The 144,179-nt window shown below is 42.9% G+C and overlaps 3 protein-coding genes and 1 long non-coding RNA gene across 6 annotated transcripts in view; 1 reads left to right on the top strand and 3 right to left on the bottom strand.

Annotated features, from left to right (window-relative positions):
* The window catches only part of LOC137320506 (protein JTB-like), a 15,586-nt gene extending 3,624 nt beyond the window's left edge, over positions 1–11,962 (bottom strand). The window contains exons 1-5 of one of the 2 annotated variants that reach the window (XM_067982197.1): positions 11,820–11,962; positions 9,663–9,767; positions 6,591–6,631; positions 2,563–2,648; positions 770–843 (exon numbers count right to left, since the gene is read on the bottom strand). In XM_067982197.1, coding sequence (XP_067838298.1) covers positions 770–843; positions 2,563–2,648; positions 6,591–6,631; positions 9,663–9,727 — 266 coding nt within the window. In that variant the 5' untranslated portion in view covers positions 9,728–9,767; positions 11,820–11,962. The other variant, XM_067982196.1, reaches the window with a different exon arrangement.
* A 22,228-nt stretch (positions 11,963–34,190) lies between these two features.
* On the bottom strand, positions 34,191–60,907 carry phax (phosphorylated adaptor for RNA export). 2 transcript variants are annotated; one of them, XM_067983055.1, is made up of 5 exons: positions 60,784–60,906; positions 53,575–54,260; positions 39,228–39,348; positions 35,754–35,837; positions 34,191–34,842 (listed from the first exon to the last, which is right to left on the bottom strand). In XM_067983055.1, exons 1-5 carry the CDS (start codon positions 60,859–60,861, stop codon positions 34,570–34,572), a joined length of 1,242 nt encoding a protein of 413 aa, XP_067839156.1. In that variant the 5' UTR covers positions 60,862–60,906; the 3' UTR covers positions 34,191–34,569. The 2 variants fall into 2 exon arrangements, with proteins under 2 accessions (XP_067839156.1, XP_067839157.1); XM_067983056.1 differs by having other exon boundaries at positions 34,663–34,842; positions 35,734–35,837; positions 60,784–60,907.
* Positions 60,908–66,166: 5,259 nt separating this feature from the next.
* On the top strand, positions 66,167–120,949 carry aldh7a1 (aldehyde dehydrogenase 7 family, member A1). Its single transcript, XM_067983054.1, has 18 exons — positions 66,167–66,388; positions 71,712–71,765; positions 71,896–71,961; positions 77,202–77,282; positions 82,733–82,856; positions 84,265–84,397; positions 90,041–90,085; positions 94,473–94,550; positions 96,206–96,303; positions 96,478–96,519; positions 101,724–101,818; positions 102,009–102,093; positions 103,652–103,758; positions 104,625–104,741; positions 105,098–105,195; positions 105,809–105,882; positions 110,709–110,784; positions 120,581–120,949. The coding sequence occupies exons 1-18, from the start codon at positions 66,197–66,199 to the stop codon at positions 120,633–120,635; spliced, it is 1,620 nt and encodes a 539-aa protein (XP_067839155.1). The 5' UTR covers positions 66,167–66,196; the 3' UTR covers positions 120,636–120,949.
* Positions 67,538–74,106, bottom strand: LOC137320986 (uncharacterized). The gene is made up of 3 exons (XR_010962690.1): positions 73,978–74,106; positions 73,536–73,688; positions 67,538–67,609 (listed from the first exon to the last, which is right to left on the bottom strand). It is a non-coding gene; the product is annotated as an uncharacterized lncRNA (long non-coding RNA).
* Positions 120,950–144,179: the final 23,230 nt, after the last annotated feature.

Below are 144,179 nucleotides of genomic sequence, written 5' to 3'. Positions count from 1 at the left end.
AATTCTCATCCTAGTGTTTAAATCCCTTCATGGCCACGTCTGTCCCTATCTCTAATATCAACCAGCACCGAACTCTCCATTCCTCTAACTCTGACCTCGTGCATGACCCCTCTCTTTGCCCCACCACTAGCAGCATGCCTTCTGCCACCTAGGCCCTACACTTTGGTATTCCCTCCCTATATCCTTCAACCTACTGTCCTCTTTTTAGATACTCCTTAAAACCTACCTCTGATAAGCTTTTGGTTACCCATTTGTAATGAGTGTGCTTGTGGGGGCGTACGTAGAATGTTATAGACGCTGCTAAAACATTCAAATGTGTCAACGAGCAATATAGGAATTCAGACTTAGCACCAAACAGATGAAAATAGTATGTACGGGTGCTAACTGAATGTAAGCAACAGGGCAAGCGTGATGGGCTGATTGGCTTAGTCATTCCTACCTTATATTCTTATGCAGGCAGCAGGAGAAAGAATTGATGACAGCCAATTGGTGGGCAGTGGAAGCTCATATGGTTCCAGTTAAAAATAAGCCAACGTAATGGAGAAATCACTAACTTTCAAGTGAAATGTAACAAATAGAAATAGATAAGACTTTATTTTTTGTTTGTTTCTGACCTAACCCAGTTTTGTATCAAATGGAAGTATTGAGTATTATTTTTCCTTGGAGATAAATTGGGATTTACTGATTAAGTTGGCCTTTCCAATGCCAACAGTTTCTTACTTAAAACAAACAAGAAGTTCTATTGGACTGAATTTTGGGCTTGCCTTACCTTCTATACGTCTGGTCTGATGAACACTTTACTTCTTCCACAAACCCGGTAAATGCACATTCCACATGCACAGTCTGCAGAAAGTTAGATAAATCATGGAATAATAGTAACAATATACATCATGAATTTTCTTAGACATAGGCAGTAAACCTAGTCAACACTAGCTATATGGTCGATTCCTTATTTTTATTTTAGAATCTGATTCCTCGATAATATGGCAATAGATTTGTTTCAGATGTGCAAATTGTATGGTTGATTCAGTGACCTAGGTATTACAATTTTTATTTAAATTCTGTTTTTAATTTCATTATTAGTTCCACCAGGTTTCATCAAAAGGAGTCCTAAAGCACTTTACAACCAATGAAGTATTTTTTGAAGTGTAGTCACTGTTGTAACATAGGAAATGTGGCAGCCAATGTGCCCAAGCAAGGTCCCACAAACATCAATGAGATAATGACTAGATAATCTTTTGTTTTTTTTAAAAAAATGATGTTGGTGAGGGATAAATATTGGCCAGACCCCCTTCGATTAGTGCCACAGGATCTTTTACGTCCATCCGAGAGGGCAGACGGGCCCTCGGTTTTAACACCTCATCCAAAAGACAGCACCTCCCGACAGTGCAGCACTCCCTCAGCCTAGATTATATGTTCACGTCTCTGGAGTGGGACTTGAACCCACAACCTTCTGATTCAGAGGCGAGAGCGCTACCACTGAGTCAAGATGAAGGACTCTTCATGGCAAAGTTTTCCTCATATCTCATGATTTAATAAGGTGGAACCCTCCATAGAATAAACAGAAGGTTCCATCATTTAAAATAATAGGAGCCCTATAGGCTACAATCTGGAGATCCTCAATATGAACATCCATTTGAATTACCCCATGGCAAAAATATAGTTTAACTGATCAGATTCAACTGATCAATTGGAACAGCCAATAATCAAACACAAGCTTGTGTGTGAAAAGAAATCTGATGAAAAACCATAGTAAAGAGAATCATAATATGCTACTGTTGTGCACAACTTATCAACTAGTTATGAAGTGACATTGGGAGCAGGTTGGTTAGTTAATGATGTATGCTGTTGTGATACCAAAGGCATAAGGATAACAAATAAATGTCTCAAATTTATTTTTATTCATGATATCGTCAAGATGCTGATTTTTTCTATCTTAAAAGGAATTATATAATTACATAGAATTTACAGCACATAAACAGGCCATTCAGCCCAACTGGTCTCTGCCGACATTTATGCTCCACACCCCTTTTCATCTAACCCCATCAGCATATCCTTCAATTCCTTTCTCCTTCGTGCTTATCTAGCTTCCCCTTAAATGCATCCAAGCTATTCGCCTCAACTACTCCTTGTGGTAGAGAGTTCTACATTCTTACCACTCTTTGGGTGAAGAAGTTGCTCCTGAATTCCCTATTCGATTTATTGGTGACTAATATTTATATGGCCACTAGTTTTGGTCTCCCCCACTAGTGGAAACATTTTCTTTACATCTACCATATCAAATCCCTTCATAATTTTAAAGACCTCTATCAGGTCACACTTCACTCAGCCTTCTCTTTTCTAGAGAAAAAAAAAAAGAGTCCCAGCCTATTCAGCCTTTCCTGATAGGTATAACCTCTCAGTTCTGATAGCATTCATGTAAATCTTTTTTCCCTCTTCTCCAGTGCCTCTATATCCTTTTTATAATATGGAGACCAGAACTGTGCACAGTACTCCAAGTGTGCTGACTTAGATGACACAAACATTTTTATGCTTATATGGTAAGTTACACGTGCATATTACCTTCTCGTAATCACTGCATGGAGTACATTCTCTTACAATGCTGAATTCTTCTTTTTCCCAGCAAGGTCTTGGTTGCAAAATCCTTGCTGTTTAATTCAAAAAGATAATAAAAAAAGTTGTGGAGCATTATCTCTTTACAGGTAAAAATTCTTCTAGTTCCAGTATTTTATAACTATTAGCATTTTAAAATAAATTACCTCCAAATAGAGAAATTTTCTTTGCCTGAATTAATTTCTAGATGCGTATCTCAATTTGTTATAGTCACACCTAACTGGTAAAATTCTAGAAAACACGTATTTCTTCTTTTGGGCCAGCCCAGTATACCAACACAACTCCAAGAGGAGATACTGAACGATTTGATTCTCCACATGACAGGAGAGGTGGGGGGGGGGGGGGCGGGAATAGCAGGGGAAGGCCCAAGTACTTTCCCGGAGGGAGGAGGAGGAGGAGGAGAAAATGACAAGTGAACTCGGACCACACTTCCACAACGACTAGCAACTGGCTCCAGAGAACTGTTGGCAAAGATCAGATAAATACAAGAGTTTTTTTTGTACTACATTATATGTAACATTCAAGTCGTACCTTTCAAGAGTAAAATCAGAATTTATTTGCAGTGTGTCAAGCCAAATGGAAGAGATGGCACATTAGCACCCTAAGTAATTTATATAGTGTAAGCATGACAGTAAAGTTCATTCATAAAATTCCTCCTTTGTGCCCAGTCGCCTCAGTAAATAAATGCTTTAGCTCAACACTACACAGCCCCTAATCCTCATTTTTTTAAAATCACTTACTCATTCCCATTAGGAAAAGAGAAACACGTCTTAAAGACATATAGATTATTCACCTACTCAGGTGAGTATGAGTGGACGCTAGGTGAAATGGCTCTCTGCGGCTACATTTCCTAATACATCTCAAAATTAAGGCAGGTTGCAAGTTGCCCATGGGAATTAACATCCATGTGCCTCAGTACCAGCTGAACTGTGGAGTGTTGCCAGAACCAGGATTTAGCAGAGTTTTCTCCAATCTCCAGTGAGCAAAAACTAGGAGAGACTAGGCTATTCCAAGACCCATATATAAGCAAGTATTATTTAAGTTGTTATGGTTTTTGAAGGGGTACGTGAAATCTCTAAGATATTTCAAATGTGCTACAGTCAGGAAGCAAATTGTTTACCCATCCTTTTAGCTCTTAAAATAAAACAACAATAACACAACTTGTATTATTATAGCACCTTTAACGTAGTAAAACGACCCAAGGCGCTTCACAAGAGCTTTATCAAAAAAAAATTGACACCAAGCCACATAAGGAGGTACTAGGACAGGTGACCAAAAGCTTGGTCAAAGAAGTAGGTTTTAAAGAGCGCCTTCAAGGAGGAGAGGGAGGTAGAGAGGTGGAGGGGTTTTGGGAGAGAATTCCAGAGTTTAGGGCCTAGGCAGCTGAAGGCACGACCGCCAATGGTGGAGCAATTAAAAATGGGGATGTGCAAGAGGCAAGAATTGGAGGAACACAGAAATCTCGGAAGGTTATAGGACTGGAGGAGGTTACAGAGACAGGGAGGGGCAAGGCCATGGAGGGATTTGAAAACAAGGATGAGAATTTTAAAATAGAGGTGTTCCCGGACCGGGAGCCAATGTAGTCAGCGAGCACAGGGGTGATGGGAGAACGGGACTTGGTGCGAGTTAGAATACGGGTAGCAGAGTATTGGATGAGCTGAAGTTTATGACGGGTGGAAGATGGGAGGCTGGCCAGGAAAGCATTAGAATAGTCCAGTCTAGAGGTAACAAAGGCATGGATGAGGGTTTCAGCAGCAGATGAGCTGAGGCAGGGGCAGAGATGGGTGATGTTACAAAGGTGGAAGTAGGCGGTCTTGGTGATGGAGCGGATGTGGTCGGAAGGTCATCTCAGGGTCAAATAAGACGCCAAAGCGTTGCCCTCAATTTAAAAGATAGAGGAAGATCTACATTGTTGCACTGCAATTTCTTGTAATCAAAGCCAGAACAGGATTGAGTTACTCTAAATATATTAAAGAAAACATCAGCTGATAACACAACTCTTATGAACACATTAGTATTTAAATACTAAATCTATATCATAGCTACTCAAGTTCAATTTTTTGAGGTGTAATCTTTTTTCCTATGCCTTTGCACATTAAAAGCAGAACATATGATCCTGAATTAATTTACCAGACATAAAACTCGATCACAAAAGATCAAGACATTCAAGAAAGCAAATCTAAGATTTTTTTAAAAAAATTAAATCCCGGGAAATGGTCATCACTGGCAAGGCTGGCATTTACTGCCCTTTCCTAGTTGTCCCAAGAAGGTACTGGTGGGCCGCCTTGAATCGCTGGAGTCCACGTGAAGGTACTCCCAACAATGCTGTTAGGTAGAGTGTTCCAGGATTTTGACCCAGCGACGATATGCTCAAGTCGGGATGGTGTTAACTTGGTGAGGTACTTGTAGGTGATGGTGTTCCCATGTACCTGCTGCCTTTATCTTTCTAGGTAGTGGATGTCAGAGGTTTGGGAGGTTGCTCCAGTGCATCCTGTAGTTAGTACACACTGCTGCCACGGTACAGTGGTGGACGAGGTGCCGATCAAGTGAAATGATTTGTCCTGGAAGGTGTCGACCTTCTTGAACGTTGTTGCATCTGCACGCATTCAGGTAAGTGGAGAGTTTTCCATCAAACTTCTAACTTGTGCCTTGTAGGTAGTGGTGAAGCTATGGGGAGTCATGAGGTGAGCCACTGGCTGCAGAATATCCAGCCTTTGACCTGCTGTAGTTGCCACGGCATTTATGTTGCTGGCCCGGTTGAGTTTATGGTCAATGGTGCCCCCCGCCCCGATGTTGGTGGTGGATGTCTTGGCGCCGGTCATGCCATTGAATATCAAGGGAAAGTGGTTAGGCTCTCTCTTATTGGAGATGGTCATTGCCTAGCACTTGAGGTGTGAACACACTTGCCATTTATCAGCCCAACCCTTGTTGCACATGGGCATGGACTGCTTCATTACCTGAGGAATTTCAAATGAAGCTGAATATTGTGCAATCATCAGTAAATAGCCTACTTCTGACTTTATGCTGGAGGGAAGGTCAATGAAGTAGCAGCTTAAAATTATTCAGACTATCTTCCCTGTGGAACTCCTGCAGCAATGTCCTGGGGCTGAGACTTTTGTACCAGGTGCGACTCTGGCCACTGAAGAGTTTTCCCCCGATCCACATTGACTTCAGTTTTACTGGGGCTCCTTGGTGCCACACTCTGTCGAACACTACCTTGATGTTAAGGACAGTCACTCTGACTTCACCTTTGGAATTCAGTGGCAATACCACAGCCAAGCTCAATCCTGTCCTTGTCTGATATGCATATGTGCAATTTCAGGAATGATCACCAGATAAGAATAAGGAGCAAGAAACCAGGGCAATTTTCCCCTCATTAATCTAGGAACACTGAAGTCAATACCAGAATCCCTTCTGCCACTCCAGCTGAGAGGGGCAAACTCAGAACAGACCAAAAATCAAACCTGGGGCCTTACTGGTCTACATGGCTCAGCTACTTACTGAGCCATTTGGGGAAGTGGTGGGATTTACCTATTATGACACTAAATGAACTAGCAACGATATGGATATCAAAATAGACTATTACACTAGATTGCACCCAGTATGCATCTACAGTTAACAAGTGGACACCATCAATAGCTCCAAGTATTCTGTATTAAGATGCATATTTTACATTCAACTTTCTGTAGCCAAAAACTTGGATCCTTACATTCCATTAATCCAGATTTATTTTCAATGGCAGCTAGGATTCTGTACTTAAGGCTTTCTCTTTTTTTTCTATATTTTCAAAAATACAAACATACGAAATTGACGGGCAGAAAAAGACTAGCTGGTCGGTCAAGTCTACCCCACAACATCATGACTAAACACTTCCTTCCTTCCTCCCTCCCTCCCTCCTCCCATAGCCATGTAATTTCCTGGGAAAGCAGAAATCAATGTTTTGATACAACTCGTCAGTTTTACATTACAGCACTTACTTGTATTCCTTTGTGACTGCAATGGCACAGCATCACATACCCTAAAATAATCCAGACAGCAAATTCAAGAACATTTAGTACATTGTACATACATAAACAAGCTGAGAATCTGTTGCACACTTCACTTTTTAAATTTATTGAAATCAAAAGAAAAGTCTTCAAAACTGAATCCTTTTTGAATGCAGTATGCAAAATTGATTATTGTATGCATTATTAATCCAATTAAAATTGTACTTTTATCATTTATTCTTTCACCATTATGGCCCAGAAATTGCTTAAAAAAAGAACGGTAAGCTCAACAGTGCTCACACGCACAGTGAAACATGGAAATCCGGAATTTAATCTTCCTGGTTCGCCAGCGATATGACAACTTCAAATTAAAGGGATACTGCCGGCTGGAATCAGTGGAAACAACGGACCAGCGCCAACTTGCTCATCTGCCCAGCTGGAAAGTAACTAATATCGCCACAAAACAGGTACACTTAAAAATACCAGGTTTAAACTAAATCTTAATGACTGACAAACAATTAAAATTAACTTTTAAAAATGTGGCGTCTCATTACTTATTTTAATAGTTTGTCATTAAAAAGGTTTTTTTTAAAAAATTAACTTTTTTAAAAACATGGTTTTAAAAAAATTAATAATTTTTAAACTTTTCCCTTCCATCATTTATTTAATTTGATTATTTCTTACCTTTTTTTCCTGTCTATAACCGTTTTTACAAATGATTTTAATGTTGTACCTTTCACTTCCTGGATTTTACATTCCAGCTTGCAGAAACTGTTCGCAGTGTGTCAAAAATGCTGAAATCTGATTGGTTGAGGGGAGAGAGTGATCCTCTCGCATCTCCCATGGGTCCTAGCTTCACTGGAGCTAACGCTGGGCTCTTCTCCGCTTCCTATTAGAGGAAGTGCACCCAGTAAAGACAGTGGTAAGTTAGTGGGTTAGTATAAATCTATGGAGCGGCAAGCACTGTTGGTTCGCCACTCAGAAATTTCTGGGCCATTGTATTTTATGCAGAAAAAGTGTGACTAGTAATTCATCAAGAAGTGGTCCAGAAGTGATACAGTTCCTGCAGCTTAGAGTTAATGACAAATGTTTGTAGAGAGAATAATAATTGATTAGGTGAGAGTAATTACACAGGAGCAATCTAATTGAAGGATTCAGATGTTGGTACAGGCAGCAGTTGGAAAGCTTAAGTAGTTTCAAACCTTTACGTGAGCCATCAACATTAGTTTATAGTCTTGCAATCTCTCCTCAGTATCTTAATTAATATTACTTATTGTGCTGAATACTGTTACCAGTGAACCACTGATTGTGTTGATAAATTATGTCTGAACACACTTTTCCCTTTTTTAATCTGATTATAGTCTTCTTTGCCACTAAATAGTGAGACTATTTACATTACTATTAACATTCTGTAGGAGAATCTAAGGTCACATGGTACAACAAAAATAAATTCTTATTTGCAGATTAAAGTAACATTTACATTTTTAAAGGCCCTTTGAGGTTAAAAGCATCAAAGTATTATTGGTGCCACAATAATATCAATTCCACGCTTTCTCTCCTAATGGACGGCAAAAGAAATCCACTGTGGGAGAGAATGTTTTAATTTTTGGTAGTGGAGGCAAAAAAACTATGCAATCATTCAAGAAGCAGTTAGATGCTGTGATGGGAGGAATCAAAGGCTTCTACGGAACAATGAGTTAAACAGGCCAAATGGCTTCCCTCGCCCATAAATTCTATTTATCACAAAGATAACTATCATTGCATTAGCAGTAGAGCTGCAATAAATCCAAATAAATTAAGCACTAAAGTAGGGATCATAAATGATCACCAGTGGAATGCAACTGATTAGAGTTATGGGTGTGGACTATAAAACTGAAATAATGTTCTGGAGTTTTGCTTAATACCCTTGGTGATCAAGAGAAATTTCAGAGAGATTTTTTGTTTACTTCCTGCCTCTCCTAAAGGTGCTAACTCTGACTGGGGTAAAGTTGCATGAATGCCAAAGACCCTATTCTTCAAATGTGAGTCTAGACACTGAGTGTCAGCAAGTGATTCCACCATGGAGGGCATCACAACCAAGTCTGATCATCTTCTCATCTGACACTCACATGTGCACTCTTTCCACCAGAGGTCACTAGATATCAATTAGCAGCAGAAACTGACTGCTTTTTCACTCCCTAGCCCAGGAAACAGCAGCCGGTTGTAGCACCCAACTCCGTCTTAGTTGAGATTAGCTACATTATTAAAGAGCATGAACTGAATCTGAGGCATTCTGGTCTGTATGAATTAGAATTACACTGAATGATACTGTTACTCAATAGGCCATCAGGGTAGCAATTTATAGAACTTTGCTTGTAGTTGGTTGGTAATAAGCTATAACAACAACTTGCATTTATATAGAAAAGCAAAATACTGCAGATGCTGGAAATCTGAAAAACAGAAAATGCTGGAAATACTCAGCAAGTCAGGTAGCATCTATAGAGAAAGAAACAGAGTTCATGTTTCTGGTTGATGACTTTTCTGTGTTTCTTTCTCCACAGATGCTGCCTGACTTGCTGAGTATTTCCAGCATTTTCTGTTTTTATTGCATTTATATAACGTCTTTAACGTAGTACAACGTCCCAAGTCGCATTACACATTTTTTGTGGAATCAATAGGCTGCATGTCCTTTCTCATGCCATATTTCAAGTTCTTAGGTGAATCACTTTCCATTGACCGGCCCACTTTCATCCAATTGAACTAAAGCTGCAGCTACAATTTCCCAAACCAATTTTCCTGGAGGTGTTGTACAAAGTCAGAAGCAATAGGTTTATTACCATGTCTGTTCCTGGAACAGCACTAAAACCACAGAGATAACATAGCACTTTAAATAAATAAAATAAAAAACACCAAATAAAGCAACAAAGGGCTTTTTGGGGTCTAGTCAGGCCCAAATTACAGTGCAATTATTTTTTTAAAACCTGTTTAAAGTATGTGCCTGTAATCCTGTACTTTTAGCAGCACACATTTGTTTGCAAGGCTAATCGAGCTCAACACTAGACTCTGCATACAAGCTTATTTTACCTGAAAGATGTGAACCTGCTCCATATGGTACACAGATAAACCAGAAGATACACCAACTGCCACATTTTCTTTTTTCCCTTCCACCTTGGGCACCTAGAGGACTTGCTGTAATAAAACAATAGGAATGTTAGAAACTACATTTACCCATTTTTAAAAAGGCATTCTCTCATTGGTTAGTGATCTAATTATCAAAACAATAGTTTAAAAGATTCCATAAATGATACCTGGGAGAAAGTACACTAATGTATACTGTTAAAATACTTCAACCCAATAAAGACGTTCAAATGTCAAATATGACAAGTTCAAGTTGGTCATCTGAACCATAAAATCAGTCTTAGCGTCACATCCCAGTTATTTTAGATAGTAAACTTTGATTTACTTTCTTTAAAAAGTGTTCCTGAATGTCAGTGGAGTGGGGTAGAGTAGCAGAGTATTATACTTATTTATGACATCAATACAAGATTATTGGAGAATAGTTGATAGCACATTGTAGACACAGTATATATTGTAATAACAGTTACTTGGGAGTAACCATACAGCAGTATACTTAATGAAGAAGTCAGGTGACATAATAAACTTGAGCATGTAGTTTCCTCTTTCAATATATTTGAACTTTGAAATGAGATTACTACCTTGAAGTCACTTCCACATAGTAGTTCTCTATTATAACATTTAAAAACTGGTTTAATTCCATTTTGGTTCTGTGTTTCACCTGTCATTGAGAAATTAAAATTCCACATAGGAACAATCTTGCACTTATATAGCATATTTTGCTATCTCAGGACATCCCAAATCACTTTACAGCCAATGAATTATATTTGAAATATAGCAACCAATGTGCGTGTAGCAAGGTTCCACAAACAGCAATAAGATAAATGATCAATTAATCTGTTTAGTGGCATTGGTTATGGGATAAATGTTGGCTGCAAAATCGGGAGAACTCCTCTGCTCTTCTTTAAATAGTGCCATGATCTTTAACATCCACCTAAATGGACAGATAGGCTTCAGTTTAATGTCTCACCTAAAAGACAGCACTCCGACAACGCAGCAGTCCCTCAGTACTGCACTGAACTTTCAGCCTATATAACGTGTTCAAACCCTGCATATGTTAACATTTCAAATAAACTGTTGTAGCCACCCGGCAACTTTTTGACTTAATTGGTTTCTGAACAAATGACTTGAACCAAAAAAACTGTAGAACACATCTTTCTCACTGCGTACACCCAGCTGCATGCATTAGCCACGAATACCACATAGCAAAGAAATCATTTTTAAATTGGATCTACCCTAACATTGCATAAAATAAGTCTCCCTTTTTGTCATAATATCATGTCTCTCTGCAACTCAATTCAGTCTCTGCTAATCCACATAATGTACACAGATAGGATCCTAACACTGGAAATACATGTACTTACATATATATATGCATAGGCAAGTTGATTTTAAGCTCTAGTTTGTGGTAAACCCCCTGCAAATACTGATACTCCCAAGGCTTCCATGCACTAATTACCAAAATAACCACATCAGCTATCCAAAGAAAACCATTATCATCAGTGTATACAGCAAAAGAAATAAGTCAATAAACATAGATCCTCGTGGACCACTGGATCACATCACAGACCCCAGTTTGAGAACCTATGATTTGTGCGGGAGGGAAAGTTAATTCCCTTTCAGTGGAACCGGCCTTTTTCCTGATGCCAACACTGGTTGGGCGTCTTCCTGGAGGTTATATCACATGCCCTCCAACCACCCCACCCACTCAAACAGCCTGGTTTCCCATCTCCCAGTATTTTTGAAACAAACTAAAGGCTTCAAACAAAATGAAACACACATTTTGTTTAATGCCCTCGTGGTGTTTCTCCTGAGCTGCTCGCAGGAGATGATTAATCTTCATTCCTGGGAGACTCCCGGGCAATCCTGGAGAGTTGGCGGCCCCAGGACCCGGGCTGTGGGGGGGACTCGAGTTCTGCGGTGTCAGAGTGTGATGGTGCCCTGGAACGGGTCACCGGCCCGGGGGGTGCGGACATTCCCTCTCTCCAGCCTGGGCGATAGTCTGTGTGTGTCCCCGGCAGGCAGAGGCTGCAGACACGGGGCTGACGGTGAAAGTGTACAACAGTCGCACTGACTCCCGGGTTAATCACCGGAGTAGTTACTCACTGCCGAGCCGACACTTCCACTTGCTGCCTGGCCTCGCCTGACCCGGCCCTCCGCTCTGATGAACCCCACACCCCGGTCCCTAACTCCCGGCCTCGGACCGGAGGCCAGCTCGCCCGTAACCACGCGACACCATCGGCCAACCAATCGGCGGAAGCGCGATGGGATGAGGGGCGGTGCTCCGATATGATTGACGTTGTTATTGACCATACAGAGTCCAGAATCCGCCGTCACTCGTTGCCGCCTTCAACCTATCCGCGTCCAACGCATACAAGTGGGTCGTCCGTTGCTAAGCAGGTTGCCATGTGACGTATAATGAGCGGCGGGTAGCCCCGCCCCCGCCTGGTTACAATGTGAAGCGAGGAAGGAGGCGGGCGCGGGCGGCTGGTGTGTTCACTGTCCTCTGGGGCACTTTAAAGATGCATGAGCTCCATAATAAAGCTTGGGGTCTTGTATAAATGTTGCCGCTTCCCTCGGGCTTTCACTCCTTGCTGTGCACAGTTTCAGGGGTTCCAGGCACTCTCGGTACCAAGTGGCTACTTTACACTGTGAGCCTCAGCAGTGACTGTCAGCAGATTGTTTAATGTGGGCCAACATCGCACTTTCCAGTAGGGATTATTTGGATAGGGTTTCGTCCCTAACCCGGCAGTGCTGATCTCAGTTGTGTTCCTAGTGCTACGGTGCTTTAAGGGCAGATCATTCAAACATGTGGCAGGGGGATGGGCACCAGGATGTAGCATTAGAAAGGAGAAACAAGGTGCACAAAGGATTGGGAGAGATAGATAGCACTAGAGTAAGAAATAGTACAGTGTTGGGTGGGATCAGACTTAGAGAAAATACTAGAAGGTCTAAGATAGGTTTAGAGCGCATGTGTGTAAATGCACAAAGCGTGGTAATTAAGCTTGGTGAGCTGCAGGCACAAATAGCTACATGGTAATATGATGTAGTGGCGATAATGGAGACCCAGCTCAAAAAAGGGCAGGATTGGGTACTAAATATTCCTGAATACAAGGTGCTCAGGAAAGATAGGGAAGGAAAAAAAGGAGGGGCGGGATGGGGGGTTGGCAGTATTGATTAAGGGAGAATATTGCACTGCTGGCGAGAGAGGATGTCCTTGTGGGGTCAAGGACAGAATCTATCTGTGATGTGGAGATGCTGGTGATGGACTGGGGTGGACAAATGTAAGGAATCTTACAACACCAGGTTATAGTTCAACAGTTTTATTTGAAAATCACAAGCTTTCGGAGCTTACCTCCTTCGTCAGGTGAGTGAAGGGTTCTAAAAATGCATAGCATATATTAGGCTGGGAGACGATCACAGCAATCGAAGGTGTCGTTGGTGTTCAGACAGGTTAGCCACGGAAAACGTTACATCCCAGTATACTGAATACACAATGGGTCAGATTACAAAGACAGAGAGAGAAAGAGACCTGAAAGGCAGAGAGAGAGAGAGAGAATGTCCAGTTGTATTAAAAACAGATAAATTTTTTTCCGCTGGTGGGGTTACGTGTAGCTTGACATGAACCCAAGATCCCGGTTGAGGCCGTCCTCATGGGTGTGGAACTTGGCTATCAATTTCTGCTCGACGATTTTGCGTTGTCGTGTGTCTCAAAGGCCGCCTTGGAGAACGCTTACCCGAAGATCGGTGGCTGAATGTCCTTGACTGCTGAAGTGTTCCCCGACTGGGAGGGAACCCTCCTGTCTGGCGATTGTTGCGCGGTGTCCGTTCATCCGTTGTCGCAGCGTCTGCATGGTCTCGCCAATGTACCATGCTCCGGGGCATCCTTTCCTGCAACGTATGAGGTAGACAACGTTGGCCGAGTCACAGGAGTATGAACCATGTACCTGGTGGATGGCGTCCTCTCGTGTGATGGTGGTATCTGTGTCGATGATCTGGTATGTCTTGCAGAGCTGTCAGGAGATGCGTCAACGCCAGATTCATCAGCCGCAGTCACAAGACAGTCCAGAATGTCACCCGAGCACAACGCAATGCCCTCGACGCTCTCAAGACCAACCGCAACATCGACATCAAACCAGCGGACAAAGGAGGAGCCATTGTCATACAGAACAGAACGGACTATTGCAAAGAAGCATACCGACAACTGGACAACCAGGAACACTACAGACGGTTACCCGCAGATCCGACCAAAGAACACATCCACCAGCTCAACAAAATGATCAAGACCTTCAATCCAGACCTTCAAAGCATCCTACGCGCTCTCATCCCACGTACTCCCCGCGTGGGAGACTTCTACTGCCTCCCAAAGGTACACAAAGTCAACACACCTGGACGTCCTATCGTATCAGGCAACAGAACCCTGTGTGAGAACCTCTCTGGATACGTCGAGGGCATCCTGAAACCCATCGTACAGGGAACCCCCAGCTTCTGTCGCGACACTACAGACTTCCTACAAAAACTCAGCACCCACGGACCAGTTGAACCAGGAACCCTTCTCACCACGATGGACGTCTCGGCACTCTACACCAGTATCCCCCACGATGACGGCATCACTGCAACAGCCTCAGTACTCAACACCAACAACAGCCAATCTCCAGACGCCATCCTACAACTCATCCGCTTCATCCTGGATCACAATGTCTTCACCTTCGACAACCAGTTCTTTACCCAAACACACCGAACAGCCATGGGGACCAAATTCGCACCCCAATACGCCAACGTTTTCATGCACAAGTTCGAGCACGATTTCTTCACTGCACAGGACCTCCAACCAACGCTATACACCAGATACATCGACGATATTTTCTTCCTTTGGACCCACGGCGAAGAATCACTGAAGAGACTACACGATAACATCAACAAGTTCCATCCCACCATCAAACTCACCATGGACTACTCCTCAGAATCAGTTTCTTTCTTGGACACACGAATCTCCATCAAAGACGGGCACCTCAGCACCTCACTCTACCGCAAGCCCACGGACAACCTCACGATGCTCCACTTTTCCAGCTTCCACCCTAACCACGTCAAAGAGGCCATCCCCTATGGACAGGCCCTGCGAATACACAGGATCTGCTCAGACGAGGAGGAACGCGATGGACACCTACAGACGCTGAAAGACGCCCTAGTAAGAACGGGATATGACGCTCGACTCGTCGATCGACAGTTCCGACGGGCCACAGCGAAGAATCGCATAGACCTCCTCAGAAGACAAACACAGGACGCAACCAACAGAGTACCCTTCGTCGTCCAGTACTTCCCCGGAGCGGAGAAACTATGCCATGTTCTCCGCAGCCTTCAACATGTCATCGATGACGACGAACACCTCGCTATGGCCATCCCCACACCTCCACTACTCACCTTTAAACAGCCACCCAACCTCAAACAGACCATCGTTCACAGCAAATTACCCAGCTTGCAGGAGAACAGCGACCACGACACCACACAACCCTGCCACGGCAACCTCTGCAAGACATGCCAGATCATCGACACAGATACCACCATCACACGAGAGGACACCACCCACCAGGTACATGGTTCATACTCCTGTGACTTGGCCAACGTTGTCTACCTCATACGTTGCAGGAAAGGATGCCCTCCGCAGAGCATGGTACATTGGCGAGACCATGCAGACACTGCGACAACGGATGAACGGACACCGTGCAACAATCGCCTGACAGGAGGGTTCCCTCCCAGTCGGGGAACACTTCAGCAGTCAAGGACATTCAGCCACCGATCTTCGGGTAAGCGTTCTCCAAGTCGGCCTTCGAGACACACAACAACGCAAAATCGTCGAGCAGCAATTGATAGCCAAGTTCCGCACCCATGAGGACGGCCTCAACTGGGATCTTGGGTTCATGTCACGCTACACGTAACCCCACCAGCAAGGAAAAAAAAGTTATCTGTTTTTAATACAACTGGACATTCTCTCTCTCTCTCTGCCTTTCGGGTCTCTTTCTCTCTCTGTCTTTGTAATCTGACCCATTGTGTATTCAGTATACTGGGATGTAACGTTTTCCGTGGCTAACCTGTCTGAACACCAACGACACCTTTGATTGCTGTGATTGTCTCCCAGCCTAATATATGCTATGCATTTTTAGAACCCTTCACTCACCTGACGAAGGAGGTAAGCTCCGAAAGCTTGTGATTTTCAAATAAAACTGTTGAACTATAACCTGGTGTTGTAAGATTCCTTACAATAATCTATTTGGTACGAGTTAAGAAACAATGGAGGTGCCATTATACTATTCGGTTTAAGCTTTCGGCCACAAGCTAGTTGGAAGGATATAAAGGAGCAAATTTGTAGGGAAATTACAGAGAGGTACAAGAACTATAGGGTAGTGATTATTGGGGACTTCAACTATCCTAATGCAGACTGGGATAGCAATGGTGTAAAGGGCTAAGAGGGGGAGGAATGTCTGAAGTGTGTTCAGGAGAACTTTCTTGATCAGTATGTTTCCGGCCCAAAGAGGAAGGAGGCATTGCTGGATCTGGTTCTAGGTGGGTCAAGTGGAGCAAGTGTCAGTGGGGGAACATTTAGGGAACAGTGATCATAGTAACACAAGGTTTAGATTATTTATGGACAAGGACAAGAAGCAATCTACAGTAAAAATACTTAATTGGAGGAGGGCCAATTTCAGTGAGTTGAGAACGGATCTGGCCCGTGTAAATTGGAATCAAAGATTGGCAGGCAAAACTGTAATCGAACAATGGGCTGAAAGGTTGGTGGAAGCAGATTCAATCATGGCTTTCAAAAAGGAATTGGATAAATACTTGAAGAGAAAAAATTTGCAGGGCTACGGGGAAAGAGCAAGGGAATGGGTCTAACTGGATTGTTTTTACAGAAAGCCGGCATGGGCTCGATGGATGGAATGGCTTACTTCTGAGCTGTAACCATTCTATGATTTTATGTCAATTTTCCATATTCTGGGTGTCCACGTTGCTTATCATGAAGTGCATGGAGTGATGTGGAACCAGAGAAGTTTACAGCACAAAAGGAAGCTGTTTAGCCCATCATTTCTGTATTAGCTGTCTGCCAATCCCACTCTTTCCCTCTATCTTCCTCTGCTTCAAATGTTTATCCACACTACCCTTAAGAGTTGCAATGCTTTCTGTTTCAAATGCTCCTTGTGCTAAAGAATTCCATGCTGTACAGCTGCAGACTACTACAGTACTATGATGGGAACTTTGTTAGGATAGCACAGGATTTCTGATTAATTCCACAGTTCAAGGTAGCAATTTTTTCATACTAGCATTATTTTACCCTCTTTTATTTCATGCTGACATTCTTCCCACGCTCCTCTCAAGATCATGCTTTTACTGTTGTTCCCCTCCCCACCTCCAATTTCATGCCAGCACTGTTGTCCCCTCCTCTAATTTCATACAGGAACTGTTCCATCACCTCCTCCCCCAACCCCCACCTCTAATATCATGCTAGCACAGTTGGTCTCCCCTTCTAATTTCATACTGACACTCTCGTGCCTCAGCATGGATTCCAGGTCTTGATATGATGAGAAATCCCATCCTCAGTACGCAGTGGTGTTCAATCACTTGAAGCACCAGCAGAAGATAGGAATTAGTAGCAGTACTGAGCAGCTAGGAGCCACGCTGAAAGGAAGGAGTCTGGAGCCATACTGAAAGAGGCAGAGAAATCTCAGCAATGGTGCTCCATGTATGCAGGCCAGCAAGCCCTAGTTCACAGGCTAAAGTTTTTAAGTGAAGTTGAGGTTTCCAAGTTTCTAAGAATTTCTCCAAATTCTGCTAATATAAAATCCCACCCTTGCTCTGTATTGATCCTGAATTTGACACAAAATGTTTAATTTCTTTGCAGACTCCAATAGCAAGTCTGAATGAAAAATCAAAATACAGAAAACACAGATTAGTGCCAAAACATATATAAACACTGAATAAATGATAGGAACAGCTAATTATTTTTCTTGGATTTGTTTCATACTTCTTCTTTAAATTGTCAAGCACCTGACTGAAAAACTAATTATCTGGCTGTATAATCTAGAGAGCTATCCTTTATCTTTCTTATGAAGCTGGGAAGAACTTGCTGCTATGTGTCCCTTGTATTTATAATTTCTCTAATGAAGATTGTTGCTTGTAACATTTGTTGTACAGGAATAGAATTCAACAAATAGATGTACATATACATTTTTGTAACAATATTGTTATTCTATTCAATTTCTGACTCTGGAACACAAGTTACATTGTCATTGGTTTGCTATCGTTACGATTTAATAAACATTTTCTTAAATAGAAAAAGTATTAGAGTTAAGGAAACTCAAGCAAAGTTTATTTTTAGATCAGCTTTATATCTCACACACAGAACTCTTCACCACACTTTTGAGTCACCAAACTAAACTCCGAGGACATAGATGCAGGTTGGCAAGAGCCAAGAATTAGGGATCCCTTAGTGTATGCAGGGATACTTCTGGAGTATAACTGATTAAAACTGTGCCGCTTACTAGAGCTGCTCACTGTTTGTCCAGCTAGGACCACTCTACCCATTAGAGCATTGGCTCGGAGGTTTATTTGGAGCTGAGTTGAAAGAATCCTAGCTCCCAGATTCCATCAACGAGCCAGGCTGGCTGATCAATCATCAACAAGGCTCCTTCTTCCAGAATATCAATCCCACCCCTATACAGTACTAAGCCCCCCTTTAACCAAAAATGCAACATTTTTGAATTCTTAGCCCCAGACACCAAAACAGGAGACCCTTTCCTCCAGACTTTTTATGGCTGTCTTCCATGGATCGCTCCAACTATTGCCCCATGATGCACATTTTTACAAGGGTACAAATCTCAGTATTTTGACAGTTTTCAATGTTAGCATCTTTGTTAACTCAGTACAGACTAAGAAATTACACTGGGATCTTCCTGGTCAGTATAGCTCAGTCATAGCTGAGACCAGGATATCTTTATGTCAGTCCAACAATGTGCCACAAAGCCAAGCTTCTTTAAAGCAATCATACTGCACCAACCATCCTTGTAGTCTCTGGGAAAGATTTTTCAACTGGTGCCGATCAGTGATGAATTATGTTCAAATTTATGGTGTAGACTCACATTAACACAAACTAATTTTATTAAAAATGTTGGTTGCCTTCAAACAAAAATGCCTTCAGGAATATAAACACTGTCCATTATATTTTTCCCATTACGTGCTTTGTTACTATATGCAGGCTACTTTCTGTTACTTTAGTACTCTACAGTATATGCCTGGGAAAGGAATGTCTATGTCAATTGTATCTAGACATTGTTCATTATTTTCTTCATGCTGAAATTATCACGTCATACAATACACTGGTGTATTGCCAGTCTGTAGCAAGCAGTACTATTGAGCCAATTATGTAGTTAGGATGAAGATCTTGTTTGCTAAGCTAGCAATGGCATATTAGGTAGCTTTGTATTGTTAAAGGAATGTTATAAATATTCTCCATTTAAATTTTCTATAACGTGCCATTCATTTTTGTGGTAAGCAGGAATTCAATGCAATGAAATAAAACTTTTAGTTTAATTTTGACATCTAGTTGGCGAGAAATCTCAGAAATATAAACAAAACTGTTTATTTTATTTATCTTATAACACACCCAATTTTATTTATGCCATACTGATAGTGCTTTTAACAATAGGTATAACTCTTTAGGAGACAGGTGGAAGCTATTGAAGCAGCATGAGGTTACAGGTCTCATTAAAATCAAGGTGTATGCGGAACAGATCCAGTCTTATGTTAAATTTCAAATTCTGGCATTTTTATAACAGAGGATTTGCTGTAATTGTTTCTGCAGAGATAAAATTTCCTTTCTTGAATTTATACTTCCATTTTATCTCACTGGTAAAGAGCTTCTCTTTCATTTAACATGAACCATTATTGCAATGTAGTCAATTCATGATAAATGCATTGAACAATGTTTTATTAATTATGAATATTCATCTTCCAGGAATTGTGCATTTTATAATCAATACATCCAAGGAAGCCATCAATTAGTAAATTTATTTACTAATTTAAGGCGTTAGGCACTTTGCACGTGCAAATAAGGAGCCATATCGCCTGTTTGAGACCCGCATTGCAAGGTTGGTTTTCCCTGAGGCAGCTGACGCCAGTGCTAGCGCCGGCCGCACACAGGAAAAACAGGCCTACATGCGGCCTAATAGGTGGTCCTTAAAGAGACCGCAGCAAGCCGCAGTCAATCAGGTAAGTTTTTGAAATATAGGAGTGCTCCACTCGACCCCACATTCAAGGAAAATGGGCCATTGCCGGACACTGATCTCTCCCCCGATTGCCGCAGCTCTGCCCCCGATCACCATCGCTTTCCCCCCCCGATCGCCGCAGCTCCGCCCCCGATCACCATCGCTCTCTCCCCCGATCACCACTGCTGCTCTCCCCCTCCACCTCTCCAATCACCATCGCGCTCTCTCCCGATCACCATCGCTGTCCCCCACAATCGCCACCGCTCCCCCCGATCACCACTGCTGCTCTCCCCCTCCACCTCTCCAATCACCATCGCGCTCTCCTCCAATCACTATCGCGCTCTCCCCCGATCACCATCGCTGTCCCTCCCAATCGCCATCGCTCTCCCTGATCACCGCTGCTGCTCTCCCCCTCCAATCACCATCGCGCTCTCCCCCAATCACCATCGCTGTCCCCCCCAATCGCCATCGCTCTCCCTGATCGCTGCCGCTGCTCTCCCCCGATCACCACTGCTCCCTCTGAATCACCATTGCTCTCCCCCCCCAATCGCCACTGCTCCCCCCCCATTTGCCACCACTTCCCCTCCCCTGATCACCACTGCTCCCTACCCAGTCACCACTACCCACGCATGCACCCATTCCTGGTTGGCCCCCCTTCTATGGTCGTCCCCCTTCCCCTTTCACCTGAGGGCTGCTGCAACGCCTCGGCCTCACCATTCAGGCACAGGGATTGTTCTCTGCACCGCCTGTCCACTCGAATTTCTAGGCCCAGGTGTGCTGCACCGTTAGAGGTGCTGAATTTCATTGAGACATTAAGCTGAGGCCCCATCTTCCCTCTCAGGTAAACATAAAAGATGCCAATTCACTATTGGAAGAAGAGCAGCAATCTTCTCCCAATGTCCGGCCAACATTTATCCCTTAACTACCACTACTAAAAGAGATTATCGAGTCATTTATCTCATTTGAGGTTTGTGGGACCTTGTGGCGTGCAAACTGGCTGCTGCATTTGTCTACATAACAACTGTGATTTCATTCAAAAGTAATTCATTGGTAAAGCACCGTTGGACATTCTGAGGATATGAACGGTGCTATATAGATGCGAGTCTTTCTCTCTTAAAATATTTTCCCTTCATCATTTTTTTTTCCATGGGTTCAGCTATGAGAGTACCCTATGCAATTGCCATTGAGAAGTAAAAGAAAAGACAACAACAAAATAAAAAGTTCTGTGTTTTTCGTTGCCATTCTTTATTCGAATTAAATCTGTAATCTAGACTCCATTATTTTTTTCAATTGGTTTGATGGAGCCTTCATACTATGCCTGTAAACTCTGCAAATAGTGATGGGTTGTCATTTATCTTAACTGTACCATTTTTAGTCTTTTGCTTAGTTTCATATGTTTTAGTGATGTTCCAAATAAAAATAGATTTTTATTTAATTTGCCCCAATTTTTTGGGATCCAGTTTTTCCTGATTTTCTCCTTGTTTTTGACACTAAAAATAAATGTGAAGACATCCCAAAAATGGGGTTTTAATTCATCAATAAAACTGACTTTAAAGATTCTTTAATTTGTAATACATATTGAAATGAAATCCAGAAATGTGTGCTTTTTGAAAATTGCTTAATTTTTAATCAATATTTTCTAGCCCAGACTTGTTAGTTTACAATGGGCCTTTCTAGCTTACATTGATCACCTCTACACACTGGTGTAGTTACATTGCAAAAGATATATTTTTAATTCATATTAATGACCCATTTTATTACCCACTGCCAAGGAAACAAGGTAGTCTTGCAGAAGGATGGAACTATGCAGATGCTGAGTCCTCCCTTGGGACCAGGATGAGGATTAAGATTGTTCCTTTTTAAAAAAAATGCAATAAAAATACTAGATGGCCTAGTAGCTTAATACATCACTGTACGAATTTATGGACATAGAAACAACAGTAGGCCATTAGGCCCATCATGTCTGTTCCACGATTTTGTTAGCTCTGCCACCTCTTTCTTTTAAGGCACAATTCTCCACCTTTCTCCATATCTCTTAATACTTTTACTTTCCAAGTAAGTGTCTATCTCTCTTTCAAACATCTCATTTGATTCAGCATTACTGGCCTTGTGGGGCAGTGCATCCCATATTCCCATAACATTTTGTTTGAAGACATTTTTCTAGATTTGCTTTTAACTATCTTATTGCCAATCATAAGATTATCTTTCCTTGCTCTAGAGAGAAGTCATTCCCTATCTGTCCTGTAAATTCCCTTCATTAATTTAAACACCTCAATCGAATCACCCAATATCCTAGGGGAAAAAAATCAAGTTTACCCAGTGTCTCATCGTAGTTAACTCTCTTCGTCCTAGGTATCACCCCAGTGAATTGTTGTTGGACTTTCTCCAAGCCAGTAAAACATTCCTAAGTTGTGACTCATAAAACTAAACACAGTTATATTAATGTTAAGGCTGACATTAGAGGGATAATTTTCCGACTTTGTACTCCTGGTGGGGAGCTTTGCACATCAGCAATGCATATCAGAAATTCGGGCCTGCATTACGCACAATTTTTCAACTAATAATTTAAATGGTCAAAAAAATCATGTGCATCACATACTCAAATTTCCAACATATATTGCCAACAGGCAAGGCTCCCAACCAAGAGCACAAAGTTAGAAAATTAACCCTTAGGTCTTTAAGGTTTGGCCTCTAAAATACATTTCAAAACCAACATCAGAAGTTTTGTTAATTGCAACTTGTTGACTAATTAAATTGGTCATTGTTTTTCTTTTAATTGCTGTTGATTTGCTTGTGATGTAGCCCTTTTATTCAATTCACATAAATAATCACTTTATGCTACAATTTTATTGAAACAGTGATACAGCTATTTATTCTTATACAAAAATGGAACAATTAGCATCTAATGGCTAGCAGTTAGCAAGCCCGGAAGTATCAACTACCTCTTATATATTGGCAAAAGAATACAGAAATATGGCTCAAACAGAAAGTGTCTAGATGCGAGATCTGCCCCAACGGCGTATCAGAGTGCTCCGGTACCTGGAGAGATGGGAGGACTGAGGAATATGAAGCAAATTGCCTGGGGTCAGTTGGTTCATTTGATCAATAATGCAGATCCTGTTCTCTCCATGGCAAAGCCGTTCACGTTTTTCCAAGAATAAGCTCTCCTCCACCCCATCATCAGGTATCCCACCTAGTTTTTGATGCTGAGATGGGAACATAAAGAAATCACCAAAAAAAGATTGAGTTCTGCACTAATTCATTAAGATTAACTCCTAAATGCATTTAACTTCAATGTTCAGTATTTACAAACTTGTATAACAGAGACTTTAAATTAATATATTTGTATTGTGAATGGGTATGTAGGAAGTCAATGATTTTGATAGGATTACTTTTTCCTCACTGACTCTGAGGATATTGTTCTTTCCATTTGTATAACCTAACCAAGAATAAATATTGCTAAAGTGCCCACTTCTGCATAAATTCTACTGAATACTTTAACCTCTTTAATACATCTTAATGAACATGCAATAAATCGGTAATGACATTTCTGAAATAAAAATAGAAAATGCTCCCAGAAACATCTCAAGGTGTTGCACATACAATGAATTAATTTGAAGTGTTGTATGTAGGTAAACACAACAACCATTTTGCACACACAATTCCACAAAGCAGCAACTGAAATAAATGGCCAGTTAGTCGCTTTTGATGGTGCTGGTTGAAGGAGGATTGCTGTCAAGGACACTAGGAGAATTTCTTGCTCTTCTTCATATAATGTCAAGTCATCTTTAATATCCATTTGAATAGGCAGACGGCATTCTGGTTTAATGATGGCACCTCCAACACTTGTGGCTAAAACTGGGAAAAGTCTCTCCCACCCAATGCTAGTGTATATTATGTGGAAATATACAACAAGTTAGTCAGCACATGAAAGGGAAAGATAATATTTTTGGTGGGATCCTTCATCAGAAACAGAAATCTTTCCCTTTCAGTTGCTAACTGACCGTTTGAGTATGACCAACATTTTCTGTTTTTATTTTAGATTATCCACATTCACAGTTTTTCTTTTCCTTTTTTAATTTGCTTAACCTGATCAAAACAGGAAATTTGTGAGTATACCAGTGAGAGATCATCCCAAAAACTTTTGGTAACCCCGTTTGTCCAGAAACAAGAATTTGCAGGTTATAAGGTGTTCAGGATTAAATAGCAAACAGCTGCAAATTGACTTGTGCTGCATTAGTAGTGTCCACTCACCCCTGAAAACTGGTTTAAACCTAACCCAAAAAAAGAGTGAAAGTCTCCTCTTTCTGCCAGTTATAGGGTTCTGACATGAAATGAGTTAGGGCAGCATTAACCCAATTTCTGGTGCTTGTGAACCACATCATCACAAGATAATTATGAATAAGTAAAGACCATATGGCCCATCTTAATTCATCCATCCAGAGAGATTCCAGCACCCCCCTGCCCCCCTCCCCCCCCCCCACCCCGGCCTCCATAGCATTTAATTGTTTCTTAGATTATTCAAAGCTTTTTGTTTCCACTACTCCCTCTGGAGGTTTATTCCACACATTGACCACTGTTTGTGTGAAGAAGAATTTCCTGACATCAGTTCTAAAATTATCTTTTACTAGTTTAAACCTGTGTCCTCTAGTGCTACTCCTGCAGTTTAATTTAAAGTAACATTCTGGGTTAAATTTTTCTATAGCCTTAACAATTTTATAAACCTCTATGAGATCACCTCTCAGACACCTCCTTTCTAGGCTGAAAAGTCCAAGTTTCTCTGGACTTTCCTCATAACTCAGACTCCTGACAGTAGGGGTCAATCTTATAGCTCTTCTCTGCACTGTCTCCTGACTGTGCTTTGTTGTGCTACTGAAGTAATTTTTTACTGCTGTTCTTTAGTGCAGGTTTAGCTTTTGCCTCCGATAACTTTTTTGGCACCTTTCTGCATTTTCTTGTGTTCATCCCAGTGAGCCCCTTGTCCTTTCTCCCTGCAGTAATCTACAGCATAAAACTTCCCAAAACAGCAGTAATTGGCACTAAAGTTGGCAATCTTTCTCAGAGAAGCCAAAGGGATGGCTGGTGTGGAAAATGGAAATGTTGAGGCAGTATCAAGGGAGTTTCACTTTACATAACCCATGCAATTGAGGATCCCTGTAGACATGAAAACACTGTTTCTAATTGTGATAGGTGTGAGTTTCCTGCAGCAGGGATATTGAGATTGCAAGTTAAAGCTATGCAGGCTGCAGTATTTTATTAAATTCACCTCCCCCTTAGGATAGATGTAAGTCCTCAATCATAAAAACTGTTCACATTGATGAACCATACCATTAAAATGAGGCTCCTGTTTTTCATGTTCTGTTTCCATGGCATTACATAGCGTCTTGGAATAGAAGGGTGGAGGTCTGAGAAATGTGGTATATGGACACAACTAGAACTGGAAAAAGATAAGGAAAAAAATATTTTCAATTCTAGTTTTGCCTATCTTAAAATTAACATTTAAAAGAACTAATAATGCAATTCCACAACCAGTAATCTGTCTTGTGACAAAATATGACAAATATTGTTATTTTTATTTCCTGGTAATGAACTGTTGTCACTCAATAACTAATTAATAATTATGTCACAATCATCACAGCCACTGTTTTACAGTGACTGAGTTATTTAAATTCTATTTTCTTACATTGGGTCATGGGCTTTTCTGGGATAATTTTCCCTAATTTCACCTATTTTTCTGTGAAAACTATAAATCAGTGATCTTGAATCAATGATCAATCTGTGAGGATATCATTATGCTTCAACAACAGCCTGTACTGTCCATCAGCATCTCCCAAGACAGGCACTATTGACAAGCAAGAGGACTCAAAACCGAGTAAACCACTGCAATGAATTTCATAATATATATTAAATAAATACAATTGATAGCCTGGAGTAATATCAAAGCTATAATCTCATTTTGGGATTCAAATGACTGTTCTAAACCACTGCAGGTTAGCTCTTCCAGTCTATGAAGTTACCTGAACTCCTTAATGAGATTGGTACCTCTTAGGTATTCATTATTCCAGATAAAATTATATTAAAAATCACTCCAGATGTCCTGCCAGGTCTGCAATAAGGTAATTGTTTTACCCCAGGATGTCAGTAAGAGCCTTCCCACTTTATTTACATTTGTCAGAGCTCACTAATTAATTTTTGGAGCAAGCTTTTTCAAGGAATTGCTCAACAGGTTTGACTTACCATCTTACCTACTGAATCAATAATGAGCGAATACCATTGTTTATTTTTATTTTTTCTCAATTAGATCAATCCTACTCAATGGAATTAACAGCATGGGTTATCCTAACCATTTGGCCTGGTTTACAGAAAAAATGTGTGTAAGACTTACTTAGTGGAACATTTCTTATGCAGTCAGTATTCATAATTCTAATAAGAAAATCCCAAACAATGTTCAAAATAGTATAATCAAATTGTTCTTGAACTTTAGTTTTGTTCCTTGTATAATCATCAATAAGTTAGGCATATATCACTTTTAAAAATTAGTAAGTTTGGCAGACGAGAAGCCCTTGGGCAGCGCATTAAATGGGAAGTGAAAAATCAGAGCTGTAAGGCACTTGGAAGCACATTGATGGGAGGTGAAGAATCAGAATTGTGAAGCAAGGAGGGGAGATGGAATCAAATATAGGAGCAGGGTGGGGGGTGGGGGGTGGTGGCGGAGGGACCATAGACATAGGTCAGGAGAGAGGGGAAAATAATATACCAAAAGCAGTTTACTTTCAGTGAACTAAATCTGAAGGTTCAAATACCATCTTCTGCTTCTATGCCATCTACATGTGCTCTATAGAGCAACTATCAGGGTGAAAAGGAAATTGTTATTTAAAAATGGAGGCATTCCAGCTCCTTAAGGCAGTATTAACGTTTTGATGACAAAATTAAAAACAACGTATCCTGAAAATTAATACAGATCAATGTGAAGTTTTTCACACTGGAGGAAAAAATGGGCAACATATATTCTCCACGAATAATGTTGATATAGCTGAGAGTGAATTTGAAAGAGATATAGAGGCGTTAGTAGATTCAGCTATTAACATTTCCTGTCACTGTAGAGCAGTTAGTAACAAATCAAATAGGACACTGAATTACATTGCTAAATCAGTAGAGTACTAAGGTAGGAGGTGCAATGCAAAAACTGTTCAGACTGCACTTTGAATATAGTGTCTAGTGTAGGCACTGCGGCACAAGAAATGCATTCTTCTGAGGAGGCAAGGCTGAGAAGAACCACGAGGCTGATCTGTAGTGTCAGAGGACTGAGGTATGAGGAAAATGGGAGAAATGTGCGCTATTCAGTCTTGAATGAAGGTGACTGAGTGGTGATCTTATAGGGATATATAAGATAGGAAAAATAAATCTGGTACATGACTTCAAGTTAAGCCGTGATATTAGGATAAGGTGACTAAGGTTCAAATTGGGGAAAAGCAAACTCAGATTGATATCAGGAAGTTGTTCACACAACATATAATCATCACATGGAATGAACAGTAGAGGCAAATATATGGAATCATTTAAGAAACTATTGGATATCATGATGGGGAAGGGAAGATATTTTTCTGGATGAATGAGCTAGGATGGACTGAATGGTTTCGGTAATGACTTCTTAGTCACCACAATTATCAGCAGTTTACTTCAGAGGGCCATGATTCTCTGTGAGAAGAAATACTTCCTGCCATCTAAATCAAGTCTCTGCCTATAGATGTTATGTGCATGACCTCTGTTAACATTCCTATCCATTTCAAATAACCTATCTAATGGGACAGTATACAATCCTTTCACCATTGTAAAAACCTCAATCATGTCCCCATAAGCCTGTGTTTCTCCACAGTAAATAACCCTAACTCTTGGAGCCTATCCTCTTCAAAAGCTAGGAGCTCTAAGATTCACCATTGTCTACACCTTCTCCTCAGCCTCAATATCCTTCATCATGTAGGGGAACCAAAACTAGACATACTACTCAAAGTATGGTCATACCAGAGTCTTATATAGCCTAAGTACAGTACTCCTTGTTTAATACTCAATGGTCTTAGCAATGCAAACTCAAACCCTACTTACAGTCCCATTTGCCACCTCACACTGCATGTGCACCTTTAATTAGTGATCAACTACCACTCTCAAGTCTCTTTCATACAAACCAGAAAGGCCACCAGTTCAATGCTTGGTCTATGCTCCATTAACTGACCTTAACTGTACCCAGTACTCCAGGTGTGGTCTCGCTTTGGCGAGACCACACCTGGAGTACTGGGCACAGATTTGGTCTCCTTACCTAAGGATGGATATGCTTAACTTAGAGGGGGTGCAATGAAGGTTCACTAGATTGATTCCTGGGATGAGAGAGTTGTCCTAGAAGGAGAGATTGAGTAGAATGGGCCTACAGTCTCTGGAGTTTAGAAGAATGAGAGATGATCTCATTGAAACATGTAAGGGCTGACAGGATAGATGCTGAGAGGCTGTTTCCCCTGTCTGGACAGTCTAGAACTAGGGGGCATAGTCTCAGGATAAGGCTATTTAGGACTGAGATGAGGATAAATTTCTTCACTCAGAGGGTGGTGAATCTTTGGAATTCTCTACCCCAGAGGGCAGTGGATGCTCAATCATTGAGTATAATCAAGACTGAGATCGATAGATTTTTGGACTCTAAGGGAATCAGGGGATATGGGGATCGGGCGGGAAAGTGGAGTTGAGGTCAAAGATCAGCCATGATCTTATTGAATAGCGTGGCAGGCTCGAGGGGCTATATTTCTTATGTTCTTATATTCAACCGGGGGAAATCTGCCGGTCCTGATTGTTATCCAGTGACCCTGTGGATGCTGGGTAAGGAAAGACAGCTTGAGTTTGTCTGTGATGCCCCCATTTTTGAAGACCCCATCAATACTCACTGTCAAGGTTCACAAATAATAGCTGCTTGCACAAAATACTGCAGGGTGCCTGGCACCCAAGGAACTGTACCTCAGCAAGGAGTCAACACCTTCAGAGGAGAAAGAAATATCATTCAAATTACCAATGGGAATCCAATACAGTCATTTTCTGTAGTTTTAATTTACTTTGCCTAGTAATAGTAAACATATCATTTATCCAAATCTTTTCCCAACGATTCTATATGATTCTTCTTAAATCACGTCACTTGGACTTTAAAAGCTTTCTCTCTCAATAATCTCATAATAATATGTAATCTGCAGTTCCAGTCCTACGCCATTTACTTTTATAATGGGTTCATTGTGTTTCCTTTCGAAATCGGTTAATGTTAATTTTGTACTGAAGACAACACGGCCCAATGTAGGGGAGGAACCAATCCTGCTTTTGTTGATTTTACTAGGAAGGCAACGAGAGAATGTTTCAGCAGCACAGCCCAAGTAAACTGCGATTCCAGCAGGTGACAGTACTAGAAATTCAATCACTTTCCTCACATTTTGGAAGAGGTGTTGGTTGCTGCGTTGACCTTTGAACTGTTCATGTTGGTTGTTAATGGAGACTGTATACCATACTGTACACAAAGGGTGTGGACTCCTAGTTCTAATTTTACTAACGATCCAAAGCTTTCTTTTGAACAGTATCAACACTGCCCTGTTCACTGAACTTCCAATATGATTTAAAACCACAGGAATAAACTTGCTATGTAAATGAATTGTACACTATTATGATGTAAATTCAAAGACCTTTATGACATTTGCTTAGCAACAGGAATGGCCTGTGACTTAATCAGTTTTTTTTTCACATAGAAATTACAGCGCAGAAACAGGCCATTCGGCCCAACTGGTCTATCTAGTGTTTATGCTCCACACCAGCCTCCTCCCATCCTGCTTCATCTAACTCAATCAGCATAACCTTCTATTTCTTTCTCCCTCATGTATTTATCTAGCTTCCCCTTAAATGCATCAATGCTATTCACCTCAACTATTCCATGTGGTAGCAAGTTCCACAGTTTAACCATTCTCTAGATAAAGAAGTTTCTCCTGAATTCATTATTGGATTTATTAGTGACTATTTTACATTTATGACCTCTAGTTTTGGATTCCTGCACATGTGGAAACATTTTCTCTACTTCTACCCTATCAAACCCCTTCATAATTTTGAAGACCTCTATTAGGTCACCCCTCAGCCTTCACTTTTCTAGAGAAAAGACCCCAGCCTGTTCAGTCTTTCCTGATAGTTATAACCTCTCAGTTCTGGTATCATCCTTGTAAATCTTTTTTGCACCTTCTCCAGTGCCTCCATATCCTTTTTGTAATACGGAGACCAGAACTGTACACAGTACTCCAATAATAAATGTAACAATGGCTGTCATCTTTGGTACACATTGCTTTAAACAAGCAAACTACATCCATGAGGAGCTGTGCCTGTCTCTCACCCTCTGCAAAGGCATCCAACCAAATACCACACGTCAACAACTTTCACAAGGCTGATATACTCAAAGCATGTCACCACCACCCACAACTATCTGAATTATACTTCTTCACACTCTGTTATCCATAAAGACTTCATCCCATTCTCCCACTTGCTCTGTTTCCATGTATCTGATCTGATAAATCCACCTTTGGCACCAAAGCTTCTTTGAACTCAGCCGAGGCTTTCCTTTTCGACAGGCCCCAAAACCCATTTGCTGTCCCAATTGTCACGCCTCTGCTCTTACCTCCTCCCCCTCCTCTTACAACGATGACATCCTCACCGTTCCAATCTAATAAGCTTTTCATTCGTCAGATCAATTTCTGTTTTTTTTCACCACCTACAACATAATGCCACCACTATGTACATCTTCTCTCCGCTTTCCAGAGAGCCTTTTCCTCTGCGATACATTTATTCATTCTTCCACCATTTTGACAGGAATGGGCACTTTCCTGCGCAACTGTAGCAGGTCATACCTGTTCATTCATCTTTTTGCCCAGAGCTCCAAACGCTCATTCTGGCTGAGACAGCAATTTATGTTTCCTTCCTCCAATCTAATATACAGTAATTGCAGCTATCTTCTTCTATCTGGTGCAATCTTCTCTTGGGGACACTAAATGCAGATTGGAAGGCTGCTTTGCTGAACACTTCCTTTCCACCCCTAGGTGTGATTCTGACCTTCTTGTTGCTTTTCTTCCCCCAGCCATCTCTATCCGTGTGGCTATATTCCTTCTAATACTATTTGCCTTAATTTTTATAACAAGTCTCATGTGGCACCTTATGTTCTGCTTCTTAAAATCCACATCCACTGCATTTATTCCTGAAAAATTCAATTTAATTAGTCATGCACCACCTATCTTTTTAACAAATCTGTTGACTGTCCCCTGATTAGCACTTGAGAGAGAAGGCCTAATTTCATTCCATATTATGGATGTCCATAAGTTTACCTACAACTAAGGTAAAACCAATTGGCCTATAATTTTCTGACTTGTCCTATTCCTGAGCATTTAACTCACTTCAGTTCCCCGCTTTGACCACAAACTTTGTCTGCCTTAGAATACTTACAGTTCCCATTATTATAACACTGTTACTACTACAAACTTCTCTAAATTGCCTACAAATCTCATCTTTGATTTCTTTCCTTCTGTTTGGGTTGTCACAGATCTCTTAATTCAACCCAGACAGGCCCCGTCTAAGCTCCAAAAACTTTCCTTTCCATGACTATAATTGTGAATTAATGAATAAGGCCATCCCCTCCTTTTTTCTCCTGTCGATCTTTCTGAAGGCTATGCTATCATGTCTTCCCATTCCAATTGGTGGCTTTAGTTCCCTAACTTTATTTCTAATGCTTTGCACATTCACGCAAACACTGCAACCCTGATTCTCAAGCTCAGTTTGTTTTTCCTTTTATTTTCTTCACCGGTCACCTACCCTAAGGAGCACCTCTCTATACCCCTCACCTACAAAGCTTACTGCTCTTCCCATTCACTATATTTTCAACCCCTCCCCTTTATATTCTAAGATTTGCTCCCTCCCCTTGCCTTACTCATCCAGATCCTTCCCTACTGCTATTCACCGTGTGAAAACAATGGCATCAATTTAATTTATAGAAAAGACCATATGTAGAGCTTTTCCTGGCCCAGAACTTTTTCCAATGTCCCATGACTCTAAAATCCTTCCTTCTGCACCATCATTCTTACATATTAATATATATTATCTATTCCTCACTAGCACATGGTACCAGGCTTAATCCCAAAACTATCTTTGCAGACTTGCACTTCGAGAATATACCTCCTCAAACCCCCTCTGCAAGGCCTCCATACTGTTCTTTCCTGTTATTGGTTCCGATATGAACCAGAACTTCTGTCTGGTTTCCCTCCCTTTCCAGAAGTTTCTCCACCCAGCTACATCCCTTGCCCTGCGACTTGGGAGGTAACCCCATTCAGTAACCCCAGTCATAGCTACAAAACAGACCGCCTATTCCCTTAAATATGGAATTCCACCAAACTATCATTTATCTCTTCTCACCGATACAGCTTTTTATGTAATTGCTTTATGGTGTCATATATTTCCCCTGTTCTACACCAGCACCCTTGTCCTCATCATGTATTGAGAATTGAATACCTTCAGGACAAATCCAGACCCATAGGGTTTTCCTTGTACTTCTTTCTCCTGTCACTTTCTCCAGGTGATCATCTGCTTCACTACTCCTGTGAAGCCACTACTTCAAGAACCATCTTCCAAAAACCTTGCTGCTGTTGAGTACAGCCCTCAATATAATAGGGAATTTAAGAGGAACTTTATCCAGAGAGCAATTAGAATGTGGAACGCACTACCACAAGGAGTTGACGTGACTAGCATAGATAAACACGAGGAAAAACGGAATAGGTCATACTAATAGAGTTAGATGGAAAGGGGTAGGAGGCGGCTCGTGTGGACCAGTTGGGCTGAATGGCCGGTTTCTGTGCTGTAAAGGCTATGCAAACAGCACATTCCTCATATAGCCTCCAGTTACAACACAAACCCACCAATTCCTGTTTAGGTCAAACACTCTCCCTTATCCCCTCAGCAAAAACATACTGTTCATGACTCAGTCAGCTATTTGCAGCTCAGCAGCTGTTGTGTCCTGCACTTTCGATTTCCTATCCATTCCCATATTTTACTTTGAAGCACTGATACTAAGCTATAGTAGTAGCCTTTTGTGCAGAACTTTGTCAAATGCTTTCTGGAAGTCAAGGTTGTGGAGCTTTTCAGTCGACTTGGGATGTTACTTCCTCAGAAAAAGTCAACGCTATTGTTCATATCCATGGAAATCAAACGTATGTCATGGTTACAATGGGTTTACAAGCTACACCAGTCTTTCAGATTCATATTCCCAAAACAGATCTAATACACTTACTACCCACATTAGTACAGTATTTGTATTAATTTCTCAGCCTATTTGATAAAGTTTACTGCATTGGAGGTCATATGGCCCATCATATTTGTCAATCTAGAACAATCCAAAACAAATCCTACTATCCTGCTCTCTCTCCCTAGTCCTGTACCTTCCTGATTAAAATACTAATTCCCTTAAAAGATGTAATGGTCTTTGCCTCAACTCCATGGCAAAGCATTCTATGAGTCAACTCTAATGAAATTTCTCCTAACCCTTAGCCTCATTTGGTAAATTGTAAACAATTTTACAACACCAAGTTATAGTCCAACAAATTTATTTTAAATTCCACAAGCTTCCGAAGGCTTCCTCCTTCCTCAGGTGAACGGTGTGGAAATGAAATTTTCGAATCCTTCGCATTTGAAAATCACAGAACAATGCCTCCACATCATTTGGTAAAGGTTTTAGATTGATGACCACCTCAATACTGACTCCCAAACCAGAGGGAGTCTTTTATGCACCTGATCAAAACCCTTCATAATTTTAAAAACCTCAAACCTCCCCATTAGCCTTTTGTGCTCGAGTGGAAATAGTCCCAGTATCTCCACCAAACTATAGTTTCTGCCATCACCTTGGTGAATCTATGCTGTACACACTATGGTTTTACTTTCATTTTATAGTGGGACATCCAGATCTGTGCACCATAGTCTAACTGTGGCCTAACCATTGCCACACCTTTGTTTTTGTACTCTTAAAAACCTATTTATAAAACCTAAACTGCTACTGGCCATTTTTATGGCTTTAGCTACTTGCCAGTGCACTGCCAAAGAATTTTGTATTTGAACCCCTAGGTACCCTTCACCAGTTTCCATTGAGGCTAAAATCAGAATCATATATGCTGAAATAAATCAAATGAGCTGCAAAGAATATTTGCATTTAATGAAGTAAAAAAAAAGTTGACTGAATTGGTGGAGAATTACAATAGATAAGTATCAAACAAGGGAAATGAGCAGTTGTAATCTTCATTTGCTGATCTGAATACATTACTTTACCCTATATCCTTAACAATACTGTTATATGAGCATAACAAAGTTAACTGACAATTCATGTTGTTTGATTGAAGTAGTGAAAGCATTAATTCACAAGTTAACAAACTAACATTAGGATTTAAAATGAAAACTAAGATTTAGATGTTGCACACATATTTCAACTGAAAATTTCAATCTGAGATCATCAATACAGAGATATGTTACATTTGTTTTATAGTATTTCAGTGCTTTTAAATTATGCAAGCTTTTCAAAAGATTTCCAGATCATTACTATTGTCAAGTTCAATTGCATCTTCTGGATCTAACGTTGGCTTCTCCATGTGAACTTCTTCCGTATCCTCAACAGAAGCCAAAGCATCATTTGTGTCGCTAGCGAAAGTCTCTCGTGAAGCATCATCATCTACTTGTAGGTTGAGCTCCTTAATAGCTTGTTTCATTTTTTTCCCAATGATGTGTCGCCTTCTTTTTTTGGCTGCTTTTTTGCAATTATATTCCCTTTGATTTTCATCATAAAATATTTCCTGTTGATTGAAAGCAAGAGACTTTTTCTGACTCAGATACTCAATATGATTGCAGCCTTTTAGCTACATGAAAAATAAATATTGATAAACATTGTCACAAAATGCATGGTCTAACACAGCTATGCACAGAAGGCAAGAGTCAGGGGAACAGAAAGTTCTCCTCAGAACAGAGAAGATTTCATAGAGGTGTTCAAAATCATGAATGGTTTTGATAGAGTAAATAAGGAGAAATGGTTTCCAGTGGCAGAAGGATCAGACACAGATTTAAGGTGATTGGCAAAAGAACCAGAGGAGACATGAGGAAACATTTTTTTTTAAAACTTCGCAAGTTATGATGATCTGGAATACATTGCTTGAAAGGGCAATGGCAGCAGATTCAACAATAACTTTCAAATGGGAATTTGATAAATACTTGATGGGAAAAAATTTACAGGGTTATGGGGAAAGTGCAGAGGAGTGGGACTAATTGGACAGATCTACCAAATAGCTGGCACAGGCACGATGGACTGAATGGCCTCCTTCTGTGCTGTATTATACTATGATACAAATGTGCACCTCCAGCAGGCATTCCCATATAGTGAGCAGGAACTTCCTGATTTTCTTTCTCTCCATAGCTTAGAAACTCTGAAGCAAAATGTGGTGTTCCCACTTGCCCCAGCTGAGATTAGTTAACATATACAAGGGAGCAAACTTGGAAATTTCTGATCAGTACACCTGTGTCACAAAATGCACAGCAGTTAATGATTGAGTCAGGGCAAAGAAAGAGAAGCAAAGGACAGTCTCATTTCATCTACAACTGCCCTACCGCTTCTATTAATGCCAACGTCTGGTAAATTTATAGACAAAAAGTGACCATACTACATAGTAATATTTGATATTTAAATTCATTACTCAAATGTTTGAACTTTAACCTTTAGCTGGTCTTGGGTGATACTTGGTGTATTCTTCAACAATTGCAGGTAAACTCCACCAGGTGTTCTTCTGCGACTGCCATCCTGTGAAGAAAAAAATATTTTAAAAACATCTGTGGCATTGTTCGTGGAGAAAAAGTGTTTCTCTTCCTGTAACTGTGTCTCTGCTCGTTTCCCACTAATTCTTTGCCGCACCCTCTCCTGTTAGGTTCACACTTTTCTTGTTTCTTCAGTACATCTGTCTCAGACTTTTGCGCACTCTGCAAATGTTTCCTTTCCTGTCTCCTTTGACATGCATTCATACTCCCTAGATATGCCTCTCTCTCTCTCTCTCTCTCTCTCTCTCTCACACACACAATCACTCTCCCTTTTTGCCTCTACCTCCAATGGAAACCTGGAGGCAGACCTGTAGCTGCAAATCTTTTAAGGCACAGAAATATTTCACCTCTCCCTGGGTATGAAGCTATAACACTTCTATCAGGTATTAGTGTAACCTTAAAACTCCCTTTACAGAACACTTCAAGCATTATAAACTAGGAGATCCAGCCCATCTCTATGCCAAGTTTAATCTCTCAATCCCACCTTGACCACCCTTTTTTTCTTCTAAAAATTTCTTCTTGGAAAGTCAGGAGGCCACAGATATCTTTGTGGGTTCAGCGACGTCAATCTGAGCATCTTTCCTTCATGGAGTTGCCTCACACTGCCCTATATCTACTTGTAGGATAGTGGGGCCTGGAGGTGCAACAATGGAAGCCTCGTGACCTGAACCGGATACCAATGCCTTCTGCACATGTATTTTTTTTCAATCTCTACAAAGGCGGACCGAGTTAACTCTAGAAGAGGTGAAGCTTGGATTGAATCGTTAAAAAAAAATCTGTGGAATAAAGCAGTTTAAGTTGAATTTTGAAAGCAAACAGTCTGAGGGAAAGAGGCAGACAGGAGAAGGAAGAAAGGTAAGGGGAGAAGGAACACAGGTAAAGGGTGGAGGCCCCCTGGTCTCTTACCATCTGCAGTGTTGAGGAAGAAAGTGGATGGAGGATTAAGAGTGAGGCAAGTGACAGCAGAACAATGGGCAGGGGAGGAGACTGAAGTTACTAAGTAGTTCAAAGGGGAAACGGTACAGGTAGTGATTGCAGTGAATGGGTGGTAGAAAAGGAAAGATTGTGAAACAATGATGGGTTAGGGAACATGTTGGAAGTGAGGGGGTGTTTGGGGGGGAAGGGGGATAAGAAAAAAGTCTAAATGGTTTGGGGAAGAGAACCGCCGAGGGCTACTTTTCCACACAACCCCACCCCAAATACAGCCTTCAGCCGCTGCTAGCTCTTTCTAAAATACCATAGCACCCACCAACTCCCACTCGAGAGAGAGAGAGAGAGAGAGAGAGAGAAGCATAGAAAGAGTCAAGGGGATGAGAAAGAGACACAGAAGGGGAAAGAGACAGAAAAACATCAACATGAGGAGAGACAGTTGCGTTATATATTCTCCAATTTACCACATGCAATGCCACAAATCAACTAGCATAAAATATAACTGTACAGTGATGTTCACCCAGCACTCAAATCTGCAATTCATTGTGTATAATACATTGGGAAATCAGTTTGCAAAAAAGTCTTTATAAAAGGTTATTCTTGTTGAAAACCACCTTCAGTAAAACATGAAACCTAACTCATAATTTGCCAATTTTACCTCATTTCCCATGCACTTATCAGCTCACACAAGAAACATTTTAAATTTTTTTAACGATCAGTAATGTTTGAGGATATCCTTTAATGAACATTCAAGAGCTCAGTCAGAATTTGAATCAGCTCATTTTGTCTTTCTGCAAATGTACCAAAATATCTCATCTTCTTTGGCACATTTCCAGACATGAAATACAAAATACCTGGTTTTATCTGTATAATTTTGCTGGCTTCTTGCCATAACATGCATCAAACCACTATCAAAAGGTGTCATGTGCTGTATAATCATGTGGCTCATAAAGAAATCTACATTTGTGGAACTATTGAAACTACCTAAGCACGTGGTTATTTGCATGTGTGGCACTCTTCAGGCCATTTCGCCCCCTCTCTCTTCTCCTCTCCCCCCCCCCCCCCACCACCACGAAGAAAGAACTAATTTCAATTTTTTTTTAAAACGTTGGGTGTCTGAAATGCACCAAAATTGCCATGTTTAAGGACATAAAATGACCCAGTCCACTCAGGAAATAGCATTACAACCTTACTGACAATATAAATGCATTATGATTTTCAGATACAGCATTTATTAATTATCCACCGGCACACCTGTAGAAACCATACCATGGGCATGTTTAATGTGCTTTAGCGATATCCTGTGGTAGATCCAGCACTGCTATTTGAAAGAAGAGTTTTCTTCACGAGAACATTTAAATGCTCAGTTGACCAGTACGGTGCTAAGTAGCATGCCCACTGAAACATGGATTAGTCAGTGTTGGAGGAGGAGAAGTGAAGAAAGAGGGGAATAAAATCTATATTCAACCTCGACACCAAGCACCTTGGAACATTTTACTATGTTGAAGGCACTATATAAATACAAGTTGCTGTTGTTGGAAAGTCATGCTAAGCTGTTGTGCAGGGAAGCAAATACAAGTTGTTACTTATATAAAAACAGAAAATGCTGGAAATACTCAGCAAGTGAGGCAGCATCACGCCTGCCCTCCACCCTATCATATCACCATTCCCTTTTGTTCTTTCCTTCCCCCTCTCCCCCACCCCAGTTCTGTACTTGCTTAAAAACTGTTAAATCTTTAACTTTTTCCAGATCTGACAAAAGGTCATTGACCTGTAACATTAACTCTTTTTCCACAGATGCTGCCTGACTTGCTGAGTATTTCCAGCATTTTCTGTTTTTTTATTTCAGATTTCCAGCATCCACAGTAGTTTGCTTTTGACAAGTCATTACTTCATGTGCATAATGGCTACAATATTAATTGCTGAAGCTAACCTATTGCATCAGAGTTTGCAGCAAGACAGGTGTAATCGATCACCCTTGCTCAGCTAATCTAATTACTGTAGTCTTTTCTTTCCTCTGTACCTCTCTCCCCAGTGATCCTGCTGACTCGTTGCTGGAGTATGGTTCCTGAGGCACCAAAAGCTCTTCAGTACCTTACACAAGCAGCCATTATTCATGAGATTTGAGTGTTACCAAGTTACTTGATTCCAGGAGGCTTCATAGCCAAGCCCATCGCTCTCCTCACCCTGTGTTATCACAGACACACACAAATCCAACAACAGTTGAGGGAAACCCTGGCCACATTTCCTCTTCCTAACCCAGGAGTGCAGAAGCCAATTATAACATTCCCATCATTGGCTCAGCTGAGATCAGCTAATTGAGCAAAGATTGAGCCTGGGATTTTCCTGGTGAATATGGTTCAGTTACTCAATGGATAAAGTTGGCGAGTCGTTGTTGGAGCATACATTCATTCTTTTTTAAAGAAATGGAAAAAGTGTTACTTACAACAATCATGAGTCCACCGTTCTGTTCTATCTCAGCCGTTTGAATCAAGAGTTCTATTGCTTTCTTTCTTCCGATAGCTTTCACAACTCTATGAACCAGATCAGTTTTTGGCTCTCGGAGCCTGAAATATTAAAATTCAAATTTTAGTAAAGCTTTCTACATCACATATTTCATAACAGATTTATACAGCTTCACCGTTAGCAACTAATAGTATTCCCTAAACTGCATTATCTTGATTTAAGGTCAAAGATTATATATATCTCCTTACTAATTTTAAAAAGAAATATATATATATATATATATTTCTTTTTAAAATCATTTTCTATGGAAGAAATGAAACTCTAGGCCAACATATAGAAGTTTCATAAGATAAGCTCTAATATTAAGACTACTCTTCTCTCTTTTCCAAGAGAAAACTCTGGTAAATACAAGAATTAAATATTGGCCAATTGGTGTACCTCCTCTGGCATTTCTCAGGAACCAAAAGAGTGAAGGCCATGGAGTGAACAGGTGCATAGGGAAGGAAGAAAGTTTGAGACAAGAGCTGAGGCCTTTCAGAAAGGAGAGTCTGGAGGGGGGGGGGGGGGGGCATATTATGAGGGAGAAGTATGCAGATGAGGTCAGGAGTAATATGGCAGGTGTGTTTTTCTGGAATCAATTCTCCAGATGTAATAGTATCACATGTTTAACGTGGACCAATCACAAAAGCTGCAAACACCCTACAATCATATATTTTACATTTTTACAAAAAGTTAAAAGGATCACAAAACTTTTGCAAATAAAAAGCCTGAATTGATCACGGCACCCCCACATTCTCCAAGTTCCACTGACACCCTATGCACTAGTTAGTTGACTTCAAAATTCTTGTCCTCACCCCATTCTACTACATCAACCTATACCAGCCTCCATGTTCCAACAATTGTAAACAATTTTACAACACCAAGTTATAGTCCAGCAATTTTATTTTAAATTCACAAGCTTTCGGAGGCTTCCTCCTTCCTCAGGTGAACGTTGTTGGAAATGAAATCCTCGAAATGAAATCGCATTTATACATCACAGAACAATGCTTGGTGATTACAGACAGTTTTTTCAACTGCCCGTTGCCAAGGCAATCAGTGTGCAGACAGACAGGTGTTACCTGCAAGGTCTCCGAATATACAAATCACCAAAAAAAAAGAAAAAAAAAGAGATAGAGAGGTAGAAACATAGAAAAGACAGCAACTGACCCGTTATATTAAAAACAGATAACATTTGTTCGCTGGTGGGGTAACGTGTAGCGTGACATGAACCCAAGACCCCGGTTGAGGCCGTCCTCATGGGTGCGGAACTTGGCTATCAATTTCTGCTCGACGATTTTGCGTTGTCGTGTGTCTCGAAGGCCGCCTTGGAGTACGCTTACCCGAAGGTCGGTGGCTGAATGTCCTTGACTGCTGAAGTGTTCCCCGACTGGGAGGGAACCCTCCTGTTTGGTGATTGTTGCGCGGTGTCCGTTCATCCGTTGTCGCAGCGTCTGCATGGTCTCGCCAATGTACCATGCTCTGGGGCATCCTTTCCTGCAACGTATGAGGTAGACAACGTTGGCCGAGTCACAGGAGTATGAACCATGCACCTGGTCGGTGGTGTCCATCACACGAGAGGACACCACCGACCAGGTGCATGGTTCATACTCCTGTGACTCGGCCAACGTTGTCTACCTCATACGTTGCAGGAAAGGATGCCCCAGAGCATGGTACATTGGCGAGACCATGCAGACGCTGCGACAACGGATGAACGGACACCGCGCAACAATCACCAAACAGGAGGGTTCCCTCCCAGTCGGGGAACACTTCAGCAGTCAAGGACATTCAGCCACCGACCTTCGGGTAAGCGTACTCCAAGGCGGCCTTCGAGACACACGACAACGCAAAATCGTCGAGCAGAAATTGATAGCCAAGTTCCGCACCCATGAGGACGGCCTCAACCGGGGTCTTGGGTTCATGTCACGCTACACGTTACCCCACCAGCGAACAAATGTTATCTGTTTTTAATATAACTGGTCAGTTGCTGTCTTTTCTATGTTTCTACCTCTCTATCTCTTTTTTTTTCTTTTTTTTTGGTGATTTGTATATTCGGAGACCTTGCAGGTAACACCTGTCTGTCTGCACACTGATTGCCTTGGCAACGGGCAGTTGAAAAAACTGTCTGTAATCACCAAGCATTGTTCTGTGATGTATAAATGCGATTTCATTTCGAGGATTTCATTTCCAACAACGTTCACCTGAGGAAGGAGGAAGCCTCCGAAAGCTTGTGAATTTAAAATAAAATTGCTGGACTATAACTTGGTGTTGTAAAATTGTTTACAATTGTCAACCCCAGTCCATCACCGGCATCTCCACATCATGTTCCAACATGCACTCTTCACTTCTAACACCAGGTTACTCCTTGTCCCTCACTCCCTCTGCTGGACCACTGAGCCCACTAAGCAATTTTCAGCCACAGCACATCTGTCCTCTGGATGTTCCTATGCCTAGCCACCTTCTGCATTGTTTTCAAAATTTCCTCAAAACTTCTCACCAATTTTGTCTTCAGCTCCATCCCTAATCCTCTTCTTTTTCTTCTTGCTCCATATCCACTGCCTTTTCTCGTTAAAGTAAAGCACTTTCAGAATTGTTGCTGTACATGATGAACAGCACAGATATGCAAGTAGCTGCTGGCATAGCTGTGAATATTTCCCAATTTTATAAAACTATCAAGACTGAAGAAAATCCAGGAAAGCTTCTGGAGACTGGCATGACAAAGTCTGGGCTAGTGAAGTAGTATTTAAAAAATCTGAAGCAAATAGGTTTTGTCAATAATATTCATGCAAAAACATATTTCAGCAGCTGAATCAATTGTGTACCCGAAATTAATGCCATCTTGAAAATGCATTATGGGATTAGAAGAGAAATACAATTTACCTGACCTTCACGGTTACATAAAATCAACAGTCTGCCAATGCTCAATCTTCTCTTCACCCTATTCAAGTCAGCACAAAACTTTCTGCATCAATCCTAAAGTCACTCCTGCATGGCATTCCAAACAATATCTTAATTGTATTTGATGGTGCATGCAGTGAAATTCTAGTCTGATGTTTGATATGTAACTTTCCACGGTTGGTCATTTCCATTTGACTCCACATGTAATGCTAGCCAAGTAATTCTTAACATTAAAAGAAAAAGAAAAAGCAGAGCACACGTAAGAAAAAAAAGACTATCCTTCAAACAGACTGCTCATCCGCAACATTCCTTTAATGTTTATTTAGCGGTCATCACATTTTTCCCTTGAGCTTGTGAAATATTATAATTTACATAAAAGGGAATCGGTCATGGAACAATGGGCCCATTTCAGACGGATGAAAAGATCTGGATAATTTACACAGACCCAGATTGTGTATGTATGTGTGTCAACCGAATGACTATCCTTGTTGGTGAGGAGGTGAGCAGATTTTTTGGACCCAAATTAGCTCCAAGATGACATACCCATCAACAAATTGGAAGAGATTCAATTCCCTATGGCCTACTTTAATCCAATATTGAAACCAAGCAGATCCGGAGTACGCTACAGCAGTGTTGATTGACCAGTCAGCCTCATTAATTGGAACTGTGTGTCTTCTCATTAAGCTCCAGACAAACCTGTGAGCCAATGCCCTAGTGAAGAGCCCCAAGCCTTTGCCAATCTGCACTCAAATGCTCTAGGCTTAAGGAAGTGGAGTGTCCACCCCACAACATGCAAAGAAAGCCTCTACTTATGTGGATTTTTCAGTTGCTTGGAAACTCTCAAGTACAGTGATAGGTTTCATACATATCAGAAACCTGGCTGACCAAAACAACATTTAGAGAAGTCCAAATATCATGTTGCTTGAAGTTGGGCTTAAAATTCAACATTGGAACCCAATAGCTGCCTGAATCTAGCCTCCAAATTTTCCAAATTCTGTACTCTGCTAATCTTAGGGGCAGGTTTCATGAGAAGTGCAATTCAAAACTACAACAAAATAAACTGGAGCTGAATTGTTTGTTGCATCAGTCATCTGCATACAACCATGTATTTGTACTTGCAGTGTCACACACCAGGGCTATTGCAGAATATTGGTTATGTTACTGGACTAGTAATCTAGAGACCAGGACTAATAATCTCCACCAGAGTCATGAGTTCAAATCCCGACACGGCAGCTGGGGAATTTAAATTCAATTAATTAAATAAAAATCTGGAATTTTAAAAAAACTATCAGTAATGGTGGCCATGAAACCCATCATAAAAACCCATCTGGTTCACTAATGCCCTATAAGGAAGGGGAAATCTGCCATCCTTTCCCGGTCTGGCCGATATGTGACTCCAGACCCACAGCAATGTGGTTGATTCTTAACTGCCCTCTGAATTGGCCCAGCAAGCCACTCAGTTGTAAAATCTCACTAAATAAAGTCATAAGAATAAAACCGGACGGACCACTAGGCACTGGACACGACAAAGGCAAACCAAGCCCAACTGACCCTGCAAAGTCCTCCTCACAAACATCTGGGGACTTGTGCCAAAATTGGGAGAGCTGTCCCACAGACTAGTCAAGCAACAGCCTGACATAGCCATACTCACAGAATAATACCTTTCAGCCAACGCCCCAATTTCTTCCATCACCATCCCTGGGTACGTCCTGTCTCACCGGCAGGACAGACCCACCGGAGGTGGCGGTACAGTGATATACAGTCAGGAGGGAATGGCCCTGGGACTCCTCAACATTGACTCCAGACCCCATGAAATCTCATGGCGTCAGGTCAAACATGGGCAAGCAAACCTCCTGCTGATTACCACCTACCGTCCTCCATCACCTGATGAATCAGTCCTCCTCCACGTTGAGCACCACGTGGATGGAAGCATTGAGGGTAGCAAGGGCACAGAATGTACTCTGGGTGGGAGACTTCAATGTCCATCAGCAAGAGTGGCTCAGTAGCACCACTACTGGCCGAGTCCTGAAGGACATAGCTGCCAGACTGGGCCTGCGGCAGGTGGTGAGCAAACCAACACGAGGGAAAAACCTACTCGACCTCGTCCTCGCCAATCTATCTGTCGCAGATGCATCTGTCCATGACAGTATTGGTAGGAGTGACCACTTGAGGCGATGAAGTCCCGTCTTCGCACCGAGGACATCATCCAACGTGTTGTGTGGCATTATCACCATGCTAAATGGGATAGATTCAGAACAGATCTAGCAGCTCAAAACTGGGCATCCATGAGGCGCTGTGGGCCATCAGCAGCAGAATTGTATTCCAGCACAATCTGTAACCTCATGGCCCGGCATATTCCTCACTCTACCATTACCAACAAGCCAGGGGATCAACCCTGGTTCAATGAGGAGTGTAGAAGAGCATGCCAGGAGCAGCACCAGGCGTACCTAAAAATGAGGTGCCAACCTGGTGAAGCTACAACTCAGGACTACGTGCATGCTAAACAGCGGAAGCAACATGCTATAGACAGAGCTAAGCGATTCCACAACCAACGGATCGGATCAAAGCTCTGCAGCCCTGCCACACCCAGTCGTGAATGGTGGTGGACAATTAAACAACTAACGGGAGGAGAAGGCTCTGTAAACATCCCCATTCTCAATGATGGCGGAGTCCAGCACGTGAGTGCAAAAGGCAAGGCTGAAGCGTTTGCAATCATCTTCAGCCAGAAGTGCCGAGTGGATGATCCGTCTCGGCCTCCTCCCGACATCTCCACCATCACAGAAGCCAGTCTTCAGCCAATTCGATTCACTCCACATGATATCAAGAAACGGCTGAGTGCACTGGATACAGCAAAGGCTATGGGCCCCGACAACATCCCGGCTGTAGTGCTGAAGACTTGTGCTCCAGAACGAGCCGTGCCTCTAGCCAAACTGTTCCAGTACAGCTACAACACTGGCATCTACCTGACAATGTGGAAAAAGGTCCAAGAGGTGAGCGCAGTATAAGTCTAAGGCAAGTCATGGCAGCAGAGCTCGCACCCGTGATATGCTCCTCCTGCACTACAGATGTCCCTGGCGACCATGTGTGCAGGAAGTGTGTCCAGCTGCAGCTACTGGCTAACTGCATTTCGGAGCTGGAGCTGCGGGTGGATTTACGGTGGAGCATCCATGATGCTGAGATTATCATGGATAGCACGTTCAGTGAGGTGGTCACATCGCAGGTAAAGATTACGCAGGCAGAAAGGAAATGGGTGACCGCCAGGCAGAGTGAAAGGACTAGGCAGGTACAGCAGGAATCCTCTGGGGCCATCTCCCTCTCAAACAGATATACTGCTTTAGATACTGTTGGTGGAGATGGCTGATCAGGGGAAAACAGCAAGAGCCAAGTTTGTGGCACCATGGGTGGCTCTGCTGCACAGGAGGGGAAGAATAAGAGTGGCAGGGCTATAGTGATAGGGGATTCAATTGTAAGGGGAACAGATAGGCGTTTCTGCGGCACAAACATGACTCCAGGATGGTATATTGCCTCCCTGGTGCTAGGTTCAAGGATGTCATAGAGCGGCTGCAGGGCATTCTGGAAGGGGAGGGTGAACAGCCAGTACTCGTGGTCCATATCGGTACCAACAACATAGGTAAAAAAAGGGATGAAGTCCTGCAAGGGGAATTTAAGGAGTTAGGAGATAAATTAAAAAGCAGGACCTCAAAAGGTAGTGATCTCACGATTACTACCAGTGCCACATGCTAGTGAGTATAGGAACAGGTGGCTGCAGGGATGGTGTAGAAGGGAGGGATTCAGATTCCTGGGACATTGGGACTGGTTCTGGGGAAGGTGGGACCTCGCAGGGGTGTTTGTTGGTGCTGTTGGGGAAGGTTTAAACTAGAATGGCAGGGGGATGGGAACCTGAGCAGGGAGACAGAGGAGGGGGAAACAAGGATAGAAACAAAAGACAGAAAGGGAAGAAGCAATAGTGGAAGGAAGAGAAAACATGGGCGAAAAACAAATAGGGCCGTAGTGCAAAATAATACTAAGATGACTAGCAATTTTAAAAAGACAAATCTAAAGGCATTGTGTCTTAATGCACGGAGCATTCGCAATAAGCTAGATGAATTAACAGCACAGATAGATATTAACGGGTATGATACAGTTGCGATTACGGAGACATGGCTGCAGGATGACCAAGGATGGGAACTGAACATCCGGGGTATTCAATATTTAGGAAGGACAGGCAAAAAGGGAAAGGAGGTGGGGTAGCGTTGTTAGTAAAGGAGGAAATCAATGCAATAGGGAGGAAGGATATTGGCTCGTAAAAATCACGATGTGGAATCTGTATGGGTGGAGCTAAGAAACACCAAGGGGCAGAAAATGTTGGTGGGGGTTGTCTATAGGCCCCCAAACAGTAGTGGAGATGTAGGGGAGAGCATTAAACAGGAAATTAGAGATGCATGCAAGAAGGGTACAACTATAATCATGGGTGACTTTAATCTACATATAGATTGGTCAAACCAAATTAGCAATAATACTGTGGGGGAGGAATTCCTGTAGTGTGTACGTGATGGATTTCTAGACCAATATGTTGAGGAACCAACTAGAGAACAGGCGATCCTAGACTGGGTATTGTGCAATGAGAAAGGATTAATTAACAATCTTGTTGTGCGGGGCCCCTTAAGGAAGAGCAACCATAACATGATAGAATTCCTCATTAAGATGGAGAGCGAAGTAGTTGAATCCGAAACTAGAGTCCTGAATCTAAATGAAGGAAATTACGAAAGTATGAGGTGCGAGTTGGCTATGGTAGATTGAGGAACTTTACTAAAAGGGATGACGGTGGATAGGCAATGGCTAATATTTAGAGAACGTGTGCAAGAATTACAACAATTATTCATTCCTGTCTGGTGCAAAAATAAAACAGGAAAGATGGCTCAACAGTGGCTTACAAAATAAATTAGGGATAGTATTAGATCCAAATAGGAGACACATAAAATTGCCAGAAAAAGTGGCAAGCCTGAGAATTGAGAGCAGTTCAGAATTCAGCAAAGGAAGACAAAGAGATTGATTAAGAGGGGAAAAATAGAGTATGAGAGTAAACTGACTGTAAAAGTTTCTATAAATATGTCAGGAGAAAAAGATTAGTGAAGACAAATGTAGGTCCCTTACAGTCAGAAATGGGGGAAATTATAATGGGGAACAAAGAAATGGCAGAACAATTAAACACATACTTTGGTTCTGTCCTCACAAAGGAGGACACAAATAACCTCCCAGAAATGTTAGGGAACCAAGGGTCTAGTGAGAGGGAAGAACTGAAAGAAACCAGTATTCGTATAAAAAATGCTAGGGAAATTAATGGGGCGAAAGGCTGACAAATCCCCAGGGCCTGATAATCTACATCCCAGAGTACTAAAGGAAGTGGCCCCGGAAATAGTGGATGCATTGGTGATCATCTTCCAGAGTCTATAGAATCTTGGAACAGTTCCTACAGATTGGAGGGTGGCAAATGTAACCCCACTATTTAAAAAAGGGAGAGAAAAAACAGGGAATTACAGACCAGTTAGCCTAACATCCGTAGTGAGGAATGCTGGAGTCTATTATAAAAGATGTAATAACAGAACCTTTGGAGGGCATTAATGGGATTGGACAGTCAACATGGGTTTATGAAAGGGAAATCATGCTTAACAAATCTACTGGAGTTTGAGGATGTAACTAGAATAGATAGGGGAGAACCAGTGGATGTGGCATATGTGGATTTTTCAGAAGGCTTTTGATAAGGTCCCACACAAGAGGTTAGTGTGCAAAATTAAAGCACATGAGGGATTGGGGTGGGGGGGGGGGGGAATATACTGGCATGGATTGAGAATTGGTTGACAGACAGGAAACAGAAAGTAGGAGTAAACGGACCTTTTTCCAGGTGGCAGGCAGTGACTAGTGGGGTACCGCAGGGATCAGTGCTTGGGCCCCAGCTATTCACAATATAGATCAATGATTTGGATGAGGGAACTAAATGTAACATTTCCAAGTTTGCAGGCGACACAAAGCTGAGATGGAATGTGAGCTGTGAGGAGGATGCAAAGAGGCTCCAATATGATTTAGACAAGTTGGGTGAGTGGGCAAGAACATGGCAGATGCAGTATAATGTGGATAAATGTGAGGTTATCCACTTTGGTTGTAAAAACAAAGACACATTATTATCTGAATGGTGATAGATTAGGAAAAGCGGAGGTGCAACAAGACCTGGGTGTCTTTGTACACCAGTCGCTGAAAGCGAGCATTCAGGTGCAGCAAGCAGTTAGGAAGGCGAATGGTATGTTGGCCTTCATTGCAAGAGGATGTGAGTACAGGAGCAGGGATGTCTTACTGCAGTTATACAGGGCCTTGGTGAGACCACATCTGGAGTATTGTGTACAGTTTTGGTCTCCTTATCTGAGGAAGGACGTCTTTGCCACGGAGGGAGTGCAACAAAGGTTTACCAGACTGATTCCTGGGATGGCAGGACTGACGTATGAGGAGAGATTGGGTCGACTAGGCCTATATTCACTAGAGTTTAGAAGAATGAGAGGTGACCTCATCGAAACATATAAAATTCTAACAGGACTAGACGCAGGGAGGATGTTCCCGATGGCTGGGGAGTCCAGAACCAGGGGTCACAGTCTCAGGATATGGGGTATGCCATTTAGAACAGAGATGAGAAGAAATTTCTTCACTCAGAGGGTGGTGAACCTGTGGAATTCTCTACCACAGAAGGCAGTGGAGGCCAAGTCATTAGATGTATTCAAGAAGGAGATAGATATATTTCTTAATGCTAAAGGGATCAAGGGATATGGGGAAAAAGCGGGAACAGGATACTGAGTTAGACGATCAGTCATGAAGGCCTGAAGGCTCCTATTTTCTATGTTAAAATTGCCCAGGTATGTCCTGTCCACAAAAAGCAGGACAAATCCAATCCAGCCAATTACCGCCCCATCAGCCCACTCTCAATCATCAAAGTGATGGAAGGCGTCGTCGACAGTGCTATCAAGTGGCACTTACTCATCAATAACCTGCTCACCAATGCTGTTTGGGTTCCGCCGGAACCACTCGGCTCCAGACCACATTACAGCCTTGGTCCAAACGTGGACAAAAGAGCTGAATTCCAGAGGTGAGAGTGACTGCCCTTGACATCAAGGCAGCATTTGACCAAGTGTGGCACCAAGGGGCCCTAGTAAAATTGAAGTCAATGGGAATCAGGGGGAAAACTCTCCAGTGGCTGGAGTCATATCTAGCACAAAGGAAGATGGTAGTGGTTGTTGGAAGCCAATCGTCTCAGCCCCAGGAGTTCCTCAGGGCAGAGTCCTAGGCCCAACCATCTTAAGCTGCTTCATCAAGGACCTTCCCTCCATCATTAGGTCAGAAATGGGGATGTTCACTGATGATTGCACAGTGTTCAGTTCCATTCGCAACCCCTCAAATAATGAAGCAGTCCGTGCCCGCATGCAGCAAGACCTGGACAACATCCAGACTTGGGCTGATAAGAGGCAAGTAACATTTGCGCCAGACAAGTGCCAGGCAATGACCATCTCCAACAAGAGAGAGTCTAACCACCTTGACATTCAACGGCATTACCATCGCCGAATCCCCCACCATCAACATCCTGGGGGTCACCATTGACCAGAAACTTAACTGGACCAGCCATATAAATACAGTGGCTACGAGAGCAGGTCAGAGGCTGGGTATTCTGCGGCGAGTGACTCACCTCCTGACTCTCCAAAGCCTTTCCACCATCTACAAGGCACAGGTCAGGAGTGTAATGGAATACTCTCCACTTGCCTGGATGAGTGCAGATCCAACAACATTCAAGAAGCTCGACACCATCCAGGACAAAGCAGCCCGTTTGATTGGCATCCCATCCACCACCCTAAACATTCACCCCCTTGAACCACAGCGTACTGTGGCTGCAGTGTGTATTATTCACAGGATGCACTGCAGCAACTCGCCAAGGCTTCCTCGACAGCACCTCCCAAACCCACAACCGCTACCACCTAGAAGGACAAGGGCAGCAGGCACATGGGAACAACACCACCTGCACGTTCCCCTCCAAGTCACACACCATCCCGACTTGGAAATATATCGCCGTTCCTTCATTGTCACCGGGTCAAAATCCTGGAACTCCCTTCCTAACAGCACTGTGGGAAAACCTTCACCACACGGACTGCAGTGGTTCAAGAAGGTGGCTCACCACCACCTTCTGAAGGGAAATTTGGGATGGGCAATAAATGCTGGCCTTGCCAGTGACGCCCACATCCCATGAAATAATTTTTTTAAAAACACCAATTGGAAGCCTATAGACTGAGAAGCTCCACTGAATCAGCCAATATAGATTTTCTTTGTTTTCAGAATGTGGATGACACTGTTAAGGCCATATTTATCTCTAGTTCCTCTTGCTCTTCTTTGTAAGAATTGTTTTTACAACTAGCTACCTCAGAGGGTATCAAGTCAACCAAATTGTTTGGGAGTGGAGTCAAATGTAGGCCAGACCATGTTCGGGGTGTTAGGTTCCCTTTGAACCAGTTGAGTTTTTAATAATAATCTGCCAACCGTCAGTCCACAAATGATCAGATTTATTAAATTCAGTTTCACAACTTGCCACAGTGGGATTTGAACACTCTGGGTTGCTAATCCAGTGCCATAACCACTAGAGCTCAAAGCACAAATTATAAAATTACACATTGGTAGTTTATTCCAAACTAATGTGTTGGCCTTGGCTCAGTGATAGCATTCTCACCCGAGTCAGAAAATCAACAGTTCAAGTCCCACTCCAGAGGCTTGAGCATAATCTAGGCCAGCACTTCATAGCAGTACTGAGAGAAAGCTACACTGCTGGAGGTACCGCCTTTCAGATGACACATTAAACTGAGGCCCCATCTGCCCCCTCAGGTGGCATATAAGATCCCATGGCACTATTTGAAGAGCAGGGGAGTTCTCCCAGTGTCCTGGCCAATATTTATCACTCAACCAACATCACCAAAACAAATTATCTGGTCATTTATTTCATTGCTGTTTGTGGGATCTTCCTGTGTGCAATTTGGTTGCCGCGTTTCCTGCAACAGTGACTACACTTTAAAAAAAACTCTTCGTTGGTTGTAAAGCGCTTTGGTCATGAAAGGCTCTATACAAAGGCAAGTTCTTTCTTTCTCACATTAATTTACGTACTAGGTGAAATGCTAGGGTACGTTGCCCTATTCATTCCCCAAGATTTAAGTAGGTTAAAAAAAAATCTACATCATTGGTAAATGGTCCTTGAACTGCATCAGTGGCAATATAAAAAGGCAGAGCTATAATTATTGACCATCACTATATCTGAACCACCTCCATGTCCCTAGATTGGACAATGAAAAAACTAGTTTTCTCAAGTCAAGACAGTTTCTTCATATTTCTCACTGGTCTGATACATACTGTACCTTACATTTGCTGCCTTCACCCTTAGTTTTATTTCATCTGTAGACATTCTTAGCCTCACTATCTTCAACATCAAATGAAACTCTCTCATCTCCACCATTGCTAAAGCTGAATTCAAGACACTCAGTTGAACACTTTTCCCCTTAAAAACTGTGTCCATAAAGCCCAGGTCCGTCTTGAATATTGATCCTCTTGCAAACTGCTGGACAGCGAGAACAAGGAAAAGCCTGTCACCCGACAGGCAAACTCCTTTACGCCTCTAGTTTTGTGCATTTCTCTCAGACACAAACTTTGTCTTCATTTTATTGGAATTACTATTGTCAATGCTTCAACTTCATCTTGGTTTCTCAATAAACAAAAATGCACTAAGTTTCCACCTTGCAGTTTACAGTGGCACTTAATGTGCATTGTGCATCTAACTTCTGGAAACCCACTATCTAAGCCTGCTTTTTATTTTGCTTTCACAACATTTACAAGTGCACAAAGTCCCATACACCATCGTACCACTGCTTACCAATCCCCACTGTCTCTGTGCAACAAACAGATTTCAATCATATCATCAGCTCCCTTTATCCCAATCATATGAATATGGCTTCTTAGTGCTTTCATCATTGATTGAGTCACTTGAACTAGTGGTACGGGAAATGGGTGGGAGGGATGAAGGGAAGAGGGTCACCACAATATGAACAATGAGCTGTTTCAGATTTCAGTTAAATGTGTGGAAATCTCAACAGACCACTCTTGAAATATTGATCATAGGTAAATAACCTCTAGTTACTTGGAAGCACACCCAATGAATGCAGATGGTGGTATACAAACCACAGCTGCATAATGCCCCTCACACTTCTAGTTACTCAGGTTATTGACTTAAATATAATGGAGCAGCTGTACTACAGACGCTGGTACCTGCTTACAACAATGGCTCTGCAACACAATGTGAGACAAAACAGCTCATGATCCTGTACACATCAGTGTCCAAATGCTGGTTAAATTTGTTAATATGTCCAAGAGCCAAAGGCTAGTTATCTAACAACATGAAACAATTAAAAGAAAAAAAAATTGCAAAGGTTCCCAAGCAGCATAGCTGCCTAGAAACTTCAAGCTCTTGTTTACCACTTGCAGTTATAATGCAGCTGCTACTGCAAAGCTGAAGAGGTGAGACACAATATCCTCAAGGTGGTCTCAATCGGTCAGATAGAATTTGATCCAACTAAATCTACTCCCAAGTTACATTACAGTTTGTGTTGATGTCAAGCCAAAACCACTTAGTTTCTATTGACAAAGTCATATATTTGCTTTATTCCATTCCTTGGAGTTTAAGGGCACAAAAACACGTACAACACTAGGAAGAGCACAGTATGTTGGGAGTGTTGGCAGTACGGCAGAAGAGATATGCAATCACATTTCTGATCCAAGTCTTGTGGGGGCAGGAGGAGGAAAAACAAAGCAGCCATCTCTAGGCCATCACATGCCTCCTACCAGCCAGCTCAAGAGCAGCAATGTCATAAAAGCCCACAGGTGCTCCAGCATGGCCTGGACTGAAAACAAAAAGCATGTGCATAAAAGTGATTTCAATCATGGCACAATGGGCAGTTGACACATGGAGGCAAGGTATTTCAACATAGGGAAAAAATAAAACCGCAGGACCAATTACATTTTAATAGCCCACTTCACATGCTGCTTGATAGCTCGGATAGCCATGTCTTCTTTCAGCATCGTTTTGACTTCTTTTGCCAAAGAGCAAGAATTGGAGAATTAACAGCACTGAATCCCAGTTTGATGACCATTTCACAGCTGGGCACAACACACAGGCTGAGGCAGAGTGAGCAGAGGCAAGTTTGCTGAGGGCCATACATGAAGGGGATTCAAACTGCAAATGACATTACCACTACCACTGCAGCATAACTTTCACTTGTGATATACTAAATACTGATTATCTGAAATAACAGTAAAAAGCACATACTAACCTGTGAGCTATTTCATCTGAAATCTTATTTGGACTATCATCTTCTTTAATATCACATTTGCCCTTATAGTCCATTTCAAGCCTTTCCCCCAACCTCTCTTTGACAGGCCTTTTTCGCTTGAGGTTGCCTTGGTTACACTCTGCCTGGCTTTTACTGCTTTTTCCCTCCTGTACATATTCATCCAATTCTGTTTCTAATTTAGACATTTCCTCTTCCTCCTCCTTCTGGCGCTGCTTTTCCATCATCTTCTTTGCCAGTGCATAATTATAAGTCTCGGACTGCCGAGAATTCATGTCAATGTTGCCTTCCATTCCCAGAATCCCTAGCTCTGTTGCCACAGCATCTTGATTCTGCTCCTGCAACACTGAGCCCCAAATATTGTTAACTTTGCGACCTCCTGCTTTGACAGAATTTCCAGTCCCTGTAAAACCATCTCCAACTGGGCCAAAAGGCATGACTGGAGGTTTTAAAGGTAGATTGTTCCCATTGTGTGAATACTTCTGACGTTTCTTTCGCCACAAGAGTCTTTCCTCTTCATCAGAGTCATGATCACTGTCTTCACTTGAGTTGTCAGATGCTGTGGTTCGGTAGCGACTGCTCAAATCAAATGAAGATGGATGAGCCCGAATATTATTTTGTGTGCTAAAGGGTGTTGCAGAGTAGTTGGGAATAGCAGGTTGTTGGTTCTGTCAATGAAGTACAATAGTTAGTAAGTATGGACATGACAATCAGTTTAGTGACAATAATTAGTGCTTTGGAAAATAAAGAAATGAAATCATGGGAGTGATCACTTCCTATTGTCACATTTTATCCCCCCCCCCCCCCCCCCCCCACAGTGTCAACCTTAATCCTCCACTTATAAATTCCTACATCCACATTCATAATGCCAATGTGCAATAAGAGTGGCAAGTTCCAATCTAGCTGCTGGGTTCCCACAAATTGCTCAAAATGCTTTCTGCATTTTTTTTTGTCCACTGGTTTTTTTTCCCCTTCAGTAACTGAAATTTCCACGTTCAAAGTAAAGATTTTAACAAAATTTTAATACATTCATTCACAAGATTACATTTATCCCTTAAATTGTCTTTGTGGCTTTTAATGTCATCATTAAAGTTTTTATACGAAGACCTCAGCCTCAAAAGTCTGGGCTTGGAACTTGATATTTTTAATCCAGTGCTGTAACCAAGCTGAATTTTTTTTGTGCAGTCTCAGTAACAACTTGCATTTATAGAACACCTTTAACGTAGTAAAACGTCCCAAGGTGCTTCACAGAAGCATTACCAAACAAAATATGATACCAAGCCAGATAAGGAGATATTAGGACAGATGGCCAAAAGCTTGGTCAAAAAGGCAGTTTTTAAGGAGCATCTTAAAAAGGTGGAGAGGTAGAGAGGGAATTCCTATGGCCTACGCTGGTGATGGCACGGTCGCCAATGTTGGAGTGATGAAAATTGGAGATGCACAAGTGGCCAGAATTGGAGGAGCGCAGAGATCTGTGCGTTGTAGGGCTGGAAGAGGTTACAGAGATAGGGAGGGGCAAGGCCATGGAGGAATTTGAAAACAAGGATGAGAATTTTAAAATCGAGGCATTGCCAGACCAGGAGCCAATGAGCACAGGGGTGATGGATGAATGTGACTGGGTGCGAATTAGGACACAGGCAGCAGAGTTTAGGATGAGCTCAAGTTTACAGAGGGTGCAAGATGGGAGGCTGGCTAGGAGAGCATTTGAATAGCTGAGTCTAGAGGTAACAAAGGTGTGGATGAAGGTTTCAGCAGCAGATGAACAGTGGCAAAGACGGGCGATGTTAGAGGTGAAGTAGGCAGTTTTGGTGATGGATAGATATGGGAGTCGGAAGCTCAGCTCAGGGTCAAATAGGATGCCAGTTGCGAGCGGTCTGGTTCAGCCTCAGACAGTGGCCGGGGAGAGGGACAGAATGGGTAGCAGGGAACGAGGACAATGGCTTCGGTCTTCCCAATATTTAATTGGAGGAAATTTCTGCTCATCCAATACTGGATGTGGGACAAGCAGCGTGACAAATCAGAGGCAGTGGAGGGGTCGAGAGAGGTGGTGGTAAGGTCGAGCTGGGTGTCATCAGCGTACGTGTGGAACCTGATGTGTTCTTGGATGATGCCGCCAAAGGGTAGAATGTAGATGAGAAATAGGAGGCGGCCAAGAAAAGATTCTTGGGGGACTCCAGTGGTATCGGTGCAGGAGCAGGAAAAGAAGCCATTGCAGGTGATTCTCTGGCTACGACTGGATAGATAAGAATGGTACCAGGCGAGCGCAGTCCCACCCAGCTGGACAACAGAGGAGAGATGTTGGAGGAGGATAGTGTGGTCAGCCATGTCAAAGGCTGGAGACAGGTCAAGAAGGATGAGGATGGATAGTTTACCATGGCCACAGTCACATATGATGTTATTTGTGACCTTGATAAGCAGGGATGTAACGATGGAACTGTATAAAACGCTGGTAAGGCCACAGCTGGAGTATTGTGCGCAGTTCTGGTCACCACATTACAGGAAGGATGTAATTGCTCTGGAGAGAGTGCAGAGAAGATTTACAAGAATGTTGCCAGGGCTTGAAAATTGCAGCTACGAGGAGAGATTGGATAGGCTGGGATTGTTTTCCTTGAAGCAGAGGAGGCTGAGGGGTGACTTGATTGAGGTGTACAAAATTATGAGGGGCCCCAGATAAAGTAGACAGGGAGTACCTGTTTCCCCTAGTGGAGAGTTCAAGAACTAGAGGACATAGATTTAAGCTGATTGGCAGAAGGATTAGAAGGGACATGAGGAAATTTTTTTTACCCAGAGGGTAGTGGGTGTATGGAATTCGCTGCCCAAATTGGTGGTAGAGGCAGGGACCCTCAACTCTTTTAAAAAGTACCTGGACCTGCACCTAAAGTGCTGTAAGCTGCAGGGCTACAGACCAGGTGCTGGAAGGTGGGATTAGAATGGGCACCTGATTGTTCTGCGAGCCGGCGCAGACACGATGGGCCGAATGGCCCCCTTCTGTACTGTATCTTTTCTACGGTTCTATGGATAAAGGGCCATTTCAGACCTGTGGCGGGGCGGAAACCTGATTGGAGGGATTCAAACATGGAGTTGCTGCAAAGATGGGCATGGATTTGGGAGGTAACAACACATTCCAGAACTTTGGTGAGAAAAGGGAGGTTGGAGATGGGGCAGTAGTTTGCAAGGACGGAGAGGTCAAGGGTGAGTTTTTTGAGGAGGGGGGTGATGGCGGCAGATTTGAAGGGCAAGGAGACAGTACCTGAGGAGAGGGAACTGTTAATATCAGTTAACATAGGGGCCAGAAAAGGAAGTTGGGCAGTCAGTAGAGTGGTGGGACCAGGAGGAAGGTCTCATGGACAATATGAGCTTGGAGAGGGCACGAGGGGAGATAGGAGAGAAACTAGAGAGATGGGAGTTCAGGGCTAGAGCAGGGGGGAACCGTAGGGGAAGTTTGGCTTGGTGGACATGGGGAAGGGAGGGAAGCGGCAAAGGCAGCTGAATGGATGGTCTCAATCTTAGTGACAAAGTAGTCCATGAGCTCCTCACACTTGGTGGTGGAGGTGGAGGGGGCAGGGGAGAAGTCTGTATTGAAGAGAAGCAGAGGTTATCTTTTCATTCCAGGATGATCCTGGAGTAGTGAACAGTTTTGGCAGAGAGCAGGAGCAGGACCAGATAGTCTTTTATGTGGTTCAGCCAGATCTGGCGATGAATGGCTAAGCCAGTAGTCCACTATAAACGCTCAAGTCTGCGTCCCTTGGACTTAAGGAGCGGAGATAGGGTGAGAGAGAGTGATGGTTTTAATGAGGACAAGGGTATCAAAGGTGGAGGTGAGGGTGTGATTTAGCAGACTGAGCTGCAGAAATGTCATGGTGAATGTAGGGCCAAAGACTAGATAGTTGGGAATTTGAATGTGTGGTTGTAAATGACTTGGGGGAAGAGTTTTTTCCCAGGGCAGACACAGAGGGAAGTGGGGCTGGGAGGGGGAAAGGGGATGTAAGTGGAGAGGGATACAAAGAAGTGATCAGAGATGGCCTTATCTGTAATTGTCATGATGGGAGTAGAGGGGCCACCTGAGATGGCAAGGTCGAGGGGGTGGCTGTGAACATGGGTAGGCAAGTTTATGTGAAGGGAGAGATTAAGGGAGGATAGGAGGGAATGAACTCAGGAGAGAGGGCACGATAAGTTGAGATGGAGGTTGAAATCACCAAGGATGAGAAGTCATTTGGTGCAGAGGCTGAGTGAGGAAAGCAGTGAAGACATCTCTGTGAGAAACTTAGCATGGTACTTGAGTGGGCGGTAGAGAATGACGATTTTAAAGAAGGCAAGAGGGGTGGAACAAAGCAAGGTGGTCAAAGGAGATGATGCTGGAACAGTAGGAGGACAGTAGTGTGATGTGCTAATAAGGGACACAACCACCGTGGCAGTCTGGGCAGGGCAAGTGGTGGAAAGAAAAGCCAGGCAAGGCCATGATGTCGATGCAATCATCTACAATAAGCTCATGGCTGGCAAAGGCCTTGTTCACAAGTGAACAGAATTTCTGGAGGGAGATGCGGAGAGGGTGGTGATAACTGATCCGCTGGCAGAGTCCACAGGGTCAGTGCTGGGAGGGGTGAATGGGACAGGAAGGAGATTGGCAAGATTAGCCCGCAGTGGGCATGCTGGGCAGAAAGGTTGATGAGAGAGTGGGATGGGGCAGTGGAGGTTGCTGCTCGTAAGGAGGCAGCGATAAGTGCCTCGATGGACTCTTTGGAGGATTCGAAGAGAGGCACAGAGTGAAGCTAAAGGCTTATTCAAGAGAGAATCAAGCCTGGGATGGAGACAGGAGAGTAGGAAGATTGAGGAGTGGTGAAGGGTTGGAGTAGGGATTTGGGGGGTGGGGGGGGGGCGCAGAGTACCCGAGAGGGGAGAAATGAAAGGAGACATGATGACAGGAGGTGGGGAGGTGCTGGGAGTGGTAAAGAAAAAAGGGAAATAGAAGTGGGGGTCCAGAGCAACAGCCAAAATGTGCTGAACTTTCTGAAATCTATAGGACAAAAGCTACTTTGATGTGTAATTAGTATTCTGCATTTTCTCGCACATTTCCCATCTGTTTTAGAAAAAAGTATAAATTTTAACTGAATAAAGATTTTGAAATTTGCACTTTTAGAAGAAAAGCTAATTGTTTGAAAATGTGAACATTCTAGTTATAAGGCACCTTCCACATTCCCAAGATATCCTAAAATCACTGGTTATGTTGGTAACCACATCAGCTAAATTACCAGCAAGGATTCATATACACCAAATAAGATGTGCCCAGCTAATCTGTTTTGGTGGTATTGATTGAGGACTGAATGTTGGCCAGGTCACCAGGAGAACTCCTAGATAAGGGTTCATGGGGTTGGGGGTAATATATTAGCATGGATAGCAGATTGGTTAACAGACAGAAAACAGAGAGTAAGGATAAACAGGTCATTTTCAGGTTGGCAGGCTGTAACTAGTGGGCTGCCGCACAGGTCAGTGCTTGGGCCTCAGCTATTTACAATCTATATTAATGACTTAGATAAAAGGGACAGAGTGTATTGTATCCAAGTTTGCTGGTGCTACAAAGCTAGGTGGGAAAGTAAGCTGTGAGGAGGACACAGAATCTGCAAAGGAATATAGACAGGTTAAGTGAGTGGACAAGAAGGTGGCAGATGGGTTATAATGTATGGAAATGTGAGGTTATTCACTTTGGTAGGAAGAATAGAAAAACAGAGTGTTTTTTAAATGATGAGAAACTATTAAACGTTGGTGTTCAGAGAGATCTGGGTGTCCTCGTACAAGAAACACAAAAAGTTAGCAAGCAATTAGGTAGGCAAATGGCATGTTGGCCTTAACTGCAAGGGGGTTGGAGTACAAGAGTAAGGAAGTTTTACAACAATTGTACACGGCTTTGGTGAGACCTCACCTGGAGTACCATGCACAGTTTTGGTCTTCATATCTAAGGAAGGATATACTTGCCTTAGAGGCAGTGCAACAAAGGTCCACTAGATTAATTCCTGGGATGAGAGGGTTGTCCCATGAGGAGAGATTGAGTGGGCCTATACTCTCTGTAGTTTAGAAGAATGAGAGGTGATCTAATTGAAACATACAAGATTCTGAGGGGGCTTGACAGGATATATGCTGACAGGTTGTTTCCCCTGGCTGAAGAGTCTTGAACTAGGGAGCATAGTCTCAGGATAAGGGGTTGCCCATTTAAGACGATGAGGAGGAATTTCTTCACTCAGAGGGTTGTGAATCTTTAGAATTCTCTACCCCAAAGGGCTGTGGACGCTCAGTCATTGAGTACATTCAAGATTGAGATCATTGATTTTTGGACACTAAGGAAATCAAGGGATATGGGGATAGGTCAGGAAAGTGAAGTTGAGGTAGATGATCAGCCGTGATCTTATTAAATGGCAGAAGGGCCACATGGCCTACTCCTATATCTTAGTTCTAACCCTGTTCTCTTTTGAATAGGGCCATGTGATCTTTTATGTCCACCTGAACAGGCAGACTGGGCCTCGGTTTAAAGTCTTAGCCAAAAGATAGTACATCTGACAGTGCTGCACTCCATCAGGACTGCACTACATCTGGACTCATTTAGTAATTTCACTGCAGAAATCTACTAAAGCACAAGTAATAATTTCAGCCCCTAACACTTGTTGTGGGATGAGGAAGAGGACAGGGAATGCGCTTGTTCGGGCCAATGCAGACATTCATCAGCCGCAATGTGAGTCGGTGCGTGTCTCACAAAAACGTGAAACACACAAATCGAGAGCCGCCGGGCGCGGTGCTGATGCCTGAAGGCCGCTCACCCCCTCATGAAATACTAGTTCACCGCGGGGGCCCCTCCACCCCCCTCACCGCGGGGGCCCTCCTCCACACCCCCCACCCCTCCTCCTCACCGCGGGGGCCCCTCCACCCCCCTCACCGCGGGGGCCCCTCCACTCCTCACCGCGGGGGCTCCTCCACCTCCTCACCGCGGGGGCCCCTCCACTCCTCACCGCGGGGGCCCTCCTCCACACACCCCCCCCCCCCTCACCGCGGGGGCTCCGGGACAGGCCGCGCTCGTACTGTAGTGAGGCGACCTGACGGGGGTGACGGTGACACCGACCCCCTCTCCCGCCACAATGACTCCACCAGACCACGGCCCACCCCAGGCACTTACAACCCCGCCCGGTCCCATTCCCTTCGCGCTACCTGCTGCTCGGCGCCGGTTGTCATCTCCGAGTCGGACTCCGAGTCCAGCACCTCTCCATCCTCCAGCAAAGCCGCCATCTCTGGACCGGCTCCACACTGTGTCAGAGGAGGAGGAGAGGCAGTCCTCTACTTCCGGGTCACAGCCCCTGCCTTTACCTGCACCGACCACAGGGGGCGCTGCTGGCTTCACCCGCCCTCAGTTTAAAGGGCTCATGGCCCAGGGAGGGCCCTTCACAAATAGGTGTGGGAAATCTGAAATAAAAACAGGCAGCATCTGTGGAGACTGAAGGGGTTGCTCCTTAACTTCTGGCTCCACTTCAGTCCCGCGCTCCTGATCTTTGGCCACCCGGTGCAGAGGGTGGGGTGGGGTGGGCAAGTCGTTGGATCTCCTCGTGGATCTGCTCCTGGGCCTGACCAAAGTGGCCATCCACATGTCCAGATTGGACACGGCTTGTGGGGTGGTCGCTTTGGCTGCCTGCCTGCCTCTCTTCCGCTGTTTTGTCCGTGTCCAGGTGGCCCTGGAGAAGGAGCATGTGGTGTCTGCTGGTACACTTGAAGCCTTCCATGACCGGTGGGCGCCGCAGGGACTGGAGTGCCTAGTGGATACTAGCAACAACATTATTATTTAATTTGTTAAGTTCCCTTTGTCATTTTTATGATCTGGGGTTTATTAGTTGTGCCCCACTAAAAGGGGGCACTTTTGCTAGATCCAGTGTCTCCTTACAGGTGTTTTAAGAAAAGGCACCTGTGGAGAGAGAAACAGGGTTAACGTTTCAGATCGATGACCTTTCGTCAGAACTGGAAGAAGTTAGAGATTTAACAATTTTTAAGCAAATACAGAGCCAGGGAAAGTGGGGGGGGGGGAACGGATTGGCCTAAAACCTGGTCAAAGAGATGGGCTTTGAGGGGGTTTTTAAAGGTTGGGGACTTTAGGGAAGGAATTCCAGAGAGTAGATGTCAGGTGGCTGAAAGTTCTTCCACCAATGGTGGGGCAAAGAGAGGGAGGAATGCAATAGAGGATGTAGTCAGAGGAACAGAGCATTCAGAAGAGGATGTGGGGCTGGAGGAAACTATAGCGATAGAGTGAGGCAAGGCCATGGAGGGATTATGATATGGGTAGGATTTTAATTCTAATGCACTGGGGAACAGGGAGCCAATGCAGGTGAGTGAGGATGGGATGATGGATGAGTGGGACGCAGTGTGGGACAGGATATGGGCAGCACAGTTTTGGACGATTATCATTCTTGATAACAAATTTGAACAAAACTGGGGACTACAAGGTAGAAAAGTCAAGACCTGGAACTTACCAGTCAACAAGACTTTGTTTAGAGAGTCAACTAAAGTTCAATGAGTTAGCGGTTATTCTCTTTCTGACATTTATATCTAGCTTCATTTTTTAAATTACAATTTCTGTGCCTTGGTGAACACTAATTGAAGCCATCATTGCCTGCAGCAGCATTTGAAAGGGAGACTGCATGGATAGAAAGTTGGTTGATGGAGAAGAAAAAAAGCATTTGGGTAAATGAGCGCTGCTTGGACTGGAGGAAGGTTGGAACCAGTGTATTCCGCGAAGGGCTCAGTGCTGGGTCCACTTTTGTTCTTGGTATATATATATATATATATGTATATGAGTTGGAATTGGGTACAGAGAGTATACTGCTAATGGAAAGACACAGAAGGGTGTGGAAGAACAGAGACACCCAGTGGTTCAAATTCCCTGAAAGTGCAACTGCAGGTAAATAAAGCCATAAAAAGAGCCAATAGAATTTGAGATTTTATAAACAGTAGCATAGAATACAAGAGTAAAGAAGTAATGATGAATTTATACACAATATTGGTTAGGCCATAGTTAGAGTACTAGAGCTAGAGTGCAGTATTAGATGCCCCATTATAAAAAGGACATTAAGGCTATAGAGACTATTCAACGTGGATTCACCAATATGATGTCAGGGATGCAAAACTATAGTTATCAGGAGAGTTGAGATACTTGGGCCCAGCATTTTGTTGGAGCTGCAAATGAGATTGCCAATGCACTGCCGGCGAAGTTACAGTGGCATGGTGGGAGCAGCTCGGAGGAAATTCTGGGCCTTAAGACTATTTCCACTGGAGCAGAGAAGGCTAAAAGAAGATTTAACAGAGGTTTTTAAAATTATGAAGGGTTTTGATAAAGTAAATAAGGAAAGATTATTTTTTCTGTTTGGGGAGTCTAAAATTCTCTGAGAGTAAGAAGAGGGTTTGGAGAAATGTCTTTATGCAGTGGATTATTGGAGCATGGAATGCTTTGCACAGGGTGCGATTGAGGCAGAGATCATTGCATCTTTTAAGGGAAAATGATTAAATATTTGAAGCAAAGGAAGATGAATGACTATGATGAGGGAGCACGACAGTGGGATTAATTTTGGATTGCTCTAGCAATGAGCCGATACGGACAGGGTGGGCCCAATGGCCTCCTTTGGTGCTGTAAACTTCTATTGAGGAAATCTAAGTGGCCACAGATATGGCCACTAAGGCTTTCAGGATTATTTAAACCTCACAAAGTGCAACTGATCATTCACTGACCATGAGAACCAGGGCAGCTCTAGCAGCTGAATTATAGCAGTTAACCTAGGAATTATTCTGCATGCATAATACGTACCACATCTATTGTGAACCATTTTGCACATGTAATAAAGAAAAAAAATCATCAACCTTGTGACAGCCTCATAAAGCTGTCAGTGCTGATTGATGAACCAAGCACTCTAAGTAAGAAGGCAGTGCTAATAGTGCACAAAAAGACTGTGGAGACAGGCTTGGACCTTAACTTTAGGTTTCTGAACACAGTGAACTTAAGGCACAAATTTCTGAAGCTATTGTATCAGCTCTCCCAACCTGCCTAAAGTTTGATGACTTCAATGAGCATTATCTTAAAGAAAACTGGGCATCATCTATCAATGATAGGGTAAAAGTCATACTGGGGGCAAAATCAGGAGTGCCGTCACAGCTTTGTGAACAGCACCCACTCCTCTTCCATGCTGGACTCCATGTAAAGACTGTAGATACTGTCCATAAAGGCTTTGAATTGGCTAATGTTGGTAACCTCGTACAGCATTGACCATCGCCATCACAGGTGCTTCAGATCTGTTCCATGACCTTGTTGCATGCACAGCACATACATGGATTGTGGTTCCTTCAAAGATATACCAGGGAGAAGTTTGAAGAGGCTTTGAAAGCCAAGGACTCGGGGAAAATTCAGCTCTGCCTTTCTCAAGTCAAAGTGGAAACTAAAAAGCACTCACACTAGACACTTGAAGAGTCTCATAAACAACATAAGGCAGTGGCTGCCTGCCTCTAATATTGCCCACAATGGAGTCCTAGCAAACCTGAATATGCTGGACCCCAGCAAATGGCCTTCTGTCCCATGAATCCAACATGGGGAGGAGGAAGTGCCCCACCTTCATCACTGCTTCCAGTTAGATGCAGTGGCATAAGGGACACTGTGGAGAACCCACAGAGTGAACCCAGTGATTTGAAACCTTTGCTAATGTGTCAAATACGTGCAGCACAGCTGAATAAGAAAGAGACTTCAGTCTAATGAATAATACATTAACAGAGCTCAGACACTGCTGGTTTCAAACAAAGCAAGTCTTATGATTGTAAACTTGAGTGGGCCACCTCCTTCCTTGTAGGACCCAAACCTTGGTGCAAAAAGCACAGGAAAGTAAATAACACACGATCAAGGCACTGTGGGTAAACATGATGAAGATCACAAGGCCATGACTGTTGTTATAAAAAGACTGTAGATGTGTTATTCCTCGTCTGAACTGCTTTAATTTCCACAACACACAAAGTCACCAATATAATTGTGGATTATATTATTTTGTATGAAGAATAAATTCTGCTGCTAAATGCTGTAAAATGCACCAAATGAAGTATCAAAAATTAACATTTCAATGAGAGATCTTTTCCCAGAATTTGCTAGATATTCGAAAATAGCAGCAAAGTATTGAATGGAGCATCTTGGAAAGGTACTTGGGTCCCTACTGTTTCTAATTGCCATCAACAAATTAAAAATTCAATGAATAGTGGTCATCTCAGCTAAGAACAAACTGGGAGGGAAGAAAGTCAAGCTGGGGGAAACAGTCATGGACTTTAAAAGGCGATAAACAGGATGGTCAGTGCCAGGTAAAATTTAATACATGTAAGGCACTGCAAATTGGGAGAAAAAATTGTCAGCCTACATATATATGTGTAGAAGTAACAAAAAAAATTTGCATTTATATTATGCCTTATTACATTCTTGGGTTGTTCCAAAATGCTTCAAAACGAATCATGAAGCCACTTTAGTTCTGAAGGCAAACAAAGTGAAGTTGGAATAGATCTGGGGGAGTTACTAAACTCTACATTTAACAAGTACTTCCATCCCGGTACTATCGCCTGTCTCCATCCCTGCCTCAGCCTATCTGTTGCTGAAACCCTCATCCATGCTTTTATTACCTCCAGACTTAACTATTACAATGCTCTCCTGGCCAGCCTCCCACCTTGCATCCTCCATAAACTTGAGCTCATTCAAACCTCTGCTGCCTGTATCCTAACTCACACCAAGTCCTGTTCACCCATCATCCCTGTACTTGCTGACCTACATTGGTTTCCGGTCCAGCAACGCCTCAATTTTACAATTCTCATTCTTGTTTTCAAATCCTTCCATGGCCTCGCCCCTCCTTATCTCTGCGCTCATCCAATTCTGCCCTATTGCATATCCCCGACTTTCATTGCTCCAGCATCGGCGGCTGTGCCTTCAGCTGCCATGGACCTAAGCTCTGGAATTCCCTCCCTAAACTTCTCTACCTCTCTCTCCTCCTTTAACACACTCCTTAAAACCCACTTCTTTGACCAAGCTTTGGGTCACCTGTCCTAATATCCCCGTATGTGGCTTGGTGTCAAATTTTAATTTTAATATTACTCCAGTGAAGCGCCTTGGGACTTTTCACTACGTTAAAGGCGCTATATAAATGCAAGTTGTTGTTATAGTAGTGCAGCAAAGAACAGAGTAAAGCTGGATAATATTGCAAATCAGTGATCAGTGTAAAACTGATTGGTCTGAAAACTCCTTATTACTTTGCCTAGTTTTGGTCAACAAGGCACAAGGGGGAGATTTTAAAACAAAATGAACACGTATAAACATATTTCTCTGGAACTGAGAGACAGTGCAGTAAGTGTGCTGCTGTTTTATTTTCAGGGCAGAGTCGTCGCTCTCTTCCAATATAAGTTTTGTAATCCAAGTTCTGGCTCCTTTGCAGCGCTTCCTGTTCCTTGCATCATGTCCTTTCCTGTATGGGGGCAGCACCCGCTCCTACCAATCACACTTAACAGGCGGAGGCTTTCGGCTCCACTGATTGTGCTGGTCTTTTTTTTTTACCTTGCATTTCTCCACCATATGATGCAGCAAGTAGTGCTCTCCCTCGCGAGGCCTTTTCTCAGAGGAAAGAAGGCTTTCTGCATTTGGAGACCATCTGCAGCAATGTCCACCCTTCTCATTCAACAGCCCAGTTACGGCTGGCTTAAAGAGCTGGGACTGAAGGAAGATAATAACGGCGTTTTCAACGGGAGCTGGGGTGGGAGAGGAGAGGTAAGGAGAGGAGCGAGAGTTTAGTCTGCGACACACGGCAGAAGTAGGGAGGTTTGGCTATTATTAGAAAGGTTGTGGGACTCGCCGGCTGGGACTAATTCTGTGCGAGCCTGTTACTGACTAACGCCAGCAGCATTTTAAAAAAAGTTCTTCCTTTCTGTTATGTAGTAGATTTTGGGAACGACATTCCTTGATAAATTAATGTGCTCAATCTTTTAATCTCTCCTCCAAAAGCAAGTTTAGCGGTATAAATTTGTGGCTTCTCCAGTTCATTTTAGCCAATTGTAATATTGTATGCTTTTAATATAACTTTTTGTACCTAAAATCACCATTAAACTAGAACAAATTAATGGTGTGTGTAATTTTGATGTAGCTGATACTTCAGCTTACCTGACAACCTTAAAATGTATCAGTTTGTGCAAGTATGTAAAATGATGTGGAGTTTTAGTCACTAGGTACTGACTATAGAAATTCCAACATAGGAGGCCGTTTGGCCCGTCATGCCTGTTAAGGTTGCCAACAGTGTTTGGATGTGTTCCGGGAGGTTTCATCATGTGACGTCCCACCACCAATTCTAACCAGTCAAAAAATCTTTCCTCATCGTCAATATTTTTATAACTAATAAATGAAAGGGTGCAAAGAAAACACTTTTTTTTTAGTGCCCTGATATTTTTTTCTCCTGAGCTGCTTGCTGCAAAGTCCAGGAAATTAATCTTTAATTCCTGGAGACTCCAAAACAATACTGGGGAGGGTTGGCAACCCGAATACAAACAATGATGGACAGGAAAAGACCCTCTGGTCCACCCAGCCTGTCCCACACAATTGTGTGTCACAATATATACACACACTCCACCCCACCCAAAACCATGTGATCTCCTGGGCGAGGCGAAAAACTAGATTAAAAACCCACCTGAATTTAGGGGAGAAAAAAAATCTACAAAATTCCTTGCCTATGGGGGTCGGAAATCAAAACTAGTCCAGGAGATCACTCTGGCCTGATAATGCTATGCAGTCCCTACCTTTTGTACGAGGTGATCTCCGCCTCAGCCAGAAACAGGTCCAGCTCTCACTTGAAGGAATTCATCAAATTGGTCTCCACTGCAGGAGTCGGCAGCCTGTTCCAGAGGTCCACTATTCTCTGGGGAAAAGAACCACCTCCTGACATCTAATCCAGATCTGGCCTTATACAACTTAAAATTGTGACCCCTGGTCCTCCATAACCTATTGAATTGGAAAAAACTGTCAACTCAAATGCAATCTATTCCTTTCATCATCTTATAAACCTCGATCAGATCATCCCATAGTCTACGCTTCTCTGAAGTGTACTCACAGCTCTTTTAGCCTATCTTGAGAACTAAGATGCTTTAAACAACGAATTAGTCTAGTGGCCCTCCTCTGCACCCAAAGACCAAAACTGGACATAGTATTACAACTGAGATCCGACCAAGGTTTTGTACAAGGATATTGTCTTGTAGTCAATTATCCTATAAATGCACCCCAACACCCTATTCACTCTAGCTATCGCTTCATGGCATTGCTCATGAAGTTTGAGATCTATGCACTGGAACGCCCAGATTGGTTTCTTTGGCCACCTTCTTTAATGCTTTACCCTGAAGAATCTATATATGTTGAGCATTTGCCCCACTTACATGCATAACACTACAGTTTTCCAAATTAAACATCATTGGGCTCATGATAGGCAAATCATCAAGATCCGCCTGAAGCAGTCGAACATCCTAACAGTCCTAACACTCGCACAGATCTTGGTATCATATGCCGATCATGCCCCCAACACCTACATCTAGATTATTAATAAAAATTGTAAGGAACAACGGTCTCAACACCGACCCCTGTGGGATACCACTGGTGATCGATCTCCAAACAGATCCAAATCCATCTATAACTACTTTCTTTCTATGGCCTTCCTGGCAGTTCTAATTCAGCTCAATACATTACCACTAACACCAGAGGCTTCAATCTTGTAGAGAAGCCTGTTATGCGGTGCCTTGTCAAAAGCTGTGCAGTACTTTGTTAATGTGTGTGCCCTTTCATGTATCCTTTTATATTTCAAATAATTACCAAATTCCACTTTGTGATGTAGTCTCTGCCCCGATAACAGCTTATGTCAACTTGGCTCAGTTGGTAGCATTCTCAACTTTTGAATTAGAAAGTTGTTGGTTCAACAACAACTTGCATTTATACAGAGTCTTTAATGTAGTAAAACGTCCCATGGCATTTCACAGAAGCATTATCAAACAAAATTTGACACCGAGCCACATAAGGAGATTTTAGGATAGATGACCAAAAGCTTAGTCAAAGAGGTAGGTTTTAAGGAGCGTCTTAAAGGAAGAGGGAGAGGCGGAGAAGTTTAGGGAGGGAATTCCAGAGCTTAGGGCCTAGGCAGTTGAAGGCACAGCTACCTGTGCTCCATGCCAGGGTTTGGTCATCAAGGCAGACTCTAATACGAAGGGAGTACTGCATTGTGGGAGGTGCCTTTTAGATCAGATGTTGAACAGTAGTCCCACAGGTAGATACTATGCTATTGTTTAGAGATGAGCAGGGAGCTTCCCCTGAGGCCAACATTCCTCCTTTAAATTATCTCACCAAAAGTAGATCAACTGGTTCAAAAACAGAAAATGCTGGAAAACACAGCAGGTCAGTCAGCACCTGTACAGAGAACAGCCAAGTCAAGGCCTTCAGGTTGATTCTACTTCAGAACCGTTAACTGGTTATCCATCTCATTTCTTATTTGTGGGACTTTGATGTGCGTATGTCAGCTGTCCTACACCAAGTCCCACTTATCCATCTCTCCTGTTCATGCTGATCTGTGCTGAACCCTGATCTGATTTTCTCATGCCTCTGAAGGACCTATATTTCTAGGTTAAACAGCTAAACAAATGCATTATTACAAAAGACCAAGAAGACATGGACAGGAGAGTTCTTTTCATTCATTCATGGGATGTGGGCGTCGCTGGCAAGGCCAGCATTTATTGCCCATCCCTAATTGCCCTTGAGAAGGTGGTGGTGAGCCGCCTTCTTGAACCTCCGCAGTCCGTATGGTGAAGGTTCTCCCACACTGCTGTTAGGTAGGGAGTTCCAGGATTTTGACCCAGCGACGATGAAGAAACGGCAATATATTTCCAAGTCGGGATGGTGCATGACTTGGAGGGGAACGTGCAGGTGGTGGTGTTCCTATGTGCCTGCTGCCCTTGTCCTTCTAGGTCGTAGAGGTCGCGGGTTTGGGAGGTATTGTCGAAGAAGCCTTGGCGAATTGCTGCAGTCCATCCTGTAGATGGTACACACTGCAGCTACTGTACGCCGCTGGTGAAGGGATTAAATGTTTAGGGTAGTGGATGGGGTGCCAGTCAAACGGGCTGCTTTATCTTGGATGGTGTCAAGCTTCTTGAGTGTTGTTGGAGCTGCACTCATCCAGGCAAGTGGAGAGTATTCCATCACACTCTTGACTTGTGCCTTGTGGATGGTGAAAAGGCTTTGGGGAGTCAGGAGGTGAGTCACTCCCGCAGAATACCCAGCCTCTGACCTGCTCTTGTAGCCATAGTTTTTATGTGGCTGGTCCAGTTAAGTTTCTGGTCAGTGGTGACCCCTAGGATGTTGATGGTGGGGGATTCGGCGATGGTAATGCCGTTGATTGTCAAGGGGAGGTGGTTAGATTCTCTCTTGTTGGAGATGGTCATTGCCTGGCACTTGTCTGGCGCGAATGTTACTTGCCACTTATCAGCCCAAGCCTGGATGTTGTCCAGGTCTTGCTGCATGCAGACATGGACTGCTTCATTATTTGAGGGGTTGCGAATGGAACTGATCACTGTGAAATCATCAACAAACATCCCTATTTCTGACCTTGTGATGGAGGGAAGGTCATTGATGAAGCAGCTGAAGATGGTTGGGCCAAGGACACTGCTCTGAGGAACTCCTGCAGCAATGTCCTAGGGCTGAGATGATTGGCCTCCAACAACCACTACCATCTTCCTTTGTGCTAGGTATGACTCCAGCCACTGGACAGTTTTCCCCCTGATTCCCATTGACTTCAATTTTACTAGGGCTCCTTGGTGCCACACTCGGACAAATGCTGCCTTGATGTCAAGGGCAGTTACTCTCACTCTCACCTCACCTCTGGAAGTCAGCTCTTTTATCCATGTTTGGACCAAGGCTGTAATGAGGTTTGGAGCCGAGGTCCTGGCGGAACCCAAACTGAGCATTGGTGAATAGGTTATTGGTGAGTAAGTGCCGCTTGATAGCACTGTCGACGACACCTTCCATCACTTTGCTGATGATTGAGAGTAGACTGATGGAACGATAATTGGCCGGAATGGATTTGTCCTGCTCTTTGTGGACAGGAAATAGCTGGGCAATTTTCCACATTGTCGGGTAGATGCCAATGTTGTAGCTGTACTGGAACAGTTTGGCTAGAGGCGTGGCTAGTTCTAGAGCACAAGTCTTCAGCACTACAGCCGGGATGTTGTTGGGGCCCATAGCCTTTGTTTCCTTAATGGCCTCCTGACTTCCATCATATACGACCTCCCAACACGTCCAAAAATCTGCTGCCTGCACCTGAACATGCATTAACCCCTGCTTGCCTATCGCCCTTGACCTCATCAGCCTTTCACTGGTTCCTTATCCACAGCACATTGAATTCAAAATCCCTGTTTTTTTTTTTACAAATCTCTCCATGGCCTCATCCCATTCTATTTCTGCAACCTTCGCCAGCCCTACATCTCAGCCAATGCCCTTTTGGTTTTCCCACACTGGCCTCCTGTCTCCTCTTCCTCCAATTTTGTTCCCCTCTTCCGGTACAGTCTTGTACTGGGTTATGGTTCTTGGGCACCACAGGTCATTCTTCATGTATAAGCTGAGATACGTGAGTGTCTGCAGACAATTTAACCATGGGGGGAGAAATCTAATTCTTTTCACACATTATCTGATCTATCACTCTACACATATCTAATCTACCAGCAACACTTTTTCCATCCATCCGTCCATTTAAGGATTCTCCACCCCTCTGTCCATCTATGCATTCTACACCTGCCTGTCAATGTACGTACTCTCCCTCCAGCTATATAGTCTCTATACATTCACCATCTATCCTTCCTCCATCTGGTCCTAATGTCTGAAACTCTTTCCCTAAATCTTTCAGTCTTCCTACCTCTTTCAGCACCTTCAAAAGCCTCCTCAAAACCTACCATTGCTTGACCTTTGTTTCTCTGTGAAATTACTTGGGGTGATTACTACATCAAATTGGATGTTGTTGACTATCGAGGACTGTATTGATGAGTGATCAAACTATTCTGTTCTGCTTTATCTCTAGGTTGTCACCTCCTACTGCCCTGCAAACAATGAACCAATAGCCAGAGTAAGACAGGTGATTATTTTTTTATATTCAGACTTGAAACTTGATGACATTAAAAAATAATTGACATTATGTTCAGATGCATTTGTTGGACATCAGTGACGTGAATTTGTTTTGGCTTTTTAACTTTGATATATTCTAGGCCACTTTGGAGGAATACGAAGAAACGGTACAAAAGGCGAAAGAGGCTTGGGAAATATGGGCTGATGTAAGTGACCTAAACCTTTACTTCCAAAAAATTAATAATAAATAGAAAGTAATGCCTGTGACTTCCTATTTCTATTCCCATCTTCATTCACTTACAAGCTCCCCCGGACCTTCAACAGCACAGAGTCCCCCACTGTCTATATCCTGGGAATCATTACTGACCAGAAGCCTCCAGGTTTGACTTTTACAAACCTCCCTTGATAGAATCCTGAGCTCCATCCTACATACACTCCCAATTCGTCTATAGCTCAGCTGCCTCCCCTCTGTTCAGTATTGGGTCCTGCTTGACTATCACCATGTCCTCACCAGCTTGCTAATATTTCCCCATTCCCACATGTTGACTTTGAGATCCCTGTCTTTGTTTACAAATTCCTCCATGGTTTCACCTCACTCTATCTCTGTAACCTCCTTCTGCTCTTTGATTTTCCAGTTCTGGCTTCCTGTGCAATTCCTCCTTTCACTCCACCATTTTCTGGCAGAGCCTTCATCGTCTCAGCCCTACTTTCTAGAACTCCCACCTTAAACGCCTCTACCACTTTATTTCCCTCTTCATCTTCTTAAAACAAATCTTTTAGACCAAGTTTTCAGCTACCTCTCCTGACATTCCCACCATGGCCAATGATGTTCCCACCATAGCCAGTCGCTTATTTTATTTTTCCCCCTCTAAAGCACATTGGGACTTTCTCTACGTGAAAGGTGCTATACAAATACGATTTGTTATTGTATCATTCTGATTTGAAAGCTGCCCGAAACTGATTACCTAAAACTTTAGAGATTTGTTCATTGGATGTTATTTATTTCAAACAACAAACCTGTATTTCTAGACTGTTGGAACAGTCCCTTTAAATATATACAAAAGTTTGTCAGTTTATAAAGTGAGAGCCAGACACACTCAGAATATTTTTATATATAATTCTATTGTTCCTTGTGTGCTCGTTACTTTTTCAATGCATTTTTAATGTAGATTTTAGGCTGATTTTGGGCTTCCCTTCTTGAGTTGCCCAAACACCGAGTTGCCTGTATATTAATTTTAGCCTGTCCTCTGGCCCGGCCAGTAGTATCATTTTTTTTCCCCATTTTCCCCCACCAACCATCCTTAGGCCTGTGTGTGGCATTGCCAATTAGTGCAGAATTATGGGTAGTTTTTTGCTTTAGATCCAAACCCACTAAGAACTGAATTGAGACTGCCCAATTTCATTTCACATGGAACTCTTACAGCCAACAGGCAGAGGAGGCTTTCATTCTATCGGGACTGGATTTTGAAACCAGGTTGCAGAGGTCAAAGGGCAGCATCTAACCCACTGGGCCACCCAATGGCATTGCAATTTTAAGAATATTATTTCAACATTGCATAGTTGGATACTATTTATCTGAAAATTCTACGGTAGAATTACTTTGTTTAGCATTAATTTATAGTCTGATTAGTAGAGGCAACCCCCTACCTTGGACTTAATTAGACTTTTTTTCCTCCTTTGCTTAGCCAATTTCCTCCCCATCCCTCCTGAAGGTATTAGCCCAGAAATTGCGCTGAGTGGCGACCCAACAGTGCTCGCCGCTCCATAGATTTATACTAACCCATTAACTCCGCGGTCTTTACTGGGTGGTAATAGGAAGTGGCGAAAAGACAAGCGTTTGCTCCAGCGAAGCTAGGACCCATAGGAGAAGCGAGAGGATCACTTTCTCCCCTCAACCAAGCATTTTTGACACACTGCGAAGAGTTTCTGCAAGCTGGAATGTAAAATCCAGGAAGTGAAAGTACAACACTAAAATCATTTGTAAAAACAGTTATAGACAGTGGGGAAAAAAGAGAGGGTAAGAAATAATCGAGCTAAATAAGGGATGGAAGGAAAAAGGGGAAAAAAATTAAACTTTTTTAATATTTAATTTTTTTTATGACCAAAAACTACTAAAATAAGGAGTAATGTGACTCCACATTTTTAAAAGTTAATTTTTAGTTGTATGGCAGTCATTAAGACTTACTTAAAACTTAGTTTAGACCTGGTATTTTTAAGTGTACCTGTTTTGTGGCGATATTAGTCACTTCCCAGCTGAGCAAGTTGGCGTGATTCTGTTGATTGCAGCTAGCGATATCCCTTTAATGCGATACTGTCATATCGCTGGCGAACCAGGAGGAGCAAGTTTCTGATTTCCGTGTTTGACTGCGCACTTGCTCCTCAATTTCGCCACTAACAACAGTGAGCACTGTTGAGTTCACCATTCTTTTTTAAGCAATTTCTGGGCCATTATTTCCTTGCATGGCTCAAAACAAATGACCATTCTTAATCTCTCAGGCAAATCAGCGAGTGTTTGCAGGCTGTTCAATTGTAGTGCCCAAGTCCAATTTTGTCCTCACTTAACACACATGCACTTTCAGCAAGACTTGATTGATAGCCTATTTATTTCCCCTGCCCTGACTTGGGGTTTGCTGAATCCAGTTGTAGCACCTCTACTGGTACCTCTGTTTGAGATCAGCTTGATCAGCACAAGCTGAAGATTGAACTTTGGACCTTCCTGGTCTGTATGACTCAGCTACTTGAACAATTGAGCTTTCAGGGGAAGCTGACTTGTGTTTGATTTAAACATTATATGTGTTTTGTTATATGTTAAATGAACAATTTTGACAGATTAGTCTGAATAGCTAGCAATTAACAGATCCACTATAGACCCCACAGTTCGGTGTCACGCTTCTATTGCTAGTGTATCATTCCTCCGTATTACATCTTTAATGAGTTATCCAATTGTGTTTTTTTAAAAAGTACTTTAAGTAACTAAAATTGTTAATGTTCAACCAACTAATGCTATACTTGTTTAAATGCTAAAGTTGCTATTGTTTTTAAATGAGATTGTGCAAAACAGCACTGAAAGCCCAAACCTATTGACAAACCTCTGCTGGCAGAATAATAATACTTGGCTTTTCACATCTGGAGCTGCTGTTTGAATTTTATAAATGAGAACCACATATGCCTCATATTGTAAAAGTCTATCATGAACTAATGAGTATCTGCCTTTGGCAAATGTCTCTGTTCACTGAATAGATTCTGAAGGGGTGGAATTATCAAACCACTTATACAACGAAGGTATGGATATTTTCCCTTGTGTCTGACCTAAAAATGCAGTGGCATTTTTTTTCTTCATGGTGGATGGGGGAGTGAATTTGAGCTCTGCAGGATGAAGAAAAGAAAATAGAACAGCTTTTTAAATCCATTGTCAGCGTTAAACACCTCCTGACGAGATATGGCATTGGCTTGACGCGAGTTAAAGTTCCTCTAACAGTATGTCTTAAAGGAGAAGGATATATTACACATTTTATATAAATCACTTCTCCCCCCTCTCTCATTTTAAAAAAAACTTTGAGTGACATATTTTTGGCCTCTTGAAGAGCCTTCATTTTAGGAATCTACTAATGACTGTGTGGCTAGAATGGCACTATTGATATTCATGAAAGTCAGCCTTGAGACTGATCAGAGAAACCCAACCCAGGCAAAATAACTGCCATTTCCTTTGGTGCCTCCAATTGCCTGTCAGAATTAAAAGCAGCTTCTCTTTTAACCCTAACTGCAGAGTATGCATATTGTGCTAATGTAAATTATTCTATATCCTATCAGCCAACCTTGTGGCTTTTTAAGTGAGATTGTCAATTTAATGCTGAATCATACTGATGAGGAACTGTATTGAAACTGACCAAAATTATTTCACACAGGCAATTGCATGGAAGATTTCAATAGCTACATTGTAATTCTGGTTGTGATTCAAATATGGGTTCCAGAATTTGTGACCTAGTATATTTGTATTAGATATCGTGTAAGAACATAAGAAATCGGAGCAGGAGGCCGTACAGCCCCTCGAGCCTGCTCCGCCATTCAATAAGATCATGGTTGATCTTCGACTTCAACTCCAGCTCCATTTTCCTGCCTGATCCCCATATCCCTTGATTCCCCTAGAGTCCAAAAATCTATCTTTCTCAGCCTTGAATATACTCAACAACTGTGCATCCACAGCCCTCTGGGGTAGAGAATTCCAAAGATTCACAACCCTCTAAGTGAAGAAATTCCACCTCAATTCAGTCTTAAATGGCCGACCTCTTATCCTGAGACTATGCCCCCTGGTTCTAGACTCTCCAGCCAGGGGATACAATCTCTCAGCATCTACCCTGTCAAGCCTCCTCGGAATCTTATATGTTTGAATTAGATCACCTCTCATTCTTCTAAACTCCAGAGAGTATAGGCCCATTCTACCCAATCTCTCCTCACAGGACAACCCTCTCATCCCAGGAATCAATCTAGTGAACCTTCATTGCACTGCCTCTAAGGCAAGTATATCCTTCCTTAGATAAGGAGACCAAAACTCCAGGTGAGGTCTCACCAAAGCACTGTACAATTGTAGTAAGACTTCCTTACTCTTGTACTCCAACCCCCTTGCAATAAAGGCCAACATGCTATTTGCCTTCCTAATTGCTTGCTGTACCTGAATGCTAACTTTTTGTGTTTCTTGTACGAGGACACCCAAATCTCTCGGAACACCAATGATTACTAGTTTCTCACCATTTAAAAAATATTCTGTTTTTCTATTCTTCCTACCAAAGTGAATAACCTCACATTTCCCCACATTGTACTCCATCTCCCACCTTCTTACCCACTCAATTAACCCGTCGATATCCCTTTGCAGACTCTTTGTGTCCTCCTCACAGCTTACTTTCCCACCTAGCTTTGTATCGTCAGCAAACTTGGATACATTACATTCTGTCCCTTCATCTAAGTCATTAATATAGATTGTAAATAGCTGAGGCCCAAGCACTGATCCTTGCGGCACTCCACTAGTTACAGCCTGCCAACCTGAAAATGACCCGTTTATCCCTACTCTGTTTTCTGTCCGTTAACCAATTCTCTCTCCATGCTGATATATTACCCCCTGCCCCATTAGCCCTTATTTTGCATAACAACCATTTATGTGGCACCTTATCGAATACTTTTTGAAAATCCAAATATATTACATCCACAGGTTGCCCTTTATCTACCCTGCTAATTACATCCTCAAAAAATAGTTATTCTGACTACAAAATCTTTCCTTCTAATTCCATCTGTTCTAATGCATGTATTAAATGTTTTAACTACTGTTTTGTTACAGTCTTTAAATGATCTTTAAATCTTCAGCTTAATCAATGAACCGATCTCATTTTAATATTTGAAATACGAGCCCAAAAGACAGAGAATGAAATAAAATTCATGTTTTTTTCTTGTCCAGATTCCAGCACCAAAACGAGGAGAAATAGTGAGACAAATTGGAGATGCCTTAAGAAAGAAACTTAAAGTCCTGGGCAACCTGGTATGTGTCACGCTGTGGAGATCTTCATGTTTGCTGTTTAGAGAAACCATAAGATGTTGTTTTTCACCACTTCACTGAGTCTTTATTTGTAACCTTGATGATACAATGTAGCTATGTCATCTTGTGTAAAAGTCTTGCATCTAGCAAACGTTTTGCTGCCACACTTTGCTGTTACTCTCGGTATCATGCTGTAACTTATGCGAATTCCTGTGTCATACTTGAATTTGATAGCTGAAATTCTATATTTATAAAACAACAGCAACTGAAGAGGTAGGAACATACCAATCACAACACAGCATGCAAAACATCAATCACAATTTCACAAAGTAAACAGTCACCAAACAGTTGCCATACAGTGAGAAGCAGAAGGTGAACCAGTAAAATTGCTCTAAATACTTTGAGAATTTTTTCAGCTGACGCCTTGGTTTGTGAACTAAACCTGAGGAATTACTACTGGAAATGAAGTTTCACTTTTAAAGATACAAAAAAATTACAAAATGTAAAAGAAAATGATTAGACTTGTATGTACAATAGCATTCTGTATTTTGTCTAATAGCATTTTAAGTCAGGCGTGTACTTCTGAGAAGACATAGGCTTGAGTTCATAGAGCTGTCCACTGCTGTTTATGTCAACTGAGGAGACTAAGAAGGTGGCAGGCTAGAAATCCCAGTATGCAACTGACCATTCATAGAGCTTGCCAGGACTTTCTGTTAGTAAGCCCTATCCCCTTTTACATTCCTGTGTGTCGATGAAAAATTACTGAGGCTAAATCCCCATTTTTAGGAGCAGTGAAAGTAACTGCAATTTGTTTTAAAACAAATGTAGATCACCTTATTCAAGGTGTTGTTTAGCAAATACAGCATATTACATGTTTGACAAATGAATTTTGCATTTTGAAATTGGGCATTTTTTAATCTTGATATTTTGCATTGCTTTCTAAATATTACGCTTTTGCTTATGTTTAACTCAGAACTCAAAAATAGAATAGCAAACAAATGTAAACACAAGTTCTGGAAGGACTGTACCAATATTCAAATTTTAATGGGGTTCTGAATAAAGGTCCTGAATTTAAACATGTTTAATAAGCATTGCCTTTTAGTAACACAAAGCACTGATAGAGATCCAGGGATCTCCTGCCATAACTTTGGTAGAAAATCGTTGGAAGTCCCAGAGAAACAGCATAAATGGCTGTTTACGCCATTTCTCTGGGGTTTCTGTTAGAGTTATGGCGGACGATCAGGAGAATCCCTGCAGAAATTCCAGTTGCCTTATTAAAGGTACAAATTAGTTAAATTAGTTAAATTTTTTTCTTATGTATACTTTGCCCTCGGTATAACAACCCATCATCTTAAATAGATGGGCTGTAAAGGTAAAGATAACCTCCCAGAAATTTTAGGGAACCAAGGGTCTTGTGAGAGGGAGGAACTGAAGGAAACCAGTATTATTTTAAAAAAATAGTGCTAAGGAAATTAATGGGGCTAAAGGCTGACAAATCCCGAGGGCCTGATAATCTACATCCCAGAGTACTAAAGGAAGTGGCCCTGGAAATAGTGGATGCATTGGTGATCATCTTCCAAAATTCTATAGACTCTACAGATCCTACAGATTGGAGGGTGGCAAATGTAACCCCACTATTTAAAAAAGGAGGGAGAGAAAAAACAGGGAATTACCGACCAGTTAGCCTAACATCAGTAGTGGGGAAAATGCTAGAGTCTATTATAAAAGACGTGATTACAGAACCCTCGGAGGGCATTAACGGGATTGGACAAAGTCAGCATGTGTTTATGAAAGGGAAATCATGCTTAACAAATCTACTGGAGTTTTTTGAGGATGTAACTAGTAGAATAGATAGGGAGAACCAGTGGATGTGTATTTGGATTTTCAGAAGGCTTTTGATAAGGTCCCACATAAGAGGTTAGTGTGCAAAATTAACGCTCATGGGATTGGGGGGAATATACTAGCATGGATTGAGAATTGGTTGACAGACAGGAAACAGAAAGTAGGAATAAACGGGTCTTTTTCCAGGTGGCAAGCAGTGACTAGTGGGGCACGGCAGGGATCAGTGCTTGGGCCCCAGCTATTCACAATATATATCAATGGTTTGGATGAGGGAACTAAATGTAACATTTCCAAGTTTGCAGACGACACAAAGCTGGGGTGGAATGTGAGCTGTGAGGAGGATGCAAAGAGGCTCCAATGTGATTTAGACAAGTTGGGTGAGTGGGCAAGAACATGGCAGATGCAGTATAACGTGGATAAATGTGAGGTTATCCACTTTGGTTGTAAAAATAGAAAGGCAGATTATTATCTGAATAGTGATAGATTGGGAAAAGGGGAGGTGCAACGAGACCTGGGTGTCTTTGTACAGCAGTCGCTGAAAGTGAGCATTCAGGTGCAGCAAGCAGTTAGGAAGGCGAATGGTATGTTGGCCTTCATTGCAAGAGGATTTGAGTACAGGAGCAGGGATATCCTCCTGCAGTTATACAGGGCCTTGGTGAGACCACATCTGGAGTATTGTGTGCAGTTTTGTTCTTCTTATCTGAGGAATGATGTCCTTGCCATGGAGGGAGTGCAACGAAGGTTTACCAGACTGATTCCTGGGATGGCAGGACTGACGTATGAGGAGATTGGATTGACTAGGCCTATATTCACTAGAGTTTAGAAGAATGAGAGGTGATCTCATTGAATCATATAAAATTCTAACAGGACTAGATGCAGGGAGGATGTTCCCGATGGCTGGGGAGTCCAGAACTGGGGTCACAGTCTCAGGATACGGGGTATGCCATTTAGAACTGAGATAAGAAGAAATTTCTTCACTCAGAGGGTGGTGAACCTGTGGAATTCTCTACCACAGAAGGCAGTGGAGGCCAAGGCAGTGGATGTATTCAGGAAGGAGATAGATATATTTCTTAATGCTAAAGGGATATGGGGAAAAAGCAGGAACAGAGTACTGAATTAGACGATCAGCCATGATCATTTTGAATGGCGGAGCAGGCCCGAAGAGCCGAATGGCCTTATCTTGCTCCTATTTTCTATGTTTCTATGTTTCTAAAGAGCTGCACCCTCATGTTACATGCAGAGATTTATTTTCTTAACTGTGGTATGTTATTTATCTATCTGCAGTGGATAAGGAAAACACCGTGCCAGGAACCAATCACTGTTTCTGACTGATTTCTTACAATCTTTCTAAAGTGCAGTGGACATATGAAGCCCTCCCCAACATTCATCTGCCACCCTGTAACAGCATAACTTCTGATTCCCTTTGAGCAGTGCCTTAGAATATATGTATATGTGTGTGTATGTATATGTGTATGTGTATGTGTGCGTATATGTATGTCTTGTCAGTCCATTGCAACCCAGATATCACACTGTTAAATTATAGATGCAAAGCAATCTTTTTTTAAAGAAAGCCAATCATTGACATGGAGCCTGAAATTTGCTAGCAATTACTACTACCCTCTGACTTCAGTTTCTAAATAGGTACAATTACCACGATAAAACAGATTAGCAACTAAACATCACAACAGTTCTCTAAATCAGATACTCCTCATGAGCAACACCATGGGAGATCTGTATAAACTGTTTAGACCTGGTTGAATTGATTAGGCCCATTGACAATTAAACCAGTTTATAGTTGCTATTGCGTGTCTGCTGCTGAAACCCTCATCCATGCTTTTGTTACCTCTAGACTTGACTATTCCAATGCTCTCCTGGCCAGCCTCCATAAACTTGAGCTCATCCAAAACTCATACCTTCTATGTTAAACACTTTTTCTTCTCTTCAGAAGATTTTGTTTAGCAATTTGAAATTTTATTAGTAAGGATTTAAGTGACAAAAACACAATTATGGGAAGATACAGCTTACCGCACTCCCACCCCGAACCATTAGCGGTTCTCCCTTGGTGCTGATCACAATAAGTCAGAGGACACGCTGTTTTATAAGGGCAAGAGCATTTTACTGTGTATATTCTGCTGGTAAAGTGCAATGGTGTGCATATCTGGTGTATTCTTTTAAGGCTACAAGTTGTAATTGCTGTGCTTTCTCAACAACCTGCATTCATATAACGCCTTTAACGTATTAACACCTCCCAAGAAGCGTAATTGGACAAAAAATATTGACACCAGGCCAAAGAAGGAGACATTAGGACAGGTGACCAAAAGCTTGGTCAAAGAAGTAGGTTTACAGGAGTGTCTTAAAGGAGGAGAGAGAGGCTGAGAGGTTTAGGGAAGAAATTCCATAGCTTAGGACAGCTGAAGGCACAGCCGCCAATGGTAGGGTGAATGAAGTCAGGGATGTAAAAGAGGCCAGAATTGGAAGAATGCAGAGTTCTGGGATGGTTATGGGGCTGTTGGAGGTTAGAGATAGGGAGGGACAAGGCCATGGAGGGATTTTAACACTAGGCTGTGAATTTTAAATTTGAGACTTTGGTGGACTGGGAGCCAATGTAGGTCACGAGCAAAGGTGTGATGGGTGAATGGAACTGGGAGTGAGTTCGGTTATGGACAACAGAATTTTGGATGAGCACAAGTTTATGGAGGATGGAAAATGGGAGTCTGGCCAGGAGAGCATTGGAATAGTAGAGTCTGGAGTAGCAAAAGCATGGACAAGGGTTTCAGCAGCAGATGGGCTGAGGCAGGGGCAGAGACGGGTGATATTATTGAGGTGGAAGTAAGTGATGTTGGTGAAGGAGAGGATACATGATCGGAAGCTCAGCTCATGGTCAAATAGGACGCCGAGGTTGTGAACAGTCTGGTTTAGCCTCGGATTGTGGCCAAGGAGGGGGATGGAATCGGTGGTTAGGTAATGGAGTTTGTGGCGGGGGCAAAAGACTATTCTCAAGGTAATTAGAGGCTGATAAGCCAGTTGGATCCTCGGGTCAAACAGGTTGGAAATGTTTTTTCTGTTGCTAGACAACTTTGTTTATTTGAAATGTCTAGGTTATTTATTTTAAGATTGGATCTGAAACAAAATGTGATGTCTGGTCAGACATGCACTAGATGCAAAACGTTCACTTAAAGACTAGCAAGTCTCTCGTGGCCCCTAAATTGCAGAAGTGACGTTGTATGTAGTTGTGCCCTTGTTTAACTAATTTGAGTATTATAACACATAGTTGAAATTATAATGTTGAATAGTTTACTGTAACTTCAGCCATTATTTGTATATCACAGTAATAATAATTGGTTTTAATTGCTAGTTGGCCTAAGATTTTTTTTATTTTAAATGTCTTATATAACTTACATCAAATTTTGGATGCTGGAGAACAAGGCTAGTATTGGGCCTTATTCTAAAGTAGCCCTTTTGCATGGTGCATACCCAGCTGGAAACCCAATAAGTTAACATATAGGCTTATTTCTGAATATGGATGTGTAGACATTCTGACTTTTGAGATCCTAATGTATTACCTGGAAATAATCAAGTTTCTGATTTTTTTTTTTTGTTTACTTTTTAAGCTTTCTTTGGAGATGGGGAAAATTTCTGTTGAAGGTGTAGGAGAGGTTCAGGAATATATAGATATCTGTGACTATGCAGTTGGACTGTCTCGAATGTTTGGAGGGCCTCTGCTACCATCTGAACGTAAGTGAAGTAACATTCCAGCTCTTAATGCTGCTATGAATGCCTGTTGTATTGTTTTGTTTTTTGAACTTGGTAAATACAGTTATATAAAAGCTGCAGTTGAGATTACAGAGTAAGCTATTTACCCAAGAGAAACAGAAATAATCTCAGACATACAACAAAGACTTGAGTAGTAAATATTTCACCCCAGTTACATTTTAAAAATTTCTATTTTATGGTAACCGGTGTGTTTGATGTCAGCAGATCAAGTGTTTGGATTATTGCCTGGGGATGTCTTTTACCTCCCCTCTGATGTTGACACGGCCATTCTTGTATCTGATTGTGGTCCAAGGTTGCTAAACATTTGAATACACGTATCCAGCATGGTTTGCGGGTAACAATTGCGCTGTTATTACACTATCTTCCTGGCTGGAATGTTGGCACATGAAAAGTGGCAATATTTGCACGAATTGAGGCAACTGCAAATGATGTTTCACTAGATTAATTAAGACTGCATTAACTGACACTTTGGTGACATATTGTAGCTTTTGTAACCACTCACAATCTGTAAATGTGCCTTAATAAACAACCCACTGCTGCTATGATCAGTAATTCCTTCAAACAGTGTGAATACATCCACACTCAGACCATGCCAGGCACTAAATTTAAATATTTACTTATATGACTGTGGTCAACAGAATGGATTTCCTATGCTGTAAGCAATTGGCTAAGGAGCTCTTAGATGAAACTTCTTTCAACATTAATTTGCTACTACTAGTGGTCATCGGTGGCCGTAGTATTCCTTCATATGGGTTTCACTCTGTACTCTGGAAACTCTAAGTTTAGTATTCTGGTTCACTTAACATAATATTTTTCAGAGATCAGTGCACTTTCTCGTCCTATCCCTTAATCTGTTCACTCTTCAGAAATATATTTAATTGTGTCTTGACCCTTTCTTAAAATTCTCAATCATCGTTTAATCCAGCATTAAATTGGCAGTCTTGAGCAGAAGGTGACAAGTATGAATTTGGTAGAGGTGCATGAAGAGAAATTCATGGTGCAGTGGACTCGAACAGTTGGAGTGGAATGTACTCTACATCAGGCTGTGCTATACCTAATGTGGGACTATTTGATGCTGAAACTAAGTGTCAAAAACTCTGACATCCCTCACCTTGTGTACACAAACATTTTGTTTAACTCTATGCAGGTAGATAATGACTATAGGGTAGAATTTCCATGAGGTTTCTCCCGATCTCCCACCATAACTTCAACAGAAGATTGGCAGAAATCCCAGAGAAATGAAGTAAATGATGGGAGATGGGGAAAACCTCCCATGAAATTCTACCCCATACATTTATGATGTGGGGATTATTTGAAGAAATCAAGAATGTATTTAATTGACACTTGACCTCCATAAACTCTTTCCAAGGTCCCGGACATGCTCTAATTGAAAAATGGAATCCACTCGGTCTAGTAGGAATCATCACTGCATTTAACTTTCCAGTGGCTGTTTATGGCTGGAATAATGCCCTTGCACTTGTCTGTGGAAACTGTTGCCTTTGGTGAGTTATTTTGTAGAGATGTGGACTGAGCTGCATTCATCTTGCTTTTCACACTAATGCATTTATCTCAATTATGAAAATGTATGTTTAGTTTGTATAACTTGATGATTTATGGAAGTTTGCTCAGGGGATGTGATAGAGCAGTGGGTTAGATTCTTGACCTTTCCAATACAGCCAAAAGTGATGGGCTCATTGGCTGAAATTGTTTTTCCCTCCATCTCTCCATTTTGCTGGCTATAAGGGCTCTGTGCAGTCCAGTTCCTAGTGGGATACATTGAAGCCCACAGCAATGCTTAGTGTGTGGAACGATAATTCACGTAGAGTGGGAGGGGATTGGATGAAGTAATGGAAGGTTAACCCTGCAATTGACCTGGAAATGCTTGATGCTGCTACTGAGTCCAAGTGTGTGTTGCATTGCAAGAGAACATGTCCCCCACTACTGACTTGCCTTTTTAAAAAAATTATTCTTAGGATATTTGCGATGCTGGCAAGGCTCATCCCCAGTTGTTGTGATTGCTATTACAACTGAGTGGCTTGGTAGGTCACTTCAGAAGGCATTTAAAATTCAGCCATGTTGTGCGTGGCTGGAGTCATGTGTAGGTCAGATCAGCTGAGGGTAGCAGACTCCCTTTCCTAAAGGAGAACAATCCGGCAGCTTTCGTGGTCTTTTTTCTGATACCTGCAAATGATCAGATTTATTGATATCAATTTCAGAACTGAATTCAATAAACTTGGTAATTTGTGAGCCAACACTAGAAAATTGACTAATGTAAAAAATAGTCACTGGCAATTTAGAGATGAATAGTAAATGTACCCTTACTAGTGTCGCCATATCTGAGAACAAATTTTTTTTAAAAGAGTAACTAGTTGAACCTTTTTTGTTTTGATTTTTTTTTCTTGATTTTGAAAGTACATGCGTTGTATATGTTTTGATTTCTCTTTCTCTAAAACTCTTACTCAGTCAGGCCACTCCATGTAATTTATGAAATAAGCAATGAATCCTGTCTGGTTTGCCCTACACATAGTGATAGTGACATACAGCGCACCAGTTCTCATTCCAGCAAGGCACATTTCCATAGTTATTGTTAGTATGATTTTGCTTGTGTATTAATATTGTTATCTTATAATCTTTCAAGGTCTATCCCCAAGCTTTGAACCAACTTTTGCCACAATTCCACCTGCTCCACTTTGTACCATAACTTTGCAACCCAAATGCTCAGCTTTGTCACATTCCTGTCTCTTAGTCCACAAGCTTATAAGATGTCTTCCAACCAGATCTTGATGCTGATCTCTAAGAAAACTGTACTTCGGTTCCAGCATTAGCTTTCAACTTTGATTTGGTCACTTCACGTTGCACATCTTGTCATAACTATCGAAATATTACTCTTCTAGCCCCAGTTCTAGTATTTTACTTCTAATCTGCTAATAGCGACACAACAGTCACAACAAAAGAAGAAGCCAGAAAATATTGCTCACAAATGCAAAATTCTAAAACTGAGTTTTAAACCTGTAGAAACCAGTCGATAAATGGGGGACGAATGCCTCTGGGCCGGATCAGTACTTAGTTTTCTTTTGGCAATTGAAGTTTGTCATATATAATGTATTTTGTAACGAAAATAGGATGCAGTGGGTTCAAAATTTGCAATGTCAACTACAGTTAGCTTTGAAAAGTAAACTCACAGCAGTCAGACTTGGCAATGCTCATCTCTTTTGAGCCAGCCTTTTCCTTGGTTCTGGAATCAGTAATGCTGGCTGCAAAAAAGATTGTATACACCTGTCAATTGTATACACCTGTCAATGCTCATGAAGGTAACCTATCCCTGAAATGATCCGAGCCTGAATGTTATAGGACTGCAATGCCACTGCGGAAGTCACAGTGAAAACATAAGAAATAAGAGCAGGAGTAGGCCATATGGCCCCTCGAGCCTGCTCCGCCATCCAATAAGATCATGGCTGATCTTCGACCTCAACTCCACTTTCTGCCCGATCCCCATATCCCTTGATTTCCCCGAGAGTCCAAATATCTATCCATTTCAGCCTTGGACATACTCAATGACTCAGCATCCACAGCCCTCTGGGGTAGAGAATTGCAAAGATTCACAACATTACGATGTTGCAGGAATTTAAAATGGTTCTTGAAATGAATGGCAATCCAAATGTACTCAGATTTATACTGTTCCTATACCCCCTCCATCCCTTTAATGTGATGATAAAGCTGAGATTGGGAACTCAGCAGAGAAAGGTAATAAACAATTTTCCCAAGTTAACCATGGTTTGTACCATCCTTAATTATCAGCATTTCTTTGTGGTTGTAATAAGTGCATAGTGGTTATGTTACTGGACTAGTAATCCAGAGGCCTGGACTAATAATCCGGAGTCATGAGTTCAAATCCTGCCACGGCAGCTGGGGAATTTAAATTCAATTAATTACATTCAATTAATTAAGTAAAATCTGGAATTAAAATACTAGTATCAGTAATAATGGCCATGAAACAACCGGATTGTCGTAAAAACCCATCTGGTTCACTAATATCCTTTAGGGAGAGAAACCTGCCGTCCTTACCCAATTTGGCCTATATGTGACTCCAGACCCACAGCAATGTGGTTGATTCTTAATTGTCCTCTGAAATGGCCTAGCAAGCCACTCAGTTGTAAAATCTCGCTAAATAAAGTCACAATAAGAATAAAACCAGACGGACCACCCGGCATCGGACCACTAGGCACCGGACACGACAAAGGCAAAACACCAAGCCCAGTCGACCCTGCGAAGTCCTCCTCACAAACATCTGGGGACTTGTGCTAAAATTGGGAGAGCTGTCCCACAGACGAGTCAAGCAACGACCTGACATAGCAACACTCACAGAATCATACCTTTCAGCCAACGTCCCAGACTCTTCCATCACCATCCCTGGGTATGTCCTGTCCCACCGGCAGGACAGACCGACCAGAGGTCACGGTACAGTGATATACAGTCAGGAGGGAGTGGCCCTGGGAGTCCTCAACATTGATTCCAGACCCCATGAAATCTCATGGCATCAGGTCAAACATGGACAAGGAAACCTCCTGCTGATTACCACCTACCGCCCTCCCTCAGCTGATGAATCAGTCCTCCTCCATGTTGAACACCACTTGGAGGAAGCTCTGAGGGTAGCAAGGGCACAGAATGTACTCTGGGTGGGGGACTTCAATGTCCGTCACCAAGAGTGGCTCTGTAGCACTACTACTGACCGAGCTGGCCGAGTCTTGAAGGACATAACTGCCAGACTGGGTGAGCGAACCAACACGAGGGAAAAACTTATTTGACCTCGTCCTCACCAATCTACCTGTCACATATGCATCTGTCCATGACAGTATTTGGTAGGAGTGACCACTGCACAGTCCTCGTGAAGACGAAGTCTCGTCTTCACACTGAGGACACCATCCAACGTGTTGTGTGGCACTACCACCGTGCTAAATGGGATAGATTCAGAACAGATCTAGCAGCTGAAAACTGGGCATCCATGAGGCACTGTGGGCCATCAGCAGCAGCAGAATTATATTCCAGCACAATCTGTAACCTCATGGCCCGGCATATTCCTCACTCTGCCACTATCAACGAGCCAGGGGTTCAACCCTGGTTCAATGAGGAGTGTAGAAGAGCATGCCAGGAGCAGCACCAGGCGTACCTAAAAATGAGGTGCCAACCTGGTGAAGCTACAACTCAGGACTACGTGCATGCTAAACAGCGGAAGCAACATGCTATAGACAGAGCTAAGCGATTCCACAACCAACGGATCAGATCAAAGCTTTGCAGTCCTGCCACATCCAGTCGTGAATGGTGGTGGACAATTAAACAACTAACGGGAGGAGGCTCTGCAAACATCCCCATCCTCAATGACGGCGGAGTCCAGCACGTGAGCGCAAAAGACAAGGCTGAAGCGTTTGCAACCATCTTCAGCCAGAAGTGTTGAGTGGATGAACCATCTCGGCCTCCTCACGATATCCCTACCATTACAGAAGCCAGTCTTCAGCCAATTCGATTCACTCCACGTGACATCAAGAAATGGCTGAGTGCACTGGATACAGCAAAGGCTATGGGCCCCGACAACATCCCGGCTGGAGTACTGAAGACTTGTGCTCCAGAACTAGCTGCACCTCTAGCCAAGCTGTTCCAGTACAGCTACAACACTGGCATCTACCCGACAATGTGGAAAATTGCCCAGGTATGTCCTGTCCATAAAAAGCAGGACAAATCCAATCCGGCCAATTACCGCCCTATCAGTCTACTCTCCATCATCACCAAAGTGATGGAAGGTGTCGTCGACAGTGCTATCAAGCGGCACTTACTCACCAATAACTTGCTCACTGATGCTCAGTTTGGGTTCCGCCAGGACCTCATTACAGCCTTGGTCCAAACATGGACAAAAGAGCTGAATTCCAGAGGTGAGGTGAGAGTGACTGCCCTTGACATCAAGGCAGCATTTGACCGAGTGTGGCACAAAGGAGCCCTAGTAAAATTGAAGTCAATGGGAATCGGGGAAAACTCTCCAGTGGCTGGAATCATACCTAGCACAAAGGAAGATGGTAGCGGTTGTTTGAGGCCAATCATCTCAGCCCCAGGGCATTGCTGCAGGAGTTCCTCAGGGCAGTGTCCTCGGCCCAACCATCTTCAGCTGCTTCATCAATGACCTTCCCTCCATCATAAGGTCAGAAATGGGGATGTTTGCTGATGATTGCACAGTGTTCTGTTCCATTCGCAACCCCTCAAATAATGAAGCAGTCCGAGCCTGCATGCAGCAAGACCTGGACAACATCCAGGCTTGGGCTCATAATTGGCAAGTAACATTCACGCCAGACAAGTGCCGGGCAATGACCATCTCCAACAAGAGAGAATCTAACCACCTCCCCTTGACATTCAACGGCATCACCATTGCCAAATCCCCCACTCATCAACATCCTGGGGGTCACCATTGACCTGAAACTTAACTGGACCAGCCATAGAAATACTGTGGCTACAAGAGCAGGTCAGAGGCTGGGTGTTCTGCGGCGAGTGACTCACCTCCTGACTCCCCAAAGCCTTTCCACCATCTACAAGGCACAAGTCAGGAGTGTGATGGAATACTCTCCACTTGCCTGGATGAGTGCAGTTCCAACAACACTCAAGAAGCTCAACACCATCCAGGACAAAGCAGCCCGCTTGATTGGCACCCCGTCCACCACCCTAAACATTCAGTCCCTTCACCACCGGCGCACAGTGGCTGCAGTGTGTACCATCCACAGGATGCGCTGCAACAACTCGCCAAGGCTTCTTCGACAGCACCTCCCAAACCCGCGACCTCTACCACCTAGAAGGACAAGAGCAGCAGGCACATGGGAACAACACCACCTGCACATTCCCCTTCAATTCACACACCATCCCGATTTGAAAATATATCGCCGTTCCTTCACCGTCGCTGGGTCAAAATCCTGGAACTCCCTTCCTAACAGCACTGTGGGAGAACCGTCACCACACGGACTGCAGCGGTTCAAGAAGGTGGCTCACCACCACCTTCTCAAGGGCAATTAGGGATGGGCAATAAATGCCGGCCTCGCCAGCGGCGCCCACATCCCATGAACGAATAAATAAATTAGGAATTTTTATACATATGTATTTTATGTTCACAGGAAAGGAGCTCCGACAACTCCTCTAACTAGTGTAGCAGTTACACGGTAAGTTTATTTTTCTACTGACCATTATAGTTTTACTGTTGTCAAACAGGGATAGGTTACTATTACCTGAACAAGTACAATCGTTTAATATGTAATTTGACCCTTTTTATAAATACTTGATGATAAGGTTCCACATAAGAGACTGTTAATAAAAATGAGAGTGCATGAAATTGGAGGCAACCTATTGACATGGGAAGGGAATCGGTTAGGAGGTATCCTGCCAGCCAACTCCTCTACCCACCGTTTGGTTTAGGTGGAGGCCATCTGCTCTGTTTTGGCTCCTCCTATTCCAAAAGGTATCCCACTGGTTGAGGAACCAAAACTCTGATTCTTTATACCAATGCCTTAGCCATGCATTTTCTGCTTAATTACTGCCTGTCTCTCTTCACTAGCATGTGGCATGGGTAGTATTTCAGAAAATTCTACACTTTATGTCCTTCTCTTAAGCCTCCTTCCTAATATCTTAAATTTAGCTTGAAGGATCTCTGATCTACATCTACATATATTATTCATTCCTACATGGATGACAACAATTGGTTCTTCACCTGCTCCCTCTAGCATTTTGTCAACCTGGGATGTGGGATCTTCGACCCATACAACCAGGAGGCAACATACCATTCATTTTTCTGGGTCCAGTTTACACAGAATTCTATCTGTAAACTGAATAATCAAATCCCCTAATGCCACAACCTCTCTGCTACTCTTTCTCAAAGTTCCTCCTTCCATGACAGGCTACTGGATTGAGAATAACTGCTCCTACCCGCTACCCAATTTAGGGAATTCCTTATTTTGTGTGATTCTTGGACACTGGATGAATAGTCAAGCAAAGAAAGTCACCTTCACTCAAGGTAGTTTTGTTAATCAAAAGTAATTATTTAATGATATCATTCATACAAGCATTCATGAAGCAAAATCAAACCATACATATGACTTTCCTCTATAAAATCCCATTATACACTTAATAATTTGCAATGTTATTATGTAATAACTTAGCATTTCATATACATCAGGCAAATCATTGCTACATGTACAGCCTTTAAACCAAGGCTTTTGCTCATTGGGTCTGAAGGTTAATCAGCTCTTCAGTACTTGAGGTCCTCTTCTTGCGTGATGTTCAACTGCAGTGTGTTCCTTGTGATTGCTGGGTGGTGAAGAAGAGACTCTTCTCTCAAAGTTGTCTTTTTGCCATTTTTTTACCAATAGGACGTTGGATTGGGGAGGGTCATTCTTTTTGTCCAGTCGTTCTCTGTTGCTATGCCTCAATCATTAACGTACTTCAGTGATTGATAGTTTAGGCTTTGATCATGTAACTGGAGGCCCTTTGATGTAGAAAAGACCATGGGTTCGATTTTCAAATGGCAGCAGGTGGGTCAATGGGCGTGCGGCAAACCCGGATCAGAAAATCACACCGTTCCCCACAGGTCACTGCCGATAGGAACTGCAATGCCAAGGGAGAGGGGGAAGGGAAAGAGAGAGAGAGAGAGACATGTCATCCGGCGCTGCGAGAGTGGGGGTGTGGGGAAACAAAGATGGGGGAAGGGGGACATCTGACATTTTTTGGGGGGGTAGAGACCTCGGAGAGACATCGGGGGGAGGGGGAGTCATCGGAGCAAGGGGGGTGCAGGTGAGATCGTTTCAAAGGTAGGTTTTCTTTTTACATTGTGAAATGTTATTTTATTTCATTTATGTACTTTATTTTTGACTGATCCGGCCCTTCCGCCTGGTTTTACCAGGCGTGAATCGGAAGCCGTGGGAAAGCCGCTCAGGTAAGTTGAAAATCATTCCAACTACCTAATATGTAACAAATAAAGCACCTTAAGTACCTCAGTGAGGTACATTTGCTGCTTTAAATATCATCCCGTCAGCTTTAATTGCCGCCGGGGCTTCTGGATTCCAGAACTCCGCGCGCGCACAGATGTGTCTGTGTGAGACGCGGAAGTCGGTGGGTTGGAGCCAGGTTCCTTACCTGCTCTGGATTTTACCAATTTTTGCTGTCCCCAACGCACCTGAAGTTTCACTTGAAAATCGAGCCCCATGTGATTGAACGATGGATTGTAAAAGGCCCCTTATATTTCTATGCCCAGACATTCTTAATGGTCCTTGCGTCTCCAATTTTGATTGCTTCAGTGGCTTCAAATCCATTCCTTACACCATTTGACCATAAGCTGGGTGCAATTCTATTTGATGCTTTACAAATCCCAGTTCTTTTGAACAGATTACCAGATAGGAATGAGAGGCCCATGCCTTTTTTCACCTCTATCATTGCTTTCCTGATCTGAAGCCTTTGATGTATGTCCTTGTTGCCTTTTCTTACATTACCCCCTGCTGTGTTGAAAAGCTTGTGCTTCCAAATGCCAATGTGTTTTGAAAGCCTCACAACGCTTTGAGCTCAAAATTATCTAGCTTATTTATTTAATAATCTAGATATCTATTCGCAGTACAATGCCTTCAATCCCGAAACTCATTCTTCTCCAATGCCATCAGCATCAGCGAGGGGAAAAACAGGATTTGCGAGAACACAGTTTATCACATTACTGTGTTTGCAGGTTTTCAAATGCCTTTGTTTAAAGGGGGTACAGTTAACCCTTTCCTTCAAATGTCTTTTTTGAAGGGGTTTTGAACCCCACACTGACCACGACTTTTAATCCCCTTTCTAACAGAGCCAACACCCTCCTCCTCCAGGTACTGGGGTCTCTTCTACTCTGCCAGCATGGTCTTCTCCAATACCTCATCTATGAAAACTTCTCCCTCCCTCCCTAATATTTTGATGCATGGCCAGTCGTTCATTAAGGCCGATCACTTCAGCCTTCAGTGCATCGATCAGCTTACAGTTGGTTGTTGCATATTAAACCCTCCAGAATCTGGGCCTGGAACACAAACACTTCACTACTTCTACAATGCACAAGGTATTTCATTCTTGTGCAACTTTAGTGTTCTAAGCTTTGAGTATTTAAAAAAAAAAATAAGCTTAAGGAGAATAAAAAGAACAAATACAAACAAACCCTTCAATAAATTTCTTGAATTCCCCCTTTTTTTTCTTTATTTCATAGTCATAGAAATTTATGGCACAGAAGGGGAGGCCATTTGGCCCATAGTGTCTGTGCTGGCTGAAAAAGAGCAACCCATCCTAATCCCTCTTTGCAGTTTTTGGTCCGTAGCCTTGTAGGTTATGGCACCTAAGGTGCTTATTGAAGTACCCTTTAAATGTGATGAGGGTTTCTGCCTCTACCACCCTTTCAGGCAGTGAGTTCCAGACCCCCACCACTCTTTGGTGAAAAAATTTCTCCTCAACTCCCCTCTAATCCTTCTACCAATCACTTTAAATCTATGCCCCCTGGTTATTGACCTTTCTGCTAAGGGAAATAGGTCCTTCCTATCCACTCTGTCTAGGCCCCTCATAATTTTATAGACCTCAATTAAATCTCCCTTCTGCCATCTCCATTCCAAAGAAAACAACCCCCAGCCTATCCAGTCTTTCCTCATAACTAAATTTTTCAGTCCTGGCAACATCCACGTAAATCTTCTCTGTACTCTCTCCTAGTGCAGTCACATCTTTCCTGTAATGTGGTGACCAGAACTGTACGCAGTACTCAAGCTGTGGCCTAATCGGTGTTTTGTACAGTTCTAGCATAACCTCCCTGCTCTTATATTCTATGCCTCGGCTAATAAAGGAAAGCATGCCTTTTTAACTACCTTATCTACCTGTCCTGCTACCTTCAGGACCTTTATTTGCTTTTGTCCCTCGGTTAATTTACTTAGCACGTCCTTCCCCCTCTGCACCTAATTCCCATTTTCGAAACCTCACTCTGTTCCCAGCTCACTCTGCTGTGCTCATAAGTATTGCCCTATACATATCTTTCATACACATCTCTTTCAACTGGTCCATCAGCTCCCAACCACACATTGTCTAATTAACACCTGATCTACTTATAGTTAACTGCCAAATTACAAATTATTCAAGTTAAAAACTAAGCTTAAATTTCAGTTTGTTTGAGTTTTAAAAAATACACTTTCCGTACTACCTACCCATAGTTCCTCTTCTGTACATCACTAAATTCCCATTCAATCAAATTCCCGTTTTAGAAGACCTCACTCTGTTCTCAGATCATCCATTAGCAGCTCACTCTGCTGTGCTCTCTGATCCATATTTATGTAAATATGATTGTATTTTCTTGAACTCCACTTCTGTGTGTTTTTAATAATAATAAAAACATTCCCATAAGCTGCAGGAAGAAAATTCAATTTTTATCGATGCCCTTTATCCTGAAGTTGTGTCTATTAAAATACAGCCTTTCCCTACTGCCTTTAGCCCTTTTGCTTTATCTAATTTTAAAATTGGAACGTTTATAAACTTCAAGTTGTTATAATTTCTTATTTCTCTTTGCAGAATTGTTGCTCAGGTTTTAGAAGATAACAAATTACCTGGAGCCATTTGTTCCCTAACATGTGGTGGTGCTGACATTGGGTAAGTGAAGAAAGAGTAATGACAACAGGCAAATGCTGCAGTTCATGCTCTTGAAATATATTAGGTCACCATCTGGGGAGGGGTGTGTATCAGTAATTGCTGTACTCACCAGTGCAATAATACTTGAGGAAAAAAAATGTTTACAAAAGCTTGTTGTAACTGGTCACATATGCAAGTTTTTCAGTGAACTAATGATGGAAGTACTTACTAAAAATTGAGTTTAGAATGATGAATTGTTACGGTAAAATGTGTTCTGTCCTTATAACCCTGAATGTTTGACTTAACATACGTTGTAACTAATCTCATATAAATGAACAGAAATGTGTGGTTTTCCCCACAATAAAAATCTGTCGTCTATGAAGTAAAAGAATTATAAAATTAACCAGAAGATACCATTTTGAATGTAAAATTCAAACATATTGTGGGAGCTCATGATCCTGGATCCCTTAGGAATACCTATGCTAATACATGCCACAGAGGAATTGTCATTTGGAAGGAGTGTGCACAATGTTAAATGTGCTGGCCACTACCCTGGTTACATCGATCCACTTGGCATTGGTTTACTGCAGTACAATTCTGGTCAAATGGGGTTCACTTTAGCCTGCCTTCACTTTTTTAATACTTAGAATTAGGGAAGTTTTAGCACAACAACTACGTTCCTCCCCCCTCCCCCACGTTCACCACCGGGTGGGATGAAAATCTGAGCTACCTCTCCCTGCTGAGCTAGTTTGCCTGCCACTGCTCCCCCTCCCCCATTGCCCCCTCCTCCTCCTTCCATCTATCCTCCTCCTCCTTTTCCCCTTCCCCTCCCCCATCTTGGTCCTGTTATCACCCTGCCTTCTAACCTGTTTGACCTGAATTGTCTTGGCTTCCTGTATTCGACTAGTGTTTTGAAAACTATCTACATTGCTGAAATGGATTAATAAAAGTTAATGTTAACACAGTATCTCTGTTTCTTTCCAAGACGTAACAAGGTAATAAATATCTGCATAAACATTGATGAATCAATGTAATTTTCCATTACTGCCAGGTGAATCGTCTTTTTTTCGGAAAACCCATCCCTGTATTAACTCCTATGTCACAATGTAATTTAAGACTGCAGTTCTAAATGCATCTCCTCACAATTCCACAACACAGTGGTGATGAGAAGACCTTTGCTGAATGTTTTCTATATTTTATGCCATTCTTCACACTCCAAATTCATTGTTGTAGTTTGGAGCACCTATTGCTTTCTACCAGTGGGATTCATGCTTTGAAATTGTGACATCACATCCATTTTGAGGATTGATATGAATTGACATTTTCTTAAAAGTAGGTGTATAAAATGGACACTTGGTGGAAGTTGATAACTGCAATTCAGTCTTGGCATTCTACTGAGGTTTATAACTAAATTATTATTGTATTATCCAAATTACTCAATAGAATTGTAGTGTAATAACTTTCCTCTGCGTCATCCATTATTGATTTGAATTAATCTACAGTTTATAATAAAGCAGGACTATTGCAAAATCCTGTTGGTATTGTGATTTTTAAAAAAAACCTGGCTTTCCTCATTTGATTAATTAAAGTTACCTGGTGCCAGCTTTTCCATGAGTTTATTCTGAGTATTCTAGAAGGGAATTGATATTCTGAAGCTGTTTTTGATTGGCTTTCAGGGCTGCAATGAGCAAAGACGAGCGAATAAACCTCCTGTCTTTTACTGGTAGCACGAATGTGGGAAAACAAGTATCGTTAGTGGTTCAAGAGCGATTTGGTAAGTGGTTGTGATGATGAGAGGCAAACAGTGAAGCTTGTACATTTTTCGAGTACATATGAATCTGATAATGTTAAAATAAATTGTGGTTGAAAATTGGTTGGCTGTCCATGACTAACTGTTCTGCGAAAATTGATTACAATTAGTTTTTTTTCTCCCCCTTTCCACTTTTAGGGCGACAACTTCTGGAGCTTGGCGGCAACAATGCCATCATTGGTAATGTATTGTTTTGATGAAGTGTAATCTTTCTACACAAGGCCATATTTTCAGATTGGAGGAATATCTTCTGTTTGTATTTGTTTGACTGTGTAAGGCAAAGAAACAAAACACACAGACTAGGATTCCTTTCCCATCTCATCAAAGATATTTGGTGGTATTTTCTTCCTCACTAGAAGTAAAGTTAGGAACTTGGACAAATATGTACAGATAACTATACAAGCTGAGGACTTGAGTTTGGTGCACAATAGTGAAATTTCATAAAACTATGTTTATATGCAAAGGGTTTTAAAATCCCTAGCGGAACATTGTTTTAATCCTGAGCAGGTATAAAGAATGTTAGGTCCGCTGTCTAGCATAGTCAAGCAAACTAGTCTTAAGGTAGTCTAGAATGAAGCACTGCTAAAACAGAACTGTTTCTAAATCAATTATATTGGACGTGATTTATAAAATGTAATTCTCCTTTGTTGAGATTTTTGATGGTACAGTATCATTGATGTGATATACAAGCAGGACGTCATTGCAAGCTCGTGATTATAAAAATGTATAGTTTGTGTTCCTGATGTCAAAATTGCGACATGACCATTTCAAATTAAACTGGTCAGCCATTCACCACATTCTTCTACAAAAGCAAGACATTGCAGCTGTTATCAGTTACACATGTGCTGTCACACAGATGAGCCATTCAACCCCTTGTGCCTGATCTACCATTCAATTAGATTACGGCTGATCTGTATTTTAACTCCATTTACCTGCCTTGGTTCTGAACCCTTAATACCCTTGCCTAACAAAAATCTTATCAATATCAGTTTTGAAATTTTAAGTTGACCTAGCTTCAACAACTTTTTGGGAGTTCCAAATTTCCACTACCCTTTTGTAAAGAAGTGCTTCCTGACATCACCACTGAACGGCCTAGCCTGGTAAAATATTTCTGTTTTAGTTCAATTTGTCTTCAGACATCGCCATTAAGCCATTTTATTTTCATTTTACCATGCATCCTCCTTTTAATCCGAGAGACATGCATAGTTTCCTTGTATAAAAATATGGTTTTAAAAGCCTTCCATTTGTCATCTGAACTGCAATTATCTCTACATAGCCTCCTCCCTTAACCCAACTTATTCAAATCCTCTCTCATCCTTGCAAAATTAGCTTTCCTAAAATCTGGGACTAGCATTAAATTATCTGCAGCGGTAACTTGGATAATCAACTTAAATCTGTTAATGTTATGATCAGATGTTCCCCAGTACAGAGATCCAGTACCATCTTGGGATCACTATTGAAGATTAACATGAGAAATAGAAACAGGAGTAGGCCTGCTCGTGCCTGCTCCGCCGTTCAATAAGATCATGGCTGATCTTCGACCTCAACTCCACTTTCCCGCCCAATCCTCATATCCCTTGATTCCCTTAGATTCCAAAAATCTATCTATCACAGCCTTCATTATACTCAATGAATGAGCATCCACAGCCCTCTGGGGTAGAGAATTCCAAAGATTCACAACCCTCTGAGTGAAGAAATTTCTCTTCTTCTCAGTCCTAAATGGCTGACCCCTTATCTTGAGACTATGCACCCTAGTTCTATTAAGTCTAAGTAAACGATTTTACCTAATATTCTCTGTAATATACTGCATAAGAAAACAATCTCAAATATTTCAGCACTGCGCCCATCAATATTTGGCTGACTCGTCAGAAAATCAAATAACTATAAATTAAATGTAAATCCTTATGGCTTTCATTGACAGGGATGGATCAGGGATGAACCAATCCATAAAAAAGTAGAACAGATTTTCTTCTTGGTATTAGTTTGTGTGCATCAAATTATGTGAAAATAAATCCTGATACCTACAAGTTGATGAATTGAGTTAATGTTGTACAAGTGGAGTTATGTTGGGAGTTTCACCGTTTAAATTACCTCTTCACTGTTGCTGTTCACACGAACAGAACAATTAAAACAAACTTTTGGCTTTTCATAAAATGGTACACCTTGTCCTCCAAATATTAACTTTAGCTTAGCATAACTTTGAGCATCAACTATTTTTTAATAAATAACTTATTAAAGCATACATAAGGGTTAGTGGTGAATAAATAAAAGAACTGAAATATGTATCAGTCAGTGATAAAGAGCAATTTACTGACTAGCTATTGTAAAGCACCAAGCATTTGCTGGTTCAAGCAATTCTGGTTATTTTAAACACTATGACCATGAAATTCCATGGGCCTGCCAATACTGACTCTTGCCAGTATTTGAAGGTTCAGTGGGAGTGCACCTCATTTGCATGAGGCTGGCAGAAGTGACACTTGGGTGCTTTTTGGAGTCTGCCTGCCGCATGCACCAGGAAACTGGGGCGGTCGCCTCCCTATGGGAGGGTGATGTGGGAGTGGCTGGATACAAGTGGGATTGTCCAGGAACGCACTTCCTCTTGACCTCAGCCATGGCTCCAATCAACCTGATCAAGGGGGCTGATTCAGGACGTAATCATTTTTTAAAAATCGTCCTTTTTGGACTCCAGGTTCCTTTTCGTGCATCCTTGTGGAGGCAGGTATGCCTCAGTGTTCAGTGTGCTGGCTACCAATGAAACACCAGGTTCCATGAGGCTCAGTAGTGGGAACTAAGTCCCCACCACTGGCCTGTCATTTGCATTGTAAGAAGCAGTCAGAAGTTTTTCCCCTCACAAGGCAACGCGGAAACTGGCAGAAATGTTGCAGACCTGACGTAACTGGGCCTACACCATTTCCGTGGAAGTTTCACCAGTCCCTTGCTGAAGTTATGGTGGGAGACCAGCAGAATTTCAGGGCCTGTACTCCATTCTTGAAATGACTGATGTTTGAGTAAGGAAATCAAATTCTCTATTTTAATAGATTTTCAAAGAATTCAAATGCCATCTTGAAAAAAAAATCAAGTACTGCAAGACAGCAGAACTGACATTACTGGGACCGAATCTATTTTTTGTTTATTTTGTGGTTGCTAAAGTTGAATTCCCAGTCCAGTCACATAAATGCTAATGCAGACATTTTTTGTTTTTGAAATTTTGTTGATTTTCCACTATTTTTGGAACATAATCCATGCAAATTTTTATGTCCATGCTGGTGCTTTTGAATGTTTGTGCATTCTGTTCATATTAAGGGAAGAATAATGTGGAGCTGTTGGACACAGTTTATTCCACTTATAAGAGCTATAGGAAAAACTTGATTTTCCAGTGATTCTTGAACCTGGACAATAGTTAAGCAAAGAAAGTCACACTTACGGTAGTTTTGTGAATCAGAAGTAATTATTTAATATAATTCATTTAAGCATGCATGAATCAAAATCAAACAATACATATGATCTTACTCTACCCTTTATGCACTTGGTTTGCAACAATATTATTTAATGATTTAACGATTCATACAAACATCAGGCAAATCACGCTATATATACAACCTTAAACCAAGATTTGTTTTCCATTAAGGCCTGAAGTGAGCAACTTTTCAGCACTTGAGATTCTTCTTCACTTCAGCGCACTGAACACTAAGGCGTACCTGCCTCCACAAGGATGCACGAAAAGGAACCTGGAGTCCAAAAAGGATGATTTAAAAACAATGATTACTTCCTGAATCAGCCCCCTTGATTAGGCTGATTGGAGCCATGGCTGAGGTCAAGAGGAAGTGCTTTCCTGGACAATCCCACTTGTTGGGGTGGAGGGGGTAGTGGGTACATCACCCTCCCATAGGGAGGCGACCGCCCCAGTTTCCTGGTGCATGCAGCAGGCAGACTCCAAAAAGCACCCAAGTGTCGCTTCTGCCAACCTCGTGCAAATGAGGTGCACTCCCACTGAACCTTCAAATACTGGCAAGTCAGTATTGGCAGGCCCATGGAATTTCATGGTCATAGTGTTTAAAATAACTAGAATTGCTTGAACCAGCAAATGCTTGGTGCTTTACAATAGCTAGTCAGTAAATTGCTCTTTACCACTGACTGATACATGTTGGACCTTCCTGTAAGCTCTTTGGCTGCAGTGAGAGAGAGACTGGTTTCGTTGCAAAGTCGCCTATTTATATTGTTTTGGACCAATGAGATGTAGGATTGGGAGAAAATGTCATTCTTTTTGCCCAATCACTATTTATTACTAGGACTAGGTCTCTTTGATGTAGTTAAGACCATGTGCAGTGATCTCAAACCATGAAATCTGGGAGGCCTCTTTATTATCTTTGCTTATGGTCTTTTGTGCAGAGATTGGAATATGTGGCTCCTTTTTCTCTATAAACAGTCTAGGTTTTATAACCATTTTGACTCCAATTACCTTGTGTGGTCTCTTATGAATTGCTTTTTTACATATCAAAGGCCTGTAAGAATCTTCTGAAAGCTTTTTCAATGTGCTGTTGGTTGCAAGCCTGTTTTAAACTTCTGAAAGCTTTCAAATGTAATGTTTAAAAGGGACACGGTTAACTCTTTCCTTCAAATGTAACATTTTCAATTAAAATGGGTTTTTAACCCCACAGACCTTTGTACTGTCTCTTGTGGGTTGTAAAGTCTTAATTGTGGAATCAGTGATATCTAACTTTCCCATCCTCTTGTGTAATTTTTTATATATAACCCATATTTTTAAACTAAGTACACTAAGTTAATTGGATTTTGGAAAGTATTTCACTTAATTTCTAGAAGGAAAACATGTGTTTCTGAAGTCCAATCATGATATTGACTGAGAAACACTGACAATCCAGGGAATGTGTATATGACTGACTAATGATTTTTACATGACAATCACTGTATCTATAGGAAACCAAATGTGGTCAACCTTTAAAACATAAATATGTTCGCATTGAAAAATTCAAATTAAAAATTAACATATAACCTTCTTTGTGTAATTGTTTGGCAGTTCTGAAATGAAAATGGCAATGTGTAGCTAATAAAGTGTCATGTCATCTCTTTTTAAGTTGCCATTTCCCATAAGAACTGCAGCTTTAAAGCCGAAAATGCAATTTAAAACATTTAATTAGGTTTCTGTATAGTTGAGGCAATGAAGCACATGACTGCAAACATGTTTAATGTTCATCCTTTAGGAAATCATCGGCAGTCTTTTGTAATAGTGGCAAGAGACTAAATATTAGATGGAAAACTTTGTCGATGTATGTCAAAAATCTACAGGTTATGAACAGCTCTTGCAACATACTTGTTCTCTGACTGAATCTCTTCATGGAATTTGACTACTATCTTATTCTTGGCAGTGTTTGATGATGCTGATCTAAACATGGTAATTCCATCTGTTATGTTCGCTGCTGTGGGGACTGCAGGGCAGAGGTGTACGACAACCAGGCGTCTGGTGAGTTATTACACTACAATCTGTACAACCTTTTTCCTAATAAATGTTTGCTAGACTAAACTACCAGCATATTTTTAAAGCGGATTTGCTTGTTTAAACAAATAAAACCTATAACCGTGCAGAATTTTAAAAATTCAAACAGTTTAGAAATGTGAAACAGTAGCGTCTCTCCCTTTTTTCTGTTTTTTAGTTTTTACATGAAAGTATTCATGATAAGGTGGTGGAAAGCCTCGTCAAAGCTTACAAACAGGTCCGAATTGGAGATCCATTAGACTGTGAGTTTTGTGCCTTTTTAGAAATGCCATTTATTGATCAGCTTATAGCGACTGCCATTCTTGTGTGACTGTTATTTCACATGACTGTGGAAATAATCACCGTGATTTGTCCTTTTTTTTAGCTGTCCAGAAAGGCCACTGAGCAGATAGGCTTGAGGTAGTCTATTTAAAACTTCGAGCTCACCTTAAGTGGAGCCAACGAGGCCATTGAGAAATTTAGAGCTGGAACACAGCTGGAGTAAGTGGGGTCAACAGCAGCTCAATTGTCAATTTAAAAGTTTAAAATGGAGAGTGGAATGGGGCCTACAGTGCCGTGAAATTTAAAACCAGGGCTGAAGCAAGCAGGGCCCATAGTAGCAGAGTAAATGCCACCAAAGGCAATGAGGCTGGAGGAAGGGTTTAACTTCTCCAAGTTCTTAACTTCTCCTTGTACAACAAACAGCTACATGCCATTTCCTTTGGACAACTGTGATCAAGGCCAAGGGAGATTAAAATTCTTCAATTTTCTTTTTTTGTGTCTATTTCTGGATGTCATGATTTAATAACGCTTTAGTTAAGATTAGATGACAGCTAAAGTGTAACGATAATACCTGCTTCCATTACTTTTAACAGGTAACCCTGTAATTCCTGCCATTTGGTCCTCCCATCAGAGGTCATGTGAATTACCCAACTCAAATTTCCACCACCTCACTAGCCTTATCTCTGCTTCTCCTTCTTCTTCCTCTACTGTTCTAGGCAAGCCGCCCACTCTCTTAGCTGTCTCTTGACCACCTCTTGTGGCCTAATCAAAAGCAGCACCAGATTGAGCTTACCAGTGGTAATGACACAAGCTGGCGATTTTGCATGCCAGCCACCATTTCTTTTGTCGCCTCTCATAGTGTCTAGCTACCCCCCAATCCCTTCGCCATGTCTTGTGGCTGAATCAAAAATAACATTAGAAGGCGTTGCCAACAGCAACAATGCACAAACCGGTTCCAGATGTAGACTGCCCATAGTTACACACTGCCCCAGAAAGAACCTACTGACCACAAGGACGTGCAAGCCAGGGCACGTACATAGTGGCACCACAAACACCAGCTAGCAGAACTACAGGTACCAACCATCCAGGTAAACTTACAGGCCATGTGAGTTGCAGCATCAAAAGTAATGGTGATAATGGAAAGCTGAGGGGATACTAAAGTATCAGGAGAGAAGCGTGAGGGGTAAAAAGAGACCATGAGCAATGCCATGGAAGATCCGCTAGTATTTTTTTAAAGTCAATCAACACTTTTCATTAAAAGTTTGGAATATTAAAAACGACGTTACCAAAATGTTTTCTTCACTTCCGCCTGTATAGATATTGAAACGTTACAGCACCAGATGTAAATACTGGTTGTGAATTTGAATCCGATCACAAAACAATTAATGGCTTCTCGTCTGCAGCATATTAGTAGATTGATTGCTGCAGATTTGGTAGTCAACTCTTGATGATTGAAACAAAGAGTTGTTTAAAAACCATATTTCATACTTTAGACTACTCTCTGTGCAACTACACTAAATGTTCTGCTTTTTCTTTCAGCTAATACTTTATACGGTCCCCTCCACACTAAGCAGGCCGTGGATATGTACAAGAATGCAGTGGAACAGGCCAAACAGCAAGGTGGCAATGTTGTTAGTGGTGGAAAGGTAGGACCTCTGCCACAGACAATGGGATGAAATGGGGGGCAATAGAGGTCAGAGTCAGAAGGATTTAAGTCTTTTAGGATGTTGCTGAAGTAGGGTGGAGTGATGCAATGGAGGGATTTGAAGATGAGGATTTAAGTTTTAATACGTTGGGAGCCAATGTAGGTCTGAGAGAATGGGGATAAAGACAAGTGGGGCCTAGTGCATGACACAATATGGGCAGCTAGAGTTTAGACAAGTAGGAGTTTATGGAGTGTGAACTGAGGAAGAAGAGTATTGGGATAATGAGTCTGGATGTGGATAAGGATTTTCGGCGGCCAAGGGGCTGAGGTATGGGCGGAAATGGACGATATTGCAGAGGTGGAAATAAGCAATCTTGTAATGGATGAGGAATTTGTGGCAGGTGCCGAGAACGATGACTTTGGGTCTTCCCTATGTTCAGCTGAAAGAAGGTATAATTGATGTCACATAGGTAGCCTGACAGCATAGAGGTGTCATAATGTGCTTTTCAAGCATGAGTACACTTTGGTTTGGTGGCACTATTACCCTTCAGTAAATGGGCCATCACTTGGTTAGAAGAGTGGAACAGTCCAGTCCAGCTTGAAAGAATCTCCAGATTCTATAAATGCTGCCCCCCTAAGATAGTGTGCTAGATCAGTGCTGGTAGGGACCTAGCTCTGGGTATTTAACGCTATTATCCAGTTGACTCTGCCTGAACTGACCAACTCTTGCAGGAGAAGCCAATGAGATATCTAAGCTTGAATTTGAGTTTGAATCTTCTCGTTAAGAGTTCTTTGTGCTAGTATAGTTATTGGGACAAAGGAAAATGGCAGATGTACTAATATCGACTTGCTGTTGTCTTGTGATAGGTGATTGATCGTCCAGGAAACTATGTGGAACCAACTATTATAACTGGACTTCCCCACAATGCAGCCATTGTTCATACTGAGACATTTGCTCCCATTCTGTATGTGCTTAAATTTAAGGTAAAGCAAGTTTATCATTTTAAAAAATGCAGTTTAAAATGTAGCATATCAGAGCACCAGGCCCTTGAACCCTTTGAAATACCTCCATTTAATCTTGTATGGCTCGGTATTGAAGTAAAATACTGACTGTTTGCAACTGAGGAAATGTATCGTTGTTGCTTTTTGTGACTGCTTTTATAATTAGCACAGGAACTTGTGGAGCATTTATATTATGGTGCAGTGGCTCATGCAACCGCCATACAATTCATTCAGGATTAATGTGTAGTACACGACTGCTTGGCATAAATATAATGTTTTCTGTGTTACTAAACTCCTCTTTGCTGCTTTACATTTCCTAACGCTGAATTATCTTACAGTCTGAGGAAGAAGCATTTGCGTGGAACAATGAGGTCAAACAGGGTCTCTCTAGTAGCATCTTCACCAAGGATGTAGGCAGAATGTTCCGTTGGATGGGGTAACCTCTTTATTTATTTCCTGAGAAAATAATTTTAAATGTCTTGTATGCAAGAGTCTGAAGTATTGCACTAATTATCATGTAGCTGTTCTGTAAGAATAGAATAAGCCGCATTGGGTTCTCGCGCCTCCCCCAATACTGATGCCTTGATTTGTTCTCTTTCTCTTCCCCCTCCCCCCCCAAATCCCCCCCATGTAAAGGTTTAACTGTAATTTGGTTTTGGACACGAGGGATCATTTTGTTTTAGAGCAGTTGCTGCAAAATTATGAAATAGAAACATAAAAAATGGAAATGCACAGTAAGCCGGTCAGCATTTAGGTTGACCTTCCAATAGGCACATTCTTTTTCTCTCTTCAGATGCTGAATGATCAGCTGTGAATTTGCAATTTTATAGATTTCACATTTTTGTTTGTTATTGTATTTGCTCTGATTGTATTTAATATCACATCAAGTGCAAACTACAATAGAACAAAGTTGAAAAGTGTTTTGAATCTTGCACAATGCAAAATATGGATTTTTTTAAAAATTCCTCTAGTGTACCTTTTTTTGTTTTGTCATTTCTTTCTCATGACTTACTTCCTATTAAATAACAAACTTTTTTATTTCTGCTCAGACCCAAAGGTTCAGATTGCGGAGTTGTAAATATAAACATTCCAACAAGTGGTGCTGAAATTGGAGGAGCTTTTGGTAATGACTTTGTATATTTTACCTGCTTTTATGTTTTCAATTATACTGATTTAATGGGGTCTTAAATAGTTGAATTGTATTTTGTGTAATTGGGGTAAAAAAAATGTAAACACAAAATATTATGGAAGTGTGTTGTGTAATTAATAATCTGCAGGTCAGGTAATTATTAGTTTAGTTCCATTTGAATGATGGCAAGTCATTGGAATAGGTGCAGCAGAAATAACCCTGTGCAAATTTTACAGTTCAGTAAGTAAATGTGGTATTCATTACCACATCACGCAGCTTTACACAGTCAGCAGTTTTTTTTTTGTCTTCGTTCATTGCTCTTTCCTGACTGAAAATATCAGAGAACATTTCTATTGCTTCATAGGAATACAGGAACAGGAGTAGGCCATTCAGCCCCTCGCGCCTGCTCCGCCATTTGATAAGATCATGGCTGATCTGTGATCTAACTCCATATACCCGCCTTTGGCCCATATCCCTTAATGCCTTTGGTTGCCAAAAAGCTATCTCTATCAGATTTAAATTTAGCAATTGAGTTAGTATCAATTGCCGTTTGCGGAAGAGAGTTCCAAACTTCTACCACCCTTTGTGTGTAGAAATGTTTTCTAATCTCACTCCTGAAAGGTCTGGCTCTAATTTTTAGACTCTGCCCCCTACTCCTAGAATCCTCAACCAGCGGAAATAGTTTCTCTCTATCCACCCTATCTGTTCCCCTTAATATCTTATAAACTGCGATCAGATCACCCCTTAACCTTCTAAACTCTAGAGAATACAACCCCAATTTGTGTAATCTCTCCTCGTAACTTAACCCTTGAAGTCCGGGTATCATTCTAGTAAACCTACTCTGCATTCCCTCCAAGGCCAGTATGTCCTTCCGAAGGTGCGGTGCCCAGAACTACTCACAGTACTCCAGGTGCGGCCTAACCAGGGTTTTGTATAGCTGCAGCATAACTTCTGCCCCCTTGTACTCTAGTCCTCTAGATATAAAGGCCAGTATTAGCCTTATTGATTATTTTCTGCACCTGTTCATGACACTTCAATGATCTATGTACCTGAACCCCGAGGTCCCTTTGGACATCCACTGTTTTTAACTTTTTACCATTTAGAAAGTACCCTGTTCTATCCTCTTTTGATCCAAAGTGGATGACCTCACATTTGCCTACATTGAATTCCATTTGCCAAAGTTTTGCCCATTCACCTAATCTATCAATATCCCTTTGTAATTTTATGTTTTCATCTACACTGCTTACAATGCCACCAATCTTTGTGTCATCGGCAAACTTAGATATGAGACTTTCTATGCCTTTATCTAAGTCGCTAATAAATATTGTGAATAAATGAAGCCCCAAGACAGATCCCTGCGGGACTCCACTAGTCACATCTTGCCAATGTGAATACTTACCCATTATCCCTACTCTCTGTCGCCTTTCGCTCAGCCAACTTCCTAACTAAGTCCGTACTTTTCCCTCGATTCCATGAGCTTCTGTCTTAGCTAACAGTCTCTTATGTGGGACTTTATCAAATGCCTCTGGAAGTCCATACAAATAACATCCATTGACATTCCCCTGTCCACTACTTTAGTCAACTCTTCAAAGAATTCAATCAGGTTTATCAGGCACGACCTACCTTTCACAAATCCATGCTGGCTCTCTCTGTTTAACTGAAAATTCTCGAGGTGTTCAGTCACCCTATCCTTAATTATAGACTCCAGCATTTTCCCAACAGATGTTAGGCTAACTGGTCTATAATTCCTTGGTTTCCCTCCCTCTCCTTTCTTAAAAAGCAGAGTGACATGTGCAATTTTCCAATCTAGAGGGACAGTTCCTGAATCTAGAGAACTTTGAAAGATTATAGTTAGGGCATCTGCAATGTGCTCACTTACTTCCTTTAAAACTCTGGGATGGAAACCATCTGGTCCTGGGGATTCGTCACTCTTTAGTGCTGTTATTTTCTTCATTACTGTTGTTTTACTTATGTTAATTTTATTGAGTCCCTGACCCCGATTCAATATTAGTTTTCTTGGGATTTCCGGCATGCTATCCTCTTTTTCTACTGAAAATACTGACGCAAAGTAATTGTTCAACATGTCCGCCATTTCCCCATTGTCAATGACAATATCCCCACTTTTAGTTTTTAAGGGGCCAACACTGCTCCTGACCACCCTCTTTTTCCTAATATAACTATAAAAGTTCTTTGTATTGGTTTTGTTATCCCTTGCAAGTTTCTTTTCACACTTTCTTTTTGTAGCTCTTACTATTTGTTTTGTGATCTTTTTTGATCTTTGTATCTTTCCCATTCGCCAGGATCTGTGCCATTTTTTGCCTTTTTGTATGCCCTTATGTCTTATACTGTCCCTTACCTCTTTAGTTGTCCATGGCTTTTTTTTGGCAAGTGGAGTTCTTGCCCCTCAGGGGTATAAACCGATTCTGTATCACGTTAAATGTTTCTTTAAACATTTCCTACTGATCACCAGTCGTTTTACCCATTAACAGATTTGCCCAGTTTACTGTGGACAATCTCTGTCTTATTCCATTGAAGTTGGCATTACCCAAGTCTAGAATCTTAGCAGCTGATTCACTTTATTCCCTTTCAAACACTACATTGAACTCGATCATGTTTTGATCGCTATTGGATAGATGTTCACGCACAGTCAAGCTGTTAACTGAATCTGGTTCATTACTCATTACTAAATCTAGTATGGCTTGCCTCCTTGTTCACTCAAGGACATACTGCTGTATAAGATTTTTACTGCAGTGTATGCAAATGAAATAAAGTTAGGTTTCCTTGATTCCTAAGGCCCACTCTGCAGTTCCTAATTGTAAATAAAGGGAAGATATTTTTGGGCTTGTCATTATGTAATTTTGACAATGTTTATCATAGTTGTAAAATGTAGTTAATAACTTTTGAGAGAATCCCATGCTATTGGTGTATTCTCATATTCTCGCCACCCTCGTCCCCAGATCAGCCCTGTGTTGTTCTTCACTCCACACAGGCACATCCAGCTAGGGACTCTGGAAAATCAATCTTGTGAGAGTAGTGATCGTTATCATTTTGCTTTCTGCTCCTGGGGCCTGATGACTATTGCTCATCGAATACATTGAGGCCTTACTTAAACAAGTAACCTTTTCACAGGTAGAATCTGACTGTCACTAAATCACCTTCCTTGTTTAGTGTAAAGAATCTTACAACACCAGGTTAAAGTCCAACAATTTTATTTGAAAATCACAAGCTTTCAGAGGCTTTCTCCTTCGTCAGGTGAATGTGGATATCCTTGAACGTTTCGCATTTATATTCAGAAAACAATACCTGGTGATTACAGATAATCTTTCCAACTGCCCGTTGTCAAGGCAATCAAAGTGTTCAGACAGAGAGGTGTTACCTACAGGACCACCGAATATACAAACGGCCAGAACACAAAACACAGAGAGAGAGAGAGAGAGAGGGAGAAACATCCGAAAGGAAGAGAAAGACAGAAAATGACCCGTTGTATTAAAAACAGATAACTTTTATTCGCTGGTGGGGTTACGTGTAGCGTGACATGAACCCAAGATCCCAGTTGAGGCCGTCCTCATGGGTGCGGAACTTGGCTATCAATTTCTGCTCGACGATTTTGCGTTGTCGTGTGTCTCAAAGGCCGCCTTGGAGGACGCTTACCAGAAGATCGGTGGCTGAATGTCCTTGACTGCTGAAGTGTTCCCCGACTGGGAGGGAACCCTCCTGTCTGGCGATTGTTGCACGGTGTCCGTTCATCCGTTGTCGCAGTGTCTGCATGGTCTCGCCAATTTACCATGCTCCGGAGCATCCTTTCCTGCAATGTATGAGGTAGACAACATTGGCCGAGTCACAGGAGTATGAACCGTGTACCTGGTGGGTGGTGTCCTCTCGTGTGATGTTGGTATCTGTGTCGATGATCTGGCATGTCTTGCAGAGGTTGCCGTGGCAGGGTTGTGTGGTGTCGTGGACGCTGTTCTCCTGAAAGCTGGGTAATTTGCTGCGAGCGATGGTCTGAGGTTGGGTGGCTGTTTGAAGGCGAGTAGTGGAGGTGTGGGGATGGCCTTAGCGAGGTGTTCGTTGTCATCGATGACATGTTGAAGGCTGCGGAGAACATGGCATAGTTTCTCCGCTCCAGGGAAGTACTGGACGACGAAGGGTACTCTGTTGGTTGTGTCCCGTGTTAGTCTTCTGAGGAGGTCTATGCGATTTTTCGCTGTGGCCCGTCGGAACTGAGTGCGGCATCTCCACATCATGGCTTCCTTGTTTAGGACATTGTCCATGCTAATTTCCACTAAATCCTAACATTAAGGAAACAAAAGGAAAGCTTTCCTGATACAAAGAAGATGCATAGAGTCAAAGCACATTAACAGCTGTGACTGTTACAACCTTTTTGTGAACCGACTTCCAGAGCTGCTTTTAAACTCTATTTTTGTTAATCCTGGCATAATGTGGAGATGCCGGTGATGGACTGGGGTGGACAAATGTAAGGAATCTTACAACACCAGGTTATAGTCCAACAGTTTTATTTGTCAAATAAAACTGTTGGACTATAACCTAATCCTGGCATAGACCACTATTTTCACCAACTCCATCTACAAATCTCTGATCTGCTCCATAAGCAGCAACAATGATGGTGATTCGGTGACACTGTGACCTCGTTAGGTATGATACTTTGGAATCCTTGTGTCTCACAATGGATGAATCAGTCATTTTGAAGTTGACACCTGCAGAAATTACTGATATAAGACACTGCTGCCTCTGAAGCTAGAATTTTTCTTTCATTTACTAAGTCAAAAAATTTGAAAGAATGTTTCTGTAATATTTTTTAGGTGGAGAAAAACACACTGGCGGAGGTAGAGAATCTGGCAGTGATGCTTGGAAACACTATATGAGGCGGTCTACCTGGTACGTAAATGGGCTTTTGGCTGACTTTACTCGGAATGAATACCATCTCAATAATAGAATAGATAGAACTTTTTTTTAAAAATGCTTAGAAGAGCTTTAAAGCTCAAATTTTAGGCATAAGGACACTGGTTCAGGGGGAGGAGTAGCCTCAGTGATTAAGGATGAAGTTACTTCAATGATCAGGGAGGATATAACGAAAGGTAGCAGGCAGTGGAGACTTTATGGGTAGAATTAAGAAATAGAAAAGGAATTAAGACTGCAGTGGGAGTTGTGTATAGGCCCCGTAGCAGCTGTGAAGTGGCAGACTGTATAAATGCAGAGATTAGATAAGCATGTAGCAAAGGCAGAGTGGTTTTAATGGGGGATTTTAAATTTCATATAGATTGAGATAAGCAGACGAGCTCATGTCAGAAAGGTAGCGAATTTCTTGTGTGTGTTCAGGACAGCTTTCTGCAACAATATGTCCTAGAACCAACAAGGGGGCAGGCCATATTAGATTTGATAATGCATAATGAGCTAGATTTAGTTAACAGCTTAATGGTGCACAAACATTTATCTAATAGCGATCATATTATGATCGAATTCAACGTTGTGTTTGAAAGGGAGAAATCCGTATCAGCTACTAAGATTCTAAATTTAAGTAAGACCGACTTCAATGGGATGAGACAGAGACTGCCCGTAGTAAACTGGGCAAATCTGTTAATGGGTAAAACAACAGATACAGTGGAGGTATTCAGAAAAGAATTTAATGTGATATACAACCAGTTTATACCCCTAAGGGGCAAGAGCTGTACTTGCCAAAAAGAAACAACCATGGATGACAGAGGTTAGGGACAACATAAAACTAAAAGAAAAAGGATACAAAAATGCAAAAAATAACACAATTCCTGGTGACTGGGAGAGATACAAAGAACAGTAAAGGGTGACAAAACAGATAGTAAGAGCTACAAAAAGGGAGTATGAAAAGAAACTTGCAAGGGATATCAAAACCAATACGAAGAACTTTTATAGTTATAATAGGAGAAAGAGGGTGGTCAACAGCACCTTAAAAACTGATAATGGTGATATTGTAAATGAAAATAAGGAAATGGCAGACATGTTAAATAATTACTTTGCATCAGTATTTGCAGTAGAGGAAGAGGATAGCATGCCAGAAATCTCAAGGAAACTAATTTTGAATCAGGGAAGGGTACTCACCATAATTAACGTAAGCAAATTAACAGTAATTAAGAAAATTATGACGCCAGAGAGTGATAAATCCCTAGGACCAGATGATTTCCATCCCAGGGTTTTAAAGGGAGTAAGTGAGGAAATTGCAGATGCCCTAACTATGATCTTCTGAAGTTCTCTTGATTCAGGAACCGTTCATTTAGATTGGAAAATTGCACATGTCGCTTCGCTATTTAAGAAAGGTGAGAGCGGGAAACCAGGGAATTATAGATCAGTTAGCCTAACATCTGTTGGGAAATTACTGGAGTCTATAATTATGGATCGAATGACTGAACACTTTGAAAAATTTCAGCTGATCAGAGAGAGCCAGCATGGGTTTGTAAAGGGCAGGTCATGCCTGATGAACGTGATTGAATTTTTTGAAGAGGTGACTAAAGTAGTGGATGGGGGAATGTCTATGGATGTTGTTTATATGGACTTCCAGAAGGCAATCAATAAAGTCCCTCATAAGAGACTGTTAGCTAAAGTTGAAGCTTGTGGAATTGAGGGCAAATTATTGACCTGGTTAGGAAATTGGCTGAACAGTAGGAGACAGAGAGGAAGGATAATGGGCAGGTACTCAAATTGGCAGGATGTGACTAGTGGTGTCCCACAGGGATCTGTGTTGGGGCCTCAACTATTCACTATTTATTAACGACTTTGATGACTGGATAAGAGAGCCACAAGTTTGCTGATGACACAAAGATAGGCAGCATTGTAAGCAGTGTAGATGGAAGCATAAAATTACAGAGAGATATTAATAGATTAAGTGGGCAAAACTGTGGCAAATGGATTTCAATGCAGGCAAGTGTGAGGTAATTTGGACTTAAAAAGGATAGATCAAAGTACTTTCTAAATGGTGAAAAGCTCAAAACAATGGAGTTCCAAAGAGTCTTCGGGGTCCATATACAAAGATCATTTAAAATGTCATGGAGAGGTACAGAAAATAATCAAAAAGGCTAATGGAATGCTGGCCTTTATATCTAGAAATCTAGAATACAAGAGGGTAGAAGTTATGCTACAGCTATACAATGCCCTGGGTAGACCACACCTGGAGTAGTACATTCAGTTCTGGGCACCGCACCTTAGGAAGGATATATTGGCCTTGGAGGGAGTGCAGTGTAGATTTATTAGAATGATTCCTGGACTCCAAGGGTTAAATTATGAGGAGAGATGACACAAACTAGGAATTTAGAAGATTAAGGGGTGATTTGATCAAAGTTTTCAAGATATTAAGGGGAACTGATAGGGTAGATAGAGAGAAACTGTTTCTGCCGGTTGGGGATTCTAGGACTAGGGGACATAACCTAAAAATTAGAGCCAGGACTTTCAGGAGTGAAGTTAGGAAACACTTCTACAAGCAAAGGATGGTAGAAGTTTGGAACTCTATTCCGCAAACGACAGTTGATGCTAGCTCAATTATTATTTTTAAATCTGAGATTGATAGAATTTGTTAACCAAAGATATTAAGGGATATGGGGCTAAGGCAGGTAAATGGAGTTAGGTCACAGATCAGCCATGATCTCACTGAATGGCGGAACAGGCTTGAGGGGCTAAATGGCATACTCCTGTTCCTATGTTTGAAGATTGATGTCCTGAAAGTTGGCACATATTGTTGAAATTAGAAATCTGAACCAAATTTTCTTTTAAATTTGGAATTTTAGAAATCCTAGCAGGTGTCCCAGGCTGAAAAATCCACTGTTTTATAGGAACAGGACCATTATGCCATGTAAAGCACAATGTATTATTCTGCTGCTGAAAATCTCCTGTGTGTAACTTAGTGTATTTCTGTAAACCCACAAGGTATAGCTGTGCCTTTGTAGGTCAGTTAGAGGCTAGTGGTTCTTGGGCAGAGTCTCAGTTCAATTATAGATCAGATTGGCTTTCTTTTTAAAAAGTGAGTCCATAAGTCAATTAGAAGGCATTTTCTTTTGGTGTGGAAGTTTCTGTGTACTTCCTTTCTCCTTTTTAGTATATTTTATTTTAAAGCATGACGATGACATTTGCATGTGATGCACTTGGTGTGACAAATGTGTTCAAAACATATATGTATAACGATAGGTATGTGGATCTCTGCATACCACATGATATATTTTTCATCTACTGTGTATTTTGTCCAATATACAAAGTATGTGTAGCACTATCACCCTGGTTCAAATTTTGTGTTCTGTGAAACAGCAATGAATCAAACTGAACAGGTGGGCAATATACCAATTGAACACGAGAAAAGAGACTGGATATGCTTCCAATGATAAACTGAAACTACTAAGGATATACAAAAGCATTTGATTGTGGAACAACAACTCCGCAAAACCTTTTTTTAAAAAAAGACAAACCAATGAACTCATTCAAAAATTTATATTTTGACCACCATTTTTTTTCTTCTGTTTGTTGATTACCTGCCCATAAAATTGCATAATTCCCAAGGAATTGTTTGTTTTATCTTTTGGCCTCTGAGGCTTGACTGCTATTGGGTGACTGAGGCTAAGGTATTTCTCCAAGCCCACAGCCTGTGCTTCCGGTGTTATGATAAAGAATTCCACGGGAGGTCTGCTTTTATTAAATTAAAAAAAGAAAGCCTGTCCCCACCCAGATACTTGCTCTGTTGCTGCTCTACCCACCTTGAGTCCTTAGCCCAGTCTGCTCTGACCCATTCCTGGCCTGATAGGTTTGCCTCCAGTTCAAACCCAGTTTGGCTCTTCTGTATTTACTGACTGTGTAATCGCAATAGGCTGGGGGTGGGTTGAAAGGGGTTTGTCAACTCACCTTGTCCATGTTTCTGGATGCTTGGCCACTTCCCACTTACCCCATTTGCACCCCAGACTGCCCACTCTGAATGCTTCTCAGCTCAGAGAGGTGCAAAATAGAGGGTTTTTTTAAAAAAAAGACCAAAAAGGAAAGGAGGAGAACAAGAGAGATAGACAGTATTAGAGAGGGAGAGAGACACTCAAGCACAAGGGTCAGGGGCCAGAATTCCCAGACTCATCACCAACGATTCCTTCCACATCTTGCTCACCTGCTCACTCCACTTTTCTTCTTGTCACAGCCTCCTGGCCTGACCCTCTGTTCCAGTTTCCCTCTCAACCACTCGTGTTACAGTACCTTTCAGACAACTTGTCTGCACCCCCACCCCCACCTCCAAGCAGTATATGTTGCCTTCCATCTTCCTGGAATAAAGCCCTGAAAATAGATAGAATGTATCAGGAAAGGAATGTGAGCCACACAGAAATATTGGAAACCTACAGAAACAATGAGACAAGTTGTACAAAGCCCACAGTGATAAACTCATGTGACTGCCAGAGAGAGAGAGAGATAGGTGGGACAGTGTGGAAGATAAAAGAAAAAGAGAGCAACAGAAAGAGAATTGGAGTGCAAAAGAGGCAGAGTTTAGTTACATAAGAGAGATGCATTTTGTCCATGTAATGCTCGAGCACTACATTGAACAAGGGTCCTGGCTTTATAAAATAGCATATCCTCCGACACGCCTTGGGCAATGCTACAATTGTGTAATAAAACAAAAAGCAAAGTTGGAACTTTTGCATTAAAGCCATGTTCTGGATAGCATAATAAAAGATGGGTAAACTACATTTAACTCCATGTTTGAATCTCGCCGATTAGGTATTCGCCCTGTCGCAGCACTGCAACAGCCCTAATAAAAGTCATAAATGGTATCCTTTGTGACTGTGACCGTGGTTCATTTTTCCGCGTTGACCTCACTGCAGGCTTTGACATGGTTGACCACGCCATCCTGCTCCTCCTCCGTGGTCCATCTTGATGAGATTGTCCTTGCTTGGTTCCTCTTATACTATCCAAGCAATGGTTTCTCTCCCACCCCCACACCGTTACTTCTGGAGTCCACAGGGATCTATCCTTGCCCCCTCCTTTTCTTGATTCACATGCTGCCCCTTGGCGACATTGGCCTAAGATATATGGTCAGCTTCCACGTGCACGATGATGACACTGAGCTGTACCTCCCCACTACCTCTCTCGACCCCTCCATTGCCTCTGCGTTGTCAAACTGCTTAACCAACAGTTGCAATTTCCTCCAGTTAAATATTAGGAAGACCGAGGCCATTGTCTTTGGCCTCCGCCACAAACTCTGAACCCTTGCCACCAATTTTATAGCCTTCCCTGGCCACTTTCAGGTTGAACCAGACTGATCACAACCTTGGTGTTCTATTTGACACCAAGCTCTGCTTGCCTCTGCTCCTGCCTCAGCCCATCTTCTGTTGAAACCTTCATCCATGCCTTTGTTATCTCCAAACTTGACTAGTCCAATGCGGTCCTTGCCAGCCGTCCATCACTCACGTTCTGTAAAGTTCAGCTCATTCAAAACTGAGCTTCCCGTATCCTATCCCGTACCAAGTCACCTGTAAGTCCTTGCTGACCTACTTTGGTTCCTGGTTCCCCAGTGCCTCCAGTTTAAATATCTCACCCTTGTGTTTAAATTGTCATGGCCTTGTCCCTACCTACCTCTGTAACCTTCATTCCTCCCCCCCCCCCCCCCCACCCCAGCCCCAGTGCTCTGTTCCTCAGACTCTGGCCTCTTGTGCAACACCCCCCACCCCCCAAATCCTTTGCCTGACCATCGATGGCCATGTCTTCAGCTGCCTAGGCTCCATGTTTTGGAATTTCATCCCGAAACCCCTCTGCCTTGCCACTTCACTCTCCTCCTTTAAGACCTTCCTTGAAACCTACCTCTTTAACCAAGCTTTAGTTCACTCTTCCTGATAACTCCTTCTTTGACTCGCCATCCATTTTTCTCTCATTACGCCTAAGTGAAGTGCCTTGAGCTGTTTTTCCACGTTAAAGGCACTATATTAATGCAAGTTGCGTTAAACATGCATTGGTTTTGATCTTCTAGAATTCCCTAGATTCCAGAACGGTCCCCGTGAATTGGAAGGTAGCAAATGTAACCCTGCTATTCAAGAAAGGAGGGAGAGAGAAAACACGAAACTAAAGGCCAGTTAACCTGACATCAGTTGTAGGGAAAATGCTAGAATCTATTATTAAGGGTGTGGTAACAAGGCACTTAAAAAATCATAATATGATTAGGCAGAGTCAACATGGTTTTATGAAAGGGAAATCATGTTTGATAAATCTATTCGAGTTTTTTGAGGGTGTAACCAGCAGGGTAGATAAGGGGGAACAAGTGGATGTAATATATTTCGATTTTCAAAAGGCATTCGATACGGTGCCACACAAGAGGTTTTTACACAAGATTAGGGCTTGTGATTGGGGGTAATATATTAGCATGGATTGAGGATTGGTTAATGGACAGAAAACAGAGAGTAGGAATAAACGGGTCATTCTCTGGTTGGCAGGTTGTAACTAGTGGGGTGCCGTGAGGATCAGTGCTTGGACGTCAGCTGTTTACAATATATATCAATGACTTAGATGAGGGGAACGAGTGTAATGTATCCAAGTTTGCTGACGATACAAAGTTAGGTGGGAAAGTAAGCTGCGAGAAGGAAGTAAAGAGGCTGCAAAGGGATATAGACAGGTTAAGTGAGTGGGCTTGAAGGTGGCATATGGAGTATAATGTGGGGAAATGTGAAATTATCCACTTTGGTAGGAAGAATAGAAAAACAGAATATTTTTAAAAGGTGAGAGAATAAGAAATGTTGGTAGTCAGAGGGATTTGGTCTTTTACACGAATTACACAAAGTTAACATGCAGGTACAGCAAGCAATTAGGAAGGCAAATGGTATGTTAGCCTTTATTGCAAGGAGGTTGGAGTATAACAGTAAAGAGACCTTGGTGCAATTATATAGGGCTCTGGTGAGACCATACCTGGAGTACCATGTACAGTTTTGGTCTCCTTACCTAAGGAAGGATATACTTGCCTTAGAGGGGGTGCAACGAAAGTTCACTAGGTTGATTCCTGGGATGAGAGGGTTATCCTATGAGGAGAGATTGAGTAGAATGGGCCTATATTCTCTGGAGTTTAGAAGAATGAGAGGTGATCTCATTGAAACGTGTACAATTCTTAGAGGGCTTGACAGGGTAGATGCTGAGAGGCTGTTTCCCCTGGCTGGAGAGTCTAGCACTAGGGGTCATAGTCTCGAGATAAGGGGTCGGCCATTTAGGGCCAAGATGAGAAGAAATTTCTTCACTCAGAGGGTTGTGAATCTTTGGAATTCTCTACCCCATAGGGCTGTGGAGGCTCATTCGTTGAGTATATTCAAAACTGAGATTGATAGATTTTTGAACACTATGGTAATCGAGGCATGCAGGGATAGGATGGGAAAGTGGAGTTGAGGTAGAAGATCAGCCATGATCTTATTGATTGGCACAGAAAGCTCGAGGGGCCGTCTGGCCTACTCCTGCTACTATTTCTTATGTTCTTATGTAGATACAAAAATGACCTGTAGGTGTCAGTGAAATGATAAGAAATTTTACTGAGTGTGTGTGTTTCTAGAATTAGGACTTCGTGTGAGATTTCATAGATGATAGTTATTAAATTAAAGAAAACACATTTTTGCAAGATAGTTGGCCAGATTTCAATAAGAAACAGGTTTCAGGATAGTAGATCTGTGTGGCAGTTAAAAGCCTGATGTCAGTGAACAGAACCTTGTCATAACCTTCCATTTGAAATCTGGTAAAATTATTGGTTTAGAATTATTTTTAACCTACAAAACCTATTTGTGTTTCTGTTTAAGCTTGAAGAATCTTCTATTGAAAGCTTCATTTTAAGCATTTAAAATCACTTACAATGTTCATTGATTCTCAAACCGTCCCAGTGCTTTGTGCAGGGGAAACCAGAATGAGGGGCCATAAATATAAGATAGTCACTAATAAATCCAATAGGGAATTCATTGACTATTTTATTGACCAATACTGCCAGGTCTCCCACTTTTGAATCAATTCTCCAAATACCCAGGCTGTTGTATCACGTTTTAGTGTAGCACCAATGCTTTATTGTCACAAAAAATCAAGTTATCAGAAGGACCCCATTATTAGGAGATGCTACAAATTTCAATGATGCCATTAATCTAAAAAGCCTTGTGAAAATTAACACAGTTCCCTCCCTCAAGTTACTACTTCATCAGTTACTGTTTTTACTAATGGTGACTTTGGGAAGGTGTTAGCACAAATATTTCAGCTGCAGTACACATTAAAGTTTCATCCAATGTCTTGATTTTGATAAGCTGCCAAAGATTAATTCCTAGCCGATCAACATATACATAGAATTACTCAGAAACAGGCCATTCAGCCCAACAGGTCCGTGTCGGTGTTTATGCTCCACACAAACCTGCTCCCACCCTTCTTCATCTAACCCCATCAATATATCCTTCTATTTCTTTCTCCCTCACTATTTATCCAGCTTCCCCTTAAATGCATCTATGCTAGTCGCCTCAACTACTCCTTGTAGTGAATTCCACATTCTGATTGCTCTCTGGATAAAGAAATTTCTCCTGAATTCCCTATTGGATTTATTAATGACTATCTTATGCGCCTCGTTCTGGATTCCTCTGCAAGTGGAAACATCTTCTCTACGTCTACCCTATTAAACCCTTTCATAATCTTAAAGGTCACCCCTCAATCTTTTTTCTAGAGAAAGGAGCCCTAGCCTGTTCAATCTTTCCCGTTGGGTATAACCTCTTAGTTCTGGCATTGTCCTAGTAAATCTTTTTTCTTTCTCTAATGCCTCCATATCCTTTTTATAATATGGAGACCAGAACAGTTCACAGTACTCCAAGTGTGGTGTAACCAAGGTTCTATACAAGTTTAACATAACTTCCCTACTTTTCAATTCCAGCTCTCTAGAAATGAACCCCACTGCTTTGCTTGCTTTTTTTATGGTGTTATTAACCTGCGTTGCTATTTTTGGTGATTTGTGTATCTGTACCCCTGATCCCTCTGCTCCCCTACCCCATTTAGACTCTTACTTTCCAAGGAGTATGTGGCCCTTATTCTTCCCACCAAAATGTACCACCTCACACTTATATTGAAATTCATTTGCCAATTACACACCCATTCTGCAAGTTTATTAATGTCTTCCTGTATTTTTCACAGTCCTCCTCAGTATTAACTATACCTCCTCCCCCAATTTGGTGTCGTCCACAAATTTTGAAATTGTACTTCCGATTCCCGAGTCCAAATCATTGATGTAAATGGTGAACCTATCCTTGTGGAATACCACTCCCCACCTTTTACCAGTCTGAGTAATTACCTTTAACCCGTACTCTGTGTTCTATTTTGTAGCCAGCTTGCTATCCATTCTACTACTTGTCCCCTGACTCTACATGCCCTGACATTAGTTATGAGTCTACCTTATCAAAGGCCTTTTGAAGATCCAAATATATTACATCTACTACATTACCCTTGTCTACCCTTTTTGTTACTACTTCAAAGAATTCAGTAGGTTTGGTCAAGCATGACCTTCCCTTTTGAAATCCATGCCGACTATTCTTTATTATATTTTCGATTTCTAGATGTTTTTCTATTATTGTTTGTGGTTGTACTGTTAAATCATAATATCTGTTATGACTTTAGCTTCATGAAGATCCTTATGATTGTTCTGAGGGGTAATTATTGCTTCATTGACTCCAAGTAAACACTTTTTTATCTCCCCTTGCTTTAGCACCATCAATTACAGCAAGGAGCTTCCTCTGGCTCAAGGAATCAAGTTTGAGTAATGAGAACTGGTGACTTTCCAGCATCTATCAAGACTTTCACCGAAAGACAATAAAAGAAAAGTAGATTATTTTCCAGAAGAGGAACAAAATCATGTGATACAAGATGTAGAATGAAATGAAATAGTTTTACCTATTAAATGTTAGGTTCGGACTTTTGAATACTCTGCTTTTCTTTTACCCTTTCAGATGTGTGAAACTCTATGAACCACATCTGTTCTTTATTACTGACATGAAAACCTATGTTTCTAGCATTGCACTTAATTTCCTTACAATGTCACCTAAAGTGGAAATAAAACCTGAAGCTTTTGAAATGATTTGGTGCAGGTTGTTTTTTTTTGGTGCAATGGAATAGGCAGGCCCATGAGATTACAGATTTTTTTTTACTTTTCATCTTAAAGGTATAATCTTCCCCACCTGAGCACTTGACAGCAAAAATTGCTAAATCTAACTTCTACAGCTGATGACAAAAAGTACCATAGGGTTCATCTACACTTTTCTGGGAAAAGACATGACACTTTTCAGATCTGTGATTTTGGGTGTATACTGGAGGACTAGAACTATGAATTTATTTTTGTCTCTAACTTGGCAGAGTTTGTGTTGCTGTTGGCAGTGGTGACACTGTTCCTGATCCAGAATGGTTCTCTTTGAGACATGGGGAATTAAGAGAGTAGTATACTTATAAACTAGAACAAAGCATAAAATTGTGTACGCATGTTTGCGGTAAAACTAAAATAAGTAGAAATGGCTACGTTAAAAAGGCCAATTAGCCTAATGTGAAACGGCCGTGAGTTTAAACCAAAGGGAAATTATGCATATATCCAATTTGTCATTTAATACCTTCTGATGTAGAATCTGACTGGGCAACCTGCAATATAATCCTGGAAAATCTCATTTTAGTTGAGCCACTCTGCCCAACTACAATTTTTATGTAAGATGAAAATATGAACATTAATTACATGAGTGATATGCTGCCAAAGAAATATGCTACAGTACCAATTGTGTGTCTATCCTCCTTCATTATCTTTTTGTCAAAAGTGTCCTAATAGTTACCATTAAGCTTAAGCCAGTAATTTGATCTATAACTTCAGGTGCTATTTGTAAGTTCTCAATTGCAGTTCATATATCAGATCTGCTTGATTGAATCTCTGCCTTTTAACCTGCTGCCAGTCATTTGTTATTCTATCAGCTTTCCACATACTTATCAAGTTATTTTGGGGGGAGGGGAAGCACATCCATTTTCCATAGAATGATACAGCGCAGAAGGAGGCTATTTGGCCCATCGTGCCTGTGCCAGCTCTTTTGAAAGAGAAATATATCCATAACTTCATGGACTAATCTCAAAATTACACTGTTGCGGCTTCTTATCAATATGATGTTTCTTGGGAGGAAAAGAAAGTCATAGGACCTGATTTTAGCACGGAGGCGGAAAGTCAGCAGGTGGGTAAATAATCAGGTGGGAAACCCGGAAGTAAAGTGAGTGATTCGGATTGTGCGCTTGCAACTCAATTGAAGACACTTAATTTTCCTTGCAGATTTCGTGTCTCCAATCTGCGCAGCGGGCATACCGCGCACCCGCATGACGTGATTTAAAGCCCACTAAAGGGCCAAATGCAAAAATGGATTTTGAAGGAGAAAGGAAAAAGTGAAGTGGAAGGACATAGAGGAAAGGCAGCATTCAGGTTCTTGGATGCCTCCCTTGAGATACTATTGGCTGCAGTGAGAACCAGGAGGGAGGTGTTATACCCAGGTGAGAGGAGGGAGAAACATACTTCTGCAACTAAAAAGGCATAGCTGGAGGTGGCAGAAGAGGTCAGCTGCAGGAGTGTAGTGCATGGCTGCAGTGCAGCAAGTGTTTTAATGACCTAACCAACATTCTGTGTTGTGCAACACCCCTCTCCCCCGCCTCACTGTGTTGGCTACCTACCCCCATCACATCACTCCTTACATCCAGTTATGTTGCAGCATCAACCATCCTTCACATTCTATGCACTTCCTCAACTGCCCCATTTATGTACCCACCACTGCCATTCGCTCCAATCCTGATCCAATGTGATGTATCTGTCTGATAGTCACCCTCTGATGCTTGTGTTTCATTGTTAGCCTTACCCAAACCAATGCATCCATCAGGTGAAAACGTCACTTTCAGTCACTCACAGGTCTGTTTTTTCTCCCCTTGTAGAAGAGAGCATAAAATGCAAGGGAGAGGGTGAGGACTGGAGGCGATCCACCACATATAGTGCAGCTGATAGATGTGGAGGAGGAGGCCTTGGAAATAGGTGGGACAGTTGCAAGCCTATCCTTTGGAGATGGAGAGACTGGGAAACCACAGGTGGCTGGTGACATAACTTTAACATCTTTCACACACATGATAAATTGATTTTATCAAAGAATGAACTGTGCCAGACTTCAGTATGGTCATTGGAAAGATTGTCACTTTTTTGATGAATAATTCATATCACTTTCTGATGTCTTCCAGGGCCTTCACGACTTCAAGAACAATCAGGGGAAACAGAAGACTACAGTCATGCACCAGCACAGATATTTGCACTTCAATGGGTCCTGTTAGACAGATAGTCGGGTTGTCATCTGGTGATTCACCACTCACAAGTGAGCACAAGCAGACAATGGTGGTAGGAGCAGCTGTGGAGAGTCTGAGTCGGGGGGGGGGGCGCACTCCTCTCCAAGCTCTGTTCAGCGGGACACAGATGTTGAACCCCGGGGGCCATCGTTGAGGAGGAGAATTATTAAGGTACACCTGCACCTTTGTGAGGTATTGGGAAAATGTGCCACCCAAATTCTCCACAATAGCAGAGAGGTTGGAGGAATGGAGGAGTCCAACTCCATCGCTAATGGATTGTTGTCGCAGGTAAGTGCGAGAATATCCGCAATAGAGATAGTGGCAGCCTCCATTGAGCTTCAAGCATGGCTCTCAAATGAGTCCAATGCAGGCCATGACAATGGCCGTGCAGACTCTGGATGCCAAACAGGCAGACAGATAGTTTAGCCATGGCCTTACAATGCGGCACATCTGCTCACCAACCTGCTCGCCGGCAGAGTGGTGGGATGGTGGGAGTGATGTTGCGCTGGCCCAGGAGAGGGATGATGGCAACAGGGGACATAGAAGTGGGGTCTCCACTCAAAGCATTCCCACGTCTCACTGTTGCACTCCACTCTCAACCAGTACCTACAATACTGCCTCCGCTCCCTATGGCTGAGTGTGCCCCTGCACAGGTGCAGGTGGAACAGTCTTTGGCGGGGCCCTCAAGGACTCCAAAACCCAGGGTGCATAGGCAGAGAGCACCTCAGCAGTCAGAGCATGTATCTGAGCAACCTGCCACTACCCCTGCTGAAGCCACGTAGAAGCGGTAGAAAACGAAAGGTTAAGCAATTGGAGTTCACCAAAGGTATGTACAAGGGTGTTTGACGAAATGTCATGTTCAATTATATATTTTTTTGTTATGCCCCATTAAATTTAATCATTATCACCACTACCACGCGTGAGCATTATTGTGTCCCATCTGTGAAGTCGCCCTTTCATTTGCTTCATTGTGACTGCTAAGACATGACGACACCCATTGGGCGGGTGTGCAGTGGGTGTATGCGTGGTTGAAGGACTCTTGTTCGAAGGGACGGAGGTGGGGGGGTGGTGGTTGTGGTCGTGCTGGCGGTGGTTGTTCCAGGTGGCCTGAGTATGTCAAATTCTTCATGTTGCATGTCTCATTATGAGAACCTGTTAGATATGAAGTCTTCCCTGGCAGCACCGTCAGCAATTGCACGGCTGCTTTGGTGATGGATTCCCCATCTTAATTTTCCTCCTCCTTGTGATCCTCATCCTCGTCCTCGTCCTCTTCCTATTATTCAATGTTGGTGCCATCTGTAACCCTCTGCTGCAATATGTTGTGCTGGACGCAGCACACGACTATTATTCTGGATACCCTCACTGACGAGTACTGAAGGGCTCCCCCAGCTCTATCCAGGCACCTGAGGCGCATCTTCAACATTCCTATGGCTTGCTCAATGTCACACCTGGTGTTGATGTGGCTCTGGTTGTACTGCTGCTGTGCCTCATGGGTGGGGTTTCTCACCGGTGTCATGAGCCATGTCTGCAGGGAGTATCCCTTGTCTCCAATGAGCCAGCCCTTAAGTCTGTCTTGTTTGTGGAAGAGGTCCAGAATGTTGGATTTGCGCAAAATGAATGAATGAATCATGACAGCTGTCAGGGAATCTGGTGCACATGTGCAGAAATCTCTTCCAGTGGTCACACACCAGCAGTGCGTTAATGGAGTGATATCCCTTTCGGTTGATGAACAGTCCTGGCTCATATGGAGGTCCTCGGATTGCACATACGGAGCAATCCGAGGACCTCCATGTGAGCCAGGACTGTTCATCAACTGAAAGGGAAGCCAACCAGAGAGTTGAAACCCACTGTCCTCTCAGTCTGGCTAATGTTGTCACAGAAGATGTTCACGTTGTCGGATGCCCTGGCAAACAACACATCTGTCACCTGTAGTATACATTTACGCACGGACCACTGATACACCCTGGAGATGTCACCGGTGGTGTCCTGGAAGGATCCGGAGGCGAGGAAATTGAGGGCAGTTGTGACTTTAACTGCGATGGGTAATGCATGGCCACCAGATCCAGCCAGGAGCAGCTCTTCCTGAAGGAGGCTGCAGATGTCTGTGACCACCTGCCAACTCAATCTCAGCCTACGTAGGCACTCAGAGAGGTCCAGGAAGCTCAGTCTCTGGCTGTATATCCTCTCATGTGAATAGAGCGTCTTATGACATCAGCCCCTCTGTTGGTCCCCTTTCTGCTCTTCTCGTCCTTGTTGCGCACCTCTGTCTTGTGCACCTGCAGATCCCGGAGATTCACGACATGCCTCCTCTTCAGATGTATTCTGGAATACATCCATTGCGCCCCACCATCCTGATCTTGTCAGTTTGAGAGGCTCCAAAATGTTGGCAAATTTGTGTGAACACAAGAATTCTCAGTCTAAACACAAAGAACTCCAGCCATATGTTTTCCTGAGAGAACTGAGTGCCCAGCTGCAATACCTCAACTTTTATTGAGATGTGTCAATCACTGGTTTAAAGGGCCAAATGAGCTTCGGCTGCAACTTGCCTCCGTTTCACTGGCATGTTTCAGAAGCCACGGGAGACATGTTCAGGAGAAGTTAAATCTGTTTCTGTTACAGAATACACAAAAATTTAAGTACCTCAAGTGTTTAAATTACCTACATTAAATTACCTACATTGCCCCTTTAACTATCGGCCCACCGGCTTTAAGTATGAATGGGGCTTCCAAGTTTCTGTTGCGTGCGTGCATCCTAGCACATCTGGGTTGGAGCTGAGATACGGTCCCGCTGAAGAAATCAACTATTTTTACTACCCACACGCCCCCAACCCACCCATTCTTTGGGGTTAAAATGACCTCCATAATGCTTTTAGAATTTAAATTTTTTTCTTCCCACCCAAAATGTTGAATCAACAGATTTCCTTGTAAGAGATGAGCCTTGCGATTTATTTAATCCAAAATAGAATATATTTCAATCAATTCTTGTTGAACTAATTGGAGCAATATGATTAGAAACTTTAAGTTAATTTGCGAGTAAATAAAATTGCACCTGAAAAGCTCTTGAATAAATCTTAAATCCTTGCAGCAGAAGTTTAAAATGAAGTCCAATTCCCTGTCTTTTTTTGCTGTATTTAATGTTTTGGTTACAGGTCACTAGAGTCTTGAATAAATTCCTAGCTGTGGGGATAGTTTAGTGCAAGTCTGTTTGTTTGTTAAAAATAAACATTGGGCAGAACTTTCAACTTTAGGGGTGTAAACCTAACGGTATTGAAATCAATTGGAAGGGAAATCAGGGGGGGTGTATAACAGGTGGCCGATCAGATACCACCAGTTTTACTCCCCCACCAAATTTAACTGCCCAGTGATCCCTCAACCAACACCAATAAAAACAGATTAGCTGGTCATTTAACCCATTGCTGTTTATAGGAGCTTCCTGTGTGCAAATTGGTTGTTGTGTTTGCGTACAAAACAATGATTACTACAGTAATTCAATGGCTGTGACGCACCATAGGATGTCCCACGCTTCTGTAATGCTGCTCTTGCGGCAGCGGTGTGTAGTTTGAATTAATTTTCTGCCCTTTTCTTAGTCTGTTCTATTGGGAGGTATTGGCGAAGATCTTGTTCAGATCAGTAGATCTGTGCAAGAGAATTTTTTTTTTAAAACCAAGTTCAAGAGTCATTTAGTGTGATATGTACAAAACCATTATTTTGGTATCTGTATTAAAAATATAAGCAAACAAATCTTTGGCACCACACATTTAATTTGTGCGTATGTGAAACCATCATTTCAAACCTGAGCTCCTTGTGCTTGATCTTTTCATCCAATGTCTACTGTGGTCTTTATAGGTTTACTCCTCCTAAGTTGTCCCTTTTTTATACAGCAGTTTAACACTCTCGTGGTTATACTCTCGCCTCTGAGTTAGAAGGTTGTGTGTTTAAACCCTACTCCAGTGACTTGAGCACATAATCTCGGCTGACACTTCTGTGTAATGCTGAGGGAGTGCTGCACTGTTGGAAATACTGTCTTCCAAATGAGACATTAAACAGAAACCCTGTCTGCCCTGTCAGGTGGATGTACTCCTGGTGTCCTGGCCAATGTTTATCCCTCAACCAACAGCACTAAATAAAACAGATTATTTGGTCATATAGCTCATTGCTGTTTGTGGGACCTTGCTGTGCGCACTCTAGCAAGTCCCTGGAACAGTGTTTCATTCCAGAGGCCAATTTCTGTGTCAGAGGCCTGGGACTTGAGTGTTAGTGCTTCATTGATGTTCAGTTCCCTAGCTGGGCTTTGCTGCCCATTTTCCCTTATTTCATTTGATTTTTAATTGAATATTTTTTCTGCTTTTAATTATTTGCAGCTATTTTTGTTCCCTCAGTCATTGATGTGTCTTTTTTGTTTCTATGTGGTTTGAACATTTTTTCTGAAAATCAGTCTGTGCTGTGTGTGTCAAGTGACGTTTCACTTGACCTTATGTTGACGTCTCCTCCCGAGGGATATTTGTGTGATAAGGCTGTTGGTTTTCAGCATTAAAAGTTTTGAGATTTCATAATTAATTTTCACTTGTTTACTGGAGATTTTTATGTTATACATGTTTACCTTTTCCTGGAAAATAAATAGTGTTTTCCTTTGGCAGATAACTAAATTTGTTTTCCACATGCCACAGTTAGAAAAATAAATAGATCCTTGCTTATAACATGGCAGAGCAGATTTACTGTCTATCTGTGTGGTATAGGTTTTTGTAGGAAAGGCTAAGAAATATATAAAACTTTAAGAAAACATTAAACTAATTTGCATCTTTCCTTCTTTACCAAATAGCTCTACAACAGTATTTAGTGTTACTAAGAGGTTCTTCTTAAATAAATGTGTTTAAATTCAGGACTTTCATTCAGAACCTCCCTCAAAACCTAAATAATCTAGAGTCCTTCCAGAAATCCTGTCTGATATAGTATTTTTTTGCTGTTTATTTTTGAGTTCTGAGATATTCTGAAGGAACGGAGAGGGTTGATGAAGGTAGTGTGGGTTGATGTTTGTTTATATGGACTTTCAAAAGGCATTTTATAAAGTACCACATAATAGACTTGTTAGCAAAATTAAAGCCCATGGGATTAAAGGGACAGTGGCAGTGTGATATGAAATTGGCTTGGGGACAGAAAGCAGGGAGTAGTGGTGAATGGTTGTTTTTCAGACTGGAGGGAAGTATACAGTGGTGTTCCCCAGGGGTCAGTATTAGGACCACTGCTCTTTTTAATATGTATTAATGACCTGGACTTGGGTATAGAGGGAATAATTTCAAAGTTTGCAGATGACACGAAACTCGGAAATGTAGTAAACAATGTGAGAATAGTAACAGACTTTAGGTGGACATAGACTGGTGAAATGGGCAGAGATAAATGGGCAGATGAAATATAACGCAGAGAAGTGTCAAGTGATGCATTTTGGCAGAATGAGGAGAGGCAATATAAACGAAATGGTACAATTTTAAAGGGGGTGCAGGAACAGAGAAACCTGGGGGTGCACATACACAAATCTTTGAAGGTGACAGGACAAGTTGAGAAGGCTGTTAAGAAGGGTGCTATAATCAGTCAGTGTCTGTGGGCGCGTGAACCAAAGTCAGCCAGTAGCCATAATGCTGATAGGAATACAGCAACCCCTATTGAAAGAGTGTGTGTATAGAGCTCAGTGAGGACAGGATCAGGCTCATCCCATCTATGGTGTCCTCCACAGTTTGATAGCCTGTTGGCATTCCTTATCAAGGCTCACGCATGTTTAGGGCCATTTAGGGGAGATACAGGATAGCGACTACTGCTTGTAGAACCTTACCCCTTTGAGGAAGGGATAAAGAAGGTTGTCCTATAATCTGTCCTTTTCATAAAGCAGAAAACCCTTTTTGATCCACTCAGTGCAACAATGTAAGGTAGTGTGTCTTTGTTTCCTTGCTGCCTTGGATATTCCTGCCAGAAGATTTGACTTCCAACAGCCAGGCTTAGAAGTTTGGCGATTCTATTGCCAACTTGGCAGTGGGCTACATCCATGAAGTGTTGCCACAGACTCCCAAGGATAGTGCCGGAAGCACCCCCAACAAGGAGTTGGAACTATCAGCGTTCTTATTGGTAGAGAAAAATGGGTTTGTGATGCAAGGTCCAATTTGGCATCAATAGGACAAATTCGATGGGAATAACATTCCTGCATCATATCTAGAAATCGCAGAAATTAAACCAGCCATTTTCCAAAGGACTCTCTAAGTCAACAGTCAGAGTGACATCTGTGGCTGACTCTGATTAATTAATTTTATGCTATTTCCAGCTTTTAACAAAAATGATGGGCGTCCATTTGAAAGCGGACCTTACATTAACAGCTTCAAAACAATGGCGTTCAATAGAACTGACAGCCATTTGAAATAGGGTAAAAATGCATACTTGTTGACATTGAAGGTGACTATATGCCCTGAGCTCATCTCTCTTCTCAGTTATGTTAAAGAAAAACCTTTACATGTGTTTAGAATTGCTTTAATGTGGTAGTTTGGACCAGTGTTCTTGATATATTTTGTTTGCCTTCAACAGTTTTGCTTCCTGCTCTGCTGAATATTAAATCTTTGAAAGTGAAGGCAAATCTCTGGCTGCAGCAAACATGCCTCAGATTGATATTATCTGTGAGGGTATATTGTTAAATTGTTTTCATCTGGGAGATGGAAAACTAATTGAGGCTTTTTAGAGACTGCTTTTTTCAAGCTATCATCATATGTAGATTCAGTACCCAATGCAAAAGGACTATGCTTAATGCTGCTGGTGTAGCACAGTTTGGAGGTAGTGGTCCAAACAGAAATACGTATTCTGGCAGCTTCAGCACTATAATAACACTCCAATTATGCATGATAATTTACATATGTAAATTGAATACAATGCATTCACATCCATCTTCCTCCTTGCTGTTATAATTTGAATATCTTTGAACTGTTGGTTACTTGAATGTGTGAGAAGCACTGGGGAAATTGCTTTCAATAATTTCACCTGGTGCTCCTGATTTCCAATTTATAGAGATTACACATCCTTTAATCAAGTTTTCTTGGCATATTTCTGACTGTTAACCCATTAAATTTTACAGTGAGTTTTGCAATAGTACAATGCGTATCCATGGCAGGTTGTTTTTTTAAATTAGTGGATAGAATGTCATAGGAAGTGCTTTAGCAAAAAACTAAGAAAACATTAATGACATGTTGTATGCATTCCCTTGATACATCATTGTTAAAGAGAAACACAGGCCCAGAACTGTTGTACAGGATAGGATTTTGCTTGATTATAATATGTCTGATGTGCAGACCGCCTTGTTTTTGGGTGGTCGCCCAGTTAGTATTGGTGCAATAAAGGACTTCGCTCTGTATGTGATCTACTTGTATTTTGTTCTTCCAGGTCGGGTAGGAACTAGCCAGCAGTAATAAAGTTCATTGCAAATCTTGCACTAACAATAATACCTCAGTAATGGCTGCAGAAGGAATGAATTCACTTCCCAAGCATAGAGTTTCATATTTTCTTTAGATCTTGCTCAATTATAGCACTTCATAGCTCAAATAACAGGTGCCCACCAGAAGGTTCAATGAATTGTGATTTTCATTTTAATAGCCCTGATTAGACCAATGCAGCCAAATACACTTGGATTGAGAACAGACCTGTTTTCAGAGCTGACCTACATTGAATGCCCTTGGGCTAGTTTTGAACTCCAAAACTTAGGGTTCAAAAATCATTAAGCTCACTACAGCCTATCTTGACTTTAGCCACACTGGCCATTAAACAAGTTATACCAGTGCACAATAGAGACTATCTAGGTGATTGCACCATTTAATAATCTTTGTGGAATTTATGCAACTTTATAAAAAAGGATAGTCACTCAGCTTCTTACTAATTAACTGTACCCCCAATGACTGAATTCTCTCTCACAATTACTATAAAACAGGTTTGTTAATTAACATTAAAATGACAAACATTTTGTACAGTTTATTATGTTAATGTTTTTGTCTGTGTCACTTTTTTAAGCAATTTAAAGTAGGCCATAGAACATTATAATTGCATATCTTGACTCAGACAAAAACAATTACACTGGAATGACTTACAAATGAATTAATAACAAATCCCTTCATCCAAGGACATAATTCAAGATTTCTAATTATGAAACAAAAGGGAGCAATGAAAATTGACATTTCCTATGCATGATATAATTACCATCCTACAGCCAAGAGATTAAATTGCTAAAAAGAGAATTAGTCTGTATGAAACTGGAGACACGGATGTTACTCTAAGCTTTGTGATGGATGTAGGGACCCAGAAAGGCAGTTAATCTTTTTCTGTACTGAGACATTCAAAATACTATGGAATCACAATATTATGGAATCATATATGTAGAAAGAAGAAGAAAGAACTTGCATTTATATAGCGCCATTCAAGACCTCAGGACGCCCCATATCGTTTTACAGCCAGTGAAGTACTTTTGAAGTGTAGTCACTCTTGTAATGTAGGAAATGTGGTATCTTCTAAATGGGATAGCTTCTAATAGAGACAGAATTATTCTGAGTAGAGAATTCCAAAGATTCACAACCCTCTCAGTCGAGAAATTTCTCAATCTTAAATGGCCGACCCCTTATTCTGCGCCTATGCACCCTAGTTCTAGACTCTCCAGCCAGGAGAAACAACCTCTCAGTATCTACCCTGTTAAGCCCCTTCAGAATCTTATTTGTTTCAATGAGATCACCTCTCATTCTTCTAAACTCCAGAGAGTATAGGCCCATTCTACTCAATCTCTCTTCATAGGACAACCCTCTCATCCCAGGAATGAATCTAGTGAACCTTCGTTGCACCGCCTTTAAGGCAAGTATATTCTTCCTTAGATAAGGAGACCAAAATTGTGCACAGTACTCCAGGTGAGGTCTCACCAAAGCCCTGTAAAATTGTAGTAAGACTTCCTTACTCTTGTACTCCAAACCTCTTGCAATAACAGCCAACATGCCATTTGCTTTCCTAATTGCTTGCTGTACCTGCATGCTAACTTTGTTTTTCTTGTAAGAGGACACCCAAGTGTCTCTGAACACCAACATTTACTAGTTTCTCACCATTTAAAAAAATTATGTTTTTCTATTCTTCCTACCAAAGTGAATAATCTCACATTTCCCCACACTATACTCCATCTGCCACTTCCTTGCCCACTCACTTAACCTGTCTATATCCCTTTGAAGACTCTGTTCTCCTCAGCTTATTTTCCCACCTAGCTTTGTACTGTCAGCAAACTTGGGTACATTACACTCAGTCCCTTCATCTAAGCCATTAATATAGATTGTAAATAGCTGAGGCCCAAGCACCGATCCTTGTGGCAACCCACTAGTTACAGCCTGCTAACCTGAAAATGACCCGTTCATCCTTACTCTCTGTTTTCTATCTGATAACCAATCCTCTATCCATGCTGACACGTTACCCCAACCCCATGAGCCCATATCTTGCGTAACAACCTTTTATGTGGCACCTTATCAAATGCCTTTTGAAAATCCAAATACACTACATCCACTGGTTCCCCTTTACCCTGCTAGTTACAGTCCTGAAGGATATAGCTGCCATACTGGGCCTGCGGCAGGTGTTGAGCGAACCAGCACGAGGGAAAAACCGACTTGACCTCGTCCTCACCAATCTACCTGACGCAGATGCATCTGTCCATGACAGTATTGATAGGAGTAACCACCGCACAGTCCTTGTGGAGACGAAGTGCCATCTTCACAGTGAGGACACCGTCCAATGTGTTGTGTGGCACTACCACTGTGCTAAATGGGATAGATTCAGAATAGATCTAGCAGCTAAAACCTGGGCATCCATGAGGTGCTCTGGGCCAACAGCAGCAGCAGAATTGTATTCCAGCACAATCTGTAACCTCATGGTCCGGCATATCCTTCACTCTACCATTACCAACAAGCCAGCATATCAACCCTGGTTCAATGAGGAGTGTAGAAGAGCATGACAGGAACAGCACCAGGTGTACCTAAAAATAAGGTGCCAACCTGGTGAAGCTACAACACAAGACTACATGCATGCTAAACAGCGGAAGCAACATGCTGTAGACAGAGCTAAGCAATTCCACAACCAACGGATCATATCAAAGCTCTACAATCCTGCCACATCCAGTCGTAAATGGTGGTGGACAATTAAACAACTAACAGGAGAAGAAGGCTCTGTAAACATCCCCATCCTCAATGATGGCAGAGTCCAGCACATAAGTGCAAAAGACAAGGCTGAAGGGTTTGCAGCCACCTTCAGCCAGAAGTGCCGAGTAGATGATCCATCTCGGCCTCCTCCGATATCTCCACTATCATAGAAGCCAGTCTTCAGCCAATTCGATTCACTCCAAGTGATATCAAGAAATGGCTGAGTGCACTGGATACAAGAAAGGCTATGGGCTCTGACAACATCCCGGCTTTAGTGCTGAAGACTTGTGCTCCAGAACTAGCCACGCCTATAACCAAACTGTTCCAGTACACCTACAACACTGGCATCTACCCGACAATGTGGAAAATTGCCCAGGTATGTCCTGTCCACAAAAAGGAGGACAAATCCAATCTGGCCAATTACCGCCCCATCAGTCTACTCTCAATCATTAGCAAAGTGATGGAAGGTGTCGTCAACAGTGTTATCAAGCGGCACTTACTCACCAATAACCTGCTCACCGATGCTCAGTTTGGGTTCCACCAGGACCACTCGGCGCCAGACCTCATTACAGCCTTGGTCCAAATATGGACAAAAGAGCTGAATTCCAGAGGTGAGGTGAGAGTGACTGCCCTTGACATCAAGGCAGCATTTGACCGAGTGTGGCACCAAGGAGCCCTAGTAAAATTGAAGTCAATGGGAATCATGGGGAAAACTCTCCAGTGGCTGGAGTCATACCTAGCACAAACGAAGATGGTAGTGGTTGTTAGAGGCCAATCATCTCAGCCGCAGGACATTGCTGCCAACCATCTTCAGCTGCTTCATCAATGACCTTCCCTCCATCATAAGGTCAGAAATGGGGATATTCGCTGATGATTGTACAGTGTTCAGTTCCACTCGCAACCCCTCAGATAATGAAGCAGTCCATGCCCGCCTGCAGCAAGACCTGGACAACATCCAGGCTTGGGCTGATAAGTGGCAAGTAACATTCGCGCCAGACAAGTGCCAGGCAATGACCATCTCCAACAAGAGAGAGTCTAACCACCTCCCTTTGACATTCAACGGCATTACCATTGTCGAAATCCCACCAGCAACATCCTGGGGGTCACCATTGACCAGAAACTTAACTGGACCAGCCACATAAATACTGTGGCTACAAGAGCAGGTCAGAGGCTGGGTATTCTGCGGCGAGTGACTCACCTCCTGACTCCCCAAAGCCTTTCCACCATCTACAAGGCACAAGTTAGGAGTGTGATGGAATACTCTCCACTTGCCTGGATGAGTGCAGATCCAACAACACTCAAGAAGCTCGACACCATCCAGGATAAAGCAGCCCCCTTGATTGGCACCCCATCCACCACCTTAAACATTCACTCCCTTCACCACCGGTGCACCGGCTGCTGTGTGTATCATCAGCAGGATGCACTGCAGCAACTCGCCCAGGCTTCTTCGACAGCACCTCCCAAACCCGCGACCTCTACCACCTAGAAGGACAAGGGCAGCCGGCACATGGGAACAACACCACCTGCACGTTGCCCTCCAAGTCACACACCACCCCGACTTGGAAATATATCGCCGTTCCTTCATCGTCGCTGGGTCAAAATCCTAGAACTTCCTACCTGACAGCACTGTGGGCGAACCTTCACCACACGGACTGCAGCGGTTCAAGAAGGCGGCTCACCACCACCTTCTCAAGGGCAATTAGGGATGGGCAATAAATGCTGGCCTCGCCAGTGACGCCCACATCCCATGAATGAATAAAGAAAAATATCCTCAAAAAACTCTAATAAATTTGTCAAACACGATTTCCCTTTCATAAAACCATGTTGACTCTGCCTAACCATATTATGATTTTCTAAGTGCCCTGTTACCACTTTATTAATAATGGATTCCACCATTTTCCTGTTGATTGATGACAGGCTAACTGGCCTGTAGTTCCCTGTTTTCTCTCTCCCTCCTTTCTTGTATAGCTGGGTTACATTTGCTACCTTCCAATCTGCTGGGACCGTTCTAGAATCTAGGGAATTTTGGAAGATCACAACCAATGCATCTACTATCTCTGCAGCCACCTCTTTTAGAACCCTCGGATATAGACGATCAGGTCCTGGGGATTTATTGGCTTTTAGTCCCATTAGTTTCTCAAGTACTTTTTCCCTACTGATATTAATTACTTTTAAGTTCCTCACTCTCATTAGCCCCTTGGTTCGCCATTATTTCTGGTATGCTTTTTGTGTCTTCTACTGTGAAGACAGATACAAAATATTTGTTTAACACATCTGCCATTTCCTGATTCCCCATTATAATTTCTCTTGTCTTAGCCTCTAGGGGACCAACGTGTACTTTTGCTGCTCTCTTCCTTTTTACATCCTTGTAGAAGCTCTTACATCTGTTTTTATATTTCTTCCTAGTTTACTTTCATATTCTATTTTCTCCCTTTTTATCAATTTTTTGGTTGTCCTTTGCCAGTTTCTAAAACTCTCCCAATCTTCAGGCTTACTACTCGTCTTTGCGACATTATAGGCCTTTTCTTTTAATCTAACACTCTCCTTAACTTCTTTAGATAGCCACGAATGGATCACTTTTCCTGTGGAGTTTTTATTCCTTAATGCAATTTATATTTGTTGAGAATATTTAAATATTTCTTTAAATGTTTGTTTATCAACTGTCATACCCTTTAATCTAATTTCCCAATCTACCTTAGCCAGCTCGTCCCTCATAACTATGTAATTGGCTTTATTTAAGTTTAACACTCAAGCTTCTGATTTAAGTACGTCACTCTGAAACTCAATGTGAAATTCTATCATGTTATGATTACTCTTCCCCAAAGGATTCTTTACTGTGAGATTACTAATTAACCCTGCCTCATTACACAATACAAGATTGAAAATAGCCTGTTTCCTGGTTGGTTCCATGATGTATTGTTCAGGAAACTATCTCAAATGCATTCCATGAACTCGTCCTCCAGACTAACCTTGCCAATTTGATTTGTCCAGTCTATATGAAGATTAAAATCCCCCACAATTACTGTATTACCTTTATTACAAGCTCTTATTATTTCATGATTAATATTCTGTCCAACGGTATAACTACTATTAGGGGGCCTATAATCTACTCCCACTAGAGTTTTCTGCCCCTTATTATTTGTTATTTCCACCCATATAGATTCTACTTCCTGATCTTCTGAGCTAAGATCCTTTCTCACATCTGTCCTTATATCATCCTTTATTATTAGGTCTACCACCTCTCCTTTTCCATTCTGCCTGTCTTTTCTAAATGTCATGTACCCTGGAATATTTAGTTCCCAACCTTGGTCACTTTGCAACCATGGGATCAATTTTAGGATGGCTGAGCGGGTGCGTTCGTGGCGGGGGTTTCCTAAAATTGGGGAATCCCAGAGCGGGCCCGGAGCCCGGCAATTAAAGCCGGTGGGATGACAGTTTAGATAGTTCGGGAAGTACTTAAGGTCGTTGACAGACTGCATTGGGAAGAGATTTTAGCAGGGATGTGATTTTGGACTTTCCTCAGCGTGTTTCCCATGCTGTGGGAAACACTCCCTGTTGTTGCAGACGTGTTTCAGTCAGCAGCCATTGGGAGATGCAGAGGATTGCTTGACAGTTGGGAGGAATACCTCATTCATTACAGCAGGGCACTCTGTCACCTCAGACAAAGTTTTGCCTGCCACACCGTTGTCTCCACACTCAAAATTATTACATCATACCCTAAACTCTGCTGTCCAAACACATTTACCTACTTTGCAGACCCCCTCACACTCACACCGTCAGGATGGGGGGCGGGGGGGTTCCATAGCTGCATTCATCACTCCATTGGAGGATGAGCAACATCACCAGCCTCGCCAGGCACGCCGACTACCTCCACCACGTGGAGCTACACAACACAGGCACCTGCACAAAGTAGTCGTGCAACTACACATACACCCACTGTAGGGTGACCCAATGGGTGGCATCAAGGGTGTTCATGGAGAACCTCATGAAAGGGCCTTATTGCACAAGCCAGTCAAGAATGGCCAAGATGTGGCAGTAGTGGTAACAATATATGTAATGTGAGTTGATCAGAAATCATATATAAGTAAAAACCATGACAAACCCTCAAACACCCATGTGCATCCTCTTCATGCTCATGACACGTTTGCCTTACGCTTCCTACTACACATACGTGATGCATGCCCTGTGGCTGCAGCACAGGTAGTGGCAGGTTGGGTGAGGCTGACCGTGAAAGAGATGCATGAGAGGGTGAGTATGAGATAGAGCCATGAGATTGTATGAGGATTGGATTGAGCGGTAGTGGTGGGATGAGTACTGGGGAGGTGAGGAAGTGCAGGTAAGATGAGGATAAGGGTTCAATGGGTGTGAGGAGTGATGTGATAGAGTGGTGTTGGCAGTGCAGAAGGAGATGTGGGGTGGGGGCAGTGATATGGCAGACGGAGTGTAGGGGAATGAGTAAGTGTACTCACTTCGGCTGACCTACTTAGGTCATTGCAGCGCCTCCTGCACTGTATGCAGGTGCATGATATGTTGGTGGTGCTGGTGACCTCCTCTGCCACCTTGAGCCAAGCCTTTGTGGTAGTAGAGGCAAGCCACTTCCTCCCGTCTGATGAGTGGAAGATCTCCCCCCTCCTCCTCACCCCATCCAATAAGACCTGGAGTGAGGCATCATTAAACCTGGGAGCAGCCTTCCCCCTGGGCTCTCCATGCTGAAATTTTGCCTATTTTCTGCAGCATCAGTCAGTGGAGGACTGCCGCTTTAAATAGGGCTCCTCCAGCTGACAGCCTATGATGCAGGTGTGCAGTCTGCCCGCTGCGCAGCTTTCCAGCTCGAAACCCGGAAGCCAAGGTAAGTGGCTTCAATTTACTTACGATCACGTGCCAAACCCACCGATTTCACTGGGCATGTTACCCACGCGCCCAGTCGACCCACGCTGCCAACCCGCCTCCCTCCTAATATCGGGCCCCATGTCTCTGTAATAGCTTTTGGATCAAACCCATTTATCTCCATTTGTGCAACTAATTCGTCTATCTTGTATCTTGCTCCGTGCATTCAGATAATGAGCCTTTAGTTTTGACTTTTTTCCTGCTTTGATCTTATTTGCTGACGCACTATTATTGGTAAGCTCTCTGTCCTTTCCTGCCACACTCTACTTATCTTTATCCAAATCACTACACTGCTGTGATGCCTTGACTTTTCTTGTTAGATTTCTAAATTTCCCCTCAACTGACACCTCCCTCCCTCCCCCTTTTTAGCTTAAAGCTCTATCTACAGCCCTAGTTATTTGATTCGCCAGGACGTTGGTCCCAGCCCGGTTTAAATGGAGCCCGTCCCAATGGAACTGTTCCCTCTTTCCCCAGTACTGGTGCCAGTGCCCCATGAATTGAAATCCCTGTCTCCCACACCATTCTTTGAGCCACGCATTTAACTCTCTGATCAGTTTGTCCCTATGCCAATTTGCGCTTGGCTCAGGTAGTAATCCAGAGATTATTACCTTTGAGGTTCTTCTTATTAATTTAGACCCTAGCTCCTCAAACTCCCTCAGCAGAACCTCATTCCTAGTTCTACCTATGTCGTTGGTTCCTATGTGAACCACGACAACTGGATCCTCCCCTTCATGCTCCAAGTTCTTTTCTAGCCGTGAAGAGATGTCCTTAACCCTGGCACCAGACAGGCAACACAGCCTTCGGAACTCTCTGTCGCGGCTGCAGAGAACAGTGTCCACCCCCCTGACTATACTATCCCCTACCACTACCACATTCCTTCTCACTCTCCCCACCTGAATGGCCTCCTGTACCACAGTGCCGTGGTCAGTTTGCCCAACCTCCCTGCAAACCTTGTTCCTGTCCACACAGGTAGCAAGTACCTTGTACCTTTTGGACAAGGTCAAGGGCTGAGGCTCCTCTATCACTAGATCCTGGGTTCCCATACCTGCCTGACTCGCAATCACATCCTCCTGTCCCTGATCACTGAACAAATTCAGACCACTACCTAACCTAAGGGGTGTGACTGCCTCCTGGATCAAAGTGTCCAGGTAACTCTCCCTCTCCCTGATGCATCGCAATATCTGTAGCTCGGACTCCAGCTCAACAACTCTGAGACGAAGTTTCTCGCGTTTCAGACACTTCCTGCAGATGTGGTTGCTCGGGATCTCACTGCTCTCCACCAACTCCCACATGCTGCACTTATGAAACACCAGCTGCACTGCCATCCCGATCTAACCTCTTTTGTAATTAATCACTTAAAGTTTTTATTCAATTGATTATTATTAGTTTGATTAATTAGTTAATATAGATTAAGTTATTAACTTAATAAACTATTAGCAGGAATATTTTCTCAGCTCTTAATTTAACTGCTGCCCTAAGTTAGAGAGCAAATAAAACAATGAAAAAAACCAGAACAACTCCTCAAAAATCACTTCTCTGCTCTCCTGTGACGTCACTCTTTGAAAATTCTGCCTGTGTGAGTGACAGAGAAAGAAAGAGCAAGAGGTCACCTCACGGACTCTCCCTCCCTCCGCTCACCTCACGGACTCTCCCTCCCTCCGCTCACCTCACGGACTCTCCCTCCCTCCGCTCACCTCACGGACTCTCCCTCCCTCCGTTCACCTAACGGACTCTCCCTCCCTCCGCTCACCTCACGGACTCTCCCTCCCTCCGCTCAGCTCACGGACCCTCCCTCCACTCACCTCACGGACTCTCCCTCCCTCCGTTCACCTCACGGACTCTCCCTCCCTCCGTTCACCTCACGGACTCTCCCTCCCTCCGTTCACCTCACGGACTCTCCCTCCCTCCGCTCACCTCACGGACTCTCCCTCCCTCCGCCCGCCTCACAGACTCTCCCTCCCTCCGCTCACCTCACGGACTCTCCCTCCCTCCGCTCACCTCACGGACACTCCCTCCCTCCGCTCACCTCACAGACTCTCCCTCCCTCTGCCCGCCTCACAGACTCTCCCTCCCTCCGCTCACCTCACGGACTCTCCCTCCCTCCGCTCACCTCACGGACTCTCCCTCCCTCCGCTCACCTCACGGACTCTCCCTCCCTCCGCTCACCTCACGGACTCTCCCTCCCTCTGACCAGCTCAAGGACTCTCTCACCCTCCGCTCACCTCACAGACTCTCCCTCCCTCCGCTCACCTCACACACTCTCCCTCCCTCCGCTCACCTCACGGACTCTCCCTCCCTCCGCTCACCTCACGGACTCTCCCTCCCTCCACTCACCTCACGGACTCTCCCTCCCTCCGCTCACCTCACGGACACTCCCCCCCTCCGCTCACCTCACAGACTCTCCCTCCCTCCGCCCGCCTCACAGACTCTCCCTCCCTCCGCTCACCTCACGGACTCTCCCTCCCTCCGCTCACCTCACGGACTCTCCCTCCCTCCGCTCACCTCACGGACTCTCCCTCCCTCCACTAACCTCACACACTCTCCCTCCCTCCGCTCACCTCACAGACTCCCCCTTCCTCCGCCCGCCTCACAGACTCTCCCTCCCTCCGCTCACCTCACGGACTCTCCCTCCCTCCGCTCACCTCACAGACTCTCCCTCCCTCCGCCCGCCTCACAGACTCTCCCTCCCTCCGCTCACCTCACGGACTCTCCCTCCCTCCGCTCACCTCACTGACTCTCCCTCCCTCCGCTCACCTCACAGACTCTCCCTCCCTCCGCTCATCTCACAGACTCTCCCTCCCTCCGCTCACCTCAAGGACTCTCCTTCCCTCCGCTCACCTCACAGACTCTCCCTCCCTCCGCTCACCTCACAGAATCTCCCTCCCTCCGCTCACCTCACAGACTCTCCCTCCCTCCACTCACCTCACAGACTCTCCCTCCCTCCGCTCACCTCACAGACTCTCCCTCCCTCCACTCACCGCACAGAATCTCCCTCCCTCCGCTCAGCTCACAGAATCTCCCTCCCTCCGCTCACCTCACAGAGTCTCCCTCCCTCCGCTCACCTCACGGACTCTCCCTCCCTCCGCTCACCTCACAGACTCTCCCTCCCTCCGCTCAGCTCACAGACTCTCCCTCCTTCCGCTCACCTCACGGACTCTCCTTCCCTCCGCTCACCTCACAGACTCTCCCTCCCTCCGCCCAGCTCAAGGACTCTCCCTCCCTCCGCTCACCTCACAGACTCTCCCTCCTTCCGCTCACCTCACGGACTCTCCTTCCCTCCGCTCACCTCACAGACTCTCCCTCCCTCCGCCCAGCTCAAGGACTCTCCCTCCCTCCGCTCACCTCACAGACTCTCCCTCCCTCCGCTCACCTCACTGACTCTCCCTCCCTCCACTTACCTATCAGACTCTCCCTCCCTCCGCTCACCTCACAGACTCTCCCTCCCTCCGCCCAGCTCAAGGACTCTCCCTCCCTCCGCTCACCTCACAGACTCTCCCTCCCTCCGCTCACCTCACAGACTCTCCCTCCCTCCGCCCAGCTCAAGGACTCTCCCTCCCTCCGCTCACCTCACAGACTCTCCCTCCTTCCGCTCACCTCACGGACTCTCCTTCCCTCCGCTCACCTCACAGACTCTCCCTCCCTCCGCCCAGCTCAAGGACTCTCCCTCCCTCCGCTCACCTCACAGACTCTCCCTCCCTCCGCTCACCTCACTGACTCTCCCTCCCTCCACTTACCTAACAGACTCTCCCTCCCTCCGCTCACCTTACAGACTCTCCCTCCCTCCGCCCAGCTCAAGGACTCTCCCTCCCTCCGCTCACCTCACAGACTCTCCCTCCCTCCGCTCACCTCACACACTCTCCCTCCCTCCGCTCACCTCACGGACTCTCCCTCCCTCCGCTCACCTCACGGACTCTCCCTCCCTCCACTCACCTCACACACTCTCCCTCCCTCCGCTCACCTCACAGACTCCCCCTTCCTCCGCCCGCCTCACAGACTCTCCCTCCCTCCGCTCACCTCACGGACTCTCCCTCCCTCCGCTCACCTCACAGACTCTCCCTCCCTCCGCCCGCCTCACAGACTCTCCCTCCCTCCGCTCACCTCACGGACTCTCCCTCCCTCCGCTCACCTCACTGACTCTCCCTCCCTCCGCTCACCTCACAGACTCTCCCTCCCTCCGCTCATCTCACAGACACTCACTCCCTCCGCTCACCTCAAGGACTCTCCTTCCCTCCGCTCACCTCACAGACTCTCCCTCCCTCCGCTCACCTCACAGAATCTCCCTCCCTCCGCTCACCTCACAGACTCTCCCTCCCTCCACTCACCTCACAGACTCTCCCTCCCTCCGCTCACCTCACAGACTCTCCCTCCCTCCACTCACCGCACAGAATCTCCCTCCCTCCGCTCAGCTCACAGAATCTCCCTCCCTCCGCTCACCTCACAGAGTCTCCCTCCCTCCCTCCGCTCACCTCACAGACTCTCCCTCCCTCCGCTCAGCTCACAGACTCTCCCTCCTTCCGCTCACCTCACGGACTCTCCTTCCCTCCGCTCACCTCACAGACTCTCCCTCCCTCCGCCCAGCTCAAGGACTCTCCCTCCCTCCGCTCACCTCACAGACTCTCCCTCCTTCCGCTCACCTCACGGACTCTCCTTCCCTCCGCTCACCTCACAGACTCTCCCTCCCTCCGCCCAGCTCAAGGACTCTCCCTCCCTCCGCTCACCTCACAGACTCTCCCTCCCTCCGCTCACCTCACTGACTCTCCCTCCCTCCACTTACCTAACAGACTCTCCCTCCCTCCGCTCACCTCACAGACTCTCCCTCCCTCCGCCCAGCTCAAGGACTCTCCCTCCCTCCGCTCACCTCACAGACTCTCCCTCCCTCCGCTCACCTCACAGACTCTCCCTCCATACGCCCAGCTCAAGGACTCTCCCTCCCTCCGCTCACCTCACAGACTCTCCCTCCCTCCACTCACCTAACAGACTCTCCCTCCCTCCGCTCACCTCACGGACTCTCCCTCCCTCTGCACAGCTCAAGGACTCTCTCACCCTCCGCTCACCTCACGGACTCTCCCTCCCTCTGCTCACCTCAGAGACTCTCCCTCCCTCCGCTCACCTCACAGACTCACACTCCCTCCGCTCACCTCACAGACTCTCCCTCCCTCCGCCCAGATCAAGGACTCTCCCTCCCTCCGCCCAGCTCAAGGACTCTCCCTCCCTCCGCTCACCTAACAGACTCTCCCTCCCTCCGCTCACCTCACGGACTCTCCCTCTCTCCACTCACCTCACAGACTCTCCCTCACTCCGCTCACCTCACAGACTCTCCCTCCCTCCGCTCACCTCACGGACTCTCCCTCCCTCCGCCCAGATCTCAGACTCTCCCTCCCTCCACTCACCTCACAGACTCTCCCTCCCTCCGCCCACCTCACAGACTCTCCCTCCCTCCACTCACCTCACAGACTCTCCCTCCCTCTGCCCAGCTCAAGGACTCTCCCTCCCTCCGCTCACCTCACAGACTCTCCCTCCCTCCGCTCACCTCACAGATTCTCCCTCCCTCCGCTCACCTCACGGAATCTCCATCCCTCCGCTCACTTCACAGACTCTCCCTCCCACCGCTCACCTCACAGACTCTCCCTCCCTCCGCTCACCTCACAGACTCTCCCTCCCTCCGCTCACCTCACAGACTCTCCCTCCCTCCGCTCACCTCACAGACTCTCCCTCCCTCCGCTCACCTCATGGACTCTCCCTCTCTCCACTCACCTCACAGACTCTCCCTCCCTCCGCCCAGCTCAAGGACTCTCCCTCCCTCCGCTCACCTCACAGACTCTCCCTCCTTCCGCTCACCTCACAGACTCTCCCTCCCTCCGCTCACCTCACAGACTCTCCCTCCCTCCGCCCAGCTCAAGGA

This window comes from Heptranchias perlo, chromosome 4, assembly GCF_035084215.1.
Source record: "Heptranchias perlo isolate sHepPer1 chromosome 4, sHepPer1.hap1, whole genome shotgun sequence".
Taxonomy (NCBI): Eukaryota; Metazoa; Chordata; class Chondrichthyes; order Hexanchiformes; family Hexanchidae; genus Heptranchias; species Heptranchias perlo.
Note: the sequence above shows the minus strand (reverse complement) of the source record. Positions and strands in the feature narration are given on the sequence as shown.

Coding starts and splice junctions, on each gene's coding strand:
- aldh7a1 (XM_067983054.1), top strand. CDS start 66,197: ATGATGCAGCAAGTAGTGCTCTCCCTCGCGAGGCCTTTTCTCAGAGGA. Junction 96,520..101,723: donor CGGCAACAATGCCATCATTG/GTAATGTATTGT, acceptor TATTCTTGGCAG/TGTTTGATGATGCTGATCTA. Junction 103,759..104,624: donor ATGTTGTTAGTGGTGGAAAG/GTAGGACCTCTG, acceptor GTCTTGTGATAG/GTGATTGATCGTCCAGGAAA.
- phax (XM_067983055.1), bottom strand. CDS start 60,861: ATGGCGGCTTTGCTGGAGGATGGAGAGGTGCTGGACTCGGAGTCCGAC. Junction 39,349..53,574: donor TCAGATGAAATAGCTCACAG/GTTAGTATGTGC, acceptor TTAATATTTCAG/GCTCCGAGAGCCAAAAACTG. Junction 35,838..39,227: donor ACGGTGGACTCATGATTGTT/GTAAGTAACACT, acceptor TTTTCTTCACAG/GATGGCAGTCGCAGAAGAAC.